This window comes from Corvus moneduloides, chromosome W, assembly GCF_009650955.1.
Source record: "Corvus moneduloides isolate bCorMon1 chromosome W, bCorMon1.pri, whole genome shotgun sequence".
NCBI lineage: Eukaryota > Metazoa > Chordata > Aves > Passeriformes > Corvidae > Corvus > Corvus moneduloides.
The window spans coordinates 19,657,708-19,801,886 of NC_045510.1; the positions used below are offsets into that span (position 1 = coordinate 19,657,708).

The 144,179-nt window shown below is 45.3% G+C and overlaps 1 protein-coding gene across 1 annotated transcript; it reads right to left on the reverse strand.

Annotated features, from left to right (window-relative positions):
* Positions 1-17,796: 17,796 nt before the first annotated feature.
* LOC116437393 (polycomb group RING finger protein 3-like) lies at positions 17,797-114,645 on the reverse strand. The gene is made up of 8 exons (XM_032095059.1): positions 114,528-114,645; positions 110,491-110,587; positions 93,581-93,636; positions 92,459-92,569; positions 87,891-87,979; positions 81,084-81,221; positions 50,148-50,228; positions 17,797-17,844 (listed from the first exon to the last, which is right to left on the reverse strand). Exons 1-8 carry the CDS (start codon positions 114,634-114,636, stop codon positions 17,797-17,799), a joined length of 729 nt encoding a protein of 242 aa, XP_031950950.1. The 5' UTR covers positions 114,637-114,645.
* Between the last annotated feature and the right edge of the window lie 29,534 nt (positions 114,646-144,179).

Consider the following 144,179-nt stretch of genomic DNA (forward strand, 5'->3'; position numbering starts at 1 on the left):
GTCGACTTCGAGTTCCAGCCACATGTTTTTCAATTTCTCTAAGCTGTTTATCTAAGGCAATCATGTAGGTGGTTAGCATCTCTTCTCCTATTTGCGTAGATATTCCTTTCTGTACCCCATATGGTCTCCCATAAAGTATTTCGAAGGGACTTAGCTTTTCCTTAATTCTGGGCTTGGTCCGAATTCGCAACAATGCAAGTGGAAGAGATTGGGGCCAGGGTAGGTTAGCTTCTTGCCCTAATCTCACAATTTGCTGTTTAATCAAATTATTCATTTTCTCTACTTGACCACTCGACTGGGGATGGTATGGAGTGTGTAGTTCTCAGTCTATGCCTAAATGTCGGCTGGTTTGTTGTACCACCCTTGAAATAAAATGTGGTCCCCTATCTGAGGATATTGTGGCTGGAACTCCGAAGTGCGGTATTATTTCTTGTAGTAACGCTTTGGTTACTTCCCGAGCTTTAGCAGTCCTAGTAGGAAAAGCTTCTGGCCATCCTGAAAAAGTGTCTGTCAGCACTAGTAAATATTGATACCCCCCTTTTCTTGGAAGTTCTGTGAAATCAATTTGCCACTGCTGTCCAGGCCCATGGCCTCTCCCAGTCTGGCCCATTTTTGGTTTGGGGGTATTTTTGGGATTAGTCTGGAGGCAAAGGTTGCACTGTCGAGTTACTTGCACAACAGTTTCGTATAAGTTTCTGGCGATAATTTTCCCAATTAAGTAGCTATATAAGGCATTTGTTCCCCAGTGTGTTTTCTGGTGCTCCTCTCTAACTACGGCCCATAGCAAATGAGAGGGAATAACCAATTTTCCTTCTGCAGTAATAGCCCATCCCTCTTGGTTAAATGTTCCCCTTTCATCTTTAATCAATTTCTTGTCTTTTTTATTATATGTTGGCTTACCCTCTAGGGAAAGTTGTCCATCTGGGATCAAGGCTCCAGCCGTTGTTACCTCACCTTTTGCTGCTTCTTTTGCCTCTCTGTCCGCCAGTTCATTTCCTTCTTCTAATTCTGAGCTCACCTTTTGATGTGCCCTTATGTGCATGATTGCTACCTTCTCAGGTAGCTGGACTGCTTCTAACAGCCGCATTATTTCTTGTGCATGTTTGATGTTCTTTCCATGCGAATTTAACAGTCCTCTTTCTTTCCAAATGGCCCCATGTGCATGTACAACTCCAAATGCATACCTTGAGTCTGTATAAATGTTTATTTTCTTTCCTTTTGCCATCTCTAAGGCACGGGTTAGGGAGATTATTTCAGCCTTTTGTGCAGAGGTGTTTGTTGGCAGGGGTCTGGATTCTATCACCTCCCGGCAGGTGGTAACTGCACACCCAGCATGCCACTTTCCACTGATGACATAACTGCTCCCATCAGTGAAGCAGGTCTCTGCGTCTTTTAAAGGAGTATCCTTCAGATCCGGGCAGCTGGAATAGGTGGCTTTGATAGTTTCCAGGCAATCATGGCGTACTGGTTCCCCTTGATTTCCACTGAGAAAGGAAGCTGGGTTGACAATGTTAGTTACCACTATTTCTACATCATCTTGTTCTACCATGATGGCTTGATATTTCAGGAACCTTTGTGGGGAGAGCCAGTGCCCGCCTTTCACTTCCAGCACTGCGGACACCATGTGGGACACCAGCACAGTCATTTTCTGACCCAAGGTGAATTTGCATGCTTCCTGGATGTTTAGCACGACTGCTGCAACAGCTCTGAGGCACCCAGGCCATCCTTTGGCTGCTGCATCTAGCTGCTTAGAGAAATAGGCAACTGCCCGTCGGTATGGGCCCAGGTCCTGTGCTAATGTTCCCAGGGCGATCCCTTGCTTCTCATGGGAAAATAGAAAGAATGGCTTACTCACGTCTGGAAGTCCTAGAGCTGGAGCTGACATGAGGGCATTCTTTAGCTGGCTGAAGGCCCGCGTGGCCTCCTTTGTCCACTGGAGATCTCTGCTTTCCTTTGTAATGAGTTCATATAGTGGTTTCACAAGCAGCCCGTAATTGTAAATCCACAGTCTGCAGCATCCTGTCATCCCCAGAAAAGTCCGTAACTCTTTCACTGTCTGGGGTTTCGGGGTTTGGCATATCGCTTCTTTGCGATCTTGCGCCAAAGTTCGTTGTCCAGCACTGACTTCATAGCCCAGGTAGATCCCTTTCTGTTTTACCACCTGAGCCTTTTTCTTGGATACCCTGTACCCTTGAAGTCCCAGAAAGTTTAAGAGGCTTACCGTCCAGGCTGTGCAAGCTTCCTCTGTTCGGGTAGTTATTAGGAGATCATCCACGTACTGCAATAGCTTCCCTTCTCCTGGTGGGGCTTCCCAGGACTCTATGTCTTTTGCAAGCTGTTCTCCAAACAGGGTGGGACTGTTCTTAAATACCTGAGGCAACACCGTCCATGTGAGCTGGGTTTTGCGCCCACTCTTAGGGCTTTCCCATTCGAATGCAAAAATTTTCTGGCTGGCTTCATGGAGAGGGAGGCAAAAGAAGGCATCCTTTAGATCTAAAACAGTAAACCAAGTTAGCTCTGGTGTTAGGCATGTTAACAGAGTGTAAGGATTCGCTACCACAGGATAGAGATCCTCAGTTATCTTGTTAACAGCCCGTAAATCCTGTACCACCCGGTAAGATCCATCAGGTTTACGGACAGGCAGGATAGGAGTATTAAAATCAGACTGGCACTCTTTTAACAATCCCAACTGTAAGAATTTTTCAATTATTGGGCTAATTCCTTCTCTGTCTTCCCTTTTAAGGGGATACTGTTTAATTCTAACTGGTTGTGTCCCTTCTTTGAGTTTGATCTGTATTGGGGTTGCATTTTTGGCTCCCCCAGGTACATGTGTGGCCCAGACTCCTGGGAACACTTGGCTCATTATCTCTTCCCTAATTTCCTCTGCAGGGTCTTTGGTTGTTAATATTAGGCTCAGTATTTCCACATACTGTTGATCATTTACCTCCAGAATAATTTCCCCATTCCTAAAAGTAATGGTTGCTTGTAATTGTTCCAATAGATCTCTTCCCAAGAGTGCTTTTGGAGAATTGGGTAAATATAAAAACTTGTGAATACCCCATTGTTTCCCAATTTTATATTTCAACAGCTTGCAAAAATAAGCTTTTTCAGATTGGCCAGCTGCTCCATGTACCATAATGTAGTCATCCCCCACAGGCATTAAAGCTTTATTTAAAACTGAGTATGCTGCCCCCGTATCAACCAAAAATTCAATTTCTTTTCTCTTTTCCCCTAGCTTCATTATAACCAGTGGATCTGCTAGGGTGGAATCCCCCGGTCCTCTTCAATCTTCTTTCACGTGTGCAACCACCCTCCCCCTTCCTCGGTTTCCCCTGTTCTGGCGGTCTTCTTGTCTTCTTTCTGGGCACTCATTTTTCCAATGGCCGGACCTTCCACAAATCGCGCATTGGTCTTTACCTAGCCGGGGTGGGCCTTGTCTGGGAGGTCCTCGTCTGGGGGGTCCTTGTCTAAGTTTTTCTCTATTTCCTTCTTTTACTACTGCTACTAATTTCCTCATCCCTTACTTGTAACTTTCTTCTCGATTACTGAATACCCTCCAAGCTATGTCTAATAGAGTTTCCGGGTTCCTCCCTTCTGGCCCCTGAAGTTTTTGCAATTTACGCCTGATATCTCCTGTGGATTGTCCGAGAAACAAAGATACCAGCTGTTGTACCCCTACCTCGGTCTCAGGATCCAGCCATGTATTGCGGCACATTGTGTCCCTCAGACAATCCAGGAATTCGGATGGTGACTCGGAAGGACCCTGTCTTATTGCGTACAAAGCTGACCAGTTTAGGGTCTTGGGAATAGCCCTTTCCACCCCTTTTGCTATCCATTCTTGATAACCTTTTAATTTCTTTAATTCAGCTGTTCTATTCGTATTCCAGTGTGGTTCCTGGAGTGGGAAGTAATCTTTTACATCTAATTGTTGTGTTTTGTAATAGTCCTCTGCCAAGTCTCGAGCTGTTTTCAAAACTGTCTTTCTGTCTCTGTTAGTCCACCCAATAGTAATTGTATATCAGCCCAATCTGGATTATGCTGTTTGATTATAAGTCGCAAGCACTCAGCAGTGCCTGCTGGATCACTTTGGTAATTTTTGGCAACATTATACCATGCATCTAGGTCAGCAGTAGAGAAAGGTACTCTAATCAACATTGTATTCCCATCAAGTGCCACTGCCTCTCTCAGAGGTGCCATCAGTACCTGTTTCCTGGTTCAGGACGAGACAGAACTGCCTGGGGGAGAGGGGGTTGGCATTGGTGTTCCTTCCGAGTCTGCATCCTCTTCCTGTCTCCTAAGGGGAGGCTTAAGCAAATCGGTTCGTTCATCATCATCTTGTCCCTGAGCTGCTGCTTGATAGACTTTGTCTGACCTTGTACATCTCTGACCTATACTGCATGATGAACAACACCGCTTAATTCTTCCTCGGCCTTTTTTATTTTCTTTTTCCAGAGCTAGCACCATAGGATCACTGGGGGGTTTGATTCCACAATCTCTCTGCCATTCAGGGTGTTTTCGGAGGGAGAAAAATGCATCAGCATAAGAAACTTCTTCCCATTTACCTTCCTGTCTCAGAAACAGCATTAACTGAAGCAAGGTATTATAATCTAAAGTTCCATTAGATGGCCATTTTGCTTCATTTTCTAATTTATACAGTGGCCACCACTGGGTACAATATTTTATAAGGGTTCTTTTATTTTCTGTGCCTCCAGCTCCTACTATCTCTTTCCAATGTGCCAAGATACAGCCCAGCGGGCTTGCTCTGGGAATTTTCTTACTTTGTCTGGTTCCCATCCTATTCAGAGTTTGAGTTCACTCAAATACTGTGCCACCCCTTTCGGGTCACCTGTATAGTGTATAAGTCACTTTTTATAAATTCTCCTATGCCTTCTGCCAAGCCTGCTTCGCTGCCACTTGAAATTTCTTCAAAAGTCTTTACTATCTCCTCCCAATCTGTTTCTAGCACACTATTTTAGGAATGTGATGCTCCTTGCCACACAAAAGTTTTAAAACAAAATGTTTCTTGCTTTCCCAGCACTCCGGGCACATATCTCTGTCTGCTAAATAAATAGAATTGTAATATCTCCGACTTCTACGAAATCCGCACTGAGCTAAAACCCACAGCCGGTGTGGGGCTGGAATTTTCTTACACCCACACACAAAGCAGGGAGTCCCTTCTATCACTCGTGCAGATAGGACACATGAACGGAAGAGTCGGGGCTATACTTCGACCATATAACTACTGAGGGATGAGGCAACGACCTCCCTCCCTGCTTAGCCACTGTTGTTTCTATCTCCGTCTCCTAGTTTTATCTCGCTTCCACTTAAACCTTTCTTTGCACTCTCTCACAGTTCTTTCCTAGCTTTCTTCCCAAACTTCCCAAATCTCAGGTACCAAATGCGACTTTCCACACACAATCTTTAAAACCTCAGACTCAAAATCAACTTCACTAGAGTGCCTCTGATAGCACTGAGAACACAGGCTCTGCCGCCTGGCAGAAGAGCAGTACTACCTCCTTTTACAAACTTTACACTGTATCAATACCCATGCAACATGCCACCCTCCCGTTGAATAAAAAGTTCTGACACATCCACACAAACAAGATATTCCACGTACTCTTTCAAACCCTAAATTCTCTGCTGCTGGTTGTTCCTAATCAAGAGCTACTAATCTTCCTGCAGAGGTTCTGTAAATTCTCTCTAAAGGGACCCGTTCCCCACTTCTCTCTATCCAATGTCCTATTGGATTTATAAACTCCCACAAATCCAAACCGAACCACTGAGGGGGAGGGGTTGTCCTAAACTCTCGCCCAGCCACGATTCCAAAATCAACAATCAAGCACCACCCCAAACAAATGCTTCAATATTATACACTCAAACAACACACGGTAACACGCACACGGTAACACACAACACACGATTTACAAATGAATAGGCAAGCTAATACACGGCTACATACACATAAAAGCAATCCAGCAACAACCAATATCCACACAGACATATAAGCAACACAACAACATTCAAACCAGCTACTAGTAGCAAAAATGTTCACAACACTCACTTGTAATAGCTTCAGGGTCCCGCTTATGTTTTCCCAACACAGTAACAAGTTCTGGCGGGACCCCCCCATTTTGGAATCACCCGATCCGCTCTCAGGATCACTAGCAGCCGCTCTATCGGTTGGCGATTCCCCCTTGCCGGTTCCGGTAGCCGGTTGCTTGCAAGCCCCACCTTTACCCTCACAGGGACTGCGCTGCGCGCGGGACGTCTCCTCGCGGCTTACCAGCAGCCCTGGCCACGCGTACGACTTACAGGCACCCTAAATGCAAAACATACCGTTTATCCGCAGTTTCAGCAGGTCGTTGTCTGTCCGCCACAGTGAGCGAGCCGAGGGGTGGAGTTCCTCCAGGAAAGCCCTGGGGCGCGCCTAGGACGTCCGCTCCTCAGCCGATCCTGCGGTCGGACAGAGTTTCTCCTGGCTGGCTCGCCAAAATGATGAGCGGAAAAGACTCCACTACCAGAATAAGTAGTAAAGTAGTGTAGTGGTTTGGTCCAAAATACTCATTACTGTTTATCTTCTGTGAGATAAGAATTAGGAGAAACGCAAAGCAGGCACCAACTTTGCAAGAATATAAAGAAGTTTATTAACAGACCTAAAAGAAGGAAAAAAAATATACCACCTTCAGAACTCTCCTCCTCCCCCCACCTTCCTCCCTTCTCCCACTGACAATGTAAAAAGACAACCCTTAAGATGTTCAGTCTGTTTACCACTTCCATAATAACCTTGTTCAGTCCATTTAGAAAGAGAAGTCTCTTCTTGCTCATGCTATGAAAACATTATTACAACGAGCCAGCCGCCCACTTCCAAATATTGTTCAGTCCATTTAGGAAGAGGAGCCTCTCTGCTCGTATGTGAATCCCTTCCCCCGACTTGCAGCATTTCCCGCAACTGCTTTCGAGGGTCCACTTGAAGTTTTTTGGGGTACAATTTTAAGGTTGAGCTGTTCAGAAACAAAAACAGAGGCCCTTCTCCTTCCCTGGGAGCAAAGGGTCTTCATCATCTTCATCGTTAGGACTATCTCTGGCAGCATGTCTAGGAACTGAGGTTTTCTCCTCTCCCATTTGGAGCAAAAGTCCTCATCGCTTCCATCTCTCCCTGTCCAAACTTCTCATGAAATTACAGCTGCGTCAGCATCTGCCTATCTCAGCACAGGTGCTTTTGCTTACGAGTTGAACACTCCACCCCCCATATCTTCATGAAATTACAGTGGGATACTCTGATATATCATAGCTTCACAACAGAATTTCAGCTTTAAGCATCTTCTCTTTCTCTTCCCTCAGGTTTTCAGCTCTTCACAGCACTAAAAGGGTTAATCTCACCTCGGCCTTGCAGCTTTGCAGCTGGAATGTTGAATTTTTCTTATCGCAGTGGAGAGGGGGGAGAGCCGAGCCGCTCCAGCTGCCCACGGCAAGGCAGTGGGGGGGGTTCCACGGCTGGAACAGGTCCATCGGCTCCAGGATGGCCGTGGCCCGGCCCAGCCTGGCCCAAGCAGTGCCTGGGCCGGGCCCACTGGGCCCTGCTCGGGCCCTGCAGCCACCTGTCCCAGCACCGGAAACGAGATAGAGAGCTTGGGGGGGAGTTTGTCTATTCTTAAGTGTGGATCACAGAGGTGGTCACAACTTTAAGTGTCTTAGAGAATTGTCCATATTCAAACTGACCAGCTGATAGGTTCTATCAGGTCCCAGAGGAAACTGTAAGCACCCCTTAGCAAGGACATCCCTTCCGGGACTATGCTTGCTAACCTATGACAAGTAGGTATGTTTATTCCAGCGCTGGGACGCATGGGGGATAGCTCCTCCAAAGTCATGCGTGCCGACAGCTGCATTCAGCTTGGTATTTATCGGGTTACAAGTTCCATATTCATTAAGTTTCCCAATACTCCTATACATATTCATCACCTAGCCCCGCCCAGCCTCGCTTCGCATTATAATGAACCCAAAAGTCGTTTACATCTACGTTGCGCGTGCGCAGTGTTGTCTGTTGGCTTTGGTAGGGGTCTTCTGAGGGTCTTCTTCTGATGAAGTCAGGAGTCTTCCTCATCCTGAACTTTACACCTTTCCTCCCTGCGCATGCTCTTTATACCCCTGGCCCGAGTTTAAGCTTTGAGACTGGTTTGAGCTAGTTTTCGGTTGAGCACAGGATGTCTGTCCGAGACTCCCCCTGCCCTTATCAGTGGTCTCTTATCTTTTCTTCCTGCTCTGGTATGCTGACCAAGCTAGATGCATTGTTCCTAACAAACTAATTCTTCTGCTTCCCATCCCCCTGATTCAGCCACGTTGAAAGGGGGCACAAAATGGCGCCAGCTTTTTTGACTCAGGGGAGGGGAAAAAAGAATTCACGCAGCAGCTTGGGCAAAACAGATGGGAACCTGTTGAACCTCTGGCGTTGGTCTCCTCCTCACAGCAGATGAAGCTGGTGGATTTTGGTGTCCTTTCCCTTGTTGGTTCAGCTTTTTGCGAGGTCTCAGGCCAGCCAGACTGGCTCCCGCAGGTCCCGGTTGACCGTCTCCCAGCGACTGTCTGATCTCGGACCAAAACCAAGCCAAACAGTTCAAGAAAAGAACAAAAACCGCCGAAGGATTGCTGCTGCAGTTCTGGCCAAGGAAAGGTGAAAAAAAGAGAAACTTCTTGCTTAAGCTACCAAAAAAAACCCCGAGCTAGCTAAGCAACAAAGTGACCGCCAATCTCCACATCACCGAGCCTTCGAGAGAGAGGTTTTTGAAAAAAAACCGCGCAAGACCACAAGGCTCCCGCCCCTCCCCTGGACCCACCTTAAAGTTACAGCAACCATTTCTGGGCATAAAGCAGACGATCAGGACTAGAGTATCATCATAAAATCACCTCAAGACACTTTTGAATCTCAGTGGGCAATGTACTGTCATTGCCTTCCCTTATAATTGCTACTACAGAGGATTGCACCCATAAGTGAGCTTGCATACTGGTAAGAGCTAGAGAAACATTCTTCTGGGTGATGCCAAGTGTGTCTACAACTAGTTGGTGATCCTTCTCATTCATTCTTTCCCATTTAGGCAATATATCAGCTAAGAGCCATTGACTAGTTCCTAGTGCCAGCAAAGATCTTAACAGATGTTCCAATTTATATGAATCACTTGTTTCCAAGCTTAATTTGTTTGCCAAAACTTCAGCATCTATGCTGTTTAATACCCCTAATCCCGTTTCCAGGATGCCAATCACATCTCTCCTTGCTTGTTTTGTAGAGGTGATGGTTTGCTCATGCAACCATGCTGACCACCCTGTATGGGATGTATTTAGGAATGGTGAGCAGGTGGGTTTAATTGCAGAGATAATAACCTGCATTGATAGTTCCACTTACTCGAGGAACCATGATGGATTAAACAGCACTTGTTGCTACTTTGTATATTTAATAGCATAGAGTCCAACTTCAGAAACCTGTGGGGATAAGGTTTCAACAGTGTCTTGGGGTGATTTTATGATAATACTGTATTCTCCTATCGTCTGCTTTATGCCCAGACATGGGTCCTGTAGCTTTAAGCTGGGTCCGGGGGAGGGGGGGAGCCGGGGGAATTCTTCAGCGCGGTTTGTGTTACAAGCACTCACTCCTCCGTGCGCTCGGCTTTGCAGTGGGAGGGAGTTACATTCTTAGCTTTTAGCTAGCTTGGTTTTTGTTAGCTGAGGCAAGAAGTTTTCCCGGGACTGCATACAGCTATCCTCTGGTGACTTCTGTGGCTTCTTCTGGAACTGTTCGACTTAGCTTTGATCCGACAACCACACCATCTCTGGGAGCCGGATGCCGCGGACCAGCGGGGGAGGCTGCGGGACACCGCATTCCGGCTCCAGACCTCGGGAGAAGCCGAGCCAGCTAAAGAAAGATCTCTAAATCCACCAGCTTTCTCCGCAGTGATGAGGTTTAATATCTAACATTATTCATTTTTTTCCTGCGCCCTGCGGGCACTTTGTTAAATAAACAGTTTATTTCACTTTCATCCAAGAAATTCCTTTTGTATCGGTGGGAAAGGAGTGCCAAAACCTGTTTTCTTTAGAGGAGACGTTCATTCCAGAGCGTTTCCTCCTAAAATGGTCTCTAAAACCCGAGACAAACAGTCTTATCAGGGATCTCGGAGATAGTAGGATGCATTGTGGGGGCTAAGGTAGTTTTTGCTACGACAATATAAATTATCCCAGTTTCAGTTGTGGATAAATTATATCTTCACATGCATGCTATTTCTCTTTCTATATTTTCTTCTAATGAATCGCTCATTGAACAGCTACTAGCTATCCATGGCACTTTTTGAAGGAACTATATTGAAAACTAAGTTTCCCCTTCATTGTTTGGGGGTTATGTTTCACTCCATACATCCAGGGTTGCCCTGTCCCAGGTGCAGAATCCAGCATTCCCCTTGTTAAACTTCATATGGTTGGTGATTGCTTATCTCTCTAATTAGTCTAGGTCTCTCTGCAGGGCCTCTCCTGCCTTCAGGAGTGTCAACAGCTCTTCCCAATTTAGTGTTGTGTGCAAACTTACTTAGCATGCCTTCAAGTCCTGCGTCCACGATGTTAAAGAAGATGTTGAAGAGAACTGGGCCTGGGATGGAGCACAGCAGAACCCCACTAGTGACAGGTCACCAATCTGATGTAACTCCATTCACTATAACTCTTTGTGCCCAATCTATGAGCCAGTTGGCCCCCCCCATCTCATAATGTGTTTATCCAGCTGTATGCTGGACATTTTGTCCAGAAGGATCCTGTGATAGACAATATCAAAAGTTTTACTGAAATCCAAAAAGATTACATCTGTAGCAGGACATCTCGCCCCCCACAGGAGCTTATCTGTTGTTTTTTAACCAGTCAGATAACTCAAACAGGACAATCTGTCTTGTAGTGACTTATTTTTGCACCATGGGGTTAACAATGGTCTGGCATCTCCCAGCTACCAATAAACATCTTACTGATGAATTGAGATCTGGAAGATAAGATGGATTTATGGCTGACAGACACCTCACTTTACAAACTATAAAAGCCACACAAAACTTTCACAAAGCAGAAATCCTCCTGTGGAAATGTGTGGAGTTTCTCCCATGAGTAGGGGTGCCTTCTTCGCAGTTAGTCCCCCAGAGGTTAAGTGAAAGGAATCTGTACATTTTCGTCATTTTGGTAGTAAAGTTACGTTTGACTCCTAATCAATACTATTTCTTTTGCTAGCTTTAATACAGGTACCTTGATATCGTGCACTGTTTTATGTTATGCTGTAATCTACTGGTAGTTCTTTTTAGTTTTAGACTGTGTAGTAACTCTGATTAAGATCTTTCATTTGTTATGTCCTGTTGTCCCTGTGCCCCTACCACACCTGTCTGTTTAATAAATAATTCATTTTATAAATAGACCTGATCTGCCATCCTTAGAACTTGCAGACTAGAGTGATTTCTTAAATTCAAACTGTTGCCAAAATCTGAGGCTAAGGCAGAGCTTGTCTGAAGCTCCCACTTGTCCCATGACAACATCAACAGGCTTCCCTTGATCAGCTAGGTGAGTTACCTTGTTATAAAAGGAAATTAAGTTTGTCAAGCAGGACTTTTCCCTCATGAAGCCATGCTGGCTGTGACCAATGACTGTGTTGTCCTTCCCATGTTTCTCAATACCTCCCAGAATAATCTTTTCCATAATTTTACTGGGCACTGACATGAGACTGGCAGGCCTGTAGTTTCCAGGGTCATGCTTCTTGCCCTTCTTGAAAATTGGACAATGTTAGGTAGCTTCCAGTTGATTGGGACCTCTCTGGATTCCCAAGACTGCTCAAAAATCATTGAGAGAGGCCTTGCAACAACATCATCCAGCTCTTTGAGGATTCTTGGATGAATCCCATCAGGCCCCATGGATTTATAGGGATCAAGCTGGAGCAGCAGATCCTGCACAATTTCAGGGTCAACTGGGAGTCGATCATTCTCACAGCCATGGTCCTCCAGCTCAGCAGTCTGGGACCCCCTTAGCCCATCATCAGTGTTGAAGATGGAAGCAAAGAGAGAGTTAAACATCTCTGCCTTGTCTATGTCCCTGTTTGCAAGGTGACCATCCTCATCCTGTAATGAACCAATGTTATTTCTACACTGCCTTTTGCTACTGATGTATTTGAAAAAAAAATTTTATTGTCCCCCATAGTTCTGGCAGCTTCAACTCCAGTTGGGCTTTGGCTGCATGAATTTTCTCCCTACAGTGTCAAGCAGCATTTCTGTATTCTTCCCATGTCATTGGACCTTGCTTCCACTGGGCATGCACCTTCCTTTTTTGCCTTGGCTCCAGAGGAAGATCCCTGCTCAGCCAAGCTGGCCTTCTGCCTCACCTGCTTGACTTCTGACATTCTGGAATTGCCCATACCTTCTTCCTGTTCCCCCAAGAGAAGACGTTAGTTAACTGATAGGCAATTACGGCCACACATTTGGCACAGACATTTTCCTCATCATATGTCATAAAGCACTCCTTTGGGCCACACCAACATCTCAACTCAGTAAGATGGGAATAAAGATTTATTATAAAACTAACCTATGACACCATGTACGTCATTCTTGTTCCAATCACAATGTGTTTGTTTAAGAACATAATGGACTAGTTCACATAATATAGTACCAGGGTGGGGACAGGAAGAGGGGGGAATGGAATGGACCAACTACCACCAGCCTGGCAAGATTTAAGTAGCTTTTTTACTTTTATTAACAAGCACATAATATTATTTTGCAAAACACTGGATACAAGCATGACTATCGTAAGATCAAAACATTAAGCAATAATCTCAAAAGACTTCTTCAGACCAAAACTAGCCACCAATAGTACAAAAATCACACAGAAAACAGTATAAAAAAGTAATCTCTCAAGTGAAACCAAGTAAAAAATATGGTCTTATACTCTGATAGTTTCAGTATTTTTATTATGCCACATATCAAAGATAAAGGCTTAATGAGTGTATTGGTTTATTGTCCTTTAACCTTAATTTAATGTTGCAGAAAATTAAATTACTTGGATAAAAGAACTGTATTAAACCAAAGTTTTTTAAGTTAAAATATACAGAAACATCAGTCTGTCCTTCCAAACTTGGGACTCCATTTTGCAGACACACATTTAAGCAATTTTGTCCACATGAATGATTCCACTGCTTTCAGTGGAACTATCTAGGTTAGTAATAAAGTTACCACTGTAAGAGTTTGCAGAATTGGCCTTTTAGCTCCTATCTTGCAATTTGATCTCAGCAGATCATGGTGGCTTCAAAAGGTTTCCAAGGAGCCTTGAGGATCCACTCAAGTGGCTCAAGCAACAAGAATAGTTTTAAATTTGTGTATAGGCATATCAAACTCCATTGTAAAAATATGACTGTTGGCTTCACACAAAAGGCAGGTACCTAGAGAGTCTGTACATGATTACAAATTTTCATGAAATCAGACAATAAAGTATTTTTACATGCTGATGTTAGGCACCTTAATGCTTTCTCAGCACCTCTCAGAAGTCAATAACTGTCAATTATAGTTAAGTGAATCTTATGCAAATAATCTAGTATGTATGACATTTTTTCTTGTTATTAACTTTAAGCAGAAAAACTGAATCAATTACCTGAGGAAATACAGAAACTATATTTTTTCTGCAAAATTCAACCTTATGTACTAAAAATGTTTCTTAAGTATGGCTGAGAAAATGCATTTATTAAGATTAATGTGTTATTGTACAGACTAGTTGGCTCTTTCCAATTCTACTTAATGGTAAGATTCATATAACTGAAAAATAGGTTAGCTGTATAGTTCCATTTACCATACAGCGGGGAAAAAATGTGAATCTCCTAAGACTTATTATGCCATTATAACAGCAATGGAGCAAAACAAGCTTTCAAAGACTCATAGTCTATTGAAATTTTGCAGTCCCATATTCTCAGAGGTGACAGTGTTGTGTATATTATTGCACAACCAATAAACATAAATATTCTCAGGTTAGATGACACACAAAGATACAAAACATAACAATAGCACAAACCAATTTTGGATAGGCTGCATCTTTTGCATATTATTTCCATAATTCATATTGATGTTTCTTGCTAGATTGTCCATTTTAAAATATTGCTGACGGGCAGTTCTTGCACTCAAAGATTTTACAAGCCCATAAAATTCAAAACTACATTCTTTAAAAAACCACAAAACCCCCAACAAACCACAAAAGAAAATCCCAAGCAAAACCCCACTGAATGTATATATGAAAATCCCCATCTATGTGGCTTTTAAATGTATAAGTACATGCTACATTTACAGTTTAAATATATGCCTTATAAATGCATGTTTCTGTCCCACTGCACAAAAGATTAAGCAAAGCTCTTTAGCCACACATAGCAAAGCCATACAAAGGAAAGCTATTCAAACCTAATAAAACAGGAAGAAGCTGTAAAAAATTTGTTACGATTTTATATGCCTGCACATAAAGCTGGACTTTTGGAACAAAAAATTAATGATAAAATAAAACAGAATGCTTAATATAATAAATGGTTTTTATAAAAGTAATTTTTCCAAGCTCCCAAATCTTATTTAATTTCATGATATATTTTCTGTGAATTACCTATTTTTAATGAAAACTATACCTAGTGAGACTCTGAGCCTGGGATAATTAATTCTCATTGCTGCTGAGGATAATGCTACAAGATACTTTTTTATTGCAACTATTTACCAGTGTAAGTGGCTGTAAAAATTACTTCACAGTAATTCTATCTCCATTAAGATAAAAAAAAATTAATCACAAACTCATCAAGATTCAAGAAATATCTATACTGAGCCAAACATTCAGATTTAAAAAAAATAGAGGTCAGTATTGTTTTAGTCAATATAAAAATCAACTGTTTCTTAAGCTTCAAAGAAGTAAAATAGAACTTTGACCCCAAGGCTTGCCTCTGACTTGAATTCATTTGTAGTCTAATCTTTTTATAAAGCTAGAAAGCAAACAAATGATGCAGACACCATCCCATCCCTCCCCATGGAAAATAGTTTTTGTAATGAAGATATCTGTTGTCACATGATGTGAATAACAGGGTTGTGGTTGTGGGGTTTTTTGTTTGCTTTGTTTTTAAAAGCACTGTTGAGGTTTTATCAGGTTAAACACGTTAAACAAGCAGTTACAATTCTGAGCAATCACCAGCTATATGTGTTAACACTGGCTATGGGTGCTGTACCTATATAGCACTGTAACAAATTGAGGTGATTCCAAAGGCAGTTATAAACTTGCAAACATATATTCTTTACTATAGACTGTTAGAGCAATATTTAGAACTGAATGGAAGACATCTTTCTGAATTAATATGTTTGTAACTGCTAACCCCTTTTAGTCGTAGAGCTGCACAGGGAAACACTAAAATCCCAATAAACTTCAACAGCACTTCATCAACATCTGATCTTCCCATAATGTTCCACAGTGTACATATACTGAGGTAGACCAATCAAAAATATATTTATTAAACCCTTAGACTGTAGATGAACAATGAATTAGGCATTTACATGGTTTATGGGCTTGAGCTCCATGTCTGTGTCAGGTACATTAGGGGTGCATGAAGGATGGGTGTTTAAAACCATATTTACACTATCTGGAGGCCTCACCAGCCCCTGATTTACACTGGAAAGTATACAATGATAGCCACATAAAGAGCTCCAGAAAGGCCTATTATGTTAACTTACATATACATCCATATCACCTGCATTCACTATTCTGTATAAAACTACCAAAAATAGACTAATTCAATCTCACCTGTCCTCTTCTGTCACTTCTATTAATGCTAAAAGCAGATAAAAGCTAAATTGTAGGTGAGTCCAGAGACAGTACAGCAAAACCAGAGTAAACTTATAATTCTATCACATTCACATTCTCTAAGCCTTGAAATAAAGAAGTCCTGTCTAACTCAGGTGTTCAAATGTAGTGGTCTCACATAATCATTTGCAGAGATGGCAGTACTCCACTGGCCTTACCGTGGCTCTCTTTACTGCTCCCATAGTCCAGTAGACTTTTTCTTTCTCTTTGAATTTCTTTCAATTTCTTCACTATTCACTATCTATGGCCATAAATGAAAACAAGGCCCTCATTTCCTCAGACAAACAAGTGAACTTAGAGATTTCCTCTGGCATGAGCAGAACCAGGAAAAGAAGAACTGAAAAGTTCAGTTAAGAAGAGCCTGGGAGATGCGCAGAGCAATGTGGTGCTTGGAAAACTCAAGAAGAGGCAGTAGGATTTAGAATACTTGAATAAGCCTCTTATGAGATCAACCTTCTATTATCAAGCAACATTAAGCAATGCTTTCTTGCAAAATAGGGGAGCACAGCTGGAAGAAGCAGGGTAGAGCTAACAGGCATACTGGTTTTCCTAGCCATTGACATTTTATGAAAGAATAAAGTATTTGATATAACTGCCATTTTCAGCTGTTAGGAAAACTCAGAGTTAAAAATTATTGACAGCCTCCAGCTGCCAATAATACTGCTTATCTTCTTTTCAGTTACCTAAGACCCCATGTCAGACACACTCCCATCCATGCTATATATAATGCTATGCAACATACAGCTTGCAGAAGTCACTTTAAACTACTACAACATTTTACTGAAGCTGATTATTTTAAAAGGCCTTTCAATCAGTGTAGTCAACACTGCTAAGCAGTACTGAAGGTCTATTCTCTAAGGTGCTTGCATGTCTGAGCACAAACACACATACACATATGGTAGTTTGCATCTCTCAGGGCTTGACACAAGCAAAATTATCAGTTTAGGCCAGACAGTGCCCCAGTAATCTAATCTGACCTCAATGATAAATAGTAATTGAGCCATAAACAGATATGGTTTCATACAGAATTGGTTTGTAGTTAACTGAAGAATTTTTAGCTAATGAATGGAAACTTGTGCAACATCAACAAAAGGTGCCCAGCAGCCATAGTTTTAAAAGCTAATGAAATAGCAAATATTTCCTAAAGTAAAATTTAAATTTTGCAAGCCACAATTCTATGGAATATTTGCTTTAAAACAATTTCACAAGTTCGGTGCTTATGAGTATTTGTTATGATCGGATGTAATTTATGTCATGGCAAAATATTAAGGCATATTTTAAAATATCAAGTGAACTCATTTCAAATCAACATGCAAAGTGGAGATATTAAAACATAATAAAGAACAAGCATTGTGCAAAACTAATGAAGTAATTGGATCTCTAGGCTTTTATTAAGTTTTCAATGCAGCCTAATAAATATTATCAGTCACTGTATAATTAATTATGTTCAATGCTCTATAGAATGGCTTGATTAAAGCTGACATAATTGGGCATACTACAGAAAACAAGAACACCTCAGAAAAATATACTGAAACAAGTTGTAAAGTTTAAAGAAAAAAAAAGTAAAAGTAGTAATTTGGTGTTAAAAGCAACATTTTAACTTTCTCCCACACCATTTTAAGTTATTTTTGTGCAACTACAAATAGATGAATCAGGCTGAGCTCCATGGAACTCTGCAGTGTTTTCACTATCTGTAAACTCAGTGCTTGTAGAATCCTGTTGAGTTTACATTTATTTCATTTGTACAAAAAAAATATTTTTTTTTTTGTCCAAAGATCCATGCAGAACATCCCTAGAAATATTCAGTGCTGTAGAAGCACTACAGTGTTCCAAAATTATTCTGCTGGTTTGTCACATGAGAGTTAAGTGCTGCACTAAGGTGTCAGATGATAGTCTCTGCAAAAAACCCCAAATGTCTAGAAGGATAATAAAGTTCTCCTACAGCAAGTCCATTTTGGGTCTGTAATGTAGCAGTAGAGGTGCTTTCTGCAAGACAGAATCATCAGACAGGTTAAGGGGCAAAACCAAAAGGAATTAATATACTTTATAAATAAAACTTATCTGTTTCCTAAATTAAAGTTTAGAGAGACTATCAGAGTAGCTATATTTCAAAATTTTACCAAGATACCTGACCTACAGAGCTCCTCCCAAAAGAATCATTCAACTTTTGTCTCAGTAATTATTCATCCTAAGAGTAGCTACCTAACACTAGGTCTGGCCATCTAGAATAGAACTTGTTCCCAGCAGGAGCCAATCAGAGACCATTGGGGAAGGGCATAAGAACAGGGCAAGTAAATAGCAATAGTCTCCAGAATGCTTCCCAATCTCAAACAATTCAGGAATTTCCTAAGATAGATGTAGAGCTCTATATTAATAGTCCTTACCCAATAATTCTTCTGTGAATTTACCCATTGCTTTTTTAAAGCTATGTAAAACTTTTAACATCTACATCCTGCAGTGCACAGTTCTACAGATCAGGTTTATACAACATAAAGAATGGTCATAAAAGCCTCTTCTGCAGGAGTTTGTATGAATTGGCTCTTTAAGTACTTATGTGTGTGGATGGAGCAATAGTTACCTGAAAAGAGCAGGCCAAAGAGAGGAAAAGTTTATGCTGAGAATCACTAAATGATTGAGGTTGGAAGGCACTTCTGGAGGTCATCTGGTCCGACCATCTCAAGCACGGTCACCTTAAGTCAGTTGCCCTGGACTATGTTCAGATGGCTTTTGAATATCTCTAACGAGAGACAATCCCTTCCAGTGCTCAGTCACCCTCCCAGGAAAGAAGTGTTTCTTGACATTCAGACAGAACCTCCTGTGTTTCAGCTTGTGCCCATTGACTCTTGTCCTGTCACTGGGCACCACTGAAAAGAGCATGGCTTGGTTCTCTTTACACCCTCCTTTCAGGTATTGATATACATTGATGAGCTCCCCCCCGAGCCTTCTCTTCTCTAGGCTAAACAGTCCTAGCCATCTCAGCTTTTCCTCATAGGAGAGATACTCTAGTCCCTTAATCATCTTCGTGGCTCTTTGTTGGACTCTCTCCAGTATATCCATGTCTCTATTGTACTGAGGAAGCTGGAAGTGGACACAGGACTCCAGCTGTGGCCTCACCAATGCTAAGTAGAGGGGAAGGATCACCTCCCTCAATCTGCTGGCAATAGTTTGCATGATGCAGCCCAGGACACTATTAGCCTTTTTTGCAGCAAGGGCACATTGCTGGCTCCTGTTTAACCTGGTGTCCACCAGGATCAGAGGTTCTTTTCTGACAAGCAGCTTTGAAGCTAGGTGGCCCCCAATGTATCAGTGCATGGGGTTGTTCTTCCCCAGGTGCAGGACTTGGCATTTCCCCTTGAAGAACTTCATGAAGAAAACATGTGAAATTCTCCCAAGGACCAATAAACAAGGGCACCATGTCCTCCTACTCCAGCCTTAGCAAGAAGCCCCAGGCACTCCCTGCAGCCAAAGGCCTGAAGAGATACATCTTCCTCTGGAGCTCAGTCTGAATCAAGACATCTGATATTCCAGGGATAGTTGCTCTAGTTAGTGCTGAGGACCATGCCCTAAAGTACATCATTACTATTGCTGAAAACACATAAACTACCCTCAGCAGAGTTTCTAGACAACTTCTGCATACTCTACCATAACAAATGTTATGCCTGCTCAGTACCTCTATTAGTGCTAGGTTCAGCAGTTATATAAGCCCCTCCCTAGCACCTGCTGAAAGTGTTATTGACCATTCCTAATTAGAAGTCAGCTGGAACAAAAGCTCAAAACAGCCTTTGATGAAGAACAATTGACAGTACTCAGCTGCTGCTAGAGCTTGCTAGAATCACACTCTCCTTTCCCAGCAACATCAAGCACCCTGAAGTTCCTCAAGGGGTTCCTAGGAGTGCCCTGATGATCTCAAAAGTTGTTCCCAGAAACCACTGTGCAAACTGCTGCATCTGTTGGATGCTTCTGTTAGTTGCACTAATCCAGAAGATGGAGAATGTTTTATGAACAAATGTGGGGTTTCTCAAACATTGCCAGGACATATCTATCATGTTCTGACCACCCTTTCCTGATGGGATACAAGTAGTTCCAGTTTCCATGGTAGAAATAAGGATGAATAATATTCATTGAATAGTGGATGAATTATGAGAATAAACTGCTCAAATGCACCCCTGCTATTCTCAACAACTGTCCATACAGCAAAATGCAGGAGAACCTACCTGGAATCAATGGATAGAAATAACAGTGTGTTAAGAAGTATCAGGGACTAGGTTTAAGAGAAAAGGGAAAATATTCTTTCATGGATCAAGAAAAAAACAGGGACTTACAGTAACTATGAAGATGGACAGAGAAGAGATTGCAGAGAAATAAGGGTAAGAGAAATGTGCAGGAAATGGTGACAATAAGGTTTGTAAATCAGAAGAAATGGACCAAATCTGTATAAGGCTGTGGAAAGTGTTAAATGATTCAGGAAAAAAATATGGCAAAATGGATTAGGAAAAAAACATGGGATAAACTAAAAAGAGTGATACAACAGCTGAAAAGAAGAGCAATAGCAGCAGTATACCTCAGTGCTCAAGCTTCACTGCCCTACCCCAAATTGATGAAAACCAACAATAGAGCAGTCTGCTTTGGGTCCAGGATTACCCATATGAATGGTACCTGTGTGCTGAATACAGTAGAATGCTGGGGGGAGGAACAACCCCAATATTTTTTATGAAGTAGAAAAAAATACAGTGTTTTCCTGGACACAGGAGCATGAATCGCTTTGTCTAAAACTTGTCTTAAAGAATTTATTTAACAAGAAAATATGAAGGCAGTCTCTATCAACAGAAAGGAAGGTAAAGGCCTTAAATATTATATTATGAATCTAATAACAGGGGAGTAAGCTGCTGATATCAAGTATGAGGTTGCAAATAATAGCAAAGAACCTCTTATTTTAAGAATTGACTGGATAATGGAATGTGGAATCTTAATTTTTATAGTGATATTTTGTAGAAATATAAAAGAATAACGGAAGCAGGGAAAGGCTGGTATAAAGATTTGAGAGAAGATGTACAAACTATAACTGAAATAGATAAAGAATTCTGGAAACAACAGGTCCCAGGATAATGGCAGAAAAAAGTCCTACAGTGTGGAAAAAAAAATTACCAAGTTGAAACAATGGGACCCTCAGTTTGCCTCCCTTATACAATATCCATATCCTAAAAAAGCTAGGCTTGCTCTGGGAAAAATCATTAAGGAATGTTTAGAACAAGGTGTTTTGTGAGAAATTATAAACACATATGTCAGGGTGCAGTGAGGGACATTTTCTCCCTGAGGGATGAGGAGCCAAATGCGATAACGAGGCCAGCAAGGCAGGAGCCTTGCTGGCCAGAGACTTCACAGTACCTGAGCAAGGTGAGCAGTATAGACCCAGGGACGATAAACAGGTTCAACTAAGAGACCAGGAAGTTCATGGTGATGAGGCAAGTCCAAGATCAAGACAGGAAGTCAATCTGCATGACTGATGAGAGTAACCAGAGTCAGACAGTGATCACCGAGTAGGTCCATAGTGATGAGGCAAGACCAAGGTCAGACTAGGAAATCAGGTTGCAGGTCAAGGCCCAGGTCCATGGCAAAGCACAGCTGTGACTGAGCTGGAGTCCAGTACTCCTATGGCATAGCTCAGGTAGGGACTGAAGGCCCAAGACTGAGCTGAACTGGGGCTCCCAAGCAGAGAATGTGGAGGCCCTGAGTAAGACTGGTCAGGACCATTAAAACCTCTTAGTGCCCTCAAGGGCCTGACAGTATAATTCTCCATTATGGCCTGTTAAAAAGGCTGATAAAAGTCCTGGAGAGTGATGGTAGACTACTGTCAGATAAATAAGTTCATCCTGAGACTGGCTGCTATTGTGGCATACATATCTGATATTATTGCTAATTTACAAGAAAATAACAAGTGGTTTTCAGTTATAGATCTGTTTCATTGCCATCTGACTTACTGAAGAATCAGTTTGGAGATTTGATTTCACATTTAGAGACAAATGATATACCTTTATTTAGGCGCTGCAGGGGTTTTAAAAAGAATAAACATTATGCAGATAAAATTCTAGTGATTGGAGCTACAGAAGTGTAAGAGACAAGTATCTGAGTTTTAAGATTAACAGACTAAACAGGATTTAAAGTAAATTCAAATAAGGCCCAATTAGGGCAACACCAGGTAAACTACTCAGGTATTGTAATTGGGGAAAAAGAAAACTTTGCTGGTATCAGGAGACCATTTGTGGCATGATGTTTCCCCCTACCACAGAAGAGCTTATCTGTTCTATCAGCTGGTTCGATAGTTTCGGGCATTTTCCCCCTCACATGAATTGATGAGATAACCCAGGCCAGCTTGTCTGACTAGTGAGTTGTCTCTGGCTAGTGAGTTATCTCTCTCTGGTGCCAGAGGTGGAACTCCCAGTTGACAATAAACAGTTTGCCTTGAGAACAGGATGTAGGGAGATAAGCTGCTAGAATTTATGACTGACAGACGCTTCACTTTACAAACTATAAAAGCTGCACAAACTTTCATGAAGTCAGAAGTTTCCTATACACACCCTGGAAACGTGTAGGACTTCTTTCTGAAGTTTGGATGCATCTTTGTGGTTACTTTTCCGGAAAGTGAGTGAAAGAATTCTGTGTGTACTCCATCAGTTCAGTGCTAAGTCACATTGACTCCTAATCTATACTATTTCTTCGCTAGCTGTAATATAGGTACCTTTTATCATGCACTGTATTTTTATCTACTAGTAGTTATTTTTGTTTTATCCTGTGTAGTAAGTCTGTTTAAAGTCTTATGTGTGTTAATCTTGTGTCTATTCAATAAATAATTCATTTAATAATAGACCTAATCGGCCATTCTTAAGAACTTGCAAGCAAGAGCCATTTGGGATGCAGGCCACCTCAAGCAGAGTTACTGCCAGAAATCTGAGTCAAAGGCAGGACTTGTCTAAGCTCTCGTCTCCATTTGTAACACCATTATGGAAATTAATGAGAAAGAATCAGGAATGGAACTGGATCAAGGAACTTGATGTTTTAACTAAACTGAAAGAAGTTGCTTTTAAAAGCTCTGATTGATTCAATGGGAGCAGTACCATTACAAAATTAAAAAGCATATCCTCTTAAGAGGGCTGAACAGAAATTATCTGGCTGTAAGAAAGACTGTTTAGCAGCAGTCTGGGCTATAACAGTCTTAGAAGCTTTCACCCTTGACAGTCCAGATGTAATCCAATTGTATTAGGTGTCTGTGGCAAGGTTTTTGTAGTGAGGAGGCTGCAGGGGTGGCCTCTGTGAGAAGAGACTAGGAGCCGCATTGTACCAGGCACAGCCAATTTCATTCGTGTCAAAAAAGGACCCACTGCTGACCAAAGCTGAGCCAATCAGCAAAGCTGGTAGTGCCTATGTGAAAACATATTTAAGAAAGGACAAAAATGCCAGACAGGCAGAGGAGAGGGTAAAAAAGTGAGAAACAGTAGCGCAAACACCAAGGTCAGAGAAGAAAAAGGAAGGGGAAGAAGTGATCCAGGAGCTGAAGCAGAGATTCCCCTCCACCCTGTGAAAGAAACCACGCTGGTTTCATACTGCAGCCCGTGGAGGACCCCACACTGGAGCAGTTGGATATTTCTCGAAGGAATTGCAGACTGTGGAAGAAACATGATGGAGTAGATTTTTCTGACAGGACTGTAGTCTGTGGAAGAGTCCATATTGGAGGAGATTTTTTCCTGATGGACTGCAGCCTGTGGAGAGGAACCGATCTGGAGCAGGGAAAAAGTGTGAGGAGGATGGACTGGCAGAGAGAAACTCTCATATACTGACTGTAACCCCTCCATACCTCTTGTGCTGCTCAGGGGGGTAGAAGAGTTGGGAATGAAGGAGTGAAATTAAGCCTGGGGCAAGGTGGGAGGGGGGAGGTGTGTCTTGGTTTGAAAGACAAGTGTCTGCTAAGGAAGGCAGGAGCCTCCCTTGGAATGGCAGATGCAACTTCGCTTCCCTCTGAGTTATTATAATTTTGAAATCAAGGGGGCTTTCAGGCAAAGATATGGGAAATAGGAATAACAGTTCTTTACTATTATATATCTATATGTGTATAAGCAGTCAAACAAACAACAATAACTATGGCAGCAACAGCAAAGCAATCACAAACCCAGTGCCAGCCTTCTCGGCTGTCAGGCCCTTTCCCCTCGAGTGCAGTTCCGGTCACAGCCAGCAGGGGCGCTGGTGGCTCCTGGTGAGCAGGGCAGGTGCGATGGTTTCCCCGCGGCTGCAGAGGGCGCTCCGGAGCGAGTTTGGGGAGCACGTGGCACTGGTGCCCTGGGATCCCAGGGAGGGATAGAAGAAAGGTTTCACAAACCCCTGGGCAGCCGATCTCGATGTCTGGCTGGACCCTTGGGAACAGCAGGCTGGAACAGCAGGGACGAGCAAAAATCCCGGGTGGCAGACGAGATGTATCAAAATTCCGGAGCTGCGGTGGAAAACCCCCGGAGGTCTCAGCAGGCAGGGCAAGCGGGGCTACAGAGTAGTGAAGGCTCAAAGCAACAGCGGGAGCAGGGCGGCCGCAGCCTGGCTCCCAGCGGGGCAGGGAAAGGCGGGCTTGGGAATTCCAGGGTCTCTCCAGTAGAAGGAAGGAAGCTGAAGAAGCAGCCTCTCTCTCCGTCCAAATGCCGGGAACTGACTGCCCACAAACCTAGGTGAAAGAGATGCACCCCTCCCTCTGTGGCCAAGTCCTTTGTTTTTCTTAAGCACCCAGCAATTTGTCCCCCTGGCAACATGTATGGGGAAAATTCCTTTAAGAGAAAAAGAAAACAGGAGGAGAACTAAACTCTCGTTTCCAGCGCTGGGACAGGTGGCTGCGGGCCCCGTGTAGGGGCCAGCGGGCCCGGCCAGGCCCTGCTCGGGCCAGGCCGGGCCGGGCCACGGCCATCCTGAGGCCAATGGACCTGTTCCAGTCGTGGAACCCCCCCCACTGCCTTGCTGTGGGTAGCCAGAGCGGCTCGGCTCTCCCTCCTCTCCACTGCGATAAGAAAAATTCAACATTCCAGCTGCAAAACTGCAAGGCCAAGGTGAGATTAACCCTTTTACTGCTGTGAAGAGCTGAAAACCTGAGGGAAGAGAGAGAGGAGATGCTTAAAGCTGAAATTCTGTTGTGAAGCTATGATATATCAGAGTATCCCACTGTAATTTCATGAAGATATGGGGGGTGGAGTGTTCAACTTGTGAGCAAAAGCACCTGTGCTGAGATAGGCAGATGCTGACGCAGCTGTAATTTCATGAGAAGTTTGGACAGGGAGAGATGGAAGCGATGAGGACTTTTGCTCCAAACGGGAGAGGAGAAAACCTCAGTCCCTAGAAATGCTCCCAGAGATAGTCCTAACGATGAAGATGAGGAAGACCCTTTGCTCCCAGGGAAGGAGAAGGGCCTCTGTTTTTGTTTCTGAATGGCTCAACCTTAAAATTGTACCCCAAAAACCTTCAAGAGTGGACCCTCAATAGCAGTTGCGGGAAAAGCTGCAAGTCGGGGGAAGGGACTCACATGCAGGCAGAGAGACTCCTCTTCCTAAATGGACTGAACAATATTTGGAAGTGGGCGGCTGTCTCGTTGTGATAATGTTTTCATAGCACGAGCAAGAAGAGACTTCTCTTTCTAAATGGACTGAACAAGGTTATTATGGAAGTGGTAAATAGACTGAACATCTTAAGGGTTGTCTTTTTACATTGTCAGTGGGAGAAGGGAGGAAGGTGGGGGGAGGAGGAGAGCTCTGAGGGTGGTATAATTTTTTTTTTTTTTTTTCCCTCTTTTAGGTCTGTTAATAAACTTCTTTATAGTCTTTCAAGTTTGGTGCCTGCCTTGCATTTCTCCTAATTCTTATCTCACAGAAGATAAACAGTAATGAGTATTTTGGGCCAAACCACTACACTAAATTGGTGTTTCCGCTCGGTTACAAACTGAACCCGCGACAAAATGGTGTTGTTTTAATTTTTTTGTTTGTTTTTGTTTCTCACTATCCAAATCTATTTTAATTGGTAATAAATTAAATTAAATGATATTATATTAATTTTTCCCAATTTGAGCCTGCTTTGCCCTTGATGGTAATTGGTAAGTGAAATCTCTGTCTTTACTTTTTCCTATTTTCTTCCCCTGTCCTGTTGAGGAAGGGGGCTGAGTGAGCAGATGGATGGGTATCTGACTGCTGGCCAAGGTTAACCCACCACACTAATTTATCAAGTTAATATTAATGAACTGGGGATGGTGGTGGGGATGGAGTACTGTATGACTGTTACTACCACCAGATATGAACAAGGGGTAGATTCTAGTTATGAACAAAGAGCAGTTGCTCAGTGTCATAGGTTAGCAAGCTGAATCTCGGAAGTGATGTTCTTCTTACAGTTTCCTCTATGACCTGATAGGACCTATCAGCTGGCCAGTTTGAATATGGACAATTCTCTAAGCCACTTAAAGTTGTGACCGCCTCTGTGATCCACACTTAAGAATAGACAACCCCCCCCAGCTCTCTCTCTCTCGTTTCCGGTGCTGGGACAGGTGGCTGCGGGGCCCGAGCGGGGCCCCGTGTAGGGGCCGGCCAGGCCCTGCTCGGGCCAGGCCGGGCCGGGCCACGGCCATACTGGAGCCGATGGGCCTATTCCATCTGTGGAACCCCCCCCACTGCCTTGCTTTGGGCAGACGGAGCGGCTTGGCTCTCCCCCCTCTCCACTGTGATAAGAAAAATTCCAGCTGTAAAGCCGAGGTGAGATTAACCCTTTTAGTGCTGTGAAGAGCTGAAAACCTGAGGGAAGAGAAAGAGAAGATGCTTAAAGCTGAAATTCTGTTGTGAAGCTATGATATATCAGAGTATCCTGTTGTAATTTCATGAAGATATGGGGGGTGGAGTGTTCAACTCATAAGCAAAAGCACCTGTGCTGAGATAGGCAGATGCTGACGCAGCTGTAATTTCATGAGAAGTTTGGACAGGGAGAGACAGAAGCGATGAGGACTTTGGCTCCTAATGGGAAAGGAGAAAACCTCAGTTCCTAGAGATGCTCCCAGAGATAGTCCTAAAGATGAAGATGAGGAAGACCCTTTGCTCCCAGGGAAGGAGAAGGGCCTCTGTTCTTAGAGATGAAAAGCTCCCAGAGATGGGTGAAGAGAACTTTTGTTTTAGAACGGCTCAACCTTAAAATTGTACCCCAAAAACCTTCAAGAGTGGACCCTCAATAGCAGTTGTGGGAAAAGTTGCAAGTCGGGGGAAGGGACTCGCATGCGAGCAGAGAGACACCTCTTCCTAAATGGACTGAACAATATTTGGAAGTGGGCGGCTGTCTCGTTGTGATAATGTTTTCATAGCACGAGCAAGAAGAGACTTCTCTTTCTAAATGGACTGAACAAGGTTATTATGGAAGTGGTAAACAGACTGAACATCTTAAGGGTTGTCTTTTTACGTTGTCAGTGGGAGAAGGGAGGAAGGTGGGGGGAGGAGGAGAGTTCTGAAGGTGTGGTATAATTTTTTTTCTTCTTTTAGGTCTGTTAATAAACTTCTTTATATTCTTGCAAAGTTGGTGCCTGCTTTGCGTTTCTCCTAATTCTTATCTCACAGAAGATAAACAGTAATGAGTATCTTGGACCAAACCACTACACTAAATTTGTGTTTCCCCCCGGTTACAAACCCAACCCGCTACACTCAGGAAAGAAAAGATAGATATTGATGCGCATGTCCTTTAAAGGAACCTAGTAATAAACTAAAGGTATGGTTCATTGACAAAAATGCTAGATATGAACAAGGAAAAATATTAGTCCTGTTATAAATAAAGTATGTAATTCGTGCTATTATGTATAAAACTGAAATGTAATAAAACCATGCAGAGACAGAGTTTCAACCCCCCCCCCCCCCGAACCTGGCTGAGAGGAAAATTTCACAACACTAGAGCAGTTGAACAAGAAGTTTTTTCAGCACAGATGTAATCAATAGGTGAGGATTCCACCCCAGGTGGGGTTGGATCTTATCACCGAGACATTAACACTATGATGACTTGATCACCATCTTCTGATATCTACATCTCAGCTGATAAGGAATTGGACATTCTGGGAACTAAAAATAACTGTTCCAGGAACCAGAGATGGCCCATTCATCATCAGAGATGGCCCATTCATCATCCAGGATGGACAATTCATCAGACCCAGGAAAGGCTTTGTGCAGTCCAACTTCAGGAAAAGAATAGAATTAATTCGGACTCTGCCCAGGAACTGTATAAAAAGGAACCACCCGGAGCAACATTTGTGAACGTGGGAGGTCTGATGCGATAGAGGTCAGATCTATGCGTGTTCACCCAGCTCCAATCCCAGGCTCGGGGCTGCTTTTCTCGATCGTGGCTTTTGAGACCGATATTTCGGTCACATAATAAATGTTATTTCTTTATAAATTTTGATTGGGCTATTTTGTTTATCTCAGTCCAATATGTTGCTGTTAATAGAATGGGAGAATAAATTGTAGGAAAACTGGAGAAAGGATGTGTGGTGTTGTATTTCCCACTGATTCATTTATTAAATGCCTTTCACATTGTTCCCCCCCCCCCCACTTTCCCCTGCCCCTAGTCCTGGCCACTCCCTCGGGTCCTCCCTATTGGTTCCTGTACCCCAACTCTGCCCATGTACCACCCCTGCGATCTGATAAAACCCCCCTGCGCCCGGATCATGGGGTCTCTCTGCCTCTGGGGATCGCTGGGACAAGATGTAAGGTTAAAGATCCTCTAAAACCCTCATGGAGAGACCCTTCTTGCCTCCTTCGCCATCACTGTGTTGTAAAGCTGATAGCTAGCTGGAGCAAAACTGCGGAGCCGTACGAAATGGACTATGGGAGGGCAAAAATGGTCGCACTGCCCTAAGCAGCTCCGCTGAGCTCTCAGGGAAAGCGGCAGCTTGCTAAACTAAACCTAGCACTACAACAAGGATGTACTGGGTTAGGCTGGAATGGAGTTAGTTTTCTTCATACCAGCCTGCATGATGCTGTGTTTTGGATTTGTGACCAAACCAATGTTTTGGCTATTGCTGAACAGTGCTAGCACAGTATCAAGGTATCAAGGCTTTCCCCCCCCCCCTTCCCGCAGGGAGTAGGCTGGGGATAAGCAAAAGTTTGGGAGAGGACATGGACAAAGCAGCAGACCCAAACTGACCAAAGGGATATTCCATATAATAGAACATCATGCTCAGCAATAAAGCTGGGGTAGCAGAAGATGGGGGAAGAGGGGGGCAGAGGTTGTGTTCTAAGATGACTATTGCTTAGAGCCTGGCTGGGCATCATTCTACTTGTGGGAGGTGGTGAATGATTTGCATTTACATCACTTGTTTTATTTCTATTTTCTTCACTTATTAAACTGTCTTTATCTGGACCTGTAAGTTTTCTCACTTTTCTGTTCTTATTCTCTCACCCACTTTATTGAGTGGGGGCAGAGTGAGTGGCTCTGTGGGTACTTAGTTGCTGGCCAGGGTCAACCCACAACAAAAGATTATATCAAACAGCAGAAGTATAGATTACTATAGAAGTTATTAAAATACACCAATCCTTTAAACGGAACCCATTATCTCTATCAACAATGATTATGTGAATAATAGAATAAAATACCAGACTTTTGACTGGAAGAAAGGGGGATGGAAAGCAAGCAACAGAAGACCAATAGTGCTGGAAGAAAACCAGAGATTAATTTTGCAAGCTCAGAGAGATAGTGGGAAAAATATATAAGCATGTTAAAGCATGAGAGACTGAAAACAGTATTGAAAACAGTTTGGGGATTAGATAGATTAGTCAACTTGGAATAATTGGTGCAGTTTAAACCAGGAAACAGGTAAAAAAATAAGAAAACATGGATACCAGGGTTGTCTGAAAGAAAGTAAAGTATCTTAGATTGTCAAAATATGTTACATGAGGGAGAATAAGGCACTCTAGTTCAAGGAATTTATATTTGGCCACAAAATTGAGCAGATAATTTAAAAGTGCATGATACAAAAGCAAACTGTAATGATACTAAAACAAAATAATAAAATTAAAATGCCACCTCTGTTGCATCAGAGAAGCCTTGGAACCTGGCAAATACTACAAATGGATTACACAGATAAACTTCCATGAACTAAAGGAGAATATCAGTATCTCCTTGTGCACGTTTCACTGGGATAGAGTTAAATTTCTTCATAGGAACTAATATGGGGCTAGGTTTTGAATTTGTGAGGAAAACAGTGTTGATAACACAGCAATGTTTTAGTTATTGCTGAGCAGTGCTTGCACAGAGTGAAAGCCTTTTCTGCTTCTCACACCACCCCACCAGCGAGGAGGCTAGGGGTGCACAAAAAGTTGGAAGGGGTCACAGTCAGGACAGCTGATCCCAACTGACCAAATAGAAATTCCATACCATATGATGCTGCGTTCAACAATAAAACAAAGTGGGTGGAGGTTGGAGAGGGTTGCTGTTGCTCAGGGACTGGCTAGACATTGATCAGTTGTTTTCTTTTGCATCATTTGTTTTTCTTGGTGGTGGTGGAAGGGGGGGGAAGAAGCTCTCTGTCTTTTTTCTTCACTTCCTTTTTTAAATTATTAAACTGTCTTTATCTCAACCCATGAGTTTTCACGCTTTTACCCTTCCAATTCTCTCCCCCCTCCCACTGTGGGGGGAGTGAGCGAGTAACTGTGTGTTGCTTAGCTGCCAGTTGGGTTAAACATGATACCTTGACATCAGATGTATCTTTTCAGGATGGGTTGAAATTTTTTCCTCTAAAAGGAACATAGCCTCTGTAATGGTAAAACATCCATTTAAAGAAATTATCTGTAGGTATGGAACACCCACAGAGAAGGGATCAGAAAAGAAGGGACTTTATCAAGTGAAAGAACTCAAGCCTTAGTGAGTAACCTGGGAATTACACAAAGACTGCATACATCGTACCACACACAATCATCCAGAATGATAGAAATAATGACTCAGACTTGCAAAAATAGTCTAAAGAAAACTGTAGAACAAGACCCAAAACAATGGGCTGGAAAATTACCTTTGATATTAGTAGTTTTAAGGAGTAGTGACAGATTAAGTACTGATTTAAAACTGCCATTTAACATTTGCATAGCCCATGCCTTGGTGACCTGTCTTAGGTTACAATGTAAGATGAAACCAAAAGTATGTATTCTATCATCATCTTCATAAGCTGTTAAAAACAGGTGGGACAGTGTTCTTTATCTCTTCCATGACTCATCCCTGATAACTCCCTCTGGGGACCTATCTTCTGCTAATGGGCTATCAAGCCTCACTGCATGACTCATAAAATTACATCATCCCATTGTGAGATGCTCCGCCCAGGGGGAGGAACCAAGCATTCCTACCAGGATATAATCTGAGGTTTGGAACACCACAGCAGCCTTTCCTACTGTGTTCTCAGAGGACAAGAGCTACATAACCACCACTGAACCTTCAGAGGAAGACCAGACCCTTCTACAGGATTACTGCTTCAACAGAACCATATCTATCACTTCAGGAGGACTGCAGCCACCATTTAATGGGACTGCTACTGCCACCCTGCCTGCTTGACTTGTCTGCGCGAACTGCTGAGCAAACTGCCGTGCCACACCCCTATTTGCCCGCTCCTGTTCGCCACACTCCCTAGACCCTTCTTTTAATCTCACCTCCAATGGCTGGAGGAAGCACCTCCCTGCACCTGAATGGCCGACAAGAGGTCTTGCCAGCCAGACCCCAGCCCTACAGTACCCAAGCAAGGCAGACCCAGAGATCATAGCCAGGTTCAAACAAGAGCTCAGATTATTAGGGAAGTTTGTGGTGATGAGGCCCTTAGGGTCTTGAGCGTGGGGTCATGTACTAGTTTGGAAACAACCCAGTGGGAGACTCCAAGTCAGAACTACAATTTAATAGGAAAATTAAAATAAAGGCAGAAAACACTGGCTTAAACTGACAGAGTCAGGATACAACCTGACACCCTGTCAGTCAGGGTGGCAGTAGCAGTCCCATTAAATGATGTTGGGGTTTGGTTGGTTGGTTTTGGGATTTTTTTCAGCAATGGTCTCCAAATGATCAAAAGCTATAGCTAGTAAAAGTGTACCAACCCCAACAGAAGCCCCCAAGAAGGACACGTCTGTCCAGACCACTTCCAGTAAGGAGTGTTTTAACCTGTCAGTAGTACCAGGGGACGGTGGAAAAGATGCCTGCATGCGGTGCAAACAGGTGAACGATCTCTGTCTGGTGACTGAGCTTAAGGAGGAAGTAGAAAGACTAAGGAGTATTAGGGAAAGTGAAAGGGAAATAGACTGGTGGAGTTTCACCCTTCCATCCCTGAGAGAAGCCCACTAGGGGTCAGAGGACTCCCATGCCTCCTACCATCAGGCAGAAGGAGGAGACCTAGGAGATGAAGGAGAGTGGAAATGAGTCCCTACTTGGGGAGTTAATAAAAATTCCTCCTGACCCCCATCACATACCCAGGTGCCCCTTCAGAACAGGGATGAGGCCCTTGATGAGGAAGGTCAGCCAGATGGCATCGAAGAAAATAATCTGCCCAGAGAGCCTCCCAATTACACTTCATCAGTCAGATGGATCGCTACCTCTAGCAATAAAAAGAAAAGAAGGGTAGTTGTAGTAGGTGACTCCCTTCTGAGGGGAACCGAGGGCCCCTATGTCGACCGGACCCATCCCACAGGGAGGTCTGCTGCCTCCCTGGGGCCTGGGTACAGGATATTACCAGGGGACTCCCTGGTCTGATTCAGCCCTCTGATTATTACCCATTGTTGATACTCCAGACTGGCAGTGATGAGATTGAAAAGAAGAGCACCAGGGCAATTAAAAGGAACTTCAGGGCTCTGGTTCTACTGGTTGATGGGGCAGGAGCACAGGTGGTATTCTGCTCAGTCCCTTCAGTGGCAGCGATGATGCCTTAATAGGCATGGAGAAAGGAACAGGAGAACCCGCATTATCAACAAGTGGCTTAACGGCTGGTGCCATCGGCAGAATTTTGGGTTCTTTGATCAGGGGGCAACTTTTATGGCATCTGGCAGGCTGAAGCCAGATGGGCTCCATCTGTCTAACAAGGGCAGAAGGGTTCTAGCCCATGAATTGGCAGGACTCATTGAGAGGGCATTAAACCAGGTTTGAAGGGGGAAGGGGATGCAACCAGGCTCTCCAGAAACAAGCACAAGGGTGGTGAGCCAGAGTCAGGGGTGAAGTCAGCAGCCCAGCTGAAGTGCATGTACACTAATGCATGCGGCATGGATAACAAACAAGAGGAGATAGAAGCCACGGTACAGAAAGAAAGCTATGACATAGTCGTCATTACAGAAATGTGGTGGGATGACTCGCATAACTGGAGCACTGCAACAGATGGCTACAAGCTCTTCAGAAGAGACAGGAGAGGGAGAAGAGGTGGAGGGGGGGCTCTTTATATTAGGGAGGCTCTCGACGTCATGGAAATTGAGACTAATGATGATGAAGTCGAGTGCCTATGTGTAAGAATCAGGGGGAAGGCCAACAAGGCTGACATGCTGGTGGGAATCTGTTATCAACCACCCAACCAGGATGAAGAGGTAGATCACTTATTCTAAAAGCAGCTGGAGGATGCTTCAAGATCACCAGCCCTTGTTCTTGTAGGTGACTTTAACCTGCCAGACATCTCCTGAGAACTCAACACAACAGAGAAGAGGCAGTCTAGGAGGTTCTTAGAGTGTATGGAAGTCAAGTTCTTGTCACAGCTGGTGAGCAAGCCTACCAGGGGAAGGACTACGCTAGACCTGCTGTTTGCAAACAGAGTTGGGCTGGTGGGAGATGTGGTGGTTGGAGGACATCCGTGGCATAGTGATCGTGAAATTATAGCGTTCTTGATATTTGGTGAAATGAGGAGGGGCATCAATAAAACTTCTACACTGGACTTCCGGAGGGCAGACTTTGGCCTATTCAAGAGACTTATTCAGAGAGTTCCTTGGGAAGCAGCCCTTAAAAACAAGGGAGTCCAGGAAAGGTTGAACGTGCTTCAAAACAGAGATCTTGAGGGCACAGGAGCAGGCTGTCCCTGTGTGCCAAAAGATGAGTCGACGAGGAAAACAACCGGCCTGGATGGACAAGGAGCTTTTGAAGGAACTAAGGAAAAAAAAGAGGGTGCATCACCTTTGGAAGGAGGGTCAGGTATCTCAGGAAATGCTTAAGGGGGTTGCTAGGTCATGTAGGAAAAAAATTAGAGGGGCAAAAGCTCAGTTAGAACACAATCTGTCCACTTCTGTAAAGGACAATAAAAAATATTTTTATAAATACATTAATGGCAAAAGGAAGGGCAAGGACAACCTCCATTCTCGATTAGATGCGGGAGGAAATTTAGTAACTAAAGATGAAGAAAAGACAGAGGTACTTAACACCTTCTTTGCCTCAGTTTTCAACAGAAAGACAGATTGTCCTCAGGACAACTGTCGTCCTGGGCTGGTAGATAGTGTCAGGGAGCAGAATAGCTCCCCTGTTATCCAGGAGGAAGCAGTCAGAGACCTGCTGAGCCACTTAGATGCTCACAAATCTATGGGACCAGATGGGATCCATCCTAGGGTGATGAGGGAGCTGGCAGATGAGCTTGCAAAGCCACTCTCCATCATTTACCATCAGTCCTGGCTCACTAGAGGGTTCCAGATGACTGGAAGCTGGCCAATGTGATGCCCATCCACAGGAAGGGCCGGAAGGAGGATCCGGGTAACTACAGGCCTGTCAGCCTGACCTCGGTGCCCAGCAAGATTATGGAACAAATCATCTTGAGTGGCATCACACAGCACCTACAGGATGGCTGAGGGATAAGACCCAGCCAACACGGGTTTATGAGGGGCAGGTCATGTTCGGCCAATCTGATCTCCTTTAATGACCAGGTGACCCACCTGGTGGATGCAGGAAGGGCTGTGGATGTTGTCTACCTGTACTTCAGCAAGGCCTTTGACACTGTCTCCCACAGCATACTCCTGGAAAAGCTGGCAGCCCATGGCTTGGACAGGAGCACTCTTTTCTGGGTTAAGAACTGGCTGGATGGCTGGGCCCAGAGAGTGGTGGTGAACAGTGCTGCATCCAATTGGTGGCCAGTCACTACTGGTGTCCCTCAGGGATGTGTGCTGGGGCCAGTTTTGTTTAATATCTTCATTGATGATCTGGATGAGGGGGTTGAGTCCACCATCATCAAATTTGCAGATGACACTAAGCTGGGAGCGTGTGTCAATCTCTTGGAGGGTAGGAGGGCTCTGCAAAGGGACCTGGACAGGCTGGATAGGTGGGCCAAGTCCAACAACATGAGATTTAGCAAGTCCAAGTGTCGAGTCCTGCACTTTGGTCACAACAATCCTCTGCAGCACTACAGGCTGGGGACAGTGTGGCTGGACAGTGGCCAGGCAGAAAGGGACCTGGGGACACTGATGGGCAGCAGGCTGGACATGAGCCAGCAGCGTGCCCAGGTGGCCAAGAAGGCCAATAGCATCCTGGCCTGCATCAGGAATAGTGTAGCCAGCAGGACCAGGGAAATGATTGTTCTCCTGTACTCAGCACCGGTGAGGCCGCACCTCGAGTGCTGTGTCCAGTTCTGGGCCCCTCAATTTTAGGAAGGACGTTGAGATGCTCGAACGTGCCCAGAGGAGGGCAACAAGGCTGGTGCAGGGCTTGGAACACAAGTCCTATGAGGACCGGCTGAGGGAGCTGGGGTTGTTCAGCCTGGAAAAAAGGAGGCTCAGGGGAGACCTTATCACTCTCTACAACTCCCTGAAAGGTGGGTATAGGCAGGTGGGGGTCAGTCTCTTCTCCCAGGCAACCACTGACAGAACAAGAGGACACAGTCTTAAGCTTCCCCAGAGGAAGTTTAGCTTAAATGTCAGAAAAATATTCTTCACTGAAAGAGTGATTGGGCACTGGAATGGTCTGCCCATGGAGGTGGTGGAGTCACCATCCCTGGATGTGTTTTAAAAAAGACTGGATGTGGCACTCAGTGCCATGGTTTAGTTGATGAGGAGGTGTTCGGTTAGGTTATAGGTTGATCTTTTTGATCTCAGAGGTCTTTTCCAACCTAGTTCTTTCTGTGATTCTGTGATTCCTAGCTGTTATTTGTGCACAAGTTCCCCATTCCTGTAGGAAGCAGCTTGCCCTCACTAGTCCCTAACATATAAATGGATTAATTTTTCCCACACCTCTCCCTACAGGGGCAAATAACTGAGTAATCAATTAAGGTTATGTCTCCCATAAAATCCTCACGGGCAAACTAATGAGGTAGGAATGAGCTAAGTGTGCAGAAAAATGAGTGAACTGCCAGACTCAAAGGGTTGTTATCAGCAGCATGAAATCCAGATGGAGGCCAGTAATGAGTGGTGAACCCCAGGGGTTCATATTGTTGTTCTTACTTCAGCTGCAGGAAGCATCATACTTAGAGACTGATCATACTGGGCGACTTCAATCACTCTGACATCTGCTGGAAAAGCAGTTCAGCAAGCTGTAAGCAGTCTAGTTGACTCTTGGTGTGTGTCAAGTATAATTCCTTAATCCAGATGATAGACAGCCTGACCAGAGGAGAAGCGTTACTGTACCCATTGCTCACCAAGAGATTAACTAATTAGAGAGGCCAAGCATGGTGGCAGCCTGGGCTGCAGTGATTATGCCATGGGTAGAATTCATAATCTTGAGGGATAAGGGCCAGATGAAGAGTAGAGTTAAGACCCTGAATTTTAGGGGAGCAAACTTTCAGTTGCTTAGGGAATTAGTGGATGTGGCCTCCTGGGAAACTGCCCTCATGGACAAAGGAGCCTAAAAGAGCTGACAGATCTTTTAAGGACAGTTTTCTTAGAGCACAAAAACTGTCGATTCCCATGTGTAAGAAATCAGGCAAGGACGACAAAACACCAGCATGTCTGAATAAGGACCTCCTGGTCAAACCAAAGTGTAAGAAGGAAATCCATAGGCAGTGGAACCAGGGACATGTATCCTGGAAAGAAAATAGGGATGCTGCCCAGATGTGTAGGCATGGGACCAGGAAAGCTAAGGTGCAGTTGAATCTGCATTTTGGAAAGGTATGTGAAGAATAATAAGAAGGGCTTTTACAGGTAAGTTGGCCAGAAACGGCAGATTAAAGAAAATGTACCTCTGAAAATAAATAAGACAGGAGAACTGGTGAGAACCATCATGGAGAAGGCTGATGTACTCAACAATTTCTTTGCCTCAGTTTTCAATAGTAATCTCTCTTCCGACATCTCTCAAGTCCCAGCACCTCAAGGCAGGGACTGGGGGAATGAAGTTCCTCCCTTCTTAGGAGAAAATCAGGTTCAAGACCACCTAAGAAACCTGAACATACATGAGTCCATGGGACCCAATGAGATGAGTGCCAGGGTCCTGCGGGAATTGGCTGATGTAATCGCTAAGTCACTCTCCATCATATTTGAAAAGTCATAGCAGTGAGATAAAGTCCTCAGTGACTGTAAAAAGTGACTAGGAAAAAGGGCTTGAAAAATCTAGTGGCCTTATATGAGGGAGTGACTGCACAAGTGGACAAGGAAAGAGCCATGGATGTCATCTAACTGGATTTCTATAAGGCCTTTGATACAGTCACCCACAACATTCATGCCTCTAAATTGGAGAGATATGGGTTTGATAGACGGACTGTCAGATGGATAAGGAATTGACTAAATGGCATTGTCCAAAGAGTTTCTGTCAATGGAAAAATTCCAAGTGAAAACCCTCAAGGGTCTGTACTGGGACCTATACTATTTAATATCATCATCAATTACATAGTGGGATTGAGTGCACCCTCAGCAAGTTTACAGGCTACACCAAGCTGTTTTGTGCAGTTGATTCACTAGAGGGAAGGGATGCCATCTAGAGGGACCTTGACAGGCTTGAGGAATGGGCCCATGTGACCCTCATGAAGTTCAACAAGGCCAAGTGCAGGGCCCTGCATCTGGGTTGGGGCAATCAATCACCAATATCAATACAAAATGGGTCACAAGAACCCCATGCTACACTACAGGCTTGAGGAAGAGAGGCTGAAAAGGTGCCTGGCGGGAAAGGACCTGGGAGTACTGGTCGACAGCTGGCTGAACATGACCCAGCAGTGTGCCCAGGCGGCCAAGAAGGCAAATGGCATCCTGGCCTGTATCAGCAATAATGTGGTCAGTAGGACATGGGGAGTGATTGTCCCCCTGTGCTCAGCACTGGTGAGGCTGCACCCAAAACATTGTGTTTAGTTTTTGGCCCCTCACGACAGGAAAGACATTGACATGATGGAGCGTGTCCAGAGAAGGGCAGCACAGCTGGTGAAGGGTCTGGAATACAAGTTTTATGAGGAGTGACTGAGGGAACAGGGATTGTTTAGTCTGGAGAAAGGGAGACTCAGGGAGGACCTTATCACTCTCTACAACTACCTGAAAGGAGGTTGTTGTGAGGTGGGTGCTGGTTTCTTCTCCCAGGTAACAAGTGACAGGAGGAGAGGAAATGGCCTCAAGTTGCACCAGGGGAGGTTTAGATTAGATATTTAGAAAAATTTCTTCACTGAAAGTGTTGCCAAGCAATGGAACAGGCTGCCCAGGGAAGTGGTTGAGTCACCATCCCTGGAAGTGTTCAAAAAACGTGTGGATATGGTACTTGAGGACATTGTTTAGTGGGGAAAATGGTGGTGGTGCTAAGGTGACAGTTGGACTTGATGATCTTGGAGGTCTTTTTCAACCTTAATGATTCTATGATTCTAAAATGGGGGCCAAATGGATTGAGACAAGCTCTGCAGAGGACTTGGAGGTACTGGTGAACAAAGAATTGGACATCAGCCGGCAATACACACTTTCAGCCCAGAAAGCCAATCATATCCTGGCCTGAATCAAAAGAAGGATTATTGAGGGAGGTGATCCTCCCCCTCCACTCCACTCTTGTGAGATTTTACCTGGAATACTATGTCCAGCTCTGGGGTCCTCAGTACAAGAAAGACACCTACCTGTTTGTTAGAGTGGGTTCAGAGGAGGGCCATGAAATTGATCATAGGGCTGGAACACCGCTCCTCTGAAGAAAGGCTGAGAGTTATTCAGCCTGCAGAAGAGAAGGCTCCAGGGACACCTTATGGCAGCCTTCCAAGACATAAAGAGAATTTGTAAGAAAGACTGAGAAAACATTTTGCCAGGGCGTCTTGTGACAGGTTAAGGAGCAACAGTTTTAAACTGAAGGAGGGTAGATTTCAATTGGATATAAGGAAGAAATTATTTACGTGAGGGTGGTGAGACACTGGAACCCCTGGGATGCCCCATCCCTGGAAGTGATCAAGGTTTGTTTGGACAGGGCTTTAAACAACCCGATGTAGTTAAAATGTCCATGCCTATGACATGGGACTTGGACTAGATGATCTTTGAAGGTCCCTTCTAACCCAAAGCATTCTATGATTCTATGATTCTATACTGGGGCCAATACTGTTTAACATATTCCTTACTGACTTGAGCAATGGGACAAAGTGCACCCTCAGCAAGTTTCCAGATGATACAAAACCATAAGGAGTGGTTGATACATTTGATGGTTTTGCTGTCTATTGGGAGGGATGGGTTAAAAGCAGACGACTGGTAAGGAAAATTGAAAATATGCTCAAGTGCCCTTGCACTGGGAATAACCCTTGATAAGCCAGTGTGAACAGCAGGCTGGTGATCCTCTGGCATTGAGTTTAATGGTGACTGTGTCTCCATTTGGGTACCTCTGCCTGGGTGTTACTTATTTTTTGTATTTTAGTCACTGGGTTGTGGTTGTCCTGACTGTCTGCCTGTGCTGACTCACACATTTGGCATAGTTGGGAAGGAGTTGGGAACAACAATACCCCGGCTAGCAAAAAAGTCAGGGATGGGGAGGTCCTGATGGTGACTCCCCTCATTCTGCCATAGCCCAGTACTGAGTGCTGGGCCCCCTAGCTGCTTTCCTAGCTACAATGGCTCTGCCAGAAGCATGGCCTGAAATAGATCATGGGGTGGTGGTTACCCCCAGACACTTGAGACAGCTGTGCATGGATTCCCATGGAAAGCAGCATTGAAGTCTTCTCACAAGTTAGTGGGAGATTGGGATGTCTATTAGCTACTGGTCGTAGAGCTCTCAATCATGAAGTTATAGCACTGCAGAGCAAAGTGAGAGTTGAAAAAGGAAGTCGGGACTTTGCAAGATGCAGAGACAGTCACACAAGAAGTAATTACTATTCAAGCAGAGTGGTTCTATGAACAGCAATGCACTGTAGAACAGCTGGTGGTGTGTATTGCTAAGAAACAAAGGCAAAGATATGGGAAAAGTAAGGTTTCAATTTTCCAAGTTCATGCTCTTACTATGAAATCTTCATGTGGTCCCAAGGAATGGGATGGAAATATCTGGAGTGGATCCTTGAACTCAGAGATCGAGTTTGAGCCAGACTTATCACATAAGAAGGTGGTAGAAGCATGACCCGTCATACAAGTGGAAGGGCAGAGGGATCTGCTGGACAGAGGGGTACAGATCACACACACTTATACTCTGAAAGAGTTAAGGGAATTTTTAGAGCTCTATTGGCAGAAGAGCAGGGAAGGAATACTGGCATGGATTTTGCTAGCTTGGGATAGTGGCACTGCATCTGTCCATTTATTAATGGGTGAAAAAATCTATTAAGGCACATAGCCAGTGATGAGCAGATACAACGGGGATATGCTCAATCACAAAATATCAGGGGTCCTTGTCAGGGACTGAAATGATTCATGCCTTAAACATTGTTATAAAAGAGTTTTGCCCATTATAAGAAAAACTGTATAAAGAAGGTACAACCAAAGAAGCCTCCCTGAAGATACCCGACTGGAACTTTGGACTGTAAGTTAAGCCACCTAGATAAGAGAAAGGGGATGCTATTGTTCAATGGTATCAGGCCTAGGGAAAAACAAACAAGGCTAAGGGAAAGGAATGCATCCACAAGAGAGCCAAATGCAGCAGAGATTCTTCCCTGGCTGGGTTTGGGGTGGAGGAGACCACAGCCCACAGAAGCCAGGTTTACTCCTGCTGAAATGAGGGGGGGAAAGAGGTTTCGGGTGTGTGGCGTAACCTCTGGTCAGAGGCAGTGAGCACCCATCCTCCCTTACACAACTGGCCTAGCTGTGGAACCCCCAACCCCACAGGCCACATCCACAGGACATTCAAGTGAGAGGCAGTTGAGGGGGTGCCATAATCCATGAAAGGCCCCCCAAAGAGCTCCCCAGAAGCTTTGCACCACAGGATTGCACATGATGCAACAGATCCAGAGTCTGCTGCAAGATACTGCCTCCCCCCTGGGGAACGTACCTGGACATTGCCACCTGGACTGAGTGTATATTAACCCATTGGATTCTATGCTTTTTGGGGGGACCTTCACCACCAAGAAGACCAGCTGGAGAGGATCAATGGAACATCATTGGGATCCACGGAGTGGTGATATTTTCCTTATTATGTCTCTGTCACTTTCTTTCTGTTGCCCCCACCTACTTTCTATTTCTTTCTCTTCTTTAGTCTCTCTTTTCTCTCTCTCTCTCTCATATTTACTATCAAATAAAACCCATACTATTGACATTGGCACATGGTCTCATTTGCACCCTAATTCGGGCAGAGGCATTTCTAAGAACTTTAATAACCGGATCATGACAGTCCTGAGGGGCAGGATGTTGCTGCACCCACGCTATATCAGCATATGCAGGTACTGCCAAATTGCTGTCATCCCTTGGAAACTGGTGTACAATAGAAGGAGGTATTAGTTTCCTGTGGCAGATGGGGATGGCTCATGTGCTAATGAGAGGATCTAGTCTGGACAGGGCAGCAATAACGAAAAGTATCAAAATGCAGCCTTTGAGGGGGGCACCTGTTTTGCTGAAACCTTTGATTATAGCAGCAGTCACAAGTGTTACTGGTAATATAGGTACTCTAGCAAACGACTTGAGGGAAATTTGGGCTCTAATTTTGGAACCAGCTGTGCAGGTGGTGAATAAAAATAAGCCAGCAAAACAGAAAAGTTACCTCACGGGTGATGAGGAAACAAATGTAGAATGATGTTGTGCAAGCTGCTGTCCCACGATCAGAAATAAATGGGACACAACATCAGAAATGTTTTATTGTTGGCAAAAGTTAGTGCCTATGCAAAAATTTTTTCCCCCTCCACCCCACCTGCCACCTCACCTGGAGAATGCCAAAACAGCAGAAATGGACTAGAAAGAAAGTTGTTTGGCAATGGAACAAGCAACAACAAGAAGCCTCCAATACCTGCCAAAATGTTTTGATTGAGCATGTCCAATTATACACTCCCAGGCAAGGAAATTCTTTTGAATTAGAAGTAACAATTCTACATGCTGTAGTCTCGTGGGGATTGTGGCAGATGACTGGAATGAAAAGTTGAAAAAATCTGTAGGATTTTGGTCCAAGGCATGACAAGGCTCTGCTATACATTATACTCCAATGGAAAAAGGAATTCAAGCTGGAGTTTGGTCCTTGCAAGAAACTGAAAGAATCACAGGCCAAAATAGCATGACTGTACACCTCCAGTATAAAATACAGTGAGCACTGAAATTCTTCCAGATAGTGTCTCTCCCAAAATATTAGTCACAGGGGAAATGGAATTGCTTACACCCATGGATTGTGTGGTAGAACAGCAACCTATTAATTTAGATGACTGACAATGCAGTATGGTTCTGTACTCCATCTTCTCCTCTTATTCTACATTGTCTGTTAGTATCATATTCTCGAGCTCTTGTATTTCAGGTGTCTCTGATGATTACTCATGCCTTATCTAGGGGGATAGCACTGGAACTATGTTACTGGTGTCACAAATCCAACATCGATTGAAGTTTGATCTAAAAAAGCGCAAGCCACATCTCTTCAATCAGTGTGGGCAATAACCCCTCCTCAGGCTACTAAGGCTGGAGCAATATTAGCTGAAGGAGCTGGAGTAACAGCGTATTTATTATTGGAAAGAGATGACACTCCTATTTTCTTTCCTCGTTGTGGTTTGTAGGCTTGTATTATGAGCAAATGCCTTGGATACATTTCTGCTAGATCAATATGTAAATATTTGTGTGTGGTTGGTTTTTACTGTAACGAACTTCTTATTCTTTCTAAGTAGGAAATAGCACCTGGTGATGCCTTAGGTTTTAACTTTCATATTTTTCAAATCCTGTACTGACTAGTGTATAACTCTGAAGTTTCTTGTAGCCTATTAATTTCTGCTCTCTCATGCTAGGTAGACATAACAAAGCCTCTCCAGGCCTGTTCTTCAAGGACACCCAGACCATCCTAGGCCCAAAAGTATAAACCAAAAGCTTCTGAAGGGGGGGCAAGCTTGGGGAAATTGCATCATTAACTGAAGCTTTAATTGGAGAATTTATGCTGATATGCAAATGGACCAAACTTATAAAAGTGTGAAGAACTCGTGACCTGTGGTCCATCTTGGGGTCCATCTTGGCAATAGCCTCTGGGTCCCTAGGGTGTACCTTTGAAGGCCTTTCAAATAAATACCTACCTTTATTCCCTTACTCCTGTCTAGTCTCTGTTTTTAGGTGGCCTCTCAAGGCATCACTGGCATGTGCCCTCACACATGGTTTAAATGGGGCATCCAAGGCAATTGTTACCTTAAATTTGGAACTAACTGCTGTACAGCAAGGAGCCTTACAATATTGATTACTGATGAACTACCTCCATCTTCAACATCATAAACACTGTTCCAAGTTAGAGGGCATGTGCTGCTTCAACATGACTGCTGAATCAGCTGGCATGGGGGAAAATATTCAACATCTTCATGACTTAATACATCCAGTAACATGACATATACTGATTAGCCTGGCTAATTGAGTGGTTTAATTCCCTAACAAAAGGGGTGGGACACGTAACTCAGAATTATCTGTTTATATGTGGGGTTTTTTTATTATATGCTTTTTAAAGTGCCTCTGTAAATTACCCTATCCCATATTTCTAGCCCCAGTGGCATTCATCTCTTGAGAAAGGGGGTGGAATTTTGGGAGGAATGGGTTAAAAGCAGAAGACTGGTGAGGAGGATTGAAAATATACTCAAGTGACCTTGCAGCTGGGAATAACCCTTGATAAGCCAGTGGGAACAGCAGGCTGGTATTCTCCAGCATGGACCGAGATTAACAGTGACTGTGTCTCCATTTCTGTGCCTCTGTCCAGGTATTGCATTGGAGATCCCTCAGTTAACAAGATAACAGAAATAAATTTATTCTTTGTGTTTTAGCCATGGGTTTGTGGTTGTTCTGGCTGCCTACCTGTGCTGCTTACACACTGTCACTTAGAAGGGCTTTGATAGACTGCAGAAATGGGCTGACAGGAACCTCATGAATTTAAGCAAAGGAAAATGCAGGGTCCTACACCTGGGGACGAATAATCCCAGGCACCAGTACAGGCTGGGGGCTGACTGACTGGAAAACAGCTTTGCAGAAAAGGACCTGGGAGTTCTGTTGGACATCAAGTTGATCATGAACCAGCAATGCACCTTTGCAGCAAACAAGGCAAACAGTATCCTAGAAAAAGTGTTGTAAGCAGGTTTAGGGTGGTTATTGCTGATCTCTGCTCAGTACTGGTGAGAGACCTCATCTGGAGTCCTGGGCCCCCAGCACAAGAAGGACATGTACATACTGGAGGGAGTCCAGCAAAGGGTTCATTAAGGTATTGGAGTGTCTGGCATTTGATAAGAGGCTCAGAGAGCTGGGATTGTTTAACCTGGAGAATAGAAGGCTCAGGTGGGATCTTATCAATGTGTACAAATACCTGATGGGAGGCAGCAAAGAAGGTGGAGCCAGACTCTTTTAAATGGTAGTTGGTGAAGGGATCAGTTGGCACAAATCCACAATTTGAAATACAAGAAATTGCAATTAAACATTAAAAAAAGTTTTTACTGTAAGAGTGACAGAGCACAGGTTCAGGTTGCCTACAGAGGTTGTGGAGTCTCCATATGTGAAGGTGATAAATACTTGCTTGGACATCATACTGGGCAACCTCATCTAGTTGACCTTGTTTTGAGTTCTAGTTATTTTCCAACCTCAACTATTCCTTGATTGTATAGGTTTGCCAAGAGTGGAGACAGAGAAATTCCCTGAAAGATCTACATCCAGAGGCTATTTAGTCTAGTTTCCCTTCCTTCCTACTCAGAGAAAGACCAAATGTAATGATATCCATAAAAAGTAAGGGAGGCGGTATGGCTTACATGTTATTTTACCTTGTGTTTATTAGATCTACTTATATACTTATACTAACATTATTGTTTTATGCTTTTATTTTTGCAGGTCAACAGACAACTGCAACTCCATCAACAAGCGAGGGCTGAAAGTTATAGTGTAACAAGGTAAATTCTGAGGCAAGACCAAGGAGTAAGATATGCAGCCTGCCAGAAGAATCTAATTCAGTAGCAGTTAGTAGACTTGAGCTATAGTGAGTGGTATACATCAGTGCCTATCAGACTCAAAGAGGTTTCCTGAAATTGCAGGAATTCTTAACTTGGCTCCATACCCTATAGTAATGTTTTTAGAAATTGTGTTAATCATAGACATTTAGCAAATCATGTACTGACTATACAGTGCCACGAAGAACTGCCAGACCTTTACAGATTATCATGAGGCAAGACCTGATAGGAAGAAGTGAATTCCTCCAAGAAGAGTCTCTTTTCAGTCCTGATTAGGAGCCTTGAGCCATAGAAGTGTGTCCAGCATCCTTGTTGGAGTCATTGAGCAATAACCTGTGATTCATGGATTACCAAAGTTGAGGGATAGAACTGACCTTGCAGGCCAGAAAACATGGCATTGTTTTTGCTAACAAGGCCACAAATTCAATATAAGCCTTTTGCTTGTGTGGAGATTTATTATTTTCTGTTTAACTGGAGTAGCCGGTAATTCTTACAATAATATTTTGCATTGCTGAATAGCTAATCCATGACTTAACCCATCTTTGTCTTGCTTAGCTTGGTCTAACTATTTAATGTCATAATATCAGTTTAAGACACTTGAATTAGACTCCTTTTAGAGCTCTAACACATTTAAGTGTTACAACTCGAGATTCGGGTCCATCCAGTCTGGGGGATCACAGTTAAAACTTTGAAAAAATGCTCTAAAGTTATAACTACCTTATAAAATTGGTAGTTTTATTTCTTTACAGGATAATACTCAAAGAAACAATTTGAGTAGAAGCAAGCAGACCTAGTGACAGAACTGTTGATTTTGGTAATGGTCTTTTAAGCAAATGTGTAAGTATAAAAGGAGAGGTATCAAAGAAGAAAGGAAAGAGAAAGAAAGGTTTGAAAGAGAGGGAAAAAAATACTAACAGTACTTAAAGGTTGAGAGAATTGAGTTACACGTGTATATATCGAGGTCTGAAAGAGGATAATATATAATAAATAGGGAAATATTATGGTTGAACCAGAATAGAAGTAGCACTGAAATGAGATACTTATCTATGCCAGGTATTGGAGGTTACTTATATCTAATAATCACAATTTAATCACTAAACCCAGCATTTCTGTAAGAGCAAAATAAGGAAAGAGAATGGTAGAAGTCTATACATGAATGTGATGACTGATTATGTGCACAACTCTGTGTAATTTTTCCTCTGCTATCTCTTCCTCTCCCCTTCCCTAACTATTTTGTTGCCTGTGTTTTCAGGATCCAAAGCCCAGCTCTGATGCTATAGAGCTGCCTAACCTTGGGACACATATCTGAGAAAATCACTACAACCTGCAAGAAGATAAGGGAAAAAAGTAGGGTGAGGCTAGCTGAGAAATTTGAGTCATGTCAAGTCACTAATATCAACAGTGAAAGCTAGATGAAACTGGTTTGATTGGTACAAATACATACAGGAAAACTAGGGGATCAGGCCCATTCAGCATGGATTTATCAAAGGCAGATTCTGCATGACCAACCTTATCTCCTTCTATGACAAGGTGACCCACCTAGTGGATGAGAGAAAGGCTGTGGATGTTGTCTACCTGGACTTTAATAAAGCCTTTGATGCTGTTTCCCATAACATTGTCCTGGAGAAACTGGCTTCTCATGGCTTGGATGGGCGTATGCTTCAGTGGGTAAAAACTGGCTGGATGGCTGGGCCCAAAGAACGGTGGTGAATGGAGTTAAATCCAGTTGGTGGCCAGTCACAAGTGGTGTTCCCCAGGGCTCAGTATTGGGGCCAGTTCCTTTCAATATCTTTATCAACGATCTGGACAAGGGGATGAAGTGCACCCTCAGTAAGTTTGCAGATGACACCAAGTTAGGGGAGAGTGTTGGAAAGCTCTACAGAGAGATTTGGACAGGCTGGATCAATGGGCCAATTGTATGAGATTCTACAGGGCCGAGTGCTGTGTCCTGTATTTGATGATCTTAAAGGATCTTTTACAACCTAAATGAATCTATGATTCTATCTACCTAGAAGACACTGGTATGTCAGTATGACACTCTGCTTTGCAGTATACTGCTGGGGTTGGTCGCCCTGCTGTTTCTCCAAGTGGATAACTATGACCGTGTGTGTGAAGGAATAAATGAATATTTGAATATGAAATTTGTTGATGATATAAAACTGAGTGGGGAAGTGGACACTTGGGAAGGGAGGACCACCCTGCAGGAAGACCTGGATAGGCTGGAACAGTGGGCTAACAAGAACCTTGTGAAGTTCAGCAAAGACAAATGTAAGATCTTACACCTGGGAAAACATAATCCAGGAGTGCAGTACAGGCTGGGATCTACCCAACCTGAGAGCAGCTCTGTGGAAAGGGACCAGTATTTAAAGGGTCCTTACAAAGAAGATGGAGACTCCCTTTTTACAAGGAGTCACAGGAAGTATATGAGGGGTAATGGGAACAAGTTACTCTCGGGGAGATTCCAATTGGATACAAGAGGAAAAATTTTCACAATGAGAACAATCAGCCATTGGAATAATCTCCCCAGGGAAGTGGTGGATTCCCCAACGTTGGACACTTAAGATTCAGTTGGACAGGGTGCTGTATGATACTGCATTCCCTATCGTCTGCTTTATGCCTAGACATGAGTCCTGTATCCTTAAGCTAGGTCCAGGAAAGGAAGGGGAAGCCAGTGGAATTCTTTCAGTGGCCTGTGTTCAAAACACAGAAAACTCCCTCGGTTTTTCCCCAGCTCTCAGCTTTTTTTTCTCAGGAGAGAGATGGAGAGTAAAAATTCTTTGCTTTTTAGCTAGCTTCTTGTTTGTTAGCTGAGGCAAGAAGTTTTTCCTGGGACTGTGGTTTCTTCTTCTTCTGGAACTGTTCAGCTTTGCTCTGGTCCGAAACACCAGAACATTGCCAGGAGCCCCACGCCATGGCCTGGAGTGGAGGCCCTGGGGCGCCGCACCCTGGCTCCAGAGGACCTTGGGAGAAGCCAAGCAGGACTCTAAAAAATCCACTATCCTTCTCCACAATGAGAAGGTTTATTATCTAACATTATTCATTTTTCTTTTCCTTGTGCCTGTGTGCACCCTGCTTGTTAAATAAGCAGGGTTTTTTTCACTTTCCTCCAAGAAATTCCATTCGAAGCTGTGGGGGAGGGGCTGCCGAAACCTGACTTCCATTAGAGGACACGTTCATCTCAGGACGTTTCCTCCTAATTTGTCTCAAACCGAGATGGCTACCTTGCCTAGATTGTGCTTTTGCCCATAACGTTTGGACCAGATGATCCTTGAGGTCCCTTCCAACCTGGTATTCTATGATTCTATGATTTATAAAAGCTGTTATTAATGAATAATGGTTGTGATCTTTGTCTCCTAGAACTCAATCCCCCATCAGGGTAAATGGAATTTACAACAACATCACTTTCTTTTGTTCATTCTAAACCTCATAACTATGAGTTTCCCTTGATACCCTTCATCTCTCTCACCAAATAAGACAGTTTAGAATTGCTGCCTTTTCCATGCCACTCATGATTGTACAAATCTTCATGATACAGGTAAAAATAGTGGATTTATACAGAGGCACAACAGTACTCTTGTTTAGCCATCTATCCTTTTCCTAATAATTTGTAGCATTTCATTTGGGTTTTTCTTGGACCATCACTGAGTCGAAATCGTTGTGTCTAACCCCAAAATCTGATTTCTATTTGATGGCAGTCAACTCAGAGTCCACCCATTTTATATATAAAGTTCAGATACATGTTTTCCTTAGCATGCATCTCTACATTTATCCATATTGAACTTTAGGTGCCATTTTATCACCTGGTCATCCAGTACTGTAAAGACCTCCTGCAACATTTCATCACCACCATTTATTTTTACCGTCTTGAATAACTATTGGTGCCAGTGTCACCTCACTATTTAACCTCTTTTCCAGGTCATTCACGAATGTCATAACTGACCATAATCTCCTACCTTCTATTTCCCAATCTGAAATTAATTATTTCTTCATAGATAAAAGTTGCCTACCTATTCTCATTCATCCATTCTATTTATGCATCCAAAGGTATTACATCTTTCTACCACAGTATTATCCTGCTAGCATGTGCTGTGTTGCATGTCCATTATGAACACTAACCCCTCTTCAAAGTTATCATTCCCAAACTGAACACATCCTGATTCTCTGAATGTGACTTGAGTCTTAGATGTTCAACTTGACATTTCATGATACTTACAGCCATTTTATTTGGGTGGCCATAAATAACCAGTGATAATTTATGCTCAATATGAATACCCCATCATTTACTATTCAACTCTAAGTGTTGTGTGGGATTTTGGTTTGGTTTTGTTTAAAGAAACTAAGATCAGTAACCCAGAGACACACTCAGCTGCTTTGCCCAACCTTGTTTATGTCTACTAAATATTGCTACAAGTATCTTGAACTGAAGTGGGGACCAAAGTTAATTCATCTGCCTCCTTTAATGAGTGTATTCAGCCTCTCTCTTGCAAACTACAAAATATGAATGTAATGAATATTTGTCTCTTCTGCACTGAAACCAGTTTCACAATCTACATAGAGTAACATTAGTTGTATCTGACTGACATGGCTGAGAAAAATGTCCCTCTCAATAGCTTCAGCCTCCTTTATCTTATACATTTTTAATTACTATCAAAATTATATCTGCCATCAACTTCCCATTTTTCTTAGTGCATATTTTACATTTTTCCCCATTATTCTCTTTTGAATTCAAAAAACTATCAATTTTTTAAAGATAGTTTATTAGACATTTAAAAATATATATTCTAACCATTTTGAAGTTACTGCAGTATAGGCCTGCGTGACATATGATTTATGAATTTTATTCTTTAGTCAGCTAATGATCTACAAGAATTATGAAAATTTTGATGAAAAGCAGTTGTCATACCTTAAATCTCCATCTAGTAACAACTACAAACTTGAGTGTGTGGTCCTTGCCAAGAATCTCTTCATTGCACAATATATCCAGCTGATGTAAAAAGAAGAAATAATTAATTGACTGAGACACAGAACATGGATTTGAAACAATATACTTCAGATAAGACCCAATAAAAAGATCAAAGATCTAATGCTTAGCATCCTAGATAATCTTTAAGGTCCCTTCAAACCCAAGCCATTCTATGATTATATGATTCCTTTAAATTACAAATATTATTATTGTTATTGTTATTATTATCACTAGTATTATTAGAATTCTTATTATATTTTATGTTGTTTCGGTTATTAACTGTTATCTCAACCCATGAGGTTTATGTTTTCTTTCCAATTCTCCTCCCCAATGGAGGGGGGAAGTAGGGGAGTGAGTGAGCAGCAGCATGGTACTTAATTGCTGGCTGGGGTTAAACCACGACACCAGCAAGTAACTTTCTACTTCAAAAATACATTTTTAAAGGCTATCCCCCACTTATACATCAGTGTTTAGGGCTTTTTTTCCCCTACACTTTATAGTTGGTTTTAGCTTTCTATGTCAGTTTTGAAAGATCTTGATATTGGAAACAGCAACTGTATGGACTCAGAAGAAAATGTGAGATCATATGACCAGCTATCAGCTGAATTGCAATAGATGAATATGCACATGATCTTAGCCTATTTGACTGCAAGGCTGCATGTACTGAAAGGGTAAGTCGTCATGAAAAGTGACATATGCTAATGGTACTTTAGCACAACCTGAGAAAGCTAAGAATGTGCATGCAGTCCACTAACATGGCTTAGCTGGCAGACAATAACTCAATCTAGGATTTGTCTATAGCATTCAACCAAGTGCTAACATCCTTAGGGCCTTTCTCCTCAAAACATATTTTTCACTGGACATACCAGTACATTGTTTCCCCAAAAATGCCATATTCCCTTAAAGGGGGAGGGAGGACACCTGAAACACAAATACTGTTGAATGAACATTCTTACATTTCAATATGAACCAAGTAAGTTGTAAAAACAGAGGCTGGTGCCGTGGACTAATGAGTTTAAACACAAACTCAACTGAAGGGCCTGTGTAGCCCTTCAGAAGAAGCTTGACAGGTTGCAGAGACAGGCAGAGAAGAACTGTCTGAAATTCAACAAAGGGCAAATGCAGGGTCCTGCACCTGGCAAAGAATAACCCCATGCACTAGTACAGGCTGGGGCTGACCTGCTGGAAAGCAGCTCTGCGGAGAAGAACCTGGGGATCCTGGTGGACAACAAACTGTCCATGAGCCAGCAGTGTGCCCTTGTGGCCAAGAAGGCCAATGGTATCCTGGGGTGCATTAAGAAGAGCATTGTCAGCAGGTCAGGGGGGTGATTCTTCCCCTCTGCTCAGCCCTGATGAGGCCTCAACTGGAGTGCTGTGTCCAGTTCTGAGCTCCTCAGTACAAGAGAGACATGGAGCTCCTGGAGCAGGTCCAGCAGAGGCTGACAAAGTTGCTTTGATTTGGAGCATCTCTTATGAGGAAAGGCTGAGGGAGTTGGGCCTGTTCAGCCTTAAGAAGAGATGACTGAGAGGGACCTCATCAATGTCTATAAATATGTGAAGGGAGGGTGCCAAGAAGATGAAGCCAGGCTCTTCTTGGTGGTGCCAAGCAATAGGACAAGAGGCATTGGGAAGAAACTGATGCACAGGAAGTTCCACCTGAACATGAGGAAAAACTTCTTTACTGTGCAGGTGATGGGGCACTGGAACAAATTGCCCAGAGAGGTTGTGGAGTGTCCCTCACTGGAGATATTCAAGAACCATCTGGATGTAATTCTGTGCAATGTGCTCTAGGATGACCCTGCTTGAGCAGGGAGGTTGGACCAGATGACCCACTGTGATCCCTTCCAACCTGACACATTCTGTGATTCTGTGAAAAGTCAACCATAGGTGACATAGAGCTGGATCTACTACTCACCAAACGGGAAGAACTTTTTGGGGACGTGATAATTGATGGCAGCCTTGGTTGCAGCAACCATGAAATAATGAAGTTCAAGATCCTTGAGGGAGCAGGGAAATCAAGTAGCAGAGTACAGACCATGGACTTCAGTAGAGCAGAAAATTTGCTTTTTTTTCAGGAAGCTGGTAAGTGGAACCCCATGAGAGATATCTCTGAAGGGCAAATGAGCTCAAGAGATGACAACTCTTTAAGGACAATATCCTTTAAGCATGAGAATAGTCCAGCCAAATACTCAGAAAAAATGAGTGCATGTATTAGGAGAGCTTCTTGGCTAAACAGGGAGCTCATGAGAAAAAGGACATATACAGGAGGTAGAAGTGGGGGCAGGCTACAGTGAAGGAATACAGAAACATTGCTTGGGTATACAGGGATAGTTTGTGGAAAGCCAAAGCTCAGCTGGAGCTGAAACTGGCAAGGGACATCAAGATCAACAGGAAATTGTACTGCTACATTATTGACCCACTGCAATCCAGAAGGAAATAATTAGCATCATGCTGAGCCATTTAGATACTCATAAGTCTATGGGACCAGATGGGATTCACCCAAGGATACTGAGGAAGCTGGTGGAAGAGCTCACCAAGCCACTCTCCATCATTTATCATCAGTCCTGGCTAACCAGGGGGGTCCCAGACTGGAGGTTGACCAATGTGATGCCCATCCACAAGAAGGGCCAGAAGGAAGATCTGGGGAAGTACAGGCCTGTCAGGCTGACCTTGGTGCCCAGCAAGACTATAGAGCAGATCATCTTGAACACGATCACATGGCACATAGAGGACAACCAAGGGATCAGGTCCAGTCAGCATGGGTTTAGGAAAGGCAAGTCCTGCCTGACCAACTGTTGGGGTTTTAGTTTAGTCTTAGTTTTTTCCTGTTAAAGGAATTTTCTCCCATATGCATGTTGCTAGGGGACAAATAGCTGTACTTAAGAAAGACAAAAAGGGGGGTGGGGCGGGCCTGGCTACTCCTTTGTCTACACCTGGGTGTGGGGTCAGTTCGCTCTGAGCGTCCGGAGAGAGGAGCTGCAGAGAAAGGAGCTGCTGCTTCTTTTTTTTTCGGCCGTTTTTCTTTCTGCTGGAAACAACGCCGGGACCCCAAAAGCCGCTTTCCCTGCCCTGCTGGAGGCTGCTTCGAGCTTTCGCTGCGCTGTAGCCGTGCTCTCCCTGCCTGCGTGGACCTCCGGGGGGTTCCCCTTTTGGATACGTCTCGTCTGCCACCCGGGATTTGTGTTTGTGCCTGCCGTTCCAGCCTGCTGCTCTAGCCTGCCGTTCCAGCCTGCTGTTCCCGAGAGTCCGGGATCGGCTGCCCAGGGGTTTGTGAAGCCTTTGTTCCATCCTTCCCCGGGATCCCCGGGGCACCAGTGCCGCGTGTTTCCCGAGCTCGCTCCGGAGCGCCCCCTGCAGCCGCGGGGGAACCATCGCACCTGCCCTGCTCACCGGGAGCCGCCAGCGCCCCTGCCGGCTGCGAGCGGAACTGCACCCGAGGGGAAATAGCCTGACAGCCGAGAAGGCTGGGACTGGGTTTGTGTTTGCCGTTACTGCCATAGTTGTTGTTGTTTTGTTGGACTGGTTATATACATATATATATATATATATATATATAGTAAAGAACTGTTATTCCTATTTCCCACATCTTTGCCTAAAGGCCCTTGATTTCAAAATATAATAACTCAGAGGGAAAGGGGTTATATCTGCCACTTCAAGGGGGGCTTCTGCCTTCCTTAGCAGACACCTGTCTTTCAAAACCGAGACACCAACCTGATCTCCTTTTATGACCAGGTGACCCACCTAGTGGATGAGGGAAAGGCTGTGAATGTAGTCTATCTGGACTTAAACAGAGCCTTTGATACTGTCTCTCATGGCATTCTTCTGGGAAAAGCTGGCAGCCCATGGCTTGGACAGGTGCACTCTTTTCTGGGTTAAGAACTGGCTGGATGGGTGGGCCCAGAGAATGGTGGTGAATGGTGGCTCATCTGTTTGATGACTGGTCACTAGTGGTGTTCCCAAAGGCTCACTATATCTTTAGCAATGATCTGGATAAGGGGATCGAGTGGATCCTCAATATGTTTGTGGACAACACTAAGTTGGGTGGGAGTGTTGATCTGCTGGAGGGTAGGAAGGCTCTCCAGAGGGATCTGGACAGGCTGAGGCCAATGGTATGAGGTTCCACAAGGCCAAGTGCCAGGTCCTACACTGCAGTCACAACCCCATGCAGTGCTACAGGCTGGGGGAAGAGTGATTGGAAAGCAGCGCAGCAGAAAAGGAGCTGGAGGTGCTGGTTGACAGTCAGCTGAACATGAGCCAGAGTGTGCCCAGGTGGCCAAGAAGGCCAATGGCATCCTGGTTTATATCAAAAATAGTGTGGCCAGCAGTACTGTGTTCAGTTCTGGGTCCCTCAGTACAAGAAAGACATTGAGGTGCTGGAGTGTGTCCAGAGAAGGGCAACGAAGCTGGCGAAGGGTCTAGAGCACAAGTCCTGTGAAGAGTGGCTGAGGGAGCTGGGGTTGTTTAGCCTGGAGAAAAGGAGGCTCATGGGAGACATTATCACTCTCTACCTGAAAGGAGGCTGCAGCAAGGTGGGGGTTGGCCTCTTCTGCCAGGAAACTAGTGACAGGACAAGACGACATAGTCTCAAGCTGCACCAGGGGAGGTTCAGGTTGGACATTAGAAGGAATTTCTTCACAGAAATGGTTGATAAACATTGGAATGGACTGCCCAGGGAGGTGGAGTCACCGTCCCTGGAGGTGTTCAAGAAAAGACTGGATGTGGCACTTAGTGCCATGGTCTAGTTGACAAGGTGGTGATCGGTCATAGGTTGGACTCGATGATCTTAGAGGCTTTTTCCAACCGAAATGATTCTGTGATTTGTTGCTAAGTTTAGCAAATTAGCATAATTGACAAGAATCCCCAATTAGAAGCACGGATGATGAGGTAATTCCCCTTCTTGGTTCGACCCTCTTCTGAAGCCCCTCTTTTGCTACTAGCTCTACTTTTTTAATGAGAAAATATCTTGGGAGGGTGGTTCGACCTTGGTTCTCAGAAGAAGCAAGATTAGGATAGGGTCTTAGGAATGTGTTTTGTCTTTCTGTCTAACAGGATTGGAAAATACCAGCTAAGAATCTATATAGTTGTACAATAATAGGCTACAGAGCTAAAAATATATCTGAAGAATATATAAAAGCAAAAATCAGTTTGGCATCATTTATCAATAAAAAATAAATAAGGTAAATGTGAGCCCACTGCTGCATGCGGTGTACACTTTAGTGGCAGTGCATGCAGATAAGATTGAGGTACTCAGTGCCTCAGTTTTCATCAATAAGGTTCTCCAGAGCATTTTGCGCCTAGAGACAGGGTTCAAGGAGGAGGCAAACTGCCAATAGCAGAGGAGAATTGAGTAAGGGATCTCAACCCGTGGAACCAGATGAGTTGCATTCAAGTGTGCCACAAGAGTTTGCTGATGTCCTTGTGAGCCCACACTATCATCCCTGAAAGGTTACAGAAATTAGGGAAGGTACCCAATGACTGGAGAAATGTTGTATTAAATCTTCAAAAAGGGCAAAAAGGACTATCTAGGGTACTAGAAGCCAGTCAGCCTCACTGTGGTGATTCCTGGGCAAGTCATGAAGCAAGTCCAGGAGGCCATTATGGACACATAAAGGCAAAGGTAAATCCATGATTCCCAATCCCCAAGGGAAAAAAAATCATGCTTGACCAATCTGATTGTTTTCTTTAATGAAATTACTAGATTCATGGATGAGGAAAGAACAGTGGATGTCATCAACCTTGACTTAAGCAAGGCTTTCAGCACCATCTTGCACAGCATCCTTGTATCCAATTTGGGGCATTATGGTCTGGATGGGTGGGCTACCTGATGGGTGAAGACTTGTGGATACAAAAATGCTGCTAGCAAGAATTTTTCTTGCTACTTTCTAAGTCCGTGGGATACTTTTCTCTCTCACAGAAGATATTCACAGAGTTTATAAACCATGAACACCTGTGACCTTGCCAAGCTTTGTTTATAGTACAGTAGGAAAATATTTTGACAATAGATGTTTAGGATTTCTAGCCAATCCACCCAGGGGGTGGCTGATCCTTTGTCCAATTAGTCTATGAAGGAAAAGTATATAAAAGAGTTTGTAAAATAATTAAATAAATCAATCTTACTGCACAATTCCTGCCTGCTGGATATCTCTCCTCCTCAATACGGCTGCGGGATGAGGTAATAAAAACTCAGGTGCATTGTCAGGCTCAAAGGGTAGAAGTTAATGGCCTCTACACAGAGGCCAGTGATGAGGATTATTGCAGGGGTCTATCTTGGGACCTGTGCTGTTGAATGTCTTTATCAGTGATCTGAAGGAGGACACAAAATCCATCTCATCAAGCTTGTGGATGACACCAAACTGGGGGAATGCAGATTACACACTTGGGGATGGGGCTGCCATTCAGACAGACTTATACCAGCTAGAAGCATGGGCTGACAAGAATCTCATGAAATTCAACCAGAATAACAGCAAAGTCATGAGATGTTACAAGTTGGGTAGCAGCTCTCCTGAAAAGAACCTGGAGGTGCTGGTGGAAAGCAAGTTGAACATGAATCAGCAGTGTGCTCTGGCAGTGATAAAGCCTAACAGGATACTGGGATATATCAACAAAAGCACAACCAGTAAACAGAAGGAAGTCAATGGAACAATGTTCAAGTGGAAACCAGTGACAAGTAATGTCCCTCAGTGGTCTGTACTAGGACAAATGCTATCTAACTATCAGTACCATATCTTCATCAATGACACAGACAGTGGGATTGAGTGCGCCATCAGCAAGTTTGCAGACAACAAGCCATGTGGTGCAGTTCATTCACTAGAGGGGAGGGATGCCATCCAGAGGGACCTTGAAAGGCTTTAGCAGCGGGCCCCTGCAAATCTTATGAAGTTCAACAAGGCCAAGTGCAGGGTCCTGCATCTCATTTGGGGCAATCCCCAGTATTAGTACAGGCTGAGTGATGAACGTATTGAGAGCAGCCCTGTAGAGAAGGAGTTAGGGATACTGGTGGATGAAAAATTGCATGAGTTGGCAATGTGCACTTGCAGAACAGAAAGCAAATCGTATCCTGGGCTGCATGAAAAGAAGTGTGACCAGCAGGTCGAGGGAGGTGATTCTGCCGGTCTACTCTGGTCTCATGACACCCCACCTGGAGTACTGCATCCAGATCTGGGGACCCCAGTACAAGAAAGACATGGACCTGTTAGAGTAGATCCAGAGAAGGGCAATGAAAATGATCAGAGGGCTCAACACCTCTCCTCTAAAGAAAGGCTGAAAGAGTTGAAGTTGTTCAGCTTGGCAAGAGACAGTTCCAGGGAGACATTATTGTGGCCTCCTATGAAGGGAGTTTATAAGAAAGATGGAGATAGACTTTTTACCAGGGCCTGTAGTGACAGGACAAGATGGACCAGTTTTAAACTGAAAGAGGGTAGATTCTGATTGGATATAAGCAAGAAATTCTTCATGATGAGGGTGGTGAGACACTGGAACAGACTGCCCAGAGAAGGTATGGATGTCCTATCCTTGGAAATGTTCAAGGTCAGGTTGGATGGGGCTTTGAGCAACCTGGTCTAGTGGAAGGTGTCTCTGCCCATGGCAGGAGGCTTGGACTAGATGATCTTTGAGGGTCCCTTAACTTTCAACCTTCCATTTTATGATTCTATGATTCTAAGTGATTATTCCCCTTTGCTCAGTACTCATTGGACCACATCTGGAATGCTGCATCCAGTTTTGGCCCCTTCAGTACAAGAAAAATGTTGATAAACTTGAGCAAGTACAGCAGAGGGTCACTAAGATGGTTCAGGGTGCTTGAATATAGGCCCTATAAGGAGAGGTTGAGGGAATTGGGCCTATTTATGCTTAAGAAGGCCTAAGGGGGACATAGTTACAGCCTTCCAACACCTAAAAGAAGCCTATAGAGAAGATAGAGCTAGGCTCTTTACTGAGATGCATGGTGGGAGAATGAGAGACAATGGTCATCAGTGGAAACAGTGGAATTTCTGAATGGATATGAGGAGAAAAAAATCTTTACATGGATAATTAAGCACTAGAACAAGTTGCCCAAAGAAGTTATGGCATCACCATCCTTGGAAGTTTTCAAGATTCAGAGATGTCAGTTTGAGAGTCAGACTGGATGGAGGGGGACTGTGACTAATACCAACAAAGAAGGAAAAGAGGCTGTTTTCATATGCCTTGCCTTTATGTGTTCTAGCTTTAGAATCTGACATGACAGAACTTGCAGAGGATAGAAACGCCTTGGTTCTTTCCTTGCCCTCTACCATGATTTCTTCCCACAAACAGTCCAATTATGTACTCTCTTCAGGGAAGGTGGCATCAGCTGGTACTACATGATGCTGAGTTTAACTCAGAGTAGAGAAGCAGAATAAATTATATGTGCTGTTTTCAACTAAATCAGTCTTTCAGTAGTGTCCAAGTGTTATAATCAATTCTGAGCACCTGAAGGGCAGCACAAAGGAATTCCAGCCACTCCAGACATAAAGTCGGCATCATCAGGGTCCCAACTTAATGCCTCTATGCAAATGCACGTAGCATGTGGATTAAACAAGAGGAATTAGAGGCATTCACACACCTGAAGGGCTCTGATCTTATTGGCATCACAGAGATGTTGTGGAATGGTTCTTATGTCTGGAGGATTGAAATTGAAGGATACAGGCTATTTAGGGAGGAACTGTTGTTTGTGAACAGAGCACTGCTGGGTGATGTGATGGTTGGAGGCCATCTTGGGCATAGTGATAACGAATTTTTCTCTTCTTGGAGAAAAAAGGAGGGGGCTCAGTAGAACTGCTACCTTGGAATTCCAGAGGGCAGACTTTGGCCTGTTTAGGACACTGGTTGACAGAGGCCCTTGGGGGCAGTCCTGAAGGGAAAAGGAGTCCAGGAAGACTGGGCATTCTTCAAGAAGCAAATGTTAAATGTGAGGGAGCAGGCTGTACACATGTGCCGTAAGACAAGACATCTGGAAAGACCGGCCTGGCTGAACAGAGCTTTGGCTGGAACTCGGAATAAAAAAGGAGTGTTCATGAACTTTGGAAGAAGGAACAGGTAACTCAGAAGGACTACAATGATGTCATGAGGTTACTTGGGGAGAATGTTAGAAGGGCCAAAGCCTGAATAGAACTTAATTTAGCCACTGAAAGACAATAAAAATGCATCTATAAATACATTAACAACTAAAGGAGGGCTAAGGAGAATCTCCGTCCTTTACGGGATGCAGGGGGAAACATAGTGACAAAGAATAAGGAAAAGTCTCAGGTACTTAATGTCTTCTTTGCCTCAGTCTTTAAGAATAAGACCACTTACTCTTTGGGTACCCAGCCCCCTGAGCTGGAAGACAGGGGTGAGTAGAAGAATGAAGCCCCCATAATCCAGGAGGAAATGGTCAGTGACCTCCTACATTGCTTAGACACACACAAGTCTATGGGGCTGGATGGGATCTACCCAAAGGGACTGAGGGAGATGATGTAAGTGCTCAACAAGCCACTTTCAATTATCTATTGGCGGTCCTGGATAACCAGCGAGGTCCTAGTTGACTGGAAGTTAACAAATGTGACATCCATCTACAAGAAGGGCTGGAAGGAGAATCCATGGAATTACAGGTCTGTCAGTCAGACCTTGGTGCTGGGGAAGGTCATTGAACAGATCATCCTGAGTGTCATAGAATCATAGAATTGTTAGGGTTGGAAAAGACCTCTAAGAACATTGAGTCCAACTACTAACCTATCACAACTGTGTTCAACACTAAACCATAACTCCAAGTACCACATTCACATGTTTTTTTAACACTTCCAATTATGGTGATTCCACTACTTCCATAGACAGCCTGTTCCAATGCCTAGCCACCCTTTCAGTGAATAATTTTTTCCTTATATCTAATCTAAACCTTCCCTGGTACAACTTGAGGCCATTTCCTCTAGTCCTATTGCTTGTTACCTGCGAGAAGAGACCAACACCCTATTAGCGATAAAGTCCTTTCAGGTAGTTGTAGAGAGCAATAAGGTCTCCCCTGAGCCTCCTTTTCTCCAGACTAAAGAACCCCAGTTCACTCAGCTGCTCCTCATAAGATTTGTTCTCTAGTACTTTCATTGGCTTCGTTGCCCTTCTTGAACACACTCCAGCACCTCAACATCTTGCTTGTAATAAGGGGTTGTTACCATCTAATTAGTGAGAGTTACCTCTGCCCAAATTAAGGTGTAAACGAGACCATATGCCAAAGTCAACAATATGGATTTTATTTAACAAAAAATGTGAGGTAGAGACATAGAAAGAAATAGAAAAGGGGGGGGGGGGGGGGGGGGGGAGAGAAAGAGAGATCAAGCAGAAGATAGTCATTGCAAATTCCTCCCTTCTGTGCTTATCTCAAGTTACCATTGCGGTGGCTAGCGTGCCTTATCTTATGACAAGTTCTTTCTGTGGCCTTAACAGTGTTTGAGACAGGCAACTGCATTCTAACTCCTTACAGGGGCCCAAAACTGAACACAGTATTTGAGGTGTGGCCTTACCAGTGCTGAGTACTGGGAGACAATCACTTCCCTAGTCCTGCTGGCCATACTATTTCTGATACAATCCAGGATGCCATTGGCCTTCTTGGACACCGAGTAAAACTGCTGGCTCATGTTCAGACAGCTGTCGACCAATACCCCCAGATCCTTTTCTGCCATCATGCAGCACGAACAGGACAACTAGGGGACCAGGCCCAGTCAGCATGGGTTTATGAAAAGCAGGTCCTGCTTGACCAACCTGATCTCCTTTTACAAGAAAGTGACCCACTTAGTGGATGAGGGAAAGGCTGTGGATGTTGTCTACCTGGACTTTAATAAAGCCTTTGACACCATTTCTCCTGGAGAAACTGACTGTTCATGTCTTGGACAGGTGTACGCTTCAGTGGGTAAAAAACTGGCTGGATGGCTGGGCCCAAAGAATGGTGGTGAATAGAGTTAAATCCAGTTGGTGGCCAGTCACAAGCGGTGTTCTCCAAGGCTCAGTATTGGGGCCAGTTCCTTTCAATATCTTTATCAACGATCTGGGCGAGGGGATCAAGTGTACCCTCAGCAAGTTTGCAGATGATACCAAGATGATGGGCTGGAGGATAGGAGGGCTCTGCAAAGGGATCTGGACAGGCTGGATCGATGGGCAGAATCCAACAATGAGGTTTAACAAGACCAAGTGACGAGTCCTGCACTTTGGTCACAACAATCCTCTGCAGCACTACAGGCTGGGGACAGTGTGGCTGGACAGTGGCCAGGCAGAAAGGGACCTGGGGACACTGATGGACAGCAGGCTGGACATGAGCCAGCAGTGTGCCCAGGTGGCCAAGAAGGCCAATGGCATCCTGGCCTGCATCAGGAATAGTATGGCCAGCAGGACCAGGGAAATGATTGTTCTCCTGTACTCAGCACCGGTGAGGCTGCACCTCGAGTGCTGTGTCCAGTTCTGGGCCCCTCAATTTTAGGAAGGACGTTGAGATGCTCGAACGTGCCCAGAGGAGGGCAACAAGGCTGGTGCAGGGCTTGGAACACAAGTCCCATGAGGACCGGCTGAGGGAGCTGGGGTTGTTCAGCCTGGAAAAAAGGAGGCTCAGGGGAGACCTTATCACTCTCTACAACTCCCTGAAAGGTGGGTGTAGGCAGGTGGGGGTCAGTCTCTTCTCCCAGGCAACCACTGACAGAACAAGAGGACACAGTCTTAAGCTGCACCAGAGGAGGTTTAGGCTGGACATAAGGAAGAAGTTCTTTACAGAAAGAGTGATTGGGCATTGGAATGGGCTGCACAGGGAGGTGGAGTCACCATCCCTGGAGGTGTTCAAGAAATGACTGTATGTGGCACTTAGTGCCATGGTCTAGTTGACAAAGTGGTGTTAGGTCATAGGTTGGACTCGATGATCTCAAAGGTTTTTTCCAGCCTAGTGAATTCTGTGATTCTGTGAACTCTATGCAATACTACAGGCTTGGGGAAGAGTGGCTGAAAAGCAGCCCAGCATAAAAGGACCTGGGAGTGCTGATTGACAGTTGGCTGAACATGAGCCATCACTGTGCCCAGATGTTCAAGAAAGTCAATGGCATCCTGGCCTGTATCAGAAATTTCGTGACCAGCAGGACTAGGGTAGTGATCGTCCCCCTGTGCTTAGCACTGGTGAAGCTGCACCTCGTATACTGTATTCAGTTTTGGGCCCCTCACTACAAGAAAGATATTGAGGTGCTGCAGCATGTCCAAAGAAGGGCAACATAGTTTATGAAAGGACTAGAGCACGAGTCCTATGAGGAGCAGCTGAGGGAACTAGGGTTGTTTAGCCTGGAGAAAAGGAGACTCAGGGAAGATCTTATTACTGTCTAAAATTACTGAAAAGGAGGTTGTAGCATGGTGGGGGTCGGTCTATTCTCCCAGGTAAAAAGCAATAGGATAAGAGGAACTGGCCTCAAGTTGCACAAGGGGAGGTTTAGATTGGCAATTTGGAAAAATTTCTTCACCAAAAGGGTGGTCAGGCATTGGAAAAGGCTGCCCAGGGAGATTGGTTGAGTTACCAATCCTGGAAGTATTTAAAAGATGTGTATATGTGGCACTTAGGGACATGGTTTGGTGGAGGACTTGGTAATGTTGGGTTAGTGCTTGTACTCGATGATCTTAGAGATTTCTTCCAACCTAAATGATTCCATGATTGCATGATTTTATGATTCTATGACAGGCAGGGGAGATGAGGAAGGGGTCTTGCCCTCTTTTCAATGACCAGTTGGAGAGCATAAAGCTCTACCTGGGGATGGATGAGGAACTGATTGAGAGCTTGTGTCAGGATTAAAGTGAAGGCAAGGGCGGGTGACATTACAGTGGGGGTCTACTACAGGCTGTCTGACAAGGAAGACCAAGAGGATGAGGCTCTTGATAGACAGATAGGAGCAGCCTCACATTCACAAGCCCTGGTCCTCATGGGGGACTTCAACCATCCTGATATCTGTTGAAGGGACAACACAGCAGGGCACAGGAAATCCAGGATATTCCTGAAATGCATTAATAATCATGGAATCACAGAAAGAACTAGGTTGGAAAAGACCTCTGAGATCAAAAAGATCAACCTATAACCTAACCGAACACCTCCTCATCAACTAAACCATGGCACTGAGTGCCACATCCAGTCTTTTTTAAAACACATCCAGGGATGGTGACTCCACCACCTCCATGGGCAGACCATTCCAGTGCCCAATCACTCTTTCAGTGAAGAATATTTTTCTGACATTTAAGCTAAACTTCCTCTGGGGAAGCTTAAGACTGTGTCCTCTTGTTCTGTCAGTGGTTGCCTGGGAGAAGAGACTGACCCCCACCTGCCTATACCCACCTTTCAGGGAGTTGTAGAGAGTGATAAGGTCTCCCCTGAGCCTCCTTTTTTCCAGGCTGAACAACCCCAGCTCCCTCAGCCGGTCCTCATAGGACTTGTGTTCCAAGCCCTGCACCAGCCTTGTTGCCCTCCTCTGGGCACGTTCGAGCATCTCAACGTCCTTCCTAAAATTGAGGGGCCCAGAACTGGACACAGCACTCGAGGTGCGGCCTCACCGGTGCTGAGTACAGGAGAACAATCATTTCCCTGGTCCTGCTGGCTACACTATTCCTGATGCAGGCCAGGATGCTATTGGCCTTCTTGGCCACCTGGGCACGCTGCTGGCTCATGTCCAGCCTGCTGCCCATCAGTGTCCCCAGGTCCCTTTCTGCCTGGCCACTGTCCAGCCACACTGTCCCCAGCCTGTAGTGCTGCAGAGGATTGTTGTGACCAAAGTGCAGGACTCGACACTTGGACTTGCTAAATCTCATGTTGTTGGACTTGGCCCACCTATCCAGCCTGTCCAGGTCCCTTTGCAGAGCCCTCCTACCCTCCAAGAGATTGACACACGCTCCCAGCTTAGTGTCATCTGCAAATTTGATGATGGTGGACTCAACCCCCTCATCCAGATCATCAATGAAGATATTAAACAAAACTGGCCCCAGCACACATCCCTGAGGGACACCAGTAGTGACTGGCCACCAATTGGATGCAGCACTGTTCACCACCACTCTCTGGGCCCAGCCATCCAGCCAGTTCTTAACCCAGAAAAGAGTGCTCCTGTCCAAGCCATGGGCTGCCAGCTTTTCCAGGAGTATGCTGTGGGAGACAGTGTCAAAGGCCTTGCTGAAGTACAGGTAGACAACATCCACAGCCCTTCCTGCATCCACCAGGTGGGTCACCTGGTCATTAAAGGAGATCAGATTGGCCGAACATGACCTGCCCCTCATAAACCCGTGTTGGCTGGGTCTTATCCCTCAGCCATCCTGTAGGTGCTGTGTGATGCCACTCAAGATGATTTGTTCCATAATCTTGCTGGGCACCGAGGTCAGGCTGACAGGCCTGTAGTTACCCGGATCCTCCTTCCGGCCCTTCCTGTGGATGGGCATCACATTGGCCAGCTTCCAGTCATCTGGAACCCTCTAGTGAGCCAGGACTGATGGTAAATGATGGAGAGTGGCTTTGCAAGCTCATCTGCCAGCTCCCTCATCACCCTAGGATGGATCCCATCTGGTCCCATAGATTTGTGAGCATCTAAGTGGCTCAGCAGGTCTCTGACTGCTTCCTCCTGGATAACAGGGGAGCTATTCTGCTCCCTGACACTATCTACCAGCCCAGGACGACAGTTGTCCTGAGGACAATCTGTCTTTCTGTTGAAAACTGAGGCAAAGAAGGTGTTAAGTACCTCTGTCTTTTCTTCATCTTTAGTTACTAAATTTCCTCCCGCATCTAATCGAGAATGGAGGTTGTCCTTGCCCTTCCTTTTGCCATTAATGTATTTATAAAAATATTTTTTATTGTCCTTTACAGAAGTGGACAGATTGTGTTCTAACTGAGCTTTTGCCCCTCTAATTTTTTTCCTACATGACCTAGCAACCCCCTTAAGCATTTCCTGAGATACCTGACCCTCCTTCCAAAGGTGATGCACCCTCTTTTTTTTCCTTAGTTCCTTCAAAAGCTCCTTGTCCATCCAGGCCGGTTGTTTTCCTCGTCGACTCATCTTTTGGCACACAGGGACAGCCTGCTCCTGTGCCCTCAAGATCTCTGTTTTGAAGCACGTTCAACCTTTCCTGGACTCCCTTGTTTTTAAGGGCTGCTTCCCAAGGAACTCTCTGAATAAGTCTCTTGAATAGGCCAAAGTCTGCCCTCCGGAAGTCCAGTGTAGAAGTTTTATTGATGCCCCTCCTCATTTCACCAAATATCAAGAACGCTATAATTTCACGATCACTATGCCACGGATGTCCTCCAACCACCACATCTCCCACCAGCCCAACTCTGTTTGCAAACAGCAGGTCTAGCGTAGTCCTTCCCCTGGTAGGCTTGCTCACCAGCTGTGACAAGAACTTGACTTCCATACACTCTAAGAACCTCCTAGACTGCCTCTTCTCTGTTGTGTTGAGTTCTCAGGAGATGTCTGGCAGGTTAAAGTCACCTACAAGAACAAGGGCTGGTGATCTTGAAGCATCCTCCAGCTGCTTTTAGAATAAGTGATCTACCTCTTCATCCTGGTTGGGTGGTTGATAACAGATTCCCACCAGCATGTCAGCCTTGTTGGCCTTCCCCCTGATTCTTACACATAGGCACTCGACTTCATCATCATTAGTCTCAATTTCCATGACGTCGAGAGCCTCTCTAATGATGATGACTTCCTTGTCCAAGTGATAGAGGAGTGTGCTGGTTTTGGTTGGGGTAGAGTTAATTTTTTTCACTGTGGCTGGTATTGGCCTGTGTTTTGGATTTGTGCTGAACACAGGGTTGACAATATAGTGATGTTTTTGTTATTGGTGAGTAGGGCTTACACAGGGCCAAGGCCTTTTCTGTTTTTCATACTGCCATGCTGGCAAGGGGGCTGGGGTTGCACTGTTATGCGTGATGGGGCCCTGCTCTTCTGGAGATGGCTGAACACTTTCCTGCCCATGGAAAGCAGTGTATTGATTCCTTTTTTTCCTTTGCTTGTGTATGCGACTTTTGCTTTTCCTATTAAACTGTCTTTATCTCAACCCAGGAGTTTCTATGTTTTACCCTTCCAATTCTTTCCCTGATGCTGCTGGTGGGGGAGTGAGCAAGTGGCTGCATAGTGCTTGGTGACTTGCTTGGGTTAAACCATGACAAGCAGCAAATGAGGAGAGGCACTATCATGGACCTTGTTCTCCCCAACAAAGAGACAAAAAGACATGGGGAACTATAGGCCAGTCAGTCTTACTTCATTGCCTGGCATGATCATGGAGCAGATTCTCCTGGAAACTATGCTCATGGGTAATGTGAAGCTCAAGGGCAGTCTTGGCTGCAGTGACCGTGAAATGGTGGAGTTCAAGATCTTTAGGTCACCAAGGAGGGCATACAGCAAGGTCTCTACCTTGGACTTCAGGAGAACAGACTTTGGTCTCTTCAAGGATCTGCTTGGTAGACTACCATGGGATAAAGACATGGAGGGAAGAGGGGTCCAAGAAAGCTGGTTAATATTCAAGGATCACCTCCTCAGGGCTCAGGAGTAATGCATCCCAGAAAAGAAGAAGTCAGACAAAAATGCCAGGAGGCCTGTGTGGATGAATAAGGAGCTCCTGGAAAAACTCCTAGAGGGTGGAAGCAAGAACAGGCAGCCTGGGAGAAATACAGAAGGATTGTCTGTGCAGCCAGGGATCAGGTTAGGAAAGCTAAAGCCCTAATAGAATGAAATCTGTCCAGGGATATGAAGGGCAACAAATAAAGCTTCTATAGGTACATTGGTGATAAAAGGAACAGTAGAGAAAATGTGGGCCCTCTCTGGAAGAGAACAGGAGACCTGGTTACCCAGGATATGGAGAAGGTTGAGGTACACAATGACTTTTGCCTCAGCCTTCACCAGCAAGTGCTCCGGCCACACCACCTGTCGGGGTCTCCTCCCCCACCGTGTAGCCCTGGGAGAGGGGCCCTGAGGGGACAGAGACGGGGTTTCCTAGCCCCTGGTCAGCCTTGTTCCCCATTGGTTGTTTTGTGTTTCCCTGCGTGGAGAAGGACCCTTGGTCCCATGATTGTGGGAGTTCCTCGGCAGAGCCCCGGCCATGCGGCTGGGGAAATAAACCTCTCTGAAACATATAGCAAGAATCTGTCCATAGATATTTCTTTTCCACGGGACTCCTGGTTTGGTACATCATGTTGCAGTATCCCCACTGCAACAACCACCCAAATCGCAGAAGGCATAGGAAGGGACTGGGAGAATGAAGAACCACCCACTGTAGGAGAAGATCAGGTTCGAGACCATTTAAGGAATCTGAAGGTGCAAAATTCCATGGCACTTTAAGAGATGCATCCACGGCTCCTGAGGGAACTGGTGAAGGAAGTGGCTAAGCCACTATCCATCATATTTGAGAAGTTGTGGTAGTCCAGTGAAGTTCCCACTGACCAGTAAAGGGGAAGCATTATCCCCATTTTTTAAAAAGGGGGGAAAAAAAGACATGGGAAACTATAGGCCAGTCAGTCTTACCTCGTTGCCTGGCAAGATCATGGAGCAGATTCTCCTGGAAACTATGCTAAGGCACTTGGAAAATAAGGAATTGAGTGTTGACAGCCAACATGGCTTCACTAAGGTCAAATCACATCTGACAAATTTGGTGGCCTTCTACGATGGGGTTACAGTGTTGGTGGATAACTGAAAAGCAATTGATGTCATCTATTTGGACTTGTGCAAAACATTTGACAGGGTCCTGCCCAACATCCTTGTCTCTAAAATTGAGAGGCGTGGATCTGTTGGGTGGACCACTTGGTGGATAAGGAATTGGCTGGATGGTCACACTCAAAGAGCTGTGGTCAGCAGCTCGATGTCCATGTGGAGACCAGTGATGAGTGGCATTCCTCAGGGGTTGGTATTGGGACCGGCACTGTTTAACATCCTTGTCAGAGACATGGAGAGTGGGATTGACTGCACCCTCAGCAAGTTTGCCAGCAACACCAAGCTGTGTGGTGCAGTTGACGTTGGAGGAGCAGGATGCCATCCAGAGGGACCTTGACATGCTTGAGATGTGGGCCTGTATGCCTGTGGGTGCAGGCATAGGGCGGGGTTTCCTCCTGCCAGCGGTGGTGTGATTAAAAGAGGGCTGAGCAGGTGGGTGCTTCTCTCTTGCGCAGGTGTAGGGCCGGCTTTCCTCCAGCCAGCCACAGTGTGATTAAAAGAGGGTTATAGAGAGCGTGGCGACCCGGAGCGGGCAAACAGGAGCGGGGCACGTCTCCGAGGGCGTGGCGAGGCAGTTTGCGCAGGCAGGGCAAGCAGGCAGGGTTGTAGGTATCCTCCTGCTAGTAGGGTTTCTAGTTTATTTTTGTGTTGAGATTTGGTTGGTTGGGGTTTTTTTAGCAATGGTCTTTACACGATCAAAAGCTACAGTGAGTAAAAGTGTACCTAGCCAAACAGAACGCTCCAAGAAGAACACATCTGTCCAGACCCTTTCCTGTGATGACTGTTTGAACTTGTCAATAGTACCAGGGGACACTGTAAAAGACTCCTGCCTGAAGTGTGAACAGGTGAATGATATCCTTTCCCTGGTGGCCACGCTTAAGGAGGAAGTAGAAAGACTAAGGAGCATTAGAGAAAGTGAAAGGGAAATAGACTGGTGGAGTTTCACCCTTCTATCACTGAGAGAAGTCCCCCAGGAGTCAGAGGACTGCCATGCCTCCCACCATCAGGTAATAGGAGGACACCTGGTGGATGGAGTGGAAATGGGTTCCTACTCGGGGAGGTAATAAAAATTCCTCCCGACCTCCATCACATACCCAGGTGCCAGATCAGAATAGGTATGAGGCCCTGGATGAGGAAGGTCAGCCAGATGGCATCGAAGAAAATAATCTGCCCAGTGAGCCTCCCAATTCTATTTTGTCTATCAGACAGATCACTACCTCTAACATTATAAAGAAAAGAAGGGTAGTTGTAGTAGGTGACTCCCTTCTGAGGGGAACAGAGAGCCCTATGTATTGACCAGACCCATCCCACAGGGAGGTCTGCTGCCTCCCTGGGGCCTGGGGACGGGATATTACCAAGAGACTCCCTGGGCCGATTCAGCCCTCTAATTATTACCCATTGTTGATACTCCAGGCTGGCAGTGATGATGATGCCATGATGATTTTTTGCCTTTTCTTTTATACCCCTGTGCTAGTTTGAAAACAAACCAGTGGGAGGCACCAAGTCAGAATAACAATTTAATGGAAATTAAAGAAAAGGGGAAAAAAAGGTAAAAGAAAACACTGTCAAACTGACAGAGTCAAGGTACAACCTGACACCCTGTTAGGCAGGGTGGTGGTAGCAGTCTGGTAGAATGGTGGCTGCAGTCCTCTGAAGCAGTGATCCTGTAGTAAAACAGTCTGCTCTTCCTCAGGAAGTCCAGTGGTGGCTGTGTAGCTCCTGTCCTCTGGAAATCCAGTGGGAAGCCGGTGTCTCTGGTGTTCAGCCTCAGATTATATCCACGATGGGATGCTTGGTTCCTCCCTCTGGGTGGAGCATCTCACAATGGGGTAATGAGTCATGAGGCAAAGTGTTGATTAGGCTCATTAACAGAAGATAGTCCGGAGGGAGTTATCTCTGAGTCAGGCGGCAGGACAATGATGGGCAATTAACAGAAAGATAGTCTGGGGGGAGGAGGCAAGGAAACACTGCCCCACCTGGTTTCAACAGCTCCTGAGGATGGTAATAGAATACACTGCAACCCAGGACATTATCCACCCCTTATTCTATTACCATCTACATTATCCCAAATCAATACCTTCTTAAACTCTAAAACACACATACATATATATATATATATATACACAGTGAAATCTACACACCGTTCTCACCTAAGATTAGGTCTCCTTGTGGTACACAACGGGTTTCCCCATCTTTCTGCATTACCCACCAAGTGCAACCAGGTCCTTGAGCAAAGACAATCCCACGGATGGGTTTGCCTTTGCCTGAGGTGGGATTAATCCAAACAGTCTTTCCTAAAATACCTCTCAGGTGTACCACAGGGACTCTATCTCCATCCACTGTGTGCAAGGGTTCAGACTCGGCGGGACCAGCTCGATTGATGGACCCTCGGGTATTGACCACCCAGGTGGCCTTTGCTAAGTTCACTTCCCAATTTTTGAAGGTCCCCCCACCAAGTGCCTTTAGGGTGGTTTTAAGTAGTCCATTGCAGCGTTCAACTTTTCCGGCAGCTGGTGCATGATAAGGAATATGATATATCCATTCGATACCGTGTTCTCTGGCCCAGGTGTTGATGAGGCTGTTCTTAAAATGAGTCCCGTTGTCCGACTCGATCCTGTCAGGGGTGCCATGTCTCCACAGGACTTGCTTTTCCAGGCCCAGGATGGTGTTCCGGGCTGTAGCATGAGGCACAGGGTAGGTCTCCAGCCATCCAGTGGTTGCTTCAACCATGGTCAACACGTAGTGCTTGCCTTGGCGGGTTTGGGGAAGGGTGATGTAGTCAACTTGCCAGGCTTCACCATACCTGTACTTTGACCATCGTCCACCATACCACAGAGGCTTCACCCGCTTGGCCTGTTTGATTGCAGCACAGGTCTCACAACTGTGGATGACCTGTGAGATGCTGTCCATGGAAAGGTCCACCCCTCGGTCACGGGCCCATCGGTATGTTGCATCTCTCCCCTGATGACCAGAGGCATCATGGGCCCAACGAGCTAGGAATAATTCTCCCTTGTGCTGCCAGTCCAGATCCACCTGTGATACTTTCACCTTGGCAGCTCGGTCCACCTGCTCGTTGTTGCGATGTTCTTCATTAGCCCGACTCTTGGGTACGTGCGCATCCACGTGTCGAACCCTCATGGTCAGCTTCTCTACTCGGGCGGCGATGTCCTGCCAAATCTCAGCGGCCCAGATGGGCTTCCCTCTGCGCTGCCAGTTGGCCTTTCTCCAGCGATCCAGCCATCCCCACAGAGCATTAGCTACCATCCACGAGTCGGTGTAGAGATAGAGCCTCGGCCACTTCTCTCGTTCAGCAATATCCAAAGCCAGCTGGACGGCTTTAAGCTCTGCAACCTGACTCGATCCACCTTGTCCCTCGGTAGCTTGTGCAACTCGTCGTGTGGGGCTCCATACTGCAGCTTTCCACTTTCGATTAGCGCCTACAATTCGGCAGGAACCATCAGTGAAGAGGGCATAACGTCTTTCAGTCTCCGGTAGCTCATTATATGGTGGGGCTTCCTCAGCACGGGTCACTTGCTCTTCCTCTTCTTCAGAAGATAATCCAAAAGTCTCACCTTCAGGCCAGTTTGTTACAATTTCTAGAATCCCAGGGCGATTCGGGTTTCCAATACGGGCACGCTGTGTGATGAGGGCGATCCACTTGCTCCATGTGGTGTCGGTGGCATGATGCGTGGAAGGAACCTTTCCCTTGAACATCCAACCCAGCACTGGTAGTCGGGGTGCCAGAAGCAACTGTGCTTCAGTGCCAATTACCTCTGAGGCAGCTTGGACTCCTTCATAGGCTGCCAAGATTTCCTTCTCTGTGGGAGTGTAGTTGGCTTCAGACCCTCTGTAGCTTCGGCTCCAGAATCCCAGTGGTCGGCCACGAGTCTCACCAGGCACCTTCTGCCAGAGGCTCCAGGACAGACCATTGTTCCCGGCTGCAGAGTAGAGCACGTTCTTCACCTCTGGTCCTGTCCTGACTGGGCCAAGGGCTACCGCATGAGCGATTTCCTGTTTGATCTGGGCGAAGGCTTGCTGCTGTTCAGGGCCCCAGTGGAAATCATTCTTCTTGCGGGTAGCCAGGTAGAGAGGGCTCACGATCTGGCTGTACTCGGGAATGTGCATCCTCCAGAAACCTATGGCGCCTAGGAAAGCTTGTGTTTCCTTCTTGCTGGTCGGTGGAGACATCGCAGTGATCTTATTGATGACCTCAGTGGGAATCTGACGTCGTCCATCTTGCCACTTTACTCCCAGGAACTGGATCTCTTGGGCAGGTCCCTTGACTTTGCTCCTTTTGATGGCAAAGCCAGCTTCCAGGAGAATCTGGATGATTTTCTCTCCTTTCTCAAACACTTCCTTTGCTGTGTTTCCCCACACGATGATGTCATCGATGTATTGCAGATGTTCTGGAGCCTCACCCTTTTCCAATGCAGTCTGGATCAGTCCGTGGCAAATGGTGGGACTGTGCTTCCACCCCTGGGGCAGTCGGTTCCAGGTGTATTGCACACCCTTCCAGGTAAAAGCAAACTGGGGCCTGCACTCTGCTGCCAAAGGAATGGAGAAGAAGGCATTGGCAATGTCAATAGTGGCGTACCACTTCGCTGCTTTGGACTCCAGCTCGTACTGAAGTTCCAACATGTCCGGCACAGCGGCGCTCAATGGTGGCGTGACCTCATTCAGGCCACGGTAGTCCACCGTCAGCCTCCATTCTCCACTGGACTTACGCACTGGCCATATAGGGCTGTTGAAAGGTGAATGGGCCTTGCTGACCACCCCTTGGCTCTCCAGTTTGCGAATCATCTCATGGATGGGAACCACAGAGTCTCTGTCAGTGCGGTATTGCCGGCGGTGCACTGTTGCTGTGGCGATTGGCACCTGTTGTTCTGCAACTCTTAGCAGTCCCACGGCAGAGGGGTCATCTGAGAGGCCAGGCAATGTACTCAGTCGTCTGATATCTTCTGTCTCCACAGCAGCTATCCCAAAAGCCCAACGATGTCCTTTTGGGTCCTTGAAATATCCATTTCTGAGATAGTCTATGCCGAGAATGCACGGGGCCTCCGGGCCAGTCACGATGGGGTGTTTCTGCCACTCGTTCCCAGTTAAACTCACTTCAGCTTCCAGTACAGTCAGCTGCTGGGATCCTCCTGTCACCCCAGAAATAGAAATGGGTTCTGCTCCCACATACCTTGATGGCATCAGAGTACATTGAGCACCGGTGTCAACCAAAGCCGTGTATCTTTGTGGGTCAGATGTGCCAGGCCATCGGACCCACACAGTCCAAAAGACCCGATTCTCCCTTTCCTCTACCTGGCTAGAGGCAGGGCCCCTCTATTCCTGGTCATGTTGCATGTTGCTCCCTTCCGGTGAATACGTTCCTGAGGTCCCTTCAAGAGGATCGGTCATATTATCATTCCGGTACCGTCTGGAGTTCTGTGTGCGGGAGACCGGGGCAATGTTGACTCTAGATGCGCTTCTTGTGGTAGTTGTCCCTCTTTTTAGTTCACGTACCCGAGCTGCTAAGGAGGAGGTGGGTTTTCCATCCCACTTACTCATGTCTTCTCCATGTTCCTGAAGGAAAAACCAGAGGTTACCTCGTGGGGTGTATCCTCTCTCCCTGGTTGGGGGTCGCCGGCTCCTAATGGCAGAGACTCTTGTTGGTTCTGGTGGGATGTGGTAAATCTCTTCCTTAAGTTCCTTTTTCAGTTTTTGATGGCCTTCTTCAATCAAGCTCCGGACTTGCTCAGCCAAAAGACTTGTTTCCACGGATGAGACATGGGTGCGAAACGGGGCTGTGACGGTATCCTCGTAAATCCTCAGTTTGTTCACCAAGACGCCCACCCTGTCCTCGCCTTCCCTCCATTGCAGTGTTGCCAGGTAACCGGAGTATATCTCTGGTCCAAGGCGTGCAAACCTCAACCACATCTGTGACGTGCACTGGACACCATCTGGGCTCTTAGGAAATCTCTCATCTTCTGAGAAAATGATCTCCAGCACAGCCAATTCCCTCAGGCACCGGATACCTTGTTCCATTGTGCTCCATTTTCCTTGGTGCACCTGGAGGTCTTCTTTACAAAGGTACCTGTCCCTTACACTTGTAAGCAGTCGCCGCCAGAGGCTGAGGGTTTCTTGGGTTCTCCCGATCCCCTGGTCAATGACCACATCCCGGGACAGAGATCCCAGTTGCCTGGCCTCACTTCCGTCCAGAATGGTGTCATTGGCTGCAGCGTCCCAGATGCGGAGCAGCCAGGTCAGGATAGACTCGTTCGTCTGGCGGGTGAATTCCCTCCGCAGGTCTCGCAGCTCACCCAGGGATAGCGACCGAGTGATGATCTCTGGCTCTGCCTCTTCTGCTGGGTGCGAAGGTCCTGCTGCATCCTCGTCAGTCACTATGCGGACTGATTTGCTTTTTGATTTCTTCTTCTGCACGGGGGCAACTGCAATCGGTTTAGGCTGTTCTGGTTCAGTGATGGTTTGCATGGGGACGCTGACAGTGCTTTTGGTTCCCTTCTCCTCTGTGTCAGTCTGCGTGGACATGGACGCTGTTGTCTTGCGTCTGGGTTCTTTCTCCTCTGTGTCAGTCTGTGTGGACATGGACGCTGTTGTTTTGCATTTGGTTTCTTTCTCCTCTGTGTCAGTCTGTGTAGACATGGACGCTGTTGTCTTGCATCTGGGTTCTTTCTCCTCGGTGACAGTCTGCGTAGACATGGACGCTGTTGCTTTGCATTTGGTTTCTTTCTCCTCTGTGTCAGTCTGCGTAGGCATGGTGTTTGTTGCTCTGCTCTTTTTCCCTCCCTCATCCTGAGGATGCTGTGCCATAGCTCTGATTCTAAGCATGGTGTACATGGTGCAGGCTGTACAGAGAAGACAAAGCAGAACTGACAGCAAGTTTATGCCGTCTTTGACATCCAGAGGGAATTCAATATTTTCAAAAACTGCTGTGCCTGGCCTGAAAGGCTGGAAGAAACCACTCTCTACTCCTCCCACCAGGGGCTGGGTGCGATTGTTGAGGAGATCCCAGACATAGGAGCCCAGACTAGGACAGCCAAACAAAACCGAGTATATACTCCGAATGGTATTCATCGCCTCACAGGTTATTATGCTGTAGGCATAATAAACCATTAAAGCAATTCTCATACCATTCCCTGGTTTTAACAGGAGTAATACTACAGGCAGGTAGTTCCCCATGTGAGGAAAAATATAGAGAGCAAGATACAGTACCCACGTAGACAAGCTGAGCACCACGGTGAATAGGTTTCCGTTAACACAAAATTGTGATTCTGACTTTCTCTCAGAGCCGCCCCACATTGGGCGCCAAATTATGTGCTAGTTTGAAAACAAACCAGTGGGAGGCACCAAGTCAGAATAACAATTTAATGGAAATTAAAGAAAAGGGGAAAAAAAGGTAAAAGAAAACACTGTCAAACTGACAGAGTCAAGGTACAACCTGACACCCTGTTAGGCAGGGTGGTGGTAGCAGTCTGGTAGAATGGTGGCTGCAGTCCTCTGAAGCAGTGATCCTGTAGTAAAACAGTCTGCTCTTCCTCAGGAAGTCCAGTGGTGGCTGTGTAGCTCCTGTCCTCTGGAAATCCAGTGGGAAGCCGGTGTCTCTGGTGTTCAGCCTCAGATTATATCCACGATGGGATGCTTGGTTCCTCCCTCTGGGTGGAGCATCTCACAATGGGGTAATGAGTCATGAGGCAAAGTGTTGATTAGGCTCATTAACAGAAGATAGTCCGGAGGGAGTTATCTCTGAGTCAGGCGGCAGGACAATGATGGGCAATTAACAGAAAGATAGTCTGGGGGGAGGAGGCAAGGAAACACTGCCCCACCTGGTTTCAACAGCTCCTGAGGATGGTAATAGAATACACTGCAACCCAGGACAACCCCTGTTATACCTTTTTACAACTTCTGTATTCTTAGTGCTTTTTGCCGACATTCTTGGACTTGTTTGTCAAGCTGAGAGACTAAACATTTTAGAAGCTTTGTAGTTAGGGATCTGTGTGCCCCAGACCCCAAGGTCCTCTCCAGAACACATTCTGTAAACTAAGATAGAACCATTCAGGGGAAGGCTCCTTGGGGAGGGGGGTTCATTCAACCCTCTCATTGGGGAATTTTTGATAGATATGAAAATTAGTAAAACCTATAATGTTATACAACACCTTTTTTGGGGGGGGGCAGTGTGGTGTGCATTTTGGTGCATTCGACCTGGATGTGGTGCGCCTAAGGATCCTTAAAATAAATACCAAGGTAAAATCCCTTTTTTCCCCTCTAACCATGTATGACTCTTGATTTTAAGACCAGGAAAAGGCACCAATGAGATTGAAAGAGGAGCACTAGGGCAATTAAAAGGGACTTCAGGACACTGTGTCAAGTGGTTGATAGGGCAGGAGCACAGATAGTGTTCCGCTCAGTCCCTTTGGTGGCAGAGATGAATGATGAAAGGAAAAGGACAGCCGACATTATCAACAAGTTGCTCAAGGGTTGGTGTCATCAGCAGAATTTTGGGCTCTTGGATCATAGGGCAACTTTTATGGCACCTGGACTGCTGGAACCAGATGGACTCCATCTCTCTGTTAAAGGCAAAATGTTTTTAGCCCATGAAATGGCAGAACTCATTGGGAGGGCTTTAAAATAGGTTTGAAGGGGGAAGGGGATGCAACTGGGCTCTCCGGAAGCAGGCCCAAGGGGTGTAAGCCAGAGTTAGGGGTGAAATAGCAGCCCAGCTGAAATTCATGTATGCTAATGCACGCAGCATGGGTAACAAACAAGAAGAGCTGGAAGTCACGGTACAACAGCAAAGCTATGATGCAGTTGCCATCATGGAAACGTGGTGGGACGACTCACATAGATGGAGCACTGCACTACACAAGCTCTTCAGAAGAGACAGGAAAGGGAAAAGAGGTGGAGGGGTGGCCCTTTATATTAGGGAGGCTTTTGATGCCATGGGTATTGAAACCAATGATGATGAAGTCGAGTGCCTATGGGTAAGAATTAAGGGGAAGGCCAACAAGGCTGACATCCTGGTGGAAGTCTGTTATCGACCACCCAGCCAGGAAGAAGAGGTGGATCATTTATTCTACAAGCAGCTGGAGGATATTTCAGGTTCACCAGCCCTTGTTCTTGTAGGTGACTTTAACCTACCAGACATCTGATGGGAACTTAATACAGCAGAAAGGAGGCAGTCCAGGAGGTTCTTAGAGTGTGTGGAGGTCAACTTTTTGTCACAGCTGGTGAGTGAGCCCACCAGAGGAGGGACTACGCTAGACCTGCTGTTTGCAAATAGAGATGGGCTGGTGGTAGATGTGGTGGTTGGAGGCCATCTGGGGCACAGTGATCATGAAATTATAGAGTTCTCAATATTTGGTGAAATGAGGAAGAACATCAATAAAACTTCTACATTGGATTTCTGGAGGGCAGACTTTGGCCTATTTAGGGGACTTATTCGAAGAATTCCTTGGGAAGCAGCCCTTAAAAATAAAAAGGAATTCAGGAAGGGCGGGCATGCCTCAAAACAGAGATCTTGAGGGCACAGGAACAGACTGTCCCTGTGTGCCGTGAGTCGAAGACACAAATGTCCAGCCTGGATGGGCAGGGAGCTTATGAAGGAACTTAGGAATAAAAAGAGGATGTATCATCTTTGGAGGGAGGGTCTGGTATCTCAGGAAATATTTAAGGGGGTTTTAGGGCATGTAGGAAAAAAATTGAGAGGCCAAAGCTGAGTTAGAACTTAACTTGGCAACTCTTATGAAGGATAATAAAAAATATTTTTACAAATATATGAATGGCAAAAGGGAGGGTAAGAACAACCTCGGTTCTCTACTGGATGCAGGAGGGAATTTAGTGACCACAGATGGGGAGAAGGCGGAAGTGGTTAACGCCTTCTTTGCCTCAGTCTTTAGTGGGAAGACAGCTTGTCCTCAGGACAACTGTCCTCCTGGGCTGGTAGATGGTGTCAGGGAGCAGGATGGTCCCCTGTTATCCAGGAGGAGGCAGTCAGAGAACTGCTGAGCTGCTTGGATGTTCATAAATCTACAGGACCAGATGGAATCTATCCCAGGGTGATGAGGGAGATGGCAGAGGAGCTTGAGAAGCTGCTCTCCATCATTTACCAACAGTCCTGGCTCACTGGTGCAGTTCCAGCTGACTGGAAGCCAGCCAATGTGACACCCATTCACAAGAAGGGTAGGAAGGAGGATCCTGGAAATTATACGCCAGTCTGTCTGTCCTCAGTACCTGGTAAGGTAATGGAGCAGTTTATTCTGCGTGCCATCACACAGCACCTACAGGATGGCTGGGGGATCAGACCCAGCCAACACGGGTTTAGGAGGGGCTGGTCGTGTTTGACCAATCTGATCTCCTTTAATGACCAGGTGACCCGCCTGGTGGATGCAGGAAGGGCTGTGGATGTTGTCTACCTGTACTTCAGCAAGGCCTTTGACACTGTCTCCCACAGCACACTCCTGGAAAAGCTGGCAGCCCACAGCTTGGACAGGAGCACTCTTTTCTGGGTTAAGAACTGGCTGGATGGCTGGGCCCAGAGAGTGGTGGTGAACAGTGCTGCATCCAATTGGTGGCCAGTCACTACTGGTGTCCCTCAGGGGTCTATGCTGGGGCCAGTTCTGTTCAATATTTTTATTGATGATATGGATGAGGGTATTGAGTCTACTATTAGTAAATTTACAGATGACACTAAGCTGGGAGCGTGTGTCAATCTGTTGGATGGTAGGAGGGATCTGCAGAGAGACCTGGAACGGTTGGATGGATAGGCAGAGTCCAATAAGATGAAGTTTGATAAGTCCAAGTGCCAAGTCCTGCATTTTGGTCACAATAACCCCCTGCAATGTTATAGGATGGAGACAGTGTGGCTGGACAGTAGCCAGGCAGAAAGGGACCTGGGGGTACTGGTTGACAGCCAGCTGAACATGAGCCAGCAGTGTGCCCAGATGGCCAAGAAGGCCAACGGCATCCTGGCCTGTATCAGGAATAGTGTGGCCAGCAGGACCAGGGAAGTCATTCTTCCCCTGTACTCAGCACTGGTGAGGCCGCACCTTGAGTACTGTGTCCAGTTCTGGGCCCCTCAGTTCAGGAAGGATATTGAGACACTTGAATGCATCCAAAGGAGGGCAACAAGGCTGGTGAGGGGCTTGGAACACAAGTCCTGTGAGGAATGACTAAGGGAGCTGGGGTTTTTTAGCCTGGAGAAAAAAGAGTTGACCGTATCACTCTCTACAACTCCCTGAAAGGTGGTTGTAGTCAGGTGGGGGTTGGTCTCTTTTTCCAGGCAACAACTGATAGAACAAAAGGACATGGTCTCAAGCTGTGCCAAGGGAAATTTAGGTTGGATGTTAGGAAGAGGTTTTTTACTGAAAGAGTGATAAAGTTTTGGGATCGTCTGCCGGGAGAGGTGGTGGAGTCACCATCCCTGGACATGTTTAAAAAAAGATTGGATGTGGCACTCAGTGCCATGGTTTAGTTGGTGTTAGGGCATGGCTTGGACTCAGTGATCTTGAAGGTCTCTTCCAACCCGGTGATTCTGTGATTCTGTGAACCTCATGAAGTTCAACAGGGCCATTTGCAAGGTCCTGCATGCGAGTTGAAGCAATCCCAAGCATCAATACAGGATTAGGATGTTCGTGGATTAGAAGCTTGACGTGACCTAACAATGCATGCTTGTAGCCCAGAAAGCCGATCATATCTTTGGCTGCATGAAAAGTAGTATGGACAGCAGGTCAAAGGAGGTGATTCTCCCCCTCTGTTCGACTCTCGTGAGACTCTACCTTGAATACTGCATCCAGCTCTGGGGCCCCCAACACAAGAAAGACATTGACCTCTTGGAGCAAGTCCAGAGGAGGGCCAAGAAGATGATCAGTGGGCTGGAGCATATCTCCTATAAAGACAGGCTGAGAGAGCTGGAGTTGACCTTGAATATTGTGTGCGGTTTTGGTCACCACAATATAAGAAACTATTAAAGAGCATCCCAAGGAGGGCAACAAAGATGGTGAAGGGCCTTGAGGGGAAGCCTTATGAGGAGTGCCTGAGGTCACTTGGTCTGCTCAGCCTGGAGGAGACTGAGGGGGGACCTCATCACAGTCTACAACTTCCTTGTCAGGGAAAGAGGAGGGGCAGACACTGATCTCTTCACTCTCATGACCAGTGACAGGACCTGATGGAATGGCCTGAAGCTGTCAGGGGAGGTTTAGGTTGGATATTAGAAAAAGATTCTTCACCCAGAGGGTGGTTGAGCACTGGAACAGGCTCCCCAGGGAAATGGTCACAGCACCAAGCCTGACAGAGTTCAAGAAGTGTTTGGACTATACTCTTGGCCACATGGTGTGACTCTTGGGGTTGGTGCTATGCAGGGCTAAGAGTTGGACTCAATGTTCTTTGTGGGTCCCTTCCAACTCAGCTTATTCTGTGATTATGTTCAGCCTGGAGAAAAGAAGACTCTAAAGGGGGCTTACAAGAAAGCTGGAGAGGGACTTTTTACAAGTGCATGTAGTGACAGGACAAGGGGTAATAGCTTCAAACTGAAGGAAGGTAGGTTTAGATTAGGTATTAGGAAGAAATTCTTTATTGTGAGGGTGGTGAGGCACTGGAACAGGTTGCCCAGAGAAGTTGTGGATGCCTCATCCCTGGAAGTGTTCAAGGCCAGGTTGGACAGGGCTTGAAGCAATCAGGTCTAGTGGAAGACATCCCCACCCATGGCAGGGAGTTTGGAACTAGATTAACTTTTAGGTCCCATCCAACCCAAACCATTCTATAATTCTATCATTCTCTCGGCTACGGCAATGTATCCCTTTATTTATGGCCACCAAACAAAACATATTGAAGGAGCCAGTTTTAAGACAGGTGGAAACCATATAGCCAACCTGTTTGGTAGGTTTTTTAATTGGTCATGGAACAACACACTGAGCTGCACTGTCAATAAAACCAAGAACCAGTAAGAGCTATATCTTCATTGCAGCCGAGGGAGAGAAAAAAGGGAAGATGAACAGCTTCCTTAAATTAAAAGGTGAGGAGGTAAATTTGGGGGAAAATCTATTTTTCTGCATTTAGCTCCTTATTTTCTGTTCCTTTATATTGAGAAATAGTGTGTGCTTCATTTTTTTAGTCTGTTTGAAAGGAAAGACACTGTTTTGAAAATAATCCATAAGATTTTAATTTGAAAAATAATTTTTAAACATTAAAACATTACCTCATTAAAAGAAGAAAGGTTAAGTTTTTTAGCAATGAACTTCTTTAGATGTAAGACTGTTGCTTGTGCTGAGCAGCGGATCCATTTTCGTTTCAGTCCACGTAATTTGCTGCTATTGCATTCCAAGCAGATGCTTACCTTTACGAAAAAGAAAACAGCTAGGTCTAGTTGACAGAATTTTCTGCAGTTCCCATTATGCATTTCAAACGAAGCATTTATTAGTCTAACAAAAAGGTGAAAATGTAGAATACCAGTATTTTTTAAAGTGAAATGCCTGTAGTGTCATTTTAAAAAGCCTGTCTAGTATTTTGTAAGCTTAATGTTAAGCACCATTCATCTCAAAAGGGAGCTGGACAAAAGTTCAATGCAGAACATTAGGGCTGCCTTGTTCCAGAGCTTCATTCTAACTGAATGTCCTGGGGTGACTGTATGATACTGTATTCCCTATCGTCTGCCCTATGCCAGACATGAAACCTGTGCCTTTCTGTACCTTTAAGAGAGGCGGGGGGGAAGGGGAGGGGGGAAGCCGGTGGAATTCCTTCAGCACTGTGTTCAAAAACAGAGATAGCTCGCTGGCTTCTTCTGCCCGGCTGCTCGGCTTCTGCAGCAGGGAAGAGAGTTACATTCCTTTGCTTTTTTTAAGTTAGCTTCTTGTTCATAAGCTGAGGGAAAAAAAAGGTTTTCCTGGGACTTTGGCTTCTCTTCTGGACTGTTCAGCAACACCAGAACATCATCGGGAGGCCTTACACACTGGCCCGGAGGGGGCCCACGCCGAACCCCAGCTCTGGAGAGGAGAGAACTACACCCACAAGGACTTTGAATTTTACCAGGTTCTCCCCACAGCGAGAGGTTTTATTATTTAGCATTATTTTCTTTTTTTTCCCGTGCCTGCATGCACTTTACTTGTTAAATAAATAGGGTTTTTTTCACTTTCCTCCGAGGACAATTCTTTCCGAACCTGGTGGGGGAGGGGTGGCTGTAACCTGCCTTCTATCAGAGGACGTTCATTTTAGATGTTCCTCCGAATTTGTCTCAAACTGGGACACTGAATAGGTTCCAACGAGTTCAGAAGCAGCCTAGGTCAAGGCCCAAGTGAGATATCTAATATGAAACCCTGTCAGGACCTTGAGTTCATTAGCCTCCCCTCTGGGGGTTTGGTTGTCTGGGCTCAGGGCCAATTTTGATAAGTAGCTGTATGACCATGAAACTGTTGTGAATGAAGAGTTGAGAAAAAGCTTGAAGAATTTTCAGTGGGAGCTCACACTGCTCCATTTAGCAACATTATTTAAGCTGAAGATCCTGTCCTTGGTTGGTCCCCTTGCATGAATCACAGAATCAAGTAGGTTGGAAAAGACCTCTGAGATCATGGAGTCCAACCTATGACCGAACACCCCCATGTCAACTAGATGATGGCAGTAAGTGCCACATCCAGTCTTCCCTTAAACAGCTCCAGGGACGGCGACTCCACCACCTCCCTGGGCAGTCCATTCCAATGTTTATCAACCCTTTCTGTGAAGAAATTCTTCCTAATGTCCAACCTAAAGCTCCCCGGTGCTCCTTAAGACTGTCCCCTCTTGTCCTGTCACTAGTTCTCTGGGAGAAGACACTGATCCCCATCTGGCTACAATCTCTTTTCAGGTAGTTGTAGAGAGTGAGAAGGTCTCCCCTGAGCCTCCTCTTCTGCAGGCTAAACAACCCCAGCTCCTTCAGGTGTTCCTCATAAGACTTGTGCTCCAGACCCTTCCCCAGCTCTGTTGCCCTTCTCTGGACATGCTGCAGCACCTCAATGTCTTTCCTGAACTGAGGGGCCCAGAACTGGACACAGTACTCAAGGTGCAGTGTCACCAGTGCCAAGTACAGGGGAAGAATGACTTTCCTGGTCCTGCTGGCCACACTATTTCTGATACAGGCCAGGATGCCATTTGCTTTCTTGAACATCTGGGCACATGCTGGCTCATGTTCAACCAGCTGTCGACCAGCACACCCAGGTCCTTTTACAGTGGGCCGCTTTCCAGCCACTCTTCCCCAAGCCTGTAGTGTTAGATAGAGCTGTGGGGCCCAAGTACAGGACTTTGCCTTGATGAACCTCATCCAGCCTGTCCAGATCCCTCTGCAGAGCCCTTCTACCCTCCAGTGGATCAACATTCCTACACAACTTGCTGAGGATCTGCTCAATTGCCTCATCCAGATCATCAATAAAGATTTTAAACAGGATTGGCCCCAATACTGAGCCTTGGGGAACACCACTAGTGACCGGTCATCAAACAGATGCGGCACCATTCATCACCATTCTCTGGGCCCAGCCTTCCAGTCAGTTCTTAACCCAGCAAACAATGCACCTATCCAAGCTGTGGGCTGCCAGCTTTTCCCAGAGAATGCTGTGGAAAATGGTGTCAAAGTTTCTGTTGAAGTCCAGGTAGACAACATCCACAGCCTGCCCTCATCCACTAGGTTGGTCACCTGGTCATAAAAGGAGATCAGGTTGGTCAGACAGGACCTGCCTTTCCTAAACCCATGCTGTCTGGGTCTTATCCCTTGGTTGTCCTGTATGTGTCACGTGATCGTGCTCAAGATGACCTGTTCCATAACTTTGGTGGACACTGAAGCCAAGCTGACAGGCCTGTAGTTCCCTGGATCTTCCTTCTGGCCCTTCTTGTGGATGGTTGTCACATTGGTCAACCTCCAGTCATCTGGGACTCCCTCTGGTTAGCCAAGACTGGTGATAAATGATGGAGAGTGGCTTGGTGAGCTCTTCCGCCAGCTCCATCAGTACCCTTGGGTGAATTCCCTCCAGTCTCATAGACTTGTGAGTGTCTAAGTGGCTCAGCAGCTCACTAATTAATTCCTCCTGGGTTGCAGGGAGTTCCTTCTGCTCCCTGTCCCTGTCTACCAGCTCACCAGGCCAGTTGTTGTGAGGATTACTGGTCTTACTGTGGAGGGCTGAGGCAAAGAAGTCATTAAGTACCTCAGCCTTTTCCTTATCTTTGGAGACTATTCCCTCCCACATCCAATAAAGAATGGAGGTTTTCCTTGGCCACCCTTTTGTTATTAATATATTTTAAAAAACCCTTTTTATTATCCTTTAGAGAAGTGGCCAGATTAAGTTCTAACTGAGCTTTTGCCTCTCAAATTTTCTTTCTGCATATCCTAACAACATCCTTAAACACTTCCTGAGTTGCCTGCCCCTTTTTCCAAAGGCAATAAATCCTGTTTCTTTCCCTGAGTTCCTGCAAAAGCTCCCTCCTGTCATGAAATACATTGCAGCCATGCCTGTGCCTGGCCTAGACCCTGACCCACAGATTGGACTTCCTGGCTTGATCTTTGGCCTGTTTTGTCGCTACAGACTTGGCTTGGTAATCACTGGACTGTGCATTGAGGGAGGTATCTTCTCAGCTTTTTACCGGCTGGCGCTTGTAGTTCAATGCCTTAGAAAGCCTCGAGCAACCCAGAGAGGTAGCACGGGCAATCTAGCATTTTAGTAGCTCTAAAATCGGTACCTGTATCAGCTGCAAAGCAAATACCACCAGCAGAAGCAAAGAGGGAGAAATACAGCTCTTGACTCGCCTAATTTCCCGCAGTTAGAAGCTTTCAAAAAGAAACAGACGACAAGAGATGTTCACAGAAAGAGTTGTAAAGCCAGAGAGGTGGATCCTCCCCTCAATCGTCTCTTTTATTCAGAGAAGGGGAAAGGGGAGGACTGGGGGCGGACCTGGGGTGACTGGCCAATCAGACACTGCTAAAGAGTTTGAGTTACATTTGGTTTTGCCCGTGCTTGGAACAAAGGAGTTCAGGAGCACATGGCAGAGGCAAGTCCTGGCTTGTCTTGGGGAGAGGGAGGGGAAGCTCAGAACAGGCAGCAACAGTGTATGACCTTGGTTACTGTCATCTCTAGACCTGAATTCAACTTAATGATTTTACTTTCTGGCTTAACCTTGGACCTACCTCATTACTAAAGATTTTCCTGATGATCACGACTGTGACTGAATCTGTTCACTGTCACCAGAGCTGCTATGCTATCCTTATTCAGGTATTGTGGGACTGAATCCCTTTTTGGTGAGGTCAGTGCCCCTGTCTGCCTTGCTGTCACTCTTGGCTCCTGGCTTCCCTGCCCCTATGGATTAGCAGTCTGCCCTTGCTGCTCCCTGACAAAACCATTATCACTTTTTAATGACTGTTTCTAATTGACGTGGTGTCCTGGGGTGACTGTATGATACTGTATTCCCTATCGTCTGCCCTATGCCAGACATGAATCCTGTGCCTTTCTGTGTCTTTAAGCTGTTTCTCAGGAGAGGGGGGAGAGAAGCCAGGCAAATTTTCAGAGCGATTTGTGCTCAAGGACACACACTCCCCTGCATTCTGCTGCTGCAAAGCCAAGGAAAGCATCTTCCTGGGTGTTTTTCTCAGCTCTCGGCTCTCTGCAGCAGGGAAGAGAGTGGCATTCTCTTGGTTTTTTGCTAGTTTTTTGTTCGTTAGCTAAAGCACAGAGCCCTGGGACTTTGGTTTCTTCTTCTTCTCTTCTGGACTGTTCAGCAACACCAGAACATACCAGGAGGCCCTACACCACAGCCTGGAGGGGCCAACGCCGAGCCCCAGCTCCGAAGAGGAGAAAGCCACACCCACAAAGGACTTTGAATTTTACCAGGTTCTCTCCACAGCGAGAGGTTTTATTATTTAGCATTATTTTCTTTTTTTTTCCCGTGCCTGCGTGCACTCTGCTTGTTAAATAAAACTTTTTTTTCCGCTTTCCTCCGAGGACAATTCTTTCCGAACCTGGTAGGGGAGGGGTGGCTGTAACCTGCCTTCTATCAGAGGACGTTCATTTTGGATGTTCCTCTGAATTTGTCTCAAACTGGGACACGTGGGTAACCCAAGCTGTTTTTGTATTCCATACCTATCTGTGCCCAAAATTTTTACTGTCTCTTTAAGACCCCGCAGCAGGGAAACTGGGGGAGAGGGGGTATGTGTGGTAACACAGGTGCTTTTTAAGTCTGCTCAAGCAGGCAGCTTGTGCTCTTTTGTGGAGTGGTTTCTGCCTCACTGACTTCTTGGTCTTTGCTTAGGCAGAGAGTTTTCCCTTTTTGGGTTCTCTTCATTTTTTTCTTTCCTTGTCTTGGAGAGACTGCAGTTAGTGGTTTTGCACTGCCTGGAGGCAAATTCCACAGGTGCCTGTCTGTCACCAAGCAGGGCAGCCCTGCTCCAGCAAGCTGGTCCAATTCAATTGGCCCCCACTCCAAGAGAGACGATTATGGAAGCAGACGCTCTCTCTTTCATGGCAGCTTTTGCTGAAGGCAGGAGCTCCGCTTTGAAGGTGGTTGTTTTGGGTTTGCAATGGTAGACACTCATAAAGACTGCATTTCACAATTAGAAACTGTTTCAAAGTGAACTTTGCAAATTCTGCCAGCAGTGAGAAAAAAAGCAAGGAAGTTCCTGGGATCGGGCCACCCTGTGCTGGTGCCAATGGACTGGTCCCCTCCCCCCCATCCACAGTGCAGAGTACAGCAGCAGCACACCAGGGGAGCCCAGCAAACAGCAGGAGGAAGAGGCGAGAGGTTGCACAGACCCCACACGATCTGGCAAGTCTTCATCTACCGCTAGAACTGCTCTGTAGGCTCCTGCCTTTCTCGGTAGGGGTTTCTGCCATCTTGTCCCTTTGTTCCTGGGACCACGCAGTCGCTTGAGGGCACCATCTTGGAAGGGAAGGGTGTGACATCATCTTCCCTTTCTCTTTCAAGCCATGTGGCCACCTCTAGTAGGTGCCGTCTTGGGAAGGGTATTTCCGGTATTTCGGGTCTCTGTTCCTATGGGGTTTGTGAGATTAAGCAGTTTTGTATCAAGCAGTTATTTACTGCTATTTTTTTGCCTATTGCTGTTCCATTTGTTAGTAAACTGATCTTTTTTCACTTATATCCACTCGTATTCATTCCTTATTGGTGAAAAGGGATTGGTTGGAATTAAGGGGAGGTAACTAATTTTAGAGTTCCCACCTCTTTAAATTGTCTTAAACCAATACATTAATCTAACATCTGAATCCAGTAACATAGTTTAATATTTAAGGCATGTTTTTAAATAATATTTTGAAATTTAAAAATTACTGATGCAAATGATAAAACACATTTTTGAAGTTCAAAAGATTATATGGGGAAAAAGGGCCTTTTGATCTCTGTCCTTCAATTCCTTCTTCTTTTCTTCATCTGTTTTTTTTATTTAGTCTAAGGTCTTTAGGATAAGTTTTATTCTGTGCACTTAAATGATCTGATACAAAGCGCAATCCATCTGAATATAACCATTGCACTATCATTAAATGGAAAATTAACCCAAATTTAATTTACTTTGGACAGTTATCCGGGAAACATGAAGGCAGTGACTTCTGTATTCCAATAGCAAGTTTCACACTCAAACACGTTTTGTTTGAAACATGACACTAAATACTAAGTATAAAAATCTTTTCATTCTAATTATTGAAGCATATTCAGTCCTGATGCACCAGAGTTACATGAGAGTAGACTCTCAGATAAAAGGTCCAAATTACTTGAAATCTAGTTGAGATGAAAGCCAACACAGAGTTTAGCCAGTATTCAGGAAACTCAGAAATAGTTATAACTATCAAACCTTAATGAAATTCTCAAAACCATATTTCTCCACAGCTACCTAATTAAAAAAGATGAAGCTCAAGTATACACAAAAGCATGGAAGACTGTTGTGTCTTGTCTCTGTCAGTGGGAACAAAGTTTATCTAAGAAAAATAATAATTTAAAGTGGAAATGCAAAATAAAACTAATAAATGCCCTATATCAGAAGTAAACCCACCTGTTCATCACTTCGATGATAGTCGTTATTTTCTTCTCGTTTTTCTTCAGAAGCTTCTTTGTTTGAATTTTCATCTGGTTTAGTTTCACCTTTCAGAAGAAAGAAGAGCATTACAATAATTGTTATATGTATCAGATGACAGGTAATCCTGAAACAAAGTCAAGACTATAAGACCAACTGTGGGGTTTTTGTTTGGGTTTGGTTTTTTAAGTAATTAGGCTTGTAAGTAATTAGGCATGATCAGCTTTGTGATAAACAGCTATTATAGCATTGGCTTTTGCGGGTAGTGAAATGTAAGAAATATTAAGTATTAGAATATGTTAGGAAATATTATGTGCATGTTAAGAATAACTTTGCTATGCAGGTATTTACTAATTAACATTATAACTAGGATTAAAGTTACAAGATGATTATATAGCTTGAGTTATAAGATACCTATATAATTTGAATTATAACTTTTTATACTATGTAATAGCTAGTATATGGTTAACTAATCGCTTAATGCTTAAAAAAATGGAAAGCCAGGTGGATAATCTCAAAAATAGACAAGAGAAGCAGCAGGATGTGCTAATGAGAAAGGAATTCAAACAGGTTGGACCCAGAAAGACCTAGGAACACCATAACTGTGCATGCTCCAAAGACAAAGTTGAAAAGTTCAAGATGTGAGGAAGACCTGAGCCTTCATCAGAGAAGACCCCAAAAGACCCTCACATCATAATATGCATGCTCTAAAAGGCAAACCAGGGGAGGAACTATGTTAATCCCTTCTTTAAAAAATGTAAATTAGTTCACAGAAAACTATGCATATGCATTATGGTTTATTAATATGCATGTTAAAGCATATAACCAGGAAGTTTGTATAAGTGGGGGTGCCTCTGGCTTTGAGCTAAGCACCCTGAGCTGTCCTTTGCTTTAAGTGACCTTTGTCCCCTATTGTCCCTTATTAAATTTATAAAACCCCCCAAAAAAAGAGGAGTGGGCTTCGTTTCTCACAGCTTCTTTTGTAGCCAGGAGAAAAGCTGGAAAGCAGCTGTAGTCTTGGTAGTGGGAATGTAGACAGTAATCCAAAGCTTCCCAGAAAATCAGTTCAAGACACTGCTACAAATTTGTCAGGACTCATTCACTATTCTGTAAAACTGATATGCTTTCCCAACAGTCACAAATTTGAGAATTCTTTTACCCTTTGATAAATACACACACACACACATACATTTTGAGTATAACCACCTGTCTTGGGGTGACTTTATGATGTGTATCCCATATCGCTGCCCTATGCCCAGAAATTAATTTTTGTGCCTTTCTATGCCTTTAAACTGAGCCTGAGAGGGGGAAGGAAAAACTGAGCAAAACTTTTTCAAAGCAGTTTGCAGCTTGTTCAAGGTCACACAGAGATAGAGACTTTTTTTTTTCAGCTGCGGCAGGGGAGGGAGGAAGCACCCGGCTTGCTGCTCCCCGAGTCAGTTTTTTGGCCAGTTTCAGCTTCTTTTTCTCCAGAGAGAGACTGAGAGTTGAATTTTTTTTTTCCTTCCCTGAAATTTCGGATTTTCTCCCTTTTCTACTGGACTGCTTCAATATCAGAACACATCGGGAGGAATTTCCACCGAACACAGAGGGCCTGGCCCTGGGCCAAGCCCCAGCTCCGAGGAGACCAAAGGGAGGACTCTAACACTTTCCCAGGTTTTTCTCTCCATAGCGAGAGATTTTATTATTTAGCATTATTTTCCTTTTCCCGTGTGTTTGTTAAATAAATAGTTTCTATCTCTTTCACTTTCCTTCGAGGAAAATTTATTTTCCCCGAACCTGGTGGGGGAGGGGTGGTGACCTGCCTTCTCTCAGAGGATATATTTCTAAATTTGGCCAAACCAGAACACCACCACAGCATTTCTATCACAAAATTACACTTAACATTAACAATTTCTGAAGTTAATGCAATTTAGGGTCGCAATAAAATGAACCTTTTCTTATCATAGTTCCCACACAGATACTACTGAAGATCTTCACCAGGAACACAGTACAGCCATCTGAAAGAACACCTTCTATAAACAAGTGTGATGTAAAACAATATGGGACTTAGATGGTGAGTTTGAAACACAGGACTCCTTTAACATAAGCCATAATGTAATTACTACAGGTTTTTTTCACTTTCCTTCGAGCCCCACATTGGGCGCTACTAAATTTGTACCGGTTTGGCCAAATTTAGAAATATATCCTCTGATAGAAGGCAGGTCACCACCCCTCCCCCACCAGGTTCGGGGAAAATAAATTTTCCTCGAAGGAAAGTGAAGAAGATAAAACTATTTATTTAACAAACACACGGGAAAAGGAAAATAATGCTAAATAATAAAATCTCTCGCTATGGAGAGAAAAACCTGAGAAAGTGTTAGAGTCCTCCCTTTGGTCTCCTCGGAGCTGGGGCTTGGCCCAGGGCCAGGCCCTCTGTGTTCGGTGGAAATTCCTCCCGATGTGTTCTGATATTGAAGCAGTCCAGTAGAAAAGGGAGAAAATCCGAAATTTCAGGGAAGGAAAAAAAAAATTCAACTCTCAGTCTCTCTCTGGAGAAAAAGAAGCTGAAACTGGCCAAAAAACTGACTCGGGGAGCAGCAAGCCGGGTGCTTCCTCCCTCCCCTGCCACAGCTGGGGAAAAAAAAAAAAAAATCGCTATCTCTGTGTGACCTTGAACAAGCTGCAAACTGCTTTGAAAAAGTTTTACTCAGTTTTTCCTTCCCCCTCTCAGGCTCAGTTTAAAGGCATAGAAAGGCACAAAAATTAATTTCTGGGCATAGGGCAGCAATATGGGATACACATCATAAAGTCACCCCAAGACAGCATCTTAGTATATAGATTAATAAAAATTGGGTGTTGGCTGCTATGCTCGACTGCAACTGCTTTTGCAAGACAAGAAGCCTAGCCCTGGAAGGGGCTATAATGATCAGTGAATAGGAGATGGTATACCTAACGCTAACTGGTCTTGAAAAGAAAACCAAGCCTGAGTGGACTAAGATGATAAGGGAAAGGAATGTGACCTAATGAGTTTGGCTAACCACTTTTCTGCAGGACAAGGGCTTAGCCCCTATGGGCTAAGCGATAAGAAGGAAGACGCATGCTAACTGCCGTTTTAATGACAAATAGAACTGTCACAAAAGGTAGAAAAATGTAATAAGAGAATAGGAACATAATACACAATTATAAATGAAGTATAACTAATATAGCAACAAAGTGTGTAATAGTAAAATTGTGTGTATTAGCAAAATAGGTGTGTGATAAATGTATTAGATAAGAATAGTGTGCCGTGTTTGTAACCCTAAGATAAGGAAACCACAACTTATGTAAGACCCCAACCCCTTAAGATTGTAAGTTTTAGATAAATGAACAAAAAGGGCAGATGCCGAACTTGTAAATGTATAAATAACCTCTGTAAGATGAACATGGTGGACAAGCATATGGAGGTTTTAACCCCTGCGTGCTCCCCTGGCTGGGCCAATAGAGGTGTGCTTTACTTTACAGTACCTTACTGTGGAGTAGATTTCTTTGAATCAAGTTCTAAGAGGTGAGTTCTTGTATATAGTTGTCCTAGTTGACCTAGGCGACCCAAAATCGTGTATTCCACGCGTCAATATGCGAAGTCTGTTTACTGGCTCCTTAAGACCCGGAGTCAGAAGCAGAACCTCTGTATTTCACCCCGGTTCACGGAAGGGGAAGGCGTACTGAGTCCCTTTAAAACCGGGAACGGACACACGGAGCTCTCTTTTTTGTTGTCTCCGTGCCCCGGAAGATTTCGCAATACCTTCACCACTGCCGCCTGCTGGGGGGGGGGGGGAGGGGGCTTGTCAACTGCTGCCCGCAGCCGCCCGTTGCTGGGGGTTAGACCCACTCCACAAGTTTCCAGCCACTGCTAGCAGTCCACCACTTTTTCGCTGCCATGCCGGGAGGTCGTAGCCGCTTCATAAATTTTCAGCCGCTGAGGGGATCGGCCCTGCAACTGCCGGGAAGTTTCTTCCAGCGTTTCGGCAGCATTGACTCCTTTCGGACAAAATAGTTTTTCCAAGTTTTGTTTTTTTTCCCTTCCGTTGTTTGGGGGGAGAAGGGAGCTTTAGAACCGCGGAGGCTCGTTTGCCGTGTTGTTTCCTTTGTTCTCTTTCGGCCGCGTGGCCCAGAGAGGGGACTCTGCCATTTTTGTCTGTGTTCCCCAGGACAGTTAGGGGGACCTCCGCATTTATGGGTTAGGGTTGAACCATTTGCCTTTGTATCTCTTGGTTATCGCTGTTTTCTTTTAGTAAACTGTTATTTTTTCACTTATATATCTTCGTATTTGTCTCTCCTTATTGGTAGAGGGGAGAGGTTGAAAACTAAGGGGATAGAACTTATTTCAGAGTTTCCACCCCATAAAATTTCCTTAAACTAAGACAATAGTCCAATTTATAAGCACAAGAAAGCCTTGTACAATATCACACAACAATAATGAGTGATAATATATATTAGCTAGACACCTACCTCTGACAGATCCTTTCAGCAGCTTAATGGCAGTCTGTGCCCCCACCCCAAGACAGAATAAACATAAGACCATTTACCATTGCGATGTGAATCTAGATGTTGTTTTGCAGAGCATGTCTCCCCTTTGATGTCCCCTGGTACTTCCATACCCAGTTTGTGATAGAATTCCCTCTGCTTTTTCATTTCCGCTGTTTAAAATTGTAAATATTAGTTAAGGAATAATGTTCTACCAAAATATTTATCAAAGTATTCCAAAACCTTCCTCTGTTCTGGAAAAGAAGCTGGTCAGGCAGGAAGTGGTATTAGCCCTTTTTGCTACTTCTCTACTTTTGCTGCCATAACTGAGTTAATCAAAATCTTATTCTTGAGAGCCAGAATTCTACCAAGTCATTTGCAGAGCTATTATTACACCATTGTGTTATTACATATAAAATCAATTTTAAATACTTTAGCATACTATGTTTTTTTCACCTTTGATATTTCTGTCTAAAAATATTGGCTTTGAATATTTATCCACATATCGGATTTCCAGTATCCTAGAAACAATTTTAAAATAATATCTTTACCTAAAATTGCTTATAAATGTCCTATAATGTACTCACTTGAGAGCTTAAATGGATTGAAATATTCTACTTAACTAAATGTAGCAACACTGTTGAAAAATAATACTGAACAATTACTATAAAGCATTCCTTTAGTTCTACAGATTCATTGTCAAAGTAGATTATAAGAACAGAAATACAAATGTACCCACCAGCAAAGGATTTAAGTACATCTTAGAAGAAAAATTCACTGAAACTCAAAAGTTGTACTACATTACTATTCTACCTCTGAGAAGTCTGCAAAGCTGTCAAAACCGACATGAATATGTACACAGTTTATTAAAGAAGAATGTATGCAAATTATAGAATGCCAACATGAAAAAGTTGCAGTGCTACCTAAATTTACATATTGTTACTCTTCCCTGAAATAACACCAGCATTTTTCATTCCTGAAGTTTTTTCAGTAATACTGCTAGTACAAGTCTAAAATTTGAAAAAAAAGTGAAGTATAGAGAAAAAGTGCTAAAATTGGAGGAAGTGGAGATGGTATTTTTCATCCCTCCATGAACATTTTCCTCACTTCCTCCTTTAATTAATATAAAGGAACTATGTCTAAATCTAATATTCAGTAAAAATACGTGATAGTAGAAAACTTACCTTCTTGGAGGCCTGGCACAAGTTTGTAAACAATATCTTGCATTGTTCTATCATGACTAGCAGGGAAAAAAAAGAAAAATTGAAGGTTTAAATTAGCCATCTTAATTCAAAATATTTCTCTTAAAGAGATTCAGTATTAAATCAACTCTGCAAACCTCTAAAGTCTTGTAAGAAATAAAAATACCTATCTTGAGTAACTGAAATATCAAACATGAGATAACAGCAACAAGGAAAGATTGCAGATAAGGTTCAGTCTAAGATAAGAACTGACAAAAGTTTAACAGAAATGTTAGGAAGGTTGGTCATTATGATGCAAAGGATGGCATCCTGTGAGAGATGCCATAAACCTGGATATGTTTCAGTAACATAATTCTCAAAATTCCTTTACAATTTTGACAAAAGCATTTTTTATTTCCTGTTTCTAGACACTTGTTTCTAGAAACCAGACTGTTTCTTATCCCTTTTAATTAATCTCTTATGTTGCTAAGTTGCTTAATTAACTGTACTGGGCTTTTTCAAAATCACGAGGAAAGACGCCTATAGGGAAAAAGAAGAAGAGAACAAAGGAATGAAAATTTGCATTTGCTCTTATAATCCAACATTTTACCCAAGAGCAACATCATATAGCTCAGCATCCCATCTAGCTAAAAAGGGTGGAACCTTGGTGCCAAAACCCAGGATGATGAGGAATTTGAGATAAGCATAGTAATTGGAAGAGGTGACAGGCAAAACATGGACTGAATTGTCCTGGGTAACCCAAAATGTATTCCATATCTATCTGTGCTATGCCCAAAATTGTTACTGTCTCTTTAAGACTTGGTGGCTGGAAACGGAACCACGGAGGTCCGTGGGAGCCGGTCTTTTTAAGGTTGGGGTCGCTCAGGCAGAAAGTCTCTCTTGCCTTGCCCTTTCGTTCTCGCGGGGAGGTTGCGATGGTGCACAGCAGGAGCCGCCTTTTGTTTCTCTCTGATCTCCTTTCTTGGCTTAGGTCTCCAAGAAACTGCATTTCGCAATCCTAGGCTGCTTCAGGACAAATTTCGCATATACCTGTCTACATCCGCGGCACCACGCTGAGAAAAACGGAACAGCCCCTGCTCCATACGGTCAGCCCAGCCTGCCAGCAGCGCCCGGTTGAAGCGGTAAGGTACAGAGTCTGAGTCGCCCTAGCCGGCTGCCAGCCGCTTTTGCCGAGGAGAAAGCAAAGTCCCTCCACGAGTTCCAGCCGCCAAAGAGATAAGAGGGGCATTTGGCTGTTTTTGAACTCTAGGTTTTCTTTTTGTTTTGTCCTTGTTCCCTGTTGGTTGTTATTTGGGGGGAAGAGGGAGTTTTTGTAATCGTGGAGGTTTGGTTTCTGTGTTGTTTTTCTCTATTTGTTCTCTCTCTCCACACGAGGTTGTCTGCGGAGGGTGCCATCTTGGGGGGGAGGGGGGGTTTGTCTGCCATTTTTGTTTCTCTCTGTTCCCAGGGAGTCCACAGGATTCAGCAACTTTGTAACTAGTGATTATCACTGTTATTTTTTGCCTGTTGCTGTTTCGTTTTTTTAATAAACTGTTATTTTTTCACTTATATTTACTCGCACCTGAAAGGAATGAGAAGGAGGTGTCTTTACAAACAAACTGTGGGCATGCTGTAGATAAAGCCAGATACTGAGAGGTGAAAGAAGCAATGGGAGGAACCATAAATTCCATAGGAATTCCACTAATTGACACAGATTGTTACTCACTCAAGACTTCGTTAAATCCCTGGACTTAGAGAAAAAGAACAGAGACAAAAGGAAAAAGGAAAACAAAGGGGGAGGGGGTACACATTAGAAGGGGTTTCTGTATTAGGCAGTTCGGGAAGTCTGTACTCTCAAGTACCTCAGCCAATGGGGAAAGAGAGAGGGAAATGCGGCCGGGAAATTAGGATAAAAAGGAGCCTGTGTCCTCTAACAACTTGAGAGACCCCAGGGGAATGCCCCATGGCCTCTCCCTTTATTTGAATAAAGTAACAGGACTCCTCTGTCTCCTTTTTGGACATAAACCTCTGGTGTTTGTGGATTAATTTTCCTGATGCTCATCTCTCCTTATTGATGATAAGGGAATGGTTAAATCTAAAAGGGAAGGTAATGCATTTTGGAGTGTCTGCCCACTTAAATTGTCGTAAACCAAGACAAATTTGGGGCCCAACTAAAGAGGCACGAGAGAGAAAGTGGAAAAATAACAATCTTGATCAAAACATTTTTGTATTAGGTACAGAACTCACTGGTCACCATGCTGCTTGGTCTAATCATGGAGGTGTGGCACCTAAGCTTGCATACTTCTCTGTATATATGGTACAATTTGCCTGAGAAACGGATCTTTTTTGGACCAGGGACACAAACCAAGATTGCTTTGTTGATATACTCTGCAATATCAGCTTATATAAAGATAACATCAGAGGCAGTGAGGATCATTTGGGATGCGTTCTGTTTGCCTGTCCTAGTCTTGGCTGCTACTTCTGGGGGTCTATTAATAATCACACCCAGCATCTTGGGAAAACAGGAGGGAATGATTTTTCCCACCCTTTCACCTCCTTCTCCCCCCTCAGGTCTGACACATCACTTTTTGAGAATGTTGAATTTCCTCTCGATGTTAAAGACACCATATTTTTGTTGCTAATTCCGCTATGTCTCTCCCATATGACCTACAAAACATTTAGAATCAGACTGAGATTTCCAGGGAGGTTTCCCAGAGATTTGCCCCAGTGGTGGAAAATCCTGAGTGGCATGGAATGTGGGAGGATATAGGCCAGATTCTGAAGAAATTCTCTGCCCCAGTAGTTTGGAAGTTCCCCTCTGAACAACTACAGAACCCAGCTAACAGAATATATGAAAGAAAATTGCAGTGGCAGCTCTTTGCTTCTGCTGATGGTATTTGCTTTGCAGCTGATACAGGTACCGATTTTAGAGCTACTAAAGGGCTAGATCGCCCGTGCTACCTCTCTAGGCTGCTCGAGGCTTTCTAAGGCATTAAACCACTAGCCTAGCCAGTAAAAAGCTGAAAAGATACCTTCCACACAGGGGATCACGAGGAGGCCAGAATGTCTCAGCCTCTGGACACGACTCTTAGCAAGTGTGAAGGAGAGATAACTTTGCCCAGAAGATCTCCAGCTGCAGCAAGGCCCTTGGAAAACCATGGAGCAAGGAATCCAATGCTTGCGGGAACTGGCTGTGCTAGAGATCCTTTTCTCAGATGACGATCAACCCACTAAGAGTCCAGACATGGTAAAATGTACAATACTGATGTGGCTTAAACTTGCATGACTTGGGACACAGGCATACTCCCAATTCCTAGCAATGCTGCAATGGAATGAGGGAGACAGTGGGTGCTATGATGAAGGCTCCAGACATATAAAGACACTGTCCACACCCTGACATGAGCCCAAGTCTCAGCAGTGGAAACAGACTTGACCAAGTGTATGCAGAAATTGGAAGAGAGAATTAAAGAGACATCAGAAACACAGCAAGGAGCTTAAAGAGGGCCTTTCCCAAGCTTTATCAGTACAGACCAGAGCCCCTGCTATCAGAAGCAAGCATCCCCTTGCTAGGGAGAGGGGGTACACCCCATGAGGTAACCTGTGGTTCTTCCTGTGTGAGCATGGGGAAATATATTGGTTTTGCATGGCCTGGTTTTTGGCAGCGAGGAAGCCACAGAGGTGACTTTTGTGAGAAGCTGCTAGAAGTTTCCACCATGTCCAGCAGAACCAATCCCTGATGGCTCCAAAGATGGATGTGCCACTGGCCAAGGCTGGGCCAATTAGGAATGGCAGTAACACCTCTGTGATTACATATTTAAGAAGAAATCAAAACAAAGGTTGGGGCGCAGTTTTAATTCCAGCCAGAGAAGAGCAGGGTGAGAACATGAGACAAACAACTATGCAGACAACCAGGTCAGTGAAGAAGGAGGGGGAGGAGGTGCTCCAGGCGCCGGAGCCAAGATTCCTCTGCAGGCCATGGTGCAGACCATGGTGAAGCAGCTGTGCCCCTGCAGCCCATGGAGGTCCACGGGAAAGCAGAGATCCACCTGCGGCCCTTGGAGGAGCCCCATGCCAGAGCGGGTGGATGCCTGGGAGGAGGCTGTGATCCTGTGCGAGACCTGCGGAGAGAGGGGCCCTGTTCCCATGCTGGAGCAGCCTGTCCTTGAAGGACTGCACCCTGTGGAAAGAGTGATCCACGCTGCAGCAGTTTGAGGGGTACTGTTGCCTGTGGGATGGACTCATGTTGCAGAAGTTCACAGGGAGCTGTTGCTCGTGAGATGAACTCACGTCAGAGAAGTTCACAGAGAACTATCTCCCATGGGAGGACCCCACAGTGCAGCAGGAGAACGACTCCTCTCCCTGAGCAGCGGGAGAAACCACAGGTGATGAAGTGACCATAACCCCTATTCCCTGTCTTCTTGCGCCCCTGGGGAGGAGGTAGAGCTGGGAAGGAGGGAGGGGTGGGGGGAAGGTGTTTTTAAGGGCCTATTTTACTTCTCATTATCCTGCTCTGATTTTGTTAGTAATAAATTCACTTTATATCCTTAAGTTGAGCCTATTTTCCCTGTGACGGTATTTGATGAGTGATCTCTCCTGGTCCTTATCTCAACTCATGAACCCTTCATTATATTTTCTCTCCTCTGTCCAGCTGCAGAGGGGAGTGAGTGAGCGGCTTTCATGGGTGCCTGGCATCTGGCCAGTGTCAACCCATGACAGGAAGACATGAGAAGATGGGATGGAAAACCTAATTCTGTCCTAGCAGTATAGGTGTGTAAGCTTAAAGAGGAAACTACTAACAGAGGGAGTTCTACAAGAATGAATATAGTCCAGTTTCCAGTGACTGAGCTGCTAGGCATAGCAGAATGGAGGATGATATATCTGATCCCCTTGAAGGGACCTTCAGAATGTATGCCCAGGGAGGGAACAGTGGCCAGAAACAGAGGGGCCCTATCTCTAGCCAGGTAGAGGCCAGGGAAAATTTGGTCTATTGGATTGTATGGATTGGATGGCCTGGCACATCAGAACCACAAAAATACAAGGCTTTGGTTGACACTGCCACACACTGCCCCTCAGTACATGGGGGCAGAACTTGTTTCTATTGCTGGGGTGACAGGGGGATCTCAGCAGTTGACTCTATTTGAAGTTGAGGTGAGCTTGACTGGGAAGAAGAAACAACCTATTGTGACTGGTCCAGAGGTCCTGTGTATTCTTGGCATAGATTACCTCAGGAGTGAGTATTTCAAAGACCCAAAGGGACATCAGTGGGCTTTTGGGATAGCTGCTGTAGGGACAGAAGACATTAGACAATTTAACACCTTGCCTGGTCTTTCAGAGGACCCTTCTGTCGTAGGACTCCTTAGGGTTGAAGAACAACAGGAACTGATTGCCACCACAACAGGGCATTGTCAGCAATACTGCATGAACTGAGATTCCATGATCCACATCCATAAGATGATTCATGAACTGGAGAGCCAGGGAGTGGTCAGAGAGATTCACTCACCCTTCAATAACCCCATATGGTCTGTGCATAAGTCTAATGGAGAATGGAATCTGACAGAGGACTATCATGGCCTGAATGAAGTCATACCACCACTGAGTGTTGCTGTGCCAGATATGCTGGAACTTCAGTATGAGCTGGAGTGTATCCCAGCTTTATGATGTGTATCCCATATCGCTGTTCTATGCCCAGAAATTAATTTTGTGCCTTTCTATGCCTTTAAACTGAGCCTGAGGGGGGGGGGGAGGAAAACCAAGTGTACTTTTTCAAAGCAGTTTGCAGTCTGTTTTCAAGGACACAGATAAGACCTCTCTGCGTTCAGCTGCGGCGAGAGAGAGGAGTAGGAGGAAGCACTACTTGCTTTTCAGACAGCTTTTTCGGCTGCTTTTTCTCCGGAGAGAGACAGAGAGTTGAGCTTTTGTTTTCCTGGGACTTCATTTTTTTTCCTTTTTCTCTGCTGGATGGTTTCAACATCAGAATACATTGGGAGAACTTTCCACTGAGGCCTTGGCCCTGGAGGTGGGCCCACCACCCCATCCCAGCTCCAAGGAGGGGGAGAGAGATCTGTGAAAGGACTCTAAAAATTTTCCCAGGTTTTTCTCTCCACAGCGAGAGGTTTTATTATTTAGCATTATTATCCTTTTCACGTGTGTTTGTTAAATAAATAGGTTTTATCTCTTTCACTTTCCTTTGAGGAAAATTTTTTTTTCCCCGAACCTGGTGGGGGAGGGGTGGTCGTGACCTGCCTTCTCTCAGAGGATATATTTCCAAATTTGCCCAAACTGGCACACCAAGGCAGCAAAGTGGTGCCACCATCAACATTGCCAATGTGTTTTTCTCCATTCCTTTAGCAGCAGAGTGCAGGCCACAGTTTGCTTTTACGTGGAGGGTTGTCCAGTACACCTGTAACCGACTGCCCCAGGGGTGGAAGCACAATTCCACCATTTGCCATGGACTCATCCAGGCTGCACTGGAAAAGGGTGAGGCTCTAGAACACTTGTAGTACATCAATGACATCATTGTATGGGGGAACACGGCAGAAGAGGTTTTTGAGAAAGGGGAGAAAATAATCCAGATTCTCCTGAAAGCTGGTTTTGTCATCAAAGTCAAGGGACCTGCCCGAGAAATTCAGTTCCTAGGAGTGAAATGGCAAGATGGATGCCAACAGATTGTGATCAATAAGATAGCTGCTACATCCCCACCGACCAGCAAGAAACACAGGCTTTCTCTAGGTGCCCTGGGTTTTGGAAGGATGCACATCCTGGAGTACAGCCATATTGTAAGCCCTCTCTACCTTGTGACATGGAAGAAAAACAATTTCAAGTGGGGTCCTGAAAAACAACAAGCTTACAAACAGATCAAACAAGAGATTGCTCATGCAGTAGCCGTTGGGCCAGTAAGAACAGGATGTAAAGAACATGCCCTACACTGCAGCCAGGGAGAATGGTCCTTTCTGGAGCCTCTGGCAAAAGGTACCTGGGGAGATTTGAGGGTGACCTCTGGGGTTCTAGAGTCAGGGATACAGAGGATCCAAGGCCTGTTACACCCCAACTGAAAAAGAGATCGTAGCAGCTTATGAAGGTGTTTGAGTTACCTCAGAAGTGATTGGCACTGAAGCACAGATCCTTCTAGCACCCTGACTACCAATGCTGGGCTGGATGATCAAAGGGAAAGTCCTTGCAACACATCATGCCACTGATGCAACGTGGAACAAGTGGATTGCTCTCATCACACAGTGAGCTCAAATAGGAAATCCAAATCACCCTGCGATCTTGGAAATCATCACAAACTGTATTGAAGGTGAGAATTTTGGACTATCATTAGAAGAGGAAGAGAAGCAGGTGACACATGCTGAGGAGGCACCACCATATAACCAGCTACTAGAAAGTGAGAGATGATACACTCTCTTCACTGATGGATTGTCATGGGTGTGCTGGCTAGCTCAGTTGGTAGAGCAGCGATAGGGGATACACATCATAAAGTCACCCTAAGACAGTGGGTAACCCAAAATGTTATTGTATTCCATAGCTATCTATGCCCAAAATTTGTTACTGCCTCTTTAAGACCCTGCAGCCAGAAAATGGAACTGGGGAGCAAGGGGGAGGGGGGGGGGGCATTGCCGCAGTCCCTTTTTATGTCGGAGGCTTGAAGCAGGGAGCAAGGAGCTCTCTCTCTCTCCTGGCAGCATTTGATGAAGGTGGAGGCTCCACTTTGGAATGTGTTGCTTTGGGCAGTTGTTTTTTTTTCTAGGCTTGCAATGGTAGCCACTTCGAAAAAATGAATTTCACAATCAAAAACTGTTTTGGAGTGAACTTTGCAAAATGAGATGGTCCCTGGGGCTGGGTCACCCTGTGTTGGTGCCAACAGACCGGTTTTCGCCCCCAACACGCACAGTGCAGAGGACAGCAGCACCAACACTGGCGAAGTCTAGTGGGTGGCAGCACTGAACCCACACGCGCAGGCAATTCTCATCTGCCACTACAACTGCCACCACAACAGCTCCTACCTTCCCCAGAGACTTTGCCGTCATCCTTTTGTCTCCCAGACTGCGCAGTCACCTGCAAAGGCTGCCATCTTGGGGGAAGGGTCAGATGCCATTTTCCCTTTGTCTCCCTACACGCGGTCACCTGTGGTGGGCGCCATCTTGGAAAGGGTATTTACACCATTCTGGGTGTCTCTTTGTTCTTGGGGAGTTCGTGAGAGTTAGCAATTTTATTCTAGTAATTATTTACTGTTATTATTTGCCTGTTGCAGTTTTGCTTGTTAGTAAACTGCTATTTTTTCATTTATATCTACTTGTATTTTATTTCTCCTTATTGGTGGAAGAGGGTTTGTCTGCCATTTTCCCTTCATCTCTCCACATGAGGTTGTCTGCAGAGGGTGCCATCTTGGGGGGAGGGTTTGTCTGCCATTTTTGTTTCTCTTTGTTCCCAGGGAGTCTGTGAGATTCAGCAACTTTTTAACTAGTGATTATCACTGTTATTTTTTGCCTGTTGCTGTTTCATTTTTTAGTAAACTATTATTTTTTCACTTATATCTACTCGCATTCATCTCTCCTTATTGGTGAAAAGGGAGTGGTTAAAACTGAAATGGGAGGTAACCCATTTTGAAGTGTCCGCCTCCTTAAATCGTCTTAAACCAAGACAGCTCTTATAATCCAATATTTTACCCAAGAGCAACATCATATAGCTCAGAATATCATCTAGCTAAAAAAGGTGGAACCCTGGTGTCAAAACCCAGGATCATGAGGAATTTGAGATAAGGACAGTAATTAGGGGTAACGGGCAAAACATGGAGCAAACAATGCTGGAGAGTGGAATGATTGTGGGTATTTTCTGTTGTTGTAATTGTGGTGAAGGGAAAAGAGGTGGATTGTGTGTAAATTGTCCACTCTCATTCAGTGCTGTGATTATGTTATTTTGGTTTTCGTGTGGGTAATTTTTTTTGTTGTTGTTTTGCTGACATGAGTGAGGGTTGTGTTTATGAATGTAGATCTTAATGATAGTTCTTAAATATATGATTCACAGAGGCAAGGGGTGGAATGTATTTGGTTTGCCTGGCAAGGTTCTGGTAGCAGGGGGGCTACAGGGGTGGCTTCACTAAGAAGCTGCTGTAAGCTTCCCCCACGTCCAGCAGAGCTAATGTCAGCCATCTCCAGGGTGGACATGCTGCCGGCCAAGGCTGAGCCAATCAGAGATGGTAGTAATGCCTCTGTGATAACATTTTTAAGAAGGATAAAAAGTTATTGCACAGAAGATTGCGGCCAGAGAGGAGTGAGAATATGTGAGAGAAACAACTATGCAGACACCAAAGCCAGTGAAGGAGGGGCAGGAGGTGGTCCAGGCACCGGAGCTGAGATTCCCCTGCAGCCCATGGTAAAGCCCATGGTGAAGCATGCTGTCCTGCTATGGCCTATGGAGGTCCACAAGGGAGCAGAGATCCACCTGCAGCCCATGGAGGAGACTCATGCCATAGCAGGTAGGTGGATGCCCAAAAGAAGGCTGTGACCCCATTGGAAGCCTGTGCTGGAGCAGACTCCTGGCAAGGACCTGTGGACTGATGGAGAGAGGAGCCCACACTAGAGAAGGTTTCCTTGTAGGACTTGTGACCCTGTGGAGGACCCACACTGGAGCAGGCTGTTCCTGAAGGACTGTACCCCATGGAAAGAGATCCACACTGGAGCAGTTTGTGAAGATCTGTAGCCCGTGGGAAGGACTCACGTTGGAGAAGTTTGTGGAGGACTGTCTCCTGTGGGAGGGATCGCCATGCTGGAGCAGGGGAAGGACTCCTCTTCCTGAGGAGCAACAGAAACAACCTATGATGAACTGATCATAACCCCTATTTCCTGCTTTCCTGTGCTGCTGAGGGGGATGAGGTGGAGAATCAGGAATAAAGTTGAACACAGGAAGGAGGGAGAAGTGGGAGAAAGGTGTTTTTAAGATTTGTTTTACTTTTCACTCTGATTTTGATTAGTAATAAATTAAACTAATTTCCCTAAGTCGTCTGTTTTGCCCCAGTAATCAGTGAGTGATCTCCCTGCCCTTAACTCATGAGCCTTTTGTTATATTTTCTCTCCCCTGTCTAGTAGAGGAAGTGAATGATAGAGCAGCTTTGGTGGGCTCCTGGCATCCAGCCAGGGTCAAACCACCACCGGAACAAAAAAGACTGATCCAGCACATAAGGAAAGAAATGGTGGGGAAGCAGGACTGGTTAAGATTCTAAACACTCATGTGTTCAACCAAAGTTTAAGTTGCCATTTCCTGTATTACTCTAAAATAAGTCATTACCGGAAAGGACCAGAACATTACCTTGACTTCCAAACTATAAATAAAATGCAATACAGGCTAAAATGTCAGCCTCAGCTGCTACAAGGACATTAACACCAGAAGAGTTTATAATACCAAAATCCAGCTTTGACTCTCAGGTTAGGATTTTTAAAGGTCATTTACAGATTGCAGGAACATCTCCAAAACATTTAAATCTAAATGAATGATTTTAGCCATCAGCATGAGAACAGAGGTGAGAATTTAACAGCATTCTTAATGATAAAACATGAGATGTGCTTGTTTTACCTATTCCTCCGAGGGGTGGGGATGAATTAGATCCCAGATTCTTTTATCTAAGGTATAATGCAATGTTCCTCCCTATTAATTCTCTATTGAAGTGATGCCTTTTCCTGGTCTTAAAATCAAGAGTCAAACACGGTTAGAAGGGAAAAAGGGATTTTACCTCTGTATTTATTTTAAGGATCTTTAGGTGCACTACGTCCAGGTCAAATGCACCTTAATGCACACCGCAATGCACACCCCCAAAAGATCTGGTATAACACTATAGGTCTTACTAATTAGCATATCTATCAAAGATTCCCCAATGAGAGGCTCGAATGAGCCCCCCTCCCCAAGGAACTTTCCCCTGGATGGTTCTATCTTACTTTACAAAATGTGTTCTGGAGAGGACCTTGGGGTCTGGGGCACACTAACGCCTAATTATGAAGCTTCTAAAATGTTTAGTCTCTCAGCTTAACAAACAAGTCCAAGAATGTAGGCAAAAAGCACTAAGAATGCAGAAGTTGTAAAAAGGTATAAAAAAGGGGTATAAAAGAAAAGGCAAAAAAATCATCATGGCATCAGAAGAAACCACAGACTTCCAAAATCAGGTTGGACAAAGGCTATCTGTTTTGATCTTTAAGGGGCAGTATTTTGCAACTAGCTCAAGAAAATACTTCTCTAGGAGTGCATCTTCATTTTTCAAAGCAGTAAAGCAAAGAACTTACACTGAAGAAAGGGATCAATTTTTAAAAAGACATAGTATTGTGCATTCCATATTCACAAACAACTGTCATCCATTTCTAACTACTCAATTTGAGGATATGGTTCCAGGCCTCGCTTTGCATTGAAAACAGGCTTCTGAATCAATACATGGATGTATTCCTGTAACTTTACAAGGACAACCATGTTGTTTTAAGTGCCATTTGTTTCTTCTTGTCAACTGGCATGGATTTGTCATTACTGTTTTGTCATTTTTCAAAATACACTCTAGTACAATTTCCACAACATTCTCAGAAAGTATAAGAAAAACCTATCTTATTTCTGACTCCTGAAGGGAATACAGTTTTGAGCAATTCAGAAAGTTTTTATAGGACATGCACAATTCTCAGTGAAAGTGGAGAAGGAATCAAATTTATTTTCTATAGCCACTTCTTCAAAAGTTGAACTAGAACTCAGACATAAGCATTTGAAGCAGTGCCACAAATGAAAAGAAACTTTGCGCGGAGGTAGACAAGAGTCTACACAACATACAGCAGCTACTGTGACCACACTTCTCAATACATTTCTATCAGTGAAAGTTGCTATGGTACAAATCTCTCATGAAAATGCAGCCAAGTCAGGTGGTATAAATATTTGACTGATACCTTTGAAATTTTTAAAATGAGAGGAAACTGTTGAAGAAAAAGAAAGGTAATGTACAAATACACAGAAAATACACTGAAAAATAAGGAAATTATGATTTAATACCTCATTCATTATAGGTCACAGAGTAAGGGAGCCCTGTATGGGAATGGGAAGAAGTAGGTACAAATCTTTCAGCGAGTCTTCCAGTCAAGATGTTGAAGCCACTACTCTAACTTTCCTGCTACCAACTTCCTCACAGAATCACAGAATCAGCAGGTTGGAAGAGACCTCTAAGATCATCGAGTCCAACCCATGCCCTAACACCTACACTAAACCATGGCACCGAGTGCCACATCCTATCTTTTTTTAAACACATCCAGGGATGGTGGTTCCACCATCTCCCCAGGCAGATGATTCCAGTACTTCACCACTCTTTCTGTGAAAAAATTTTCCTAATATCCAACCTATATTTCCCTTGGCACAGCTTAAGACCATGTCCTCTCGTTCTGTCAGTTGCTGCCTGGAAAAAGAGACCAACCTCCACCTGACTACAACCACCTTTCAGGGAGTTGTAGAGAATGATAAGGTCACCTCTGAGTCTCCTCTTCTCCAGGGTGAACAACCCCAGCTCCCTCAGTGGTTCCTCACAGGGCTTGTGTTTCAAGCCCCTCACCAGCCTTGTTGCCCTCCTCTGGGTGCATTCAAGCGTCTCAACGTCCTTCCACAACTGAGGGGCCCAGAACTGGACACAGTACTCAAGGTGCGGCCTCACCAGTGCTGAGTACAGGGGAAGAATGACTTCCCTGGTCCTGCTGGCCACACTATTCCTGATACAGGCCAGGATGCCGTTGGCCAGGGCACACTGCTGGCTCATGTTCAATCAGCTGTCAACCAGTACCCCCAGATCCCTTTCTGCCTGGCCACTGTCCAGCCACCCCACCCCCAGCCTATAACGTTGCAGGGGGTTATTGTGGCCAAAATGCAGGACTCAGCACTTAGACTTATCAAACTTCATCTTATTGGACTCTGCCCATCTATCCAACCATTCCAGATCTCTCTGCAGAGCCCTCCTACCTTCCAACAGAATGACACATGCTCCCAGCTTAGTGTCATCTGCAAATTTACTAATGAAGGACTCAATACCCTCATCCATGTCCTCAATAAAAATATTGAACAAAACTGGCCCCAGCACAGACCCCTGAGGGACGCCACTGGTGACTGGCCGCCAACTGGATGCAGCACCATTCACCACAACTCTCTGGGCCCACCCATCCAGCCAGTTCTTAACCCAGAAAAGAGTGCTCCTGTCCAAGCCGTGGGCTGCCAGCTTTTCCAGGAGTATGCTGTGGGAGACAGTGTCAAAGACCTTGCTGAAGTCCAAATAGACAACATCCACAGCCCTTCCTGCATCCACCAGGCGGGTCACCTGGTCATTAAAGGAGATCAGATTGGTCAAACATGACCAGCCCCTTCTAAACCCATGCTGGCTGGGTCTGATCCCCTGGCCATCCTGTAGGTGCTGTGTGATGGCATGCAGAATGAACTGCTCCATTACCTTGCCAGGCACCGAGGTCAGATGGACTGGCCTATAATTACTAGGATCCTCCTTCCTACCCCTCTTGTGAATGGGTGTCACATTGGCCAGCTTCCAGTCAGCAGGAACTGTACCAGTGAGCCAGGACTGTTGGTAAATGATGGAGAGCGACTTTGCAAGCTCATCTGCCAGCTCTCTCATCACTCTGGGATGGATCCCATCTGGTCCCATAGATTTATGAACATCCAAGCAGCTCAGCAGTTCTCTGACTGCCTCCTCCTGGATAACAGGGGACCATCCTGCTCCATCTGCCAGCCCAGGAGGACAGTTGTCCTGAGGACAAGCCATCTTCCCACTAAAGACTGAGGCAAAGAAGGCGTTAACCACTTCCGCCTTCTCCCCATCTGTAGTTATTAAGTTCCCACCCACATCCAGCAGAGAACAGAGGTTGGTCTTATCCTTCCTTTTGCCGTTAATATATTTGTAAAAACATTTTTTATTATCCTTCAAAAGAGTTGCCAAGTTAAGTTCTAGCTGAGCTTTGGCCTCTCTAATTTTTTTCCTACATGCCCTAACAATCCCCTTAAATACTTTCTGAGAGACTTGACCCTCCCTCCAAAGATGATACATCCACTTTTTATTCCTAAGTTCCTTCAAAAGCTCCTTGCCCATTCAGGCTGAACGCTTGCCTCTTCGACTCATCTTACGGCACACAGGGACAGTCCGTTCCTGTGCCCTCAAGATCTGTTTTGAAGCACGCCCACCTTTCCTGGACTCCCTTGTTTTTAAGGGCTGCTTCCCAAGGAACTCTCTGAATAAGTCCCCTAAATAGGCCAAAGTCTGCCCTCCAGAAGTCCAATGTAAAAGTTTTATTGATGTTCTTCCTCATTTCACCAAATATTGAGAACTCTATAATTTCATGATCACTGTGCCCCAGATGGCCTCCAACCACCACATCTACCACCAGCCCATCTCTATTTGCAAACAGCAGGTCTAGCGTAGTCCCTCCTCTGGTGGGCTCACTCACCAGCTGTGACAAAAAGTTGACCTCCACACACTCTAAGAACCTCCTGGACTGCCTCCTTTCTGCTGTATTAAGTTCCCATCAGATGTCTGGTAGGTTAAAGTCACCTACAAGAACAAGGGCTGGTGAACCTGAAATATCCTCCAGCTGCTTGTAGAATAAATGATCCACCTCTTCTTCCTGGCTGGGTGGTTGATAACAGACTTCCACCAGGATGTCAGCCTTGTTGGCCTTCCCCTTAATTCTTACCCATAGGCACTCGACTTCATCATCATTGGTTTCAATACCCATGGCATCAAAAGCCTCCCTAATATAAAGGGCCACCCCTCCACCTCTTTTCCCTTTCCTGTCTCTTCTGAAGAGCTTGTGTAGTGCAGTGCTCCATCTATGTGAGTCGTCCCACCACGTTTCCATGATGGCAACTGCATCATAGCTTTGCTGTTGTACCGTGACTTCCAGCTCTTCTTGTTTGTTACCCATGCTGCGTGCATTAGCATACATGAATTTCAGCTGGGCTGCTATTTCACCCCTAACTCTGGCTTACACCCCTTGGGCCTGCTTCCAGAGAGCCCAGTTGCATCCTTTTCCCCTTCAAACCTAGTTTAAAGCCCTCCCAATGAGTTCTGCCATTTCATGGGCTAAAAACATTTTGCCTTTAACAGAGAGATGGAGTCCATCTGGTTCCAGCAGTCCAGGTGCCATAAAAGTTGCCCTATGATCAAAGAACCCAAAATTCTGATGATGACACCAACCCTTGAGCTACTTGTTTATAATGTGGGCTCCCCTATTCCTTTTGTCATTCGTCCCCGCCCCCAAAGGGACTGAGCAGAACACTATCTGTGCTCCTGCCCTATCAACCACTTACCCAGAGCCCTAAAGTCCCTTTTAATTGCCCTAACACTTCTCTTTTCAGTCTCATCACTGCCAACCTGGAGTATCAACAGTGGGTAATAATCAGTGGGCTGAATCAGCCCAGGGAGTCTCTCAGTAATATCCCGTACCTGAACCCCAGGGAAGCAGCAGACCTCTCTGTGGGATGGGTCCGGTCGACATATGGGCCCCTCTGTTCCCCTCAGAACGGAGTCACCTACTACAACTACCCTTCTTTTCTTTATAATGTTAGAGGTGGTGATCCGTCTGACAGATGAAGCGTAATTGGGAGGCCCACTGGGCAGGTCATTTTCTTCTGCGTCATCTGGCTGACCCTCTAGATCCAGGGCCTCATATGTATTCTGATGTGGCACCTGGGTATGTGATGGGGGTCGGGAGGAATTTTTATTACCTCCCCGAGTAGGAACCCATTTCCACTCCCCTTCATCCATCAGGTGTTCTCCTATTACCTGAACGTGGGAGGCATGGGAGTCCCCAGACTCTTGGCAGGCTTCCCTCAAGGATGGAAGGGCAGAACTCCACCACTCTATTTCCCTCTCACTTTCCCTAATACTCCTTAGTCTTCCTACCTCCTTCTTAAGCTCAGCCACCAGTGAAAGGAGATCATTCACTTGTTCACACCGCAGGCAGGCTTCGTTTGCATTGCCCCGTGGTACCACCGACAAGCTCAAACACTCCTCACAGGAAGGGGTCTGGACAGACGAATCCTTCTTGGAGGTTTCTGTTTGGGTACATACACTTTTACTAACTGCAGCCCTTGATCATGTAAAAACCATTACTAACGAAAAAACCCAAAACCAACCAACAAAATTGCAACAAACAACTAAAAACCCCACGAGCAGGAGGAAACCTGCAACACTGCCTGCTTGCCCTGCTTGCGTGAACTGGCCCGCAAACTGCCATCCCACGCCCTTAGAGATGTGCCATGACCCTGTTTGCCCACTCCTGTTCACCGTGCTCTGGGTCGCCACGGTCCCTAGAACCCTTTTTAATCACCCCACCGCTGCCCAGAGGAGAAACCCCACCCTGCACCTGCGTGGCTAACGAGAACAAGGAACCCACCTGCTCAGCCCTCAGTCCTCATCTGCATCTATGAACTAAACAGTTCTTTGAAAGACTAAATCAACAGTAATGCTGTATATTTGCAACATCTTTGAACACCCCCCCTCAGTCACTGAAAGCCACTGTCAAACTGACAGTCATTGTTTGGAAGATTTACTACAAGTGTAATTCATGCTGATGTTCCATATATGCAACTTCTATGATCCAGGTATGCAAAACAAGAAGAGACTAAATCTCATTGTACTTCACTCAGGAATCAAACAATAAAGTCTATTGTGTTTCTCTGATTCAAGAGAAAAGGATTAGTTTCAAAAGAATTGCAAATTCACAGCAGAATTCAATACCTTACCTCTTTTATATAAATCTTCTGTCTTCTAATCAAACTTCTTTATATATATTTAAAATGTTGATAAGCAAATTAAAAAATGTAGAGAGAAACTGTGCTGAATTTGCGAAGTTTGTACAGCCCAGAGAGTAACTAGTTGTGCTTTTCCTTTCCTACTCCACACTTACCCGATATACTGTAATGGATGGCTCTGGTGTATAACAATCCGACATGTTGGACAGGTGTTGTTTTCCTCCAAATACTTCACCAAGCAGCTTCTACAGACTAATAACAAGAACATTAATAATTAAAAAGAAATAAACCAAGACAGAGTTTGAAGAAACCTGTGAGGTCACTGGCAGTATCTGTGGGTTTCTGAATTGCTTTCGCTGTGTCTGTGGAGAGACTGGCTGGCAGGTGACAAACAGGTCTTGCAAGAGGGGTGGGTAAGGGCTGGATGGTGCTGATGGTCTCCATGGCCAGTTCAAACCCCAGGAAGCCACATATAACTGGGCCCTAGGGGGCACAGCTAACCAAGAGTGTGGCATTGGTGGGGACATTTTTTTTCTGAGAACTACAAGGAGACAGTAGCCTGCAGAAAGAAAATGGTCTCCACCTGCCACACCTGCAAGGCTGAGGCTGAAACACAAACAGACTGAAATAGCTGTGCAGAGCTGAGGTTGCATGGAGCTGCAGCACTTGGAAGTTCCTGTGGCACCTGAAGGCAGCAGTGGATGTCATAGCTGCAAGCATGCCCAGCTAGAACTCCTCAAGCTATGTTACAAGAGGAGCTCAACAGACAGCACAGTATTCAGGAATGTGAGTGGGACATCAATACATGGTACTGTGCTCCTATTATTTCATGTAGGCTCCAATGATACTGCAACGAGGCAACTTAGAACCATTAAAAGACTATATGTAACTTGGAGCAATGTTAAAAGGATATGGAGCACAGGTGGTGGTCTCTATTCTCTCAGAATAAGGGGTTCAGGAAGGAGGAGCCAAAATGAACAGGTGAATGTCTGGCTGTGTGGCTAGTACCATACTCAAGGTTTTGGCTTCTATGAATATGGATCTACCTTTGAGAAGCTGGGTCTGTTGGGAGCTAATGGGATTCACCCGACCAAGCAGGGCAAGAGGGTCTTCACCAACAAGCTGGCCAGACTTATAAAGAGGGCTTTAAACTAGATTTAGCAGGGGAAAGGGATGGAGTTCTGAGCACCAGACAGGAGCTGATGATGTATTAGGAACCAACAGAGAAAAATCTATGAAAAGCCTGAAAGGATTAGGGTGTGTTCCTCTAAAAAGGTGACAAGGCAGGTAGCTTAGGTGAAGTGCCTCTATACCACTGCAGGGAGCATGGGTAACAAAGTGAAGGAGCTGGAAGTCACTGTGCAGCTAGAAAGCTATGATCAAATCACTATCACAGAAATTTGATGAATTGCATGCCCAGAGCACTGCAATTGATGGCTATAAACTGTTCAGAAGGGACAGGCAAGGAAGAAGGGGTAGGGAGGATGCCCTCTATGTACAAAAAATGGACTGGCTGCACAGAGATGCAGTGATCATGCCCAGGTGTGATTCACAATCTTCAGGGATAAAGGCCAGGTGAAGAGTAGAATCAGGACCCAGTGGGACGGAGTGCACCCTCAGCAAGTTTGCAGATGACACCAAGTTGACTGATGCAGTTGATTCACTAGATGGAAGGGATGCCATCCAAAGGGATCTTGAAAGGCTTGAGGAGTGGGCCCATGTGACCCTCATGAAGTTCAACAAGGCCAAGTGCAGGGTCCCACATCTGGGTTGTAGCAACACCCAACATCAGTACAGACTGGAGGATGGATGGATTGAGAGCAGCCCTGCTGAGAAGGACTTGGGGATACTGGTGGATGAAAAATTGGACATGAGCAATGTGCACTTGCAGCTCAGAAAGCCAATCATATCCTGGGCTGCATGAAAAGAAGTGTGGCCAGCAGATCAAGGGAAGTCATTCTCCTCCTCTACTCCACTCTTGAGAGACCCCCACCTGGAATACCGTGTCCACCTCTGGGGTCTCCAACACAAGAAAGACATAGAACTATTAGTGCAGGTCCAGAGGAAGGCCATGAAAATGGTCAGAGGGCTGAAACACCGCTCCTATAAAGGAAGTCTGAGAGAGTTGGGGTTATTCAGCCTGGAGAAGAGAACATTTTTAATGAACTTTTATGATTTCTGTTCTCAATTTGGAAAAGTGATGCATTGTAGCTATGTTAAGAAAATTATATCTAGTTAGAGTCTTCCTAACAAATCATGCTTAAATTTGGAACAGTCCCATTCCTGAAGTTACTAGAACAGTATTTCAAATAGGTCAGTAGCATATTTACTTGGTTTTTTCAGCTTTTACAAAGGATGTTACAGACTCTGCATGCCATTAAAATACATAGTCATTTTGATTTTTATCATGGATGCACATAGAGGAAAAATGTGTTATGATAATAAGCATTTGGCAAAAGAATAATTTCTTTTTCCTCAAGTCCAATGCTTTGAATCATATTATTCAAATGCAATTCAACTTTTCACTTTCACAAAATACACTACAAATAGACTTCAATCAGAAAATAAAATGAGTAAAGGTTTTTAGTATACAGATAAAAACTTAAAATTAATATTACATAGCACATGCTTTTGGAGCTAAGTTTATACACAACCTCACAATATTTGATTCAAATAAAAGCAATTCTTTCATTTCAATCTGTACTACTGTTTTTTCACTACATTGCAGTATTAAGTCAGTATTAAGTGTTTTCCTGACCCAAAGTTCTAAATGAATTCCAGCTCAAATTTCAGAAATTAAAAAAGCTCAAGCTACCAAAATTATATATATTCTTTTTATTATTAAAAAAGGTTAAGCATCTTTTCCCTCAACAATAATTCCTTTAATCTTAGGTAGTCTTACAACAGTTCTTACGGTATGAGAGAACTATAGCTGTACTGCCATCTGTCTCTCAGACATGATGGTATGTTTGAATAAACACCAGTTAAAGCCAAAAAAGTAATTATGCTTTCTTTGCTTATATATCATACTTACATATTTAAGATGAAATTACTGTTGCTGGTAGAGATTATTATTGGACCTATCCTACTAATTTTGCCCCCTAAGCCCAGATCTTGCATTACAGTCTGCTCCAGTAGTATATGCTAGCAGATCCAGTTGCAAGGGTGAGGCCGTAACCTGTTTGAAACAAGTATACAGAAGAACCAAACTGATCTTCTAAAATTACTAACTTCTCACTTGCCATCATTAGATCCTCCAGTTTTGAATACGGAGATACCAGCTCCTCCTAAACTAAACTCAGCACAGGTCAGCTGTTTTTTCACAGACAAGCTAAAAAGGTACAAATGAAAAAATTCTGCAGCTGTTCTTTAAAAAGCTGCTACCCACCCTTCCATCCATAATATGAAGCTATGTCTCCCCTCAGAATTAATACCATAAGTCTAAGGATGAAACTAAAGGCAAGAAAACTTTCTGAAAACATAAATTTCTAATAAGGAACATTCCACAAGACACCCCATAGGTTTGCTCTAAAAATGCATTCCTCAGGAATGGCATGGCCTTTGTGAACTGGGAAAACCTGCTTGCAGTGCATGTTTCAGGGTTGCACATACATAAATAAATACATTTTAGAAAAACAAAAAAGTGACCCTCCAGCAAGACTAATTTTAATAGTTAATGGCAGCATTACAGAATTTGGTACAAAGCAAAGTAAAAGGTTAGATTAGGGTTCTAAATGCTTTACTCCAAACAGAACACCAAGGAACTTCAGATTTGGAGCACATGGAGAAGGGACACAGGAATGAACTAAAAACGGAATGAGAAGAAAAACAAAAAAAGCAAATACATTAAGGCTGATGAACAGCATCTAGAAATCAGATGTAGTGAAAAAACATCTCTGGCAAATTTGAAACATCATCTCTGTAAAGCATGCCACATTTCTTCTAATATTCAGCAGAAAAGCTACATTCTTAAACATATACATTACCATTTACTATATATGGTTTCAAGTTTGTTCTTATTTTTCTCACAAAACAATATATTTTTCTTGAAAAATTATAAGTGCATAGCAAAGTTTGCTTTATTCTGGCTGATACACAGTAAAACTTTAAATTTCAACTAAAACTTAAAACATCTAGCACATCAAGTAAAACAACAATTCTATCTTAATCACAGCATTATATTCCTACTTACAAGTATGTAAGCATTCTGTTACAGTGGTAGCATCAATCAGGTATCCATTGCATAAATGACAGGTTATATGGGCATTGATGTCCCAAAGCTTAATCTTTCTAGTCATCATCTTTGGTATCTGTAAAAAAGAAAAAAAATCACCCACACATTACATAGCAACTCAGATGTACTGATAAGGTAAAAGTAGTTTTGAAATAAGTAATAACTATAATTCACCTTAAAGACATGCTTATGTAGGTAACTTGAAGCTCGTGTATACTTCTGCACATATTTTGTGTGAGCACTAAAATTTTAAAATATTATAAAAATATATGGTGAAATAACTGAAATCTACACTATTTTACATGTTAAGGATACAGAGTGGAAAAGTCCTAGTACATCATTAACACTGACCAAGTGTGGTGGATTAGCCTTGACTAACAACTCTATGCAGCACTACAGGCTGGGGGAAGAGTGGCTGGAAAGCTGCCCACCAGAAAAAGACTTGGGGGTGTTGGTTGACAGCTGTCTGAACATGAGCCAGTGTGTGCCCAAGTGGCCAAGAAGGCCAATGGCATCCTGGCCTGTATCAGAAATAGTGTAGCCAGCAGGGCCAGGGAAGTGATGGTCCCCCTGTACTGGTGAGGCCACACCTCGAATCCTGTGTTCAGTTCTGGGCCACTCACTACAAGAAAGACACTGAGGTGCTGGAGCATGTCCAAAGAAGAGCAATGAAGCTGGAGAAGGACCTGGAACACAAGACTTGTGAGGAGCGGCTGAGGGAACTGGGGTTGTTTAGCCTGGAGAAAGGGAGGCTCAGGGGAGACCTTATTGCTCTCCACCTGAAAGGAGGTTGCAGTGAAGTGGGTGTCAGTGTCTCCTCCCAGGTAAAAAGTGACAGGAGAAGAGGAGATGTCTTCAAGTTGCACCAAGGGAGGTTTAGATTGGATATTAGGAAAAATTTCTTCACAGAAAGGGTTGTCAAGCATTGGAACATGCTGCCCAGTGAAGTGATTGAGTCACCATCCCTGAAAGTATTCAAAAAACGTGTGGATATGGCACTTGAGGACATGGTTTAATGGTGAACTGGTGGTGCTAGGGTGACAGTTGGACTTGATGATCTTGGAGGTCTTTTCCAACCTTAACAATTCTATGATTCTATGATAATGGTTTCTCTCTACTACTTCTTTCTTCTCACACTTTTCCTCTGCTCTGTTGTGGGTTCTCCACAGACAGCAATTTCTTTAAGAATATCCATCTGCTCTGGCATGGATCCTCCACAGACTGCAGGAAATATCTACTCCAGTACGATGAAGCACCTCCTCCTTCTCCTCCTTTCTCTGATCTTGATGTTGCCTCTGTTTTTTCTCACTCCTTTTGTTACTTCCTCCTCTCTCTGTCCAGTGTTTTCTGCCCTTTCTTCAATATGTTTTCATAGAGGTGCCACAAATTTGCTGATGGGCTCAGGTTTGGCCTGTATTGGGTCCATTGCCAAGCCAGCTATGTCCAGCACAGGGCAGTCTCCGATCTCTTCCCACAGAGGCCACACCCCTATAGTCTTTCCCCCTTGCCATTTACATCCAATACATCAAGGGATGAAGATTTAAGACCAAATATGTTGGGTGGAGTCGCGGGAGACAAGCCTCACGGCATTGTGGTCAGCAAGTCTCATTTATTGTAATAATCTACACATACTTATAGTACTACTAATTAGCTCATACATATTGCAAAAGCTGAGCTCCTTATTGGTGGGAGCTATTCCATGAGATCACTGTGGTCTTATCTTTTTCTCTTCCATATGGTTTCTTTCAGCTTACTTATCTGGACTCACATCCTGTCATTTGTACAACTCCTTGCTCAAAGATTTAGTGTCCTTGCCAAGACTGCATCTTTACTAAGCCTGCTGTGTCATCATGACCTTTGCTTTTTAGCCATTCTTCAGAAAGACTCTCAGCACTTCCCCCGTTTTCTTTTTGCATGATCATAGTCATATTGACTGACTTCAAAATTAAATTTTTTTACACATGACATTATACAGCTAAGCATAAGTAAACCAAGCAAAACAATTATTAGCAATAGCATTAAAGATTTGATCACACTTTTCATCCATCCTTCTAAGCCCATCCACTCTGTAAGTCCTTCTAATCCGAAAAATCCGGAATCTTTCTTTATTTTTTGGGAGTGTTCAATCAAATTCTTAATTTCGGCGTGGATGGACTTAGAATGATCCTCAAGATCCATGCAGCACATTCCTTCAAAGTCTTCACAGCCATGGCCGTGGGCTAAGAGTAAAAAATCTATAGCTGCTCTATTCTGAAGCAGGGCGTGCTGGACTGAACTCAGGTCTTCTGCAAGTTCAGACAACACTCGGCTGGTACCGTTTGCTTGTTTAACTACCCAACATGTCAGTTTTTCTAAGTGACGATGGGCTCGTGCCGCAGCTGCACCAGGAACAAAAAGGGAGGTAAAAAGCACTTCTAATTTGCTCCATAACGTGAGGTCATCCTCACATTCAGATGTTATAGTTTCTGCTAAAGACCTCTTCTATCGTATTCGGTGTGTAGCATTAGGATGGTGCTGTGGAAGTGCAAGACTCAGTTGGCCAAAGGTACAGGGCCCGCCTACAGGCTTGGATGGGATACCTGACCAGGCACGATTCCCACAAATTAGGAAAAACCCTCTGGGTAACTTTCGAGGGAAAAACGTTCCAGGGGCTGCAAGAGATCGATTTCTCACGGTAACGTTGCACCATTCTAAGTCCCACTGTGAAGCATTGCCAACAGGATTAATCAAGGTGGGATTGGATATATTCATTTGACAGCCACCAAGGCTGCCCTCTTGGCATAAATTGCGTGAACTATTAATATAGATACAGGCTGTAGTGTTAAGGGAATCAACTAGTTCTATTTCTTGTGGCTCAGGGCCCACCGGGAGTCTATCATCCCAGATATCATAGTCTAGTAGGCCATGAGTAATATTTTTTGTGGAATTCAACTGCCAAATAGGTTTGAACTGCTTCTGGGTCTCGATTACAAAGTTGCGCCATGTATTTTCTGTTAATGGTACTCCAACTAAGCATGTTAAAAATGGAGTACTGGGTGTGGCTAAGGAGGCACAGAATGTTGTGGTGTTTAATTCGCGTGCCAAGGAGACCCAGATATTATCTCTAGGGTCAAACACCTTAGGAGGGTAGGGAAGGTTGTGACCCATTACTGAGCCTGCGATTAGCAGCACGATGCTTAAACCGCCGGCAAACATGATCCCACTTTCTTGGTTCAACTTGCCACTGAATGGGGACCCCGATATTTAATTGGCAGGAGGATTGCAAAACTACAGAGTAACTATCTGCTAAGATCTTTTTTGCTAAATGCTGTACTGACCACGCTAATTCTCTTAGTCTCAGATCTTCAAGATTTTCAACTAATTGCAAACTGTCAATGATATTTTTGCCTGTGAGTTGTACTAATGCTCCTTGAGCTGTCTCACGGTGCCAGTGAAAACTGCAAGACTGACACCAAAACCCTTCTGATAGATGTCGCTGGTGGACCCACCACTGTAAATTACAACCTCCGCAAAACAATCTTACCCACGCCTTATGATTACTACAATTACATGCAAAGCAAGCAGATTGGCAAAAGCGTAAAAAATGTCTCTGCAGATGTGGAAGGAGATGATCCTCTATCTCCTGTTCAGATTCCACAAGGAAGGTAACGTGAAACCGTTGCTCAACTTCCTGCAGGATTTGTGAGATCTTCCTCTGTACTCTTCTCGCTTTCCTCTGTTGTGGGTTGCTCATCAGTGACAACAGGCTTAGTCCATTTAGCTGGAACCCATAGGGGACAGTTGGCACGAAGTAGGTGAGTTTTTCATTCCTTGTGGCAATACAGTCCATTCAAATCGCCTGGCTGGTTCTCCTTTATTCAGGGCAGGTAAGGTAAAGGCGAAGCGCTTGGTGTCATCTGGATGCAATGGAATAGTAAAAAAGCAGTCCTTGAGATCTATAATTAAAAGAGGCCAGTTTTGGGGCAACATAGCCAGATTGGGGAGACCAGGTTGTAGCACCCCCATAAATTCCATCTGTTGATTTACTGCACGGAGGTCCTGTAGAAGGCGAAACGCACCAGACTTCTTGCGTATGACAAAAATAGGAGTATTCCAAGGACTGACAGATGTGACCGGGTGTCTCACAGCGATGACACTTCATGGGCCACCTGGAGCTGGGCGGGGATGTGCTGCTGCTGCTTGGAGAGGAGCAAGGGCTGCCATAACCTGATTTTGAGAGCTGATAGCCTGTTCTTTAAGCCCTTCACCTAATTTTTCTAAAGCTTGTGCTAAAAATAGTTGCGAGCCAGTGGGCATGGTCGCAGCTTTTTCTAAAAGTTGCTGGACAGTCCAATCCCCTGGGGTGGAAGTAATAAGGGCACGGGTGGCCTGATTGCCATTTTGTAAAAGGCATTGCTTAAGCAACGGGTCATGCATATGCTCTTGAACCCCAGCTTTTGAAATGACTTCCATAACTTTGTCAACAAAAGAGCCTAGAGACTCCTCTCTGCCTTGTTTGATGCTCATATACATCGGGATCCCACCTGGGGCTCAGACCTTATCCATGGCTTTTTTAGCAACTGCCATAGCTTCCCGTAGCTTGGCAGGTCCTAGTGCCGCTTGAGCTTCTACTCTCATGTGATCCCCTTCACCCATGAGCTCAGCTACTGTAACACCTGTCAAGGGATCTGCCGCTGGCCTGGGGATAGCAGCAGTAACAGCGGCTTCCTCCCTCCAGCGAGCCTCAAAAAGCAGTCGCTGATGCGGGGTATACATAAGCTTAGTAATGCCTTTAATGTCAGCAGGAAGAAGGGTAAAAGCGTTAAAAATATAATCAAGCATCTGTTTAACTGGTTCACTGGTTACACCGTAATTCCCCACCGTTGCTCGGAGCTGCGGTCGCAGCTTCCAATCAAGATTAGTCACCTGCGCAATACTGCCACCTCCTGGCGGATTCGGGACAAATAAAACAGGGAACGCCATGCTGTCTTGGGCAGCCTCTAGCATGTCAGAATCACCCTTTTGTAAGCCATCACGAGCAACCGCAGCCCAGAGTTCTCTATGGCCCCCAGCCATGGCCTCCGCGAGGTCAGACTCTGCCCCAGGGACAGGCTCAGGGCTAACAAAGGGGTTTCGCGAACGAGAACAGTCCGGCGGAGACGGGTGAGGCAAGGGCTGCGGCGGAGCAGGCTGCGGCAAGGAAGGCGTAGGAGGAGTAGGAGGTGGGGGGAGGGGAGGCGCGGAAGGCGACTCAGAGGCAATAGCCTCAGGCGGCACATGAACAGTAGCAAAGGTAGGGGGATTAGGTGGGCCAGAGAAAACAGAGGCACTGTGATCGCCGTAATGACGGTTCCGATCCTGAGCAATTTTAATTTTTTCTGCCGCTTTTTTCTCTGCCTGTACCATTAAAAGTTCATTGTGGACAACTCTCCATAGTTTAGAAATCTTTTTAGCTGGCTTATCGTCATCTAAGACAAGATCCCAAAGTTTATCCCCATACGCGCGCCACTGACTTAATTCATGAATGGAGTGGGGGTCAGTGAAAAAACTATAAGAGCGCGCATGCGTTAAAAGAACGGGGAGGTCTTTGTCAAGATAAATTTCTTTAAAGTTACGCTTAAGCAAAAAAGCTTTAAAAAGTTCCTGTGCTGCTTGCCTTTCCATACTTACGGTACCGTTGCTAGCTCTCCAGGCTTCGGCAGCACGTATCGGCGAGCCCGCCTGTGCGGTCGCTCGGGCGCGGAGGTGATAGGCACGACGCGGCTGGGTGCTGCGTTTTTGCCGTACGCAACCTCTTTCGCCGTCCTTCTAGCTGCAGGACCCGACCCCAACGCAACTCCCCCGTCGCATAAGGCAACTTCTCCTGTTCGGGCGCCAGATGTTGGGTGGAGTCGCAGGAGACAAGCCTCACGGCATTGTGGTCAGCAAGTCTCGTTTATTGTAATAATCTACACATACTTATAGTACTACTAATTAGCTCATACATATTGCAAAAGCTGAGCTCCTTATTGGTGGGAGCTATTCCATGAGATCACTGTGGTCTTATCTTTTTCTCTTCCATATGGTTTCTTTCAGCTTACTTATCTGGACTCACATCCTGTCATTTGTACAACTCCTTGTTCAAAGATTTAGTGTCCTTGCCAAGACTGCATCTTTACTAATCCCGCTATGTCATCATGACCTTTGCTTTTTAGCCATTCTTCAGAAAGACTCTCAACACTTCCCCCGTTTTCTTTTTGCATGATCATAGTCATATTGACTGACTTCAAAATTAAATTTTTTTACACATGACATTATACAGCTAAGCATAAGTAAACCAAGCAAAACAATTATTAGCAATAGCATTAAAGATTTGATCACACAAATAAGATTTTAGTCATTTAAGCGTTTTCAGTCAAGCTAATAATTAAGACGTCTGAAAAGGAACATAGATGATCCTCCTGTAACTAGCAAAGTACAAAATCAAAAGGAATAGGTCTAATTTGACATATTTAACCCTACTGTCAGCTTCACATCTCCTTATGTTTAGGGCATGATGTTGAATCTATATCTGAAAAAGGGAGTGTCATGGGTTAGCAAAGCATAGTCCCGGAAGTTATGTTCTTGCAAAGGGGTTCTTACAGCTCCTCTATGACCTGACAGAACCTATCAGCTGGCTAGTTTGAATATGGACAATTTTTTAAGCCACTTAAAATTGTGACCACCTCTGTGGTCCAAATTTAAGAATAGACAAACCCTGGGCAGAGCGCTCTCTTGTTTCCAGCGCTGGGACAGGTGGCTGCAGGCCCCGTGCGGGGGCCAGCGGGCCTGCCCAAGGCCCTGCTCGGGCCAGGCCGGGCCAGGCCACAGCCACCCCGGAGCCGTGCAGCCCTGTTTCCACCCGCGGACCCCCACAGTCCTGCTACGTGCAGACGGAACGGCCTGGCTCCCCCTCTCCAGTGCGGCCAAGATTCAGCCGAAAGCTGCCCACCGCTGCCCGGCAAAGGTCATGTGACCAACAGCGATAAGCGACATTCCAGCTGCAAGGCCTGGGTGAGATTAACCCTTTTAGTGCTGTGAAGAGCTGAAAACCTGAGGGAAGAGAAAGAGGAGATGCTTAAAGCTGAAATTCTGTTGTGAAGCTATAATATATCAGAGTACCCATTGTAATTTCATGAAGGCATGGGGGGTGGAGCGTTCAATTTGTACTTGTGAGCAAAAGCACCTGCGCTGAGATAGGCAGATGCTGACACAGCTGTAATTTGATGAGAAGTTTGAACAGGGAGTGATGGAAGCAATGAGGACTCTTACTCCACATGGAAAGGGGAAGACCTCTGTTCCTAGAGATGCTCCCAGAGATAGTCCTAAAGATGAAGATGAGGAAGACCCTTTGCTCCCAGGGCAGGAGAAGGGCCTCTGTTTTTGTTTCTGAACGACTCAACCTTAAAATTGTACCCCAAAAACCTTCAAGAGTGGACCCTCAAAAGCAGTTGTGGGAAAAGCTGCAAGTCGTGGGAAGGGACTCGCATGCGAGCAGAGAACCAACCTGGGTGGCTGTCTCGTTGTGATAATGTTTTCATAGCATGGGCAAGAGAGACTCCTCTTCCTAAATGGACTGAACAAGGTTATTATGGAAGTGGTAAACAGACTGAACATCTCAAGGGTTGTCTTTTTACATTGTCAGTGGGAGAATGGAGAAAGGTGGGGGGGGAGGAGAAGTGTTATGAAGGTGTGGTATGATTTTTTTCCTCTCTTTGTTCTTTTAGGTCTGTTAATAAACTTCTTTATATTCTTTCAAGTTTGGTGCCTGCTTTGCATTTCTCCTAATTCTTATCTCACAGAAGGTAAATAGTAATGAGTATTTTGGACCAAACCATTACACTAAATTGGTGTTTCTGCCCGGTTACAAACCGAACCCGCTACAGGGAGATGAAAAGTTAAATAAACTGGGTTTCTTAATGTTTCTTAAACATTAAAAATCAAATTAAATAAAGAAAACATTGTCCAGGTTTCAGCTGGGATAGAGTTTATTTTCTCTTTAGTAGCTGGTATGGTGTAGTGGTTTGGTCCAAAATACTCATTACTGTTTATCTGCTGTGAGATAAGAATTAGGAGAAATGCAAAGCAGGCACCAAACTTGAAAGAATATAAAGAAGTTTATTAACAGACCTAAAAGAAGAAGGAAAAAAAAAAATTATACCACCTTCAGAACTCTCCTCCTCCCTCCACCTTCCTCCCTTCTCCCACTGACAATGTGAAAAGACAACCCTTAAGATGTTCAGTCTGTTTACCACTTCCATAATAACCTTGTTCAGTCCATTTAGAAAGAGAAGTCTCTTCTTGCTCATGCTATGAAAACATTATCACAACGAGCCAGCCGCCCACTTCCAAATATTGTTCAGTCCATTTAGGAAGAGGAGTCTCTCTGCCTGCGTGTGAGTCCTTTCCCCCGACTTGCAGCTTTTCCCGCAACTGCTTTTGAGGGTCCACTCTTGAAGTTTTTTGGGGTACAATTTTAAGGTTGAGCCGTTCAGAAACAAAAACAGAGGCCCTTCTCCTTCCCTGGGAGCAAAGGGTCTTCATCATCTTCATCGTTAGGACTATCTCTAGGAGCATCTCTAGGGACTGAGGTTTTCTCCTTTCCCATTTGGAGCAAAAGTCCTCATCTGGTCCATCTCTCCCTGTCCAAACTTCTCATGAAATTACAGCTGCGTCAGCATCTGCCTATCTCAGCGCAGGTGCTTTTGCTTGCGAGTTGAACACTCCACCCCCCATATCTTCATGAAATTACAGTGGGATACTCTGATATATCATAGCTTCACAACAGAATTTCAGCTTTAAGCATCTCCTCTCTCTCTTCCCTCAGGTTTTCAGCTCTTCACAGCAATAAAAGGGTTAATCTCACCTCGGCCTTGCAGCTTTGCAGCCGGAATGTTGAATGTTTCTTATCGCAGTGGAGAGGGGGGAGAGCCGAGCCGCTCCGGCTGCCCACGGCAAGGCAGTGGGGGGGGTTCCATGGCTGGAACAGGTCCATGGCTTCAGGATGGCCGTGGCACGGCCCGGCCTGGCCCAAGCAGGGCCTGGCCGGGCCCGCTGGGCCCTGCTCGGGCCCTGCAGCCACCTGTCCCAGCGCCGGAAACGAGAGAGAGCTTGGAGGGGGCGTTTGCCTATTCTTAAATGTGGATCACAGAGGTGGTCACAACTTTAAGTGGCTTAGAGAATTGTCCATATTCAAACTGGCCAGCTGATAGGTTCTATCAGTTCCCAGAGGAAACTGTAAGCACCCCTTAGCAAGGACGTCCCTTCCGGGACTATGCTTGCTAACCTATGACATATGGTGATGTGCTTTGGATTCAGTATGAGCATAATGTTGATAACACATTTATGCCTTGTTTTTTGCTAAGTAGTGTTTACCCTAAGTCAAAGACTTTTCAGTTTCCCATGCTCCATCAGAAAGCAAATATACAAAAAGCTGGGAGGGAGCATTGCCAGGACAGCTGATCCAAACTAGCCAAAGGGATATTCCATACCATAGAACATCATGCTTAGTATAGTAACTGGGGCGAGTTGGCCAGGAGTCATCGATCACTGCTCAGGGACAGGCTGGACATCGGTCAGCAGGTGGTGAGCAATTGTATTGTGCACCACTTGTTTCTCTTGGGTTTTGGTCCTCTCTCATTTTCATTACCATCAGTAGAGCTACATCCTGTTGTACTAAGAAATGTGAAATACAGACCTTTCCCCCCTTCCCAAATTAAAGGATGCTACATCCACCATTAAAAGCCATTCAGAATTTAAAAATAAATAGCTGCTTTAAATAATTAATATTCTGCCACTTTTTAAATATATATATTATCTTTTTGCCTATGGAATCTCAAAAAGAAGAGTAACAAAAATTTTTAAAGTCACATCAAACTGTGCTAGGAAACTAAGGAACTTCAAACTCTCAAACATATAATTCTCATAAACATACAGCCAAAAACTAAGATTCTGTGGAAACTGACAGCTGGTCAGAAAGTTTCACAGACATTGATTTGAGCACAATTACTCCGTACCCTTGAGAACTTTCGGCTTGTACCCATGAGAACTTTAGCATCAACAGAAGCAAGGAACTGAAACAAGGAGAAGAAAACACGCAGCTGTTCGAGGGATGTTGTTTTCAGCTTCGATTTGTTTTCTAATGGGTGGTGGTTGCAAACTACCAATAAGTTTTAAGAGGTGTTAATGTAGAAGCCTATGAGGACACAGCACGAGTGCCAAGAGACTATATAAATGGAGGCTTTGTAGAATAAAATGTCCTTTTGCCTTCTGAATGGAGTTGGTGTGCGTGATTTGTGAGTGTCGCGTCCATCTCAACTGTGACAAGATTCAAGCTTCCTAAACTTTCCCCCCACCAATTGCAATACTTGGATTTATGTCCTGTTTATCCTCTGAATATATGCAACATTTTTCATTCCTTTTGTTTCAAATACAAGAGAAAATAAATTACCCAGGAAGCAGATACATTCTGATCCCCTCAAAAACCCTTATATGGGCAGTTTTAAATATGATAAAGAAACTGCCTGCTTATACATATATATCAAAAAAACCCTGCAATGGTAGCATAAGATGACAGCATTATATTTAAGTAAAACAGGAGATTAAACTGGTTTACAATCTGTTACATTTGGTCCCCACACTACAGATTACCAGATTACACCATTACCAGATGTCTTTATGATGCTGTATCCCCTATTGCCTGCTCTATGCCAAACATGAATCCTGTGCCTTTAAGCTGGGTCCAAGAGAAAGGGGAAAAAAAAAGCTGAGTGGTTTTGTGTTCAAGGACAAATATACCCCCCTGCATTCCTGTGGCTACAGAGCCAAGGAAAAGCACCTTCCTGCTTTTAGCCAGCTTTCGTCTGTTTCTTAGGACAGAAACGGAGAGTTAAACTTCTCTGCTTTTTTTAGCTAGCCTGCTAGCTGAGGCAAGAAAGTTTTTTTTCCCTGGGACTTTGGCTTCTTCTTCTTCTATTCTGGACTGTTCAGCAACACGAGAACATCACTGGGAGGCTCCACACAGCGGCCCAGAGGTGCCCATGCCGAACCCCAGCTCCTGAGAGACAGAGAGAGACACCCACAGAAAGGACTTTGAATCTTCTCAGGTCTTCTCTACAGCGAGAGGTTTTATTATTTAACATTATTCATTTTCCATGCCTGTGTGCACTTTGATTGTTAAATAAATAGGGGTTTTTTCACTTTCCTCTGAGGAATTTCTTTCCGAACCTGGTGGGGGAGGGGCTGCTGAAACCTGCCTTCTAACAGAGGGACGTTCATTTTGGACATTTTTCCTCCAAATTTTTCTCAAACCAAGACAAATATTTTTGCCCCAACATGGGGCCCAGAGGAAGTGAAAAAACTGTGATAATTACATTTTGGTTTTAATTACTTTGTATTGGGGTAAAACAGTCAGTAGTCGCCATGTTGGTTGAGTTCCTAATGTCTCTCTGGTTTGAGGTACTAATGTCTTTCTGGTCCCTAGGCCTGTTTGCCTATCCACAGATGGTGCCCATTTAGTCCCTGGCACGTAATTTTACCAAGCAGGGGCACGAATTCAGATTGCTCTTTTGCTGTGCTCGGTGATAATGATTTATAGGAAATTAAAAGAGGTGCTGGGAGTTGTTGAAAATGTGTATGGTCTGTTGTTTATGCATCCTAGTCTCCGTCCTAGTTTCAGTAGCCTGTTTTGGGGGTTTATTAGTAATTGCACCCAGTTTGTTAGAGGAGGAGGAGGGGATGAGATATCCCAGCCTTTCATCTCCTTCTTCCCTTTAAATCTGGTACGTCACCTTTTGAGAATGTTCAGTTCCCCCTGCATCTTAAAGAGACCACCTTCCTGATATTTTATCTGGTAAGCTTCCTCTATATGGTGTAGTGGTTTGGTCCAAGATACTCATTACTGTTTATCTTCTGTGAGATAAGAATTAGGAGAAAAGCAAAGCAGGCACCAAACTTGAAAGAATATAAAGAAGTTTATTAACAGACCTAAAAGAAGAAAAAAAATACCACACCTTCAGAACTCTTCTCCTCCCCCCACCTTCCTCCCTTCTCCCACTGACAATGTAAAAAGACAACCCTTAAGATGTTCAGTCTGTTTACCACTTCCATAATAACCTCGTTCAGTCCATTTAGGAAGAGAAGTCTCTTCTTGCTCATGCTATGAAAACAGTATCACAACGAGACAGCCACCCACTTCCAAATATTGTTCAGTCCATTTAGGAAGAGGAGTCTCTCTGCTCGCATGTGAGTCCCTTCCCACAACTTGCAGCTTTTCCCACAACTGCTTTTGAGGGTCCACTCTTGAAGGTTTTTGGGGTACAATTTTAAGGTTGAGCCGTTCAGAAACAAAAGTTCTCTTCACCCATCTCTGGGAGCATTTCATCTCTAAGAACAGAGGCCCTTCTCCTTCCCTGGGAGCAAAGGGTCTTCCTCATCTTCATCTTTAGGACTACCTCTGGGAGCATCTCTAGGAACTGAGGTTTTCTCCTTTCCCATTTGGAGCCAAAGTCCTCATCGCTTCCATCTCTCCCTGTCCAAACTTCTCATGAAATTACAGCTGCGTCAGCATCTGCCTATCTCAGCGCATATCTCAGGTGCATATCTTCATGAAATTACAACGGGTACTCTGATATATCATAGCTTCACAACAGAATTTCAGCTTTAAGCATCTCCTCTTTCTCTTCCCTCAGGTTTTCAGCTCTTCACAGCACTAAAAGGGTTAATCTCACCTAGGCCTTGCAGCTGGAATGTGGCTTATCGAAGTGAAGGGGGGGGGGGGGGGGGGGGGGGGGGAGCCGAGCAGCTCTGGCTGCCCACAGCAGGGCTGTAAGGGGGGGGGGGGGGGTAGAACAGGGCCCATCGGCTCCAGGATGGCCGTGGCCCAGTACCGGAAACAAGAGAGAGAGGCTCTGCCTCGGAGTTTCCTATTCTTAAGTGTGCATCACAGAGGCGGTCACAATTTTAAGTGGCTTAAAGAATTGTCCATATTCAAACTGGCCAGCTGATAGGTTCTGTCAGGTCATAGAGGAAACTGTAAGCACCCCTTTGCAAGGACATCACTTCCGGGACTATGCTAGCTAACCCATGACATATGGTCTGCAGCTTGTCTAGAATTAGAGCTGAAATTTCCAGGGTGGCTGATGAGACACCTGAATCAGGCATGGAAAATCCTGAGTGGTGTGGGTAATGGGAGGACATGGGCCAAACCCTGAAGGAATTCTCTGACCCAATAGCCTGGAATCTCCCGCCTGAACAAATTCAGAACCCAACTGAGGTGGGGAAATATTTGAAAGAGAAGTGCAATGACAACTCTAATGAGAAAAAGCTCAATGCAATATGTTGGGCCTTGGCATATGCCTATCGCACACTGCTAGATTCTGTAGGGCAGCAAATAAAGCAGAGGGGCAGGAAGATAAATCAGCAGACACCCCAGTCACTCGGACAGATGCCAAAACAGACACCAAGCCTAAGCCAATGACAGTTGCTCCTGTCACAAGAAAAAACCAGACAACCAAAACCGATTGCCCAGTGAAAGATGATGATGGTGGGGGTGAAGGATCCTCAAAGCCAGCAACTGACTCAGAACCAGAAATCATTACTGAATCCCTGTCCATGAAGGATCTTCATAGCCTAAGAAAGGATTACACCTGACAGTCTGATGAATCTATATTAAGTTGGATGGTCCGTATTTGGGGCCCTACAGGTGATACTATAATTCTGGATGGTACTGAAGCAAGGCATTTGGGATCCCTGTCACATGATTCAGCTATTGACCAAGTGATAGTAAGGGGGCCTGAACCTCTCAGTCTCTGGACCCGGCTCTTGAGCAGTGCAGAGGAAAGATACCTGTGCCAAGACGATTTCTATATGCAGCAAACCCCATGGAAGACCATAGAACAAGGGATCCAATGCTGGAGAGAACTGGCGGTGGTAGAGATTGTCTACACAGATGACCCAACAACTAGGAGTCTAGACAGTGTAAGAATTACACCAGTGATGTGGCAAAAACTCGTACGACTTGGGCCACAAGAATATGCATCTGCTTTAGCAATGATGAAGCAGGATGATGGGGATGAGACCATGCGTGACATGGCAAAGAAGCTCCTGGCATATGCAGATGCAGTGCATGGCCCAACACATGCAAGAATCGCAGCTGTGGAAACACGTATGCAGAAAATGGAAGATATGATCGAGGAGAATCACCAGAAACTCAGGGAGGAGATTAAAGGGAACCTTCTCCAAATCTCAGTACAGACCAGAGGTTCTGTTACCAGACGCAGATGTCCCCCAGCTAGAGAGAGAGGGTACACCCCACAAGGTGAGCTGTGGTTCTTCCTGTGTGATTGTGGGGAAAACATGAGGAGGTGGGCTGGAAAACCCATTGCTGCTCTGGCGCACTGAGTGCGTGAATTGAAGGAGCGCAAGACTCGGAGAGGAAGTTCCACCAAAAAGGATGTAGCTCCAGTTGCCCATAGCCAAACTGCCAGACATGATGGAAGTGATGACGTCCAATCCCCTTGAAGGAACCTCTAAAATGCATGCTCAGGGAAAGAAGGATAACCAGGTGTAGAGGGGCCCTGCCTCTAGCCAGGGAGTGACCAGGGAAAACCGTGTTTTTTGGACTGTGTGGATTCGTTGGCCTGGCACATCAGAACCACAAAAATATGATGCCTTGGTCAACACTGGTGTGCAGTGCACGATAATCCCATCACGACATGTGGGGGAAAACTCTGTTTCTATTTCTGGCGTGAAAGGGTGTCTTGGGGTGACTTTATGACGTGCATCCCATATCGCTGCCCTATGCTCAGGAATTAATTTTGTGCCTTTCTATGCCTTTAAACTGAGCCTGAGAGGGGGGAGGAAAACCTCAGCAAAACTTTTTCAAAGCAATTTGCAGCTTGTTCAAGATCACACAGAGATAGACTTTCTTTTCAGCTGGGGCAGGAGAGCGAGAGCGGAGGGAAGCACCTGGCTTGCTGCTTTCCAGTCAGCTTTCGGCCAGTTTTTCAGCTTCTTTTTCTCCAGAGAGAGACTGAGAGTTGAACTTTTTTTTTCTGGAATTTCAGATTTTTTCCCTTTTCTGCTGGACTGCTTCAATATCAGAACACATCAGGAGGACTTTCCACCGAGCACAGAGGGCCTGGCCCTGGGCCAAGCCCCAGCTCCAAGGAGACCAACAGGAGGACTCTAACACTTTCCCAGGTTTTTCTCTCCACAGCGAGAGATTATGTTATTTAGCATTATTTTCCTTTTCCTGTGTGTTTGATAAACAAACAGTTTTTATCTCCTTCACTTTCCTTTGAGGGCAAAGTTTCTTTTTTCCCGAACCTGGTGGGGGAGGGTTGGTTATAGCCTGCCTTCTCTCAGAGGATATTTTTCTAAATTTGGCCAAACCAGAACAAATTTAGTAGCGCCCAATGTGGGGCTCGAAGGAAAGTGAAAAGCCTGTGCTAATTACATTTTGGTTTGAATTTACTTATTCTGTGTTGGGGTAAAATAGTCACCATGCTGGTTGAGTTCATAACGTTTCTCTGGCTTGATATATTAATGTATTTCTGGTCCGTAGGCTTGTTTAAGGTACTATTGCCTTTCTGGTCCCTATCCACAACTTGGTCCGATCTTATCCTTGATAAGGAATTTTTGCAGAGCAGGGACACGAATTCGGATTTCTCTTTTACTGTGCTCGTGATAATGATTTATAAGAAGTTAACAGAGGTACAGGCAGCTGTTCGAGGTGTGTATGATATGTGGTTTCTCCGTCCTAATCCCAGTCCTAGTTTCAGTAGCCTGTTTTGGGAATTTATTACTAATTGCACCCAGATTGTTAGAAGAGGAGGAGACGGGGTTTCCCTTCCCTTTAAATTTGATAGGTTATCTTTTGAGAGTGTTCAGTTTTCCCTGGATGTTAAAGAGACCACCTTCCTGGTATTTTATCTGGCAAGCTTCCTCTATGTGGTTCGCAGCTTGTCTAGAATGAGAGCTCAGATTTCCAGGGTGCCTGCCAAGACACCTGACCCAGAGGTGGAACATCCTGAGTGGAGTGGGGAATGGGAGGATATGGGCCAAATCTTGAAGAACTTCTCTGACCCAATGGTTTGCAATTTTCCCCCTGAACAAGTTCAGAAACCAGCTGAGGTGGGGAAATATCTGAAAGAGAAATACAATGACAACTCTAATGAGAAAAAGCTCCTTGCAATATGTTGGGCTTTGGCATATGCCTATCGCACACTGCAGCAGGTAAAGGTAGAAAGGCAGGAAGATAAATCAGCAAAGCCTGAAGACACCCCAGTCACTCAGACAGCAGCCAAACCAGACAGCAAGCCCAAACTAGATGGAGAGTCTAAGCCATTGACGGTGGCTCCTGTCACGAGGAAAAAGCACACAATCAAAAATGATCGTCCAGTGAAAGATGAGGATGATGCAGAGGAAGGAAGCTCAAAAGACACAGGGGAAGGAACCTCAAAACCACCGACTCAGGCACAGAAACCATTACTGAGTCCATGTCCGTAAAGGACCTTCACAGCCTAAGAAAGGACTACACCCAGCAGTCTGATGAATCCATAATAAGTTGGATGATCTGTATTTGGGATGCTGCAGGTGATGATGTGATGCTGTGTAGAGAAATTCCTTGTGGAGCGGGGGCATAGGATACCCCAGGAGAGCTTGGGCACCCCAGGGTTGTTGCAGAAGTACCCCTGATGGGGCCTCAGGCTGAAGATAGGCTTGCAAGGCACCTGCTAGCCGGCAGCCTTGAACAGCCTTGGGAAAAGGTATACACTGGTCAGCTCCCGCGCTGCTTAGAGGCTTTCTCATGGGAAAGGGGTGTGAACTTTGCAAAGTATAACTTGGTGTAAGTAAACAATAAAACAGGAGCATGATGCTCAAATCGTATCAGTGTTCATGTCGTGTCTCCGGCTGGTTCCCCTGCACCCGGGACCTCCCCCTGCTAAAATGCTGGCGCCCAATGTGGGGCCCGAGTGAGTTTTGCTACATGCAGGTTTGCTTAAATGCGGTAAGACTCCGATTCATCGTATCAGTGCGGCGGAGCCAGGGGAGCCAAAGCAGGTGGCCCCAAAGCCGAGTAAAGCTGGGGGCCTGGTCTCAAAGCCGAATAGAAGGCCGGAGGATAAGCCCCAAAGCTGAGTAAAGCCGGGGGCTAAACCTCAAAGCCGAGTGGCCGGAGACCGCGATTTCGCGTGGCTAAGCGAGTACCCGCAGCAAAGCAGCTATGGATTACGAGGCGGGGACTCGACTCTTAGCTAGTATTCTCTCTAAGAGAGGCGAGATTGTGAAAGACTGAGATCTGAATGCCCTCATTACGTGGGCCTGGGAACATGGATTATTGCATTACACTTCGCTTTTGTTTTCAACCAAAGCGTGGCGGGAAGTAGGGAATGAATTGTGGCTGTCCACGATTGAGGGTAGAAAGGAAGCTAAAGAAGCTAAAGCTCTCAGCTTAACCTGGAGAGCAGTAACTGGCACTCCCACAGAGATGAAAGCAGAAAGGACAGTGGTCACCACGCATGGCTTGCGGTCCAAAGCTACACGGAGCATCCTGCAGTTTATCTTTACAGCAGATGTCCTGTGTCCTAATGATTGCATCAGCATCGCACAGTTGTTATTAACCCCTTCAAAGTTCCTGCTCTGGGAGCGAACGTGGAAGTGGCTAGCACAAGAAGAAGCTGGCAAACATCAAGGTGACACACAAGACCCACTGTATGCACTGGGAGCGGAGCTTACGGGGCGACAGTAACACAGCTGACCATGCCCATAGTTATTCATCAGTTGTCACAGACTCTTGCCCACAAAGCCTTGTTGTCAGTACCTGAAAAGAAGAAGTCTCCCCCGTATGCAGCAGTCCGACAGGGGCTGTCAGAGCCATATGGTCAGTTCATCGACCGTTTGTCAGCAGCCTTAAAGGATGCAACTGAGCTCTCTGAAGAGCTCCAAGAGCAAATGTTCCGAACACTTGCCTTTGAAAATGCTAATAGGCAAACTAAGACAATTCTTGCCACGCTGCCCCAGGCAGCAGGTGTAGATGAGATGCTCGTACGTGCTACCCGTGCAGAACAGTCATCTCAAACAGCTGCCTTTACTGCAACGCTGCAGAATGTCCTGCAACAACAGGGACAAGTCATTGCCGCAGCACTGACCAGAGGGGTGCCCAGCAAGTGGTGCCGTGCTACGCATACAGGACCCCGAAGCGAGAAGGCGCAGTCAGCATCAGCTCCTGCGGAAAGTGACACCACTACCATAAGAGCTGGAACTCTGGGATCTCCATCCCGAGAAGCCTTGGGAGAGGCTGCAGACGTGGCTGAGTGATGGAGCTGAGGACTTGCCAGATCTACCACTCTCCGTAGCAGGAGAAATAGCGAGACCCTGTGGCGAATGTAACAGCTGCCCTGGGTGGTTGCTAGTGACTTGTGGTGGGTGTCAGGGAACCCTCTCCAAAGGTGAAACCAAGAAGGAGAGTTGCATAAATTTTTGGGTATAGCACCAGACACAGAGTGGGAAATTGTTTTGACTGTCTTGAGACAAGGGCATTGGCGGACATTTTCAATCAGCTGTCCTCCCATTTAGATCAAGTAAAGGCAGTGCGGAGTGTTGCAGTGTTAGGGTGAGAGAGTAGCACACAGGTTCGTGTCCTGTGGCAGCATGTGGTGGCCCCTGAGCGCTGGGAAGCAACAAAGCAGCGCTAGACCCGCAAACATTCTGAGAGGTTTGCTTCTTGTAAGCATCCTAACCGGGTCCCACGCAATATTGACAGCAATCCAAAAGAGAGAGAACATGTGGGTCACCCTAGCTGAATTACGGGGCAAGACTCCATGTGTTTGAGCCTGGTCACGCCAGGGGACCCATTTTGCACCTGTTTAATTGGGGTCTGTCATAGGTTAGCAAGCTGAGTCTGGGAAGTGATGTTCTTACAGCTTCCTCTATGACCTGATAGAACCTATCTGATGGCCAGTTTGAATTTGGACAATTCTTTGAGCCACTTAAAGTGACTGCCTCTGTGATCCACACTTAAGAATAGACAATCTCCCCCCCCCCCCCCCCCCCAGGCTCTCTCTCTCGTTTCCAGTGCTGGGACAGGTGGCTGCGGGGCCTGAGCGGGGGCCAGAGGGGCCGGCCCCTGCTCAGGCCGGGCCGGGCCACGGCTCCAGGATGACCCCCCCCAGCCCTGCTGTGGGCAGCCAGAGCGGCTCGGCACCCCCCCCCCCCCCCCCCCCCCCCCCCGTGGCCAAGATTCCAGCAAAAGCGGCACCGCTGTCTGGCAGAGGTCAGGTGACCAACATCGATAAGCCACACAGCTGCAAGGCCGAGGTGAGATTAACCCTTTTAGTGCTGTGAAGAGCTGAAAACCTGAGGGAAGAGAAAGAGAAGATGCTTAAAGCTGAAATTCTGTTGTGAAGCTATGATATATCAGAGTATCCCACTGTAATTTCATGAAGATATGGGGGGTGGAGTGTTCAACTCGTAAGCAAAAGCACCTGCGCTGAGATAGGCAGATGCTGATGCAGCTGTAATTTCATGAGAAGTTTGGACAGGGAGAGATGGAAGCGATGAGGACTTTGGCTCCAAATGGGAAAGGAGAAAACCTCAGTTCCTAGAGATGATCCCAGAGATAGTCCTAAAGATGAAGATGAGGAAGACCCTTTGCTCCCAGGGAAGGAGAAGGGCCTCTGATCTTAGAGATGAAATGCTCCCAGAGATGGGTGAAGAGAACTTTTGTTTCTGAACAGCTCAACCTTAAAATTGTACCCCAAAAACCTTCAAGAGTGGACCCTCAAAAGCAGTTGTGGGAAAAGCTGCAAGTTGTGGGAAGGGACTCACATACAAGCAGAGACACCTCTTCCTAAATGGACTGAACAATATTTGGAAGTGGGCGGCTGTCTCGTTGTGATACTGTTTTCATAGCATGAGCAAGAGAGACTCTTCTTTCTAAATGGACTGAACGAGGTTATTATGGAAGTGGTAAACAGACTGAACATCTTAAGGGTTGTCTTTTTACATTGTCAGTGGGAGAAGGGAGGAAGGTGGGGGGAGGAGAAGAGTTCTGAAGGTGTGGTATAATTTTTTTCCCTCTTTTAGGTCTGTTAATAAACTTCTTTATATTCTTTCAAGTTTGGTGCCTGCTTTGCATTTCTCCTAATTCTTATCTCACAGAAGATAAACAGTAATGAGTATTTTGGACCAAACCACTACAGGGTCCCCTATTTTAACCCGCAAGACTTTCCGAGGGATGCTAAACAATAGCTCTCTGATAAGGAACGCCACAAACAATGGCAATTGTTCAGGGCTGATCGGACTCAAGCCTGCGCAGCAGCGTGCCTGCTGGCAAGGTGCATTCTTGAAAAGCATCAATGTCACCATGGGAACACCAGAAGAGTTAGATCTTCTGGGTTCCACAAACCAAACTGGGGATGGTTACATGACATTCGAGCCTCCCACTACCAGTCAATTAAATGTTAATAAGCGCCTTTGGGCCACTGTTGACCCTCTTGCACACTGGTTTCTGAGAAACTACGTGTCCAAAGCAATTTACTACCAAATCAACCTCACGGGTCAAGCCCCAAAGCGCCTCCCCAGTGGTATGTTCTTAATATGAGGGGACCATGCGTGGAATGGGGTTCCCGCCAGCCCACATGGGGGACCGTAGTACTTAGGGAAACTCACCCTGTTCCATCCAGGCCTGCATCAACTCTTAAATATCACCCACCGCACTAAAACCAGGGTGCGGCGTTCAATCCATGAGTTCAAATGTGAAAGGAATGAAGAGCCCGTCTTTTGGAGTCGTGGTATAATTTGGCTAGCCTCTATGTTTGTACCTGATGCTTCAGCAGCCAGGGCTCACGCAATTTTACATAAACTCGCTTGCTGGGTGAGGGATGAGCTAAACATAACTTTGCAGATGCTTGATGAGCTAAGTGCAGATGTTACTAGTGTTAGGCATGCAGTATTACAAAATAGGACAGCCATTGATTTTCTACTATTAGCTCACGGCCACGGCTGTGAAGAGTTCCAGGGTATGTGCTGTATGAATCTTTCTGACCACTCTGTCTCAATTCACAAGCACCTCTCTGACCTCCAGAGGGGCCTACACAACCTTCGGGAGACAGACGACCCTATTGGAGATTGGCTTAAGGGTCTGGGTATCACCGGATGGCTGCGTACCTTGGTAGTAGAAGGCTGCCGATTGCTATTTGTAGTTATATTAGGCTTAATAATACTTGGGTGTATTTTTTCTTGCCTTAAAGCAGGGCTGCGGAAAATCATCGACCAGACCTGGGTTGCCCAAAAAGAAAACGGGGGATATGTAGAGGAATTCCTTGTGGAGCGGGGGCATAGGATACCCCAGGAGAGCTTGGGCATCCCAGGGCTGTTGCAGAAGTACCCCTGATGGGGCCTCAGGCTGAAGATAGGCTTGCAAGGCACCTGCTAGCCGGCAGCCTTGAACAGCCTTGGGAAAAGGTATACACTGGTCAGCTCCCGCGCTGCTTAGAGGCTTTCTCGTGGGAAAGGGGCATGAACTTTGCAAAGTATAACTTGGTGTAAGTAAACAATAAAACAGGAGCACGATGCTCAAATCGTATCGGTGTTCATGTCGTGTCTCCAGCTGGTGCCCCTGCACCCGGGACCGCCCCCCCCGCTAAAATGCTGGACAGTGCTGAAGCGAGGCATTTGGGATCCCTGTCACGTGATCCAGTTATCGACCAAACGATGATAAGGGGGGCTGATTCTGCCAGTCTCTGGAGACGGGTCTTGAATGGCGCAAGGGAGAGATATATGTGCGGAGATGATTTCCATATGCAGCAAACCCCATGGAAGACCATAGAACAAGGGATCCAATGCCTGAGAGAACTAGGGGTGGTAGAGACTGTATTCACAGATGACCCAGGATTGAGGAGTCTAGATCGGGTCAGAGTTAATCCATTCATGTGGCGAAAACTCATACGACTTGGGCCACAAGAATATGCTTCTGCTTTAGCAATAATGAAACCAGACTATGCTGCGAATGAGACTGTGCAGGATATGGCAGTGAAGCTCTGAGCATATGCAGACTCTGTGCATGGCCCAACACATGCAAGAATCGCAGCTGTGGAAATATGTATGCAGAAAATGGAAGACAAGATAGAGAAGATGCACCAGGAACTCAAGAAGGACATCAAAGAGGGCCTTCCTCAAATCTTGGCAGTACAGATCAGAGATTCTGATACCAAACGTGGACGTTCCCAAGAGAGAAAGTTCCTCCCACGAAGACAGCTGTGGATCTTCCTGTGTGTCAGTGGGGAAAACATGTGGAGGTGGGAAGGACAACCCACTTCTGCTCTGGCAGCACGAGTGCGTGAATTGAAGGAGCAAAAGTCTCAGAAAGGAAGTTCCACCAAAAAGGAAGTAGCTCCAGTTGTCTGTAGCCAAACTGCCAGAAAGGATGGAAAAGACGATGACATGTCCGATTCCCATGAAGGAACCTCTAAGATGCAGGCCCAGGGAAAGAAGGATAACCAGGCATAGAGGGGCCCTGCCTCTAGCCAGGTAGAGGTCAGGGAAAACCGTGTTTTTTTGGACTGTGTGGATTCGTTGGCCTGGTACATCAGAACCACAAAAATATGATGCCTTGGTTGACACTGGTGCACAGTGTACAATAATCCCATCGCAACATGTGGGGGTAGAATCTGTTTCTATTGCTGGTGTAACAGGTGGATCACAAAATTTGACCCTGGTGAAAGCTGAGGTGAGCCTGACTGGAAATGAGTGGAAGAAACATCTCATTGTGACTGGTCCAGAGGCCCCGTGCATTTTGGGCATAGACCTCCTCCGAAGCGGGTATTTCAGAGATCCAAAGGGACTCAAGTGGGCTTTTGGAATAGCTGCTGTGGAGACAGAGGGCATTAAGCAATTGAACACTTTGCCTGGACTATCAGAGAACCCATCTGCAGTCGGCCTTCTGAAGGTGGAAGAACAAAGGGTACCAATTTCTACCTCGACAGTGCATCGCCGACAATACCAGACAACTCGAGATGCTGTGATTCCCATCCACAAGATGATCCATGAGCTGGAGAGCCAAGGGGTGTTCAGCAAGACCCACTCACCCTTCAACAGCCCCATCTGGCCTGTGCGCAAATCGGAAGGACAATGGAGATTGACTGTGGACTGTCGTGCCTTGAATGAAGATGCTCCACCATTGAGCACTGCTGTGCCGGACATGTTGGAGCTCCAGTACGAGCTGGACTCCAAAGCAGTGAAGTGGTATGCCACTATTGACATTACTAATGCATTTTTCTCCATTCCTCTGGCAGCAGAGTGCAGGCCTCAGTTTGCCTTCACCTGGAGGGGTGTGCAGTACACCTGGAATCGATTGCCCCAGGGGTGGAAGCACAGTCCCACCATCTGCCATGGACTGATCCAGACTGCACTAGAAAAGTGTGAGGCCCCAGAACATCTGCAGTACATTGATGACATCATTGTGTGGGGGAACACTGCCACAGAAGCATTTGAGAAAGGAGAGAAAATCACTCAAATTCTCCTGGAAGCCAGTTTCGCCATCAAGAACAACAAAGTCAAGGGACGTGCTCAAGAGATGCAGTTCCTGGGAGTAAAATGGCAAGACGGATGGTGTCAGATTCCCACTGAGGTCGTCAACAAGATCACAGCAATGTCTCCACCAACCAACAAGAAGGAAACACAAGCTTTCCTAGGTGCCATAGGTTTTTGGAGGATGCATATTCCTGAATATAGCCAGATTGTGAGTCCTCTTTACCTGGTTACTCAGAAAAAGAACGATTTCCATTGGAGCCCTGAACAGCAACAAGCTTTTTCCCAAATCAAGCAGGAAATTGCTCACGCCGTAGCCCTTGGCCCAGCCAGGACAGGACCCAAAGTGAGGAATGTGCTCTACTCTGCAGCTGGGAGCCATGGTCTGTCCTGGAGCCTTTGGCAGAAGGTGTCTGGTGAGACTCCAGGCCAACCACTGGGATTCTGGAGTCGAAGATACAGAGGGTCTGAAGCCAACTACACTCCAACAGAGAAGGAAATCTTGGCAGCCTACGAAGGAATCCAAGCCACCTCAGAGGTAATCAGCACTAAACTCCTCCTGGCACCCCAACTACCGGTGCTGGGGTGGATGTTTAAAGCAAAGGTTCCCTCTACTCACCATGCCACCAATGCCACATGGAGCAAATGGATTGCTCTCATCACACAGAGCACCTGTATTGGAAAACTGAATCGCCCTGGGATTTTGGAAATAATCACAAATTGGCCCGAAGGAGAAAACTTTGGTCTTACTGATGAAGAGGAGCAAGAACAAGTGACACGTGCTGAGGAAGCTCCACCATACAACCAACTGCCAGCAGAAGAAACACGCTACGCTCTTTTCACCGACAGTTCTTGTCGAATCGTCGGGATGAAACGAAAGTGGAAAGCAGCTGTATGGAGTCCCACATGACGGGTTGCAGAAGCTACTGAAGGAGAAGGTGGATCAAACCAACTCGCTGAACTCAAAGCCATTCAGCTGGCCCTCTACACTGATTCATGGATGGTAGCCAATGCTATAGGGGGTTGGCTGGGATAGTGGGAAAAGGCTAATTGGCAGCATAGGAAAAAACCAATCTGGGTTGCTGAAGAGTGGAAAGACATCGCTGCCCGTGTAGGAAAGCTACCTGTGAGATTCCACCATGTAGATGCCCATGTTCCCAAGAGTAGGGCTAATGAGGAGCACTGAAACAACGAGCAGGTAGATCAGGCTGCAAAGATAGAGGTGCCACAAACAGGCTTGGATTGGAAAGACAAGGGAGAGTTGTTCCTAGCTCGATGGGCCCATGATGCCTCAGGTCATCAAGGCAGAGATGCCACCTATAGGTGGGCACGAGATCGAGGGGTGGATCTAACCATAGACAGTATCTCCCAGGTGATCCATGATTGTGAGACATGCGCTGCGATCAAGCAGGCCAAGTGGGTGAAACCCCTGTGGTGTGGTGGGCGGTGGTCCAAATATAAGTATGGGGAGGCCTGGCAGATTGATTACATCACACTGCCTCAAACCCGCCAAGGCAAGCGCTACGTGGTCACAATGGTAGAAGCCACCACAGGATGGCTGGAGACCTACCCTGTGCCTCACGCTACAGCCCGGAACACCATCCTGGGCCTTGAAAAGCAAGTGCTTTGGAGGCATGGTACCCCTGAGAGAATTGAATCTGACAATGGGACTCATTTCAAGAATAGCCTTGTCAACACCTGGGCTAGGGAACATGGCATTGAGTGGGTGTACCATATCCCTTACCATGCACCAGCTGCAGGCAAAGTGGAATGGTGCAATGGATTGTTGAAAACCACTTTGAAGGCACTAGGTGGGGGAGCTTTCAAAAATTGGGAGCAGCATCTAGAAAAGGCCATCTGGTTACTTAACACCCAAGGCTCCAATAACCTAGCAGGCCCTGTCCAATCTGAGCCCCTGCATACAGTAAATGGAGACAAGGAAGTGAACCCTTCTGAAGGCAATGGAAAGCTTAATTTTTTAATAGGTAAAAATACTTTGGAAAGCTAAAAGTACACCTAAAATGGCAAACACCCAGGAACAAAAATAAATGTAAGTCTATTTATTTGACTAGGCAGGAATTCAGCCAAAATTATGGATGTACATGGATCACCAAGGAATGTATCCAAACATTAGCCAGGATGAGAAGCTAAATGGTAAAAACAGAAATAAAGAACTAATTTCTCTTAAGAACATTAGATATTTCCCCCCACTATAGTGTTGTCAAGCAATGCTAAATGAGGCATCAATCAGTAAGAACTGAGGTAGGACAAAATATAATAAGATGCAAAATAACTATAGAATACAAAAAAAACCCACCTACAAAATAGGTAGCCTAATTAAAGCTATTTTTTTCAGAGAAACAGATGATAGCAAAGATAGTACACATATCTAGACAAACATCCATTTAATGAATGAGAACTAAAAATCAGATATTTTTGGTAATGAAAAATATATACCTAGTAGAATTCCCTGATTATACCTTTGCAGCAAATAAACCCATGTCTTGGTTTAAGACAATTTAAAGAGGTGGAAACTCTGAGTTACCTCCCCTTAGTTTCAACCAATCCTTTTCCACCAATAAGGAGAAATGAAATATGAGTAGATATGAGTGAAAAAATAACAGTTTACTAACAAGCAAAACAGCAACAGGCAAAAAGTAACAGTGAATAATCACTAGATACAAAATTGCTAAATCTCACAAACTCCCCAAAAACAGAGACACCCAAAATTGCAGAATACTCCTCCCTTTCAAGATGGCAGCCCCCACAGTTGCCCACATGGCTTGAAAGACAAACGGAAAGTGGTGTCAACTCTCTCCCCCAAGATGGCGCTCTCCAGTCGACCACACGGTCCAGGAGATAAAGGGAAAAAGTTGGTGGACAAAAAAGAATCCTCCAGGGAAGGTAGGAACTTACTGAGCAGTTCTAGTGGAAGATGAAGACTTGCCAATGCATGTGGGGTCAGTGCTGCCACCCACGGCGTCCTCCAGCCACCAGCTGGACTCCGCTGGTGTTGTTGCTGCTGTCGTCTGATCTGTGGGTGTGTTGGGGGGGAAAAGAACCAGTCTGCCAGCACCAACACAGGGTGGCCCAGCCCCAGGTGCGCTGCTGATAGGATTTGCAAAGTTCACTCTGAAACAGTTTTTCAATGCAAAATGCAGCTTTTCCCAGTCGCTACTGTTGCAAGCCCAAAGCAACCCCCTCCAAAGTGGAGCCTCCAGCTTCAGCAAACGCTGCCAGGAGAGAGAGAGAAAGCTCGCCACTTCCAGGCTCCGACTAAAAAAGGGACTGTGGCAATGCTCCCCCTCTCCCCCAGGCCCTGAGATTCCAGTTCCGGCTGCAGCACTGGGTCTTAAAGAGAGAGTAAAAACTTTTTGGCACAGAGAGATATGGAATACAATACCATTTTGTGTTACCCACAACAACCTGGTAACAGTTTTATAGAATTTGCAAGAAGCGCACTAGAAAACACAGAAGTTCTTTAAAGAAAACACTGAAATCAATTAGCAGGAAATAGAGGTACAGCTGCAACTTTTTCCAGGGCATTAGTCACTTAAAAATAAGATGCAAGCCACAATAAGAAGTTTCTCCAGAAGGCCTGGCCCATACTGCCAACATGCAGCTGTTAAAACAAGAGAACAGATTCACTATACATGCAGAGGTTCCAACATGCCAGTTCCAGCACAACATGAATCTCTGACAGGCCATGGAATTTTGAAGGTTTGTAAGCTCTCAGCAAAAGATTTCAGTTTAGCCTGCATATTGTGGACCTGACCCATACACAGTCCAAGATACGCACTGTCCTTTGTTCACAGAAGAGCCAAAGAATTTGAATACATGTCTAGGTTCAAGCCAGGACAGGGTTAATTTTGCAATAGTCAGGAGGGGCCAGAACCCTGGGGTTATTCTACACCACTCCACAGAATCACAGAATCAGCAGGTTGGAAGAGACCTCTAAGATCATCGAGTCCAACCCATGCCCTAACACCTACACTAAACCATGGCACCGAGTGCCACATCCTATCTTTTTTTAAACACATCCAGGGATGGTGATTCCACCACCTCCCCGGGCAGACAATTTCAGTACTTCACAACTCTTGCCATGAAAAGCTTTTTCCTAATATCCAACCTATATTTCCCCTGGCGTAGCTTAAGACTGTGTCCTCTTGTTCTATCAGTTGCTGCCTGGAAAAAGAGACCAACCTCCACCTGACTACAACCACCTTTCAGGTAGTTGTAGAGAATGATAAGGTCACCTCTGAGTCTCCTCTTCTCCAGGCAAAACAACCCTAGCCCCCTCAGTAGTTCCTCACAGGGCTTGTGTTTCAAGCCCCTCACCAGCCTTGTTGCCCTCCTCTGGGTGCGTTCAAGCGTCTCAATGTCCTTCCACAACTGAGGGGCCCAGAACTGGACACAGTACTCAAGGTGCGGCCTCACCAGTGCTGAGTACAGGGGAAGAATGACTTCCCTGGTCCTGCTGGCCACACTATTCCTGATACAGGCCAGGATGCTGTTGGCCAGGGCACACTGCTGGCTCATGTTCAATCAGCTGTCAACCAGTACCCCCAGATCCCTTTCTGCCTGGCCACTGTCCAGCCACCCCACCCCCAGCCTATAACGTTGCAGGGGGTTATTGTGGTCAAAATGCAGGACTCAGTACTTAGACTTATTAAACTTCATCTTATTGGACTCTGCCCATCTATCCAACTGTTCCAGGTCTCTTTGCAGAGCCCTCCTAGCTTCCAACAGATCGACACACACTCCCAGCTTAGTGTCATCTGCAAATTTACTAATAGTAGACTCAATACCCCCTCATCCAGATCATCAATAAAAATATTGAACAGAACTGGCCCCAGCACAGACCCCTGAGGGACACCAGTAATGACTGGCCACCAATTGGATGCAGCACCGTTCACCACAACTCTCTGGGCCCACCCATCCTGCCAGTTCTTAACCCAGAAAAGAGTGCTCCTGTCCAAGCTGTGGGCTGCCAGCTTTTCCAGGAGTATGCTGTGGGAGACAGTGTCAAAGACCTTGCTGAAGTCCAAATAGACAACATCCACAGCCCTTCCTGCATCCACCAGGCGGGTCACCTGGTCATTAAAGGAGATCAGATTGGTCAAACATGACCAGCCCCTTCTAAACCCATGCTGGCTGGGTCTGATCCCCTGGCCATCCTGTAGGTGTTGTGTGATGGCATGCAGAATGAACTGCTCCATTACCTTGCCGGGCACCGAGGTCAGATGGACTGGCCTATAATTACTAGGATCCTCCTTCCTACCCTTCTTGTGAATGGCCGTCACATTGGCTGGCTTCCAGTCAGCTGGAACCTCACCGGTGAGCCAAGACTGCTGGTAAATGATGGAGAGCGGCTTTGCAATCTCATCTGCCAGCTCCCTCATCACCCTGGGATGGATCCCATCTGGTCCCATAGATTTATGAACATCCAAGCAGCTCAGCAGTTCTCTGACTGCCTCCTCCTGGATAACAGGGGACCATCCTGCTCCATCTGCCAGCCCAGGAGGACAGTTGTCCTGAGGACAAGCCATCTTCCCACTAAAGACTGAGGCAAAGAAGGCGTTAACCACTTCCGCCTTCTCCCCATCTGTAGTTATTAAGTTCCCACCCACATCCAGCAGAGAACAGAGGTTGGTCTTATCCTTCCTTTTGCCGTTAATATATTTGTAAAAACATTTTTTATTATCCTTCAAAAGAGTTGCCAAGTTAAGTTCTAGCTGAGCTTTGGCCTCTCTAATTTTTTTCCTACATGCCCTAACAATCCCCTTAAATACTTTCTGAGAGACTTGACCCTCCCTCCAAAGATGATACATCCACTTTTTATTCCTAAGTTCCTTCAAAAGCTCCTTGCCCATTCAGGCTGAACGCTTGCCTCTTCGACTCATCTTACGGCACACAGGGACAGTCCGTTCCTGTGCCCTCAAGATCTGTTTTGAAGCACGCCCACCTTTCCTGGACTCCCTTGTTTTTAAGGGCTGCTTCCCAAGGAACTCTCTGAATAAGTCCCCTAAATAGGCCAAAGTCTGCCCTCCAGAAGTCCAATGTAAAAGTTTTATTGATGTT

Bases quoted from the DNA above. Each gene is read 5' to 3' on its own strand.
- LOC116437393 (XM_032095059.1), bottom strand. From the start codon at position 114,636: ATGATGACTAGAAAGATTAAGCTTTGGGACATCAATGCCCATATAACC. The intron at 87,980-92,458 runs GTAAATGGTCTT...TTCTTCTGAAAG, and splicing joins TCTAGATTCACATCGCAATG to GTGAAACTAAACCAGATGAA. The intron at 17,845-50,147 runs GTATGACAACTG...TCTGTCTTGCAG, and splicing joins TTACTAGATGGAGATTTAAG to AAAGCACCTCTACTGCTACA.